Source organism: Eumetopias jubatus, unplaced genomic scaffold (genome assembly GCF_037043125.1).
Source record: "Eumetopias jubatus isolate StellerSeaLion01/CBP00866 unplaced genomic scaffold, mEumJub1_p1.0 scaffold_11, whole genome shotgun sequence".
In the NCBI taxonomy this organism is placed as follows: Eukaryota; Metazoa; Chordata; class Mammalia; order Carnivora; family Otariidae; genus Eumetopias; species Eumetopias jubatus.
This window is the reverse complement of record NW_028274817.1, coordinates 19,695,256-19,808,065: the sequence shown is the minus strand read 5'-3', so window position 1 is coordinate 19,808,065 and position 112,810 is coordinate 19,695,256. Positions and strand designations below refer to the sequence as shown.

At 44.8% G+C, this 112,810-nt stretch overlaps 2 protein-coding genes and 1 pseudogene across 5 annotated transcripts in view; 2 read left to right on the top strand and 1 right to left on the bottom strand.

The window, feature by feature from the left end:
• Positions 1 to 7,818: 7,818 nt before the first annotated feature.
• OCRL (OCRL inositol polyphosphate-5-phosphatase) lies at positions 7,819 to 76,744 on the top strand. 4 transcript variants are annotated; one of them, XM_028122717.2, is made up of 25 exons: positions 7,819 to 8,046; positions 8,311 to 8,390; positions 14,386 to 14,465; positions 18,496 to 18,534; positions 26,887 to 26,997; positions 27,414 to 27,503; positions 28,174 to 28,294; positions 28,384 to 28,545; positions 30,003 to 30,104; positions 31,090 to 31,204; positions 32,518 to 32,634; positions 32,737 to 32,924; positions 34,943 to 35,054; positions 36,389 to 36,498; positions 37,993 to 38,128; positions 43,285 to 43,395; positions 44,038 to 44,203; positions 44,468 to 44,703; positions 52,822 to 52,845; positions 55,796 to 55,912; positions 56,938 to 57,022; positions 57,651 to 57,778; positions 59,295 to 59,406; positions 74,396 to 74,502; positions 76,554 to 76,744. In XM_028122717.2, exons 1-25 carry the CDS (start codon positions 8,008 to 8,010, stop codon positions 76,728 to 76,730), a joined length of 2,865 nt encoding a protein of 954 aa, XP_027978518.1. In that variant the 5' UTR covers positions 7,819 to 8,007; the 3' UTR covers positions 76,731 to 76,744. The 4 variants fall into 4 exon arrangements, with proteins under 4 accessions (XP_027978518.1, XP_027978520.1, XP_027978521.1 ...); XM_028122719.2 differs by lacking the exon at positions 52,822 to 52,845 and having other exon boundaries at positions 7,846 to 8,046; XM_028122720.1 differs by lacking the exons at positions 74,396 to 74,502; positions 76,554 to 76,744 and adding an exon at positions 59,588 to 62,041 and having other exon boundaries at positions 7,846 to 8,046.
• Positions 76,745 to 78,051: 1,307 nt separating this feature from the next.
• LOC114223721 (ubiquitin-conjugating enzyme E2 variant 1 pseudogene) lies at positions 78,052 to 78,727 on the top strand (annotated as a pseudogene).
• Positions 78,728 to 111,399: 32,672 nt separating this feature from the next.
• The window catches only part of APLN (apelin), a 6,412-nt gene continuing 5,001 nt past the window's right edge, over positions 111,400 to 112,810 (bottom strand). The window contains exon 2 of the mRNA XM_028122700.1: positions 111,400 to 111,566. Coding sequence (XP_027978501.1) covers positions 111,400 to 111,566 — 167 coding nt within the window. The remainder of the gene's footprint in view (positions 111,567 to 112,810) is intronic.

Below are 112,810 nucleotides of genomic sequence, written 5' to 3'. Positions count from 1 at the left end.
TGTAGAATTTTTATCATTTTTATGGTCTGTATTTCAACATCAGCGTCTCTTTGATTTTTTATGGATATATATTAAACAGCTTATGACCATTAAAAAAAAATTTAACACTCTATAAAGGTCAAGACCAAGATGACAAGTTAGCAGTATTCAGCTGAATGATCAATGGAGTACCTGAATCATGAGCATACCCATCTGATTGCCACTGACTGCTCCATGTGTTCAGTTCTTAAAGAAAATGCTGGGTAGAAAATAAGGTTTGTAAACAGTGGTCTTGGGGAGTAACTGGAAAGATATGTTCAGGACAGAATCCTTGGAGCCTTAAATGCCAGACTAACTCCATATTCTTTTGGTTCAGCATCTCCAGTTTCTGAGGGGAGAAGGAAAGTAGGCCTGGGTGGGCAATGCCAGACCTGGCTATGGGATTCTTGAAGCAGAAAGCAGAGTCTGGCCTTAGGGAATGAAATAGGGGTGGAGGTCAAAGGAAATGAAGAAACCAGCTGGGTAGGAATTAAGCAGCAAATACTAAATTCTATAAGAAATGAAAAGTATAAATGGAAATATGTAAATAAAAATGAGCTCTTCTTTATGCTGCTTTGTATGGAAAGCAACAGCTGTGCTGGATTTGTGGTATATGAAAAGTGAGGCTTTTCGACTAGTAGTGATTTAAAAATCTGTGAATCATTTATACCTCTGCTCAGCCTGCCTTTCAGCCTCTGGCTGCTGACTCACCTATGCAAAATCTTCCCCAGCCTCATCTATGTTAAGCAGGCCTGTTTCTGCCTTTGCAGGCCCTAAGCTCTCTCACTTGTGAAAGCTTCAGCCAGCATCATATTAAACATATTAAAATGCATCCACATCCTGCATTAAATATTTATATTTTTGCTATAAATTTTTGAAAGGGCTTTTGTGATTTTTCTCTTGAAATTATTTGTCTGTGCATAACTAATTTAATTTATAATGGCTGTGATTTCTCCATAATCATTATGCATACTTGGACATTCTTGGGAAGTGAGAAGATCCAACCTAAAAATTGTTTTCAAAGACAGTGAATTTTTTAATAAATAGAAAATTTAATAATTAATGAACTTGATATATTTTGTAGCCATTTAATTAAATTATTATTTTTGAGTTTTCCCATTTTCTTCTAGTATTTTATACTCTCTTCTTAAGATCTCACTTTTTAATTTTATCTCTAAAAGCCTGTAAGTTGCAAGCTCTTTGTTACAGTTGTTTAATAGATAAAAAATAGGCACTGAGCACTGACTTAAGTGTGTGTGTGTGTATTGCGTGTTTGTGGTGGTGGTGAAGGTGGTGAGACTCATGTTTTCTTGAAGCTAAATTTCATGTATTTAATTTTGTTCAATGACCATTTAACTGTTTGCATTGAATGTTTCTTGTATGTAAATACAAGTATAGGGCACAAGACCTTTATTTAGTTAGGCAAATTGCCATCTGATGATGATAGGTGAGAATGATCAGAGATATACATTAAGGAATTTACTATAGAATTGACAAAACTTGAGTTATTAAATACTATAGATGAAGGTGAGCAGGTTCACCAATAAACCTGAAGTTTCAAATTGGGCTGACTAAACAGTGATATCATTAACAACCGTAGCTAAGTCAGAAGGTGGTTGTAGATAAAATAATGATTTTAGCCAACCTACAAAAATTTTTTAACTTCTACATAAGCACTTAACTAAGCACAGTCCCCGAAGTGATACTTAAAAAGATACAATAATTTGCTGCCGGATCAGACCTAGGGAATGATTACATTGGTCAAGCTTGCCTTCCTTCTCTCTCCTGGCCCTAGGCTGAGGGGATACATATCTTTACCTAATTTTGACTCCAGGATCACAACTACCACTTTGGACTCCCTCACTCCATGACTTCTGCTTTGCCTGCTATACCAATTCCCAAGCTTAGTGCACATTCTTGGTATATTTTCTCTACTCTTGCTTTTCATCTGCCAAGCATTGCCAAAGAAAATTACAGATCTTTGTTGATTTGGACTGCCATAGAAATTCAGGTTATTTGCCTCCAACTGGGCTCTCTCTGTTGCTCTAAAACACCTTATTTTTTAAAAAGATTTTATTTATATTTATTCATTTGAGAGAGAGAGGGAGAGAGGGAAAGCCAGCATGGGTGCGCACGAGTGGGGGAGGGGCAGAGGGAGAGGGAGAAGCAGACACCGCGCTAAGTGGGTAGCTGGACGTCGTGCTCCATCCCAGAACTCCGAGATCACGACCTGAGCCAAAGTCAGACACTTAACCAACTGAGCCACCCAGGCACTCCTCTAAGACCCCTTAATTTTTCTGGACTCACCGTCATTCTCCTACAGTGTCTTTTCCTTCCTTCTCCACCTTATTCACGTTCCCAAGCCCTCTCTCTCAACTTCAGTTTCATTAAATTAAATGTGTTAATTCAGGTAGGGCAGTTACCATAATGCCTGACACATAGAGGGTTCTCAATAAACACTGTTAGTACCGTTAATACTGAATGAGCAGCACAATGTGTTTGGTTAAAAAGTTCTGACTTTGGAGTCAGACAAACATTATGTTTGAATCTTAATTTTGACATTTACTAGTTAATGGGCAAGTTGCTAAACCTCTCCAAGTCTCGGTTTTCTCACCTTTAAAATGGAAACAATAATATTACTATTTTACAGGGATTTAGTGAGGATTAAATGAAAGTGTGTATGTAAATCCACGTGGAGAGTGTCTGTCACATGAGTATTCAACATTAGCCACCAGGATTATTACTGGTATTACTATTATAACATCCCCTTATTACTTTTTTTTGGAGAAAGTCATCATCTCCCCTGTGAGAGACCAGTTTTTAGTGTCTTCACCTCAATGTATTTCCATTTTTTCACAACCTCTTAATCTTTACAACAAATATTTGAGTACCCCACTCTATGCTGGGCACTGTTTTAGATGCTGAAGATATGTAGATTCGGAGGAAGAAATCTCTCTCCTCTTCCCTAAAGTTGACTCCTGGGTCACCTGGATGGCTCAGTCGTTAAGTGTCTGCCTTCGGCTCAGGTCATGATCTCAGGGTCCTGAGATCGAGCCCTGCATCCAGCTCCCTCCATCCGGCTCTGTGCTCAGCAGGAAGCCTGCTTCTCCCTCTCCCACTCCCCCTGCTTGTGTTCCTGCTTTTGCTGTCTCTCTGTGTCAAATAAATAAATAGAATCTTTATAAATAAATAAATAAATAAATAAATAAATAAATAAATAAGTTGATTCCTCCATCTGTACCTTGGATCCTTGTTCTTCCCAATCACCAGGGGATTTTTTTTTTAAGATTTTATTTATTTATTAGAGAGAGAGATTGAGCATGGGGGGGAGCGGGGCAGAGGGAGAGGGAGAAACAGGCTCCCCACTGAGCAGGGAGCCCAAAGCAGGGCTGAATCCCAGGACCCCCAACATCTGAGCCGAAGGCAGATGCTTAACTGACTGAGCCACCCAGGTGCCCCTGGAGGATTTTTCTTATAACTTTTCTGTTTCCCTCTTCTAGTATCTTAAATTTCTCCCTTTCAGGGGCCCTTCCCCTCTGCTTTAAAATGGCTTCAGGTTTTGTCAAGAATTTCTGACTCTTCTAATTAATTGAATTAAAATTGTATTTCACTGCTTTTTATTTCCAAGCCTCTTCAGTACATGGTATCTTGTTTCCATTTCCTCACAATACAGTCCCTTCTCAATTCCCTGTCATCTTGTTTCCCTCCTCACTACTTACTGAAACCACTTACTTAGTGGTCTCCAGTGACTGCCTTGACACATCCAAAAAGTCTCTCTATCCTCATTTTTCCATGCAGCATTTGACACTGCTAAACTTGCCCTGCATATTACTTCCTTGCTTTTCATTTTCATTGATTGCAAACAATTTCAAATGCAGGAAAGTACATAAAATAATATAACAAATATATGTACCCACCACCCAGTTCTATCGAATCTTGCAACACTAACTTTTAGATTTTGTTTAAAGAAATAAATATAGATATAACTGATATTACCTGTATGCCTCTCCCCGTCTCAATCCACTCCCACCCTTGAATTTGGTGATGATTATGCCCTTTCATGTTTTATATACTATTACTATATTATCTACATAGCCATAAGCAACAGATAATATTTTCAGACTTTATATAAGTAGTCTACTGCACATGTTCTGCTCTTTTTGCTCAACATTGTTTTGAGATTTAACTCTGTTAATACATAGCTCGAATTATTCATTTTAGTTTCAAAATAGTATTTAACTTCATGAATACTGTGATTTATTTGTCCCTTCACCTGCTGATGGACATTTACTTTGCTTCCCCCTTTTTTTTGAGAGTACAAATAATGCTATAATGAACATTCTTTTTTTTAATTTATTTACATATTTATTTGAGAGAGACCACATGTGTGATCGCACATGCGTGCTAGTTGGGGGTAGGAGCAGAGGGAGAGAATCCCAAGCAGACTCTGCGCTGAGGGTGGAGCCTGATGTGGGGCTCGATCCCACAACCCTGAGACCCCGAACCTGAGATCATGATGGAGCTGAAATCAAGAGCCTTTGCCCAACTGACTGAGCCACCCAGGCATCCCTGCAATGAGCATTCTTTTACATGTCTTCTTGTGCATAAAGGTTAGAGTTTTGCCTGGGTCTATACCTAGAAATGGAATTTCTGGGTTGAAGTGTATTACATATTCAACTTTATTAAGCAAAGTCAAATTTCTCTTCACAGCAGTTCTACCAGCTTATGCTCCTTCTAGCAGTGGATCAGAGTTTCATCTGTTCTACATCCTCAACAACACTTGGTGTTACCTGAATTTTTAAATTTTGCCAAACCAGTAGTCGTGAAATGCTACCTCATCATTTTAGTTTTCAATTTCTCTGAATAGTAATGAAATGAAACATCCTTTCATGTCTTTTTTTTAAGTTTTTATTTATTTAAGTAATCTCTATACCCACCACGGGGCTCATGGGGCTTGAACTCATGACTCTGAAATCAAGAGTCACATGCTCTTCTGACTGAGCCAGCCAGGCACCCTCATCCTTACATGTCTTTATTGGCCATTTGAGTTTCTTTGAATATGAATTGCTTATTCATATATTTTGTCAATTTTTCTACTAGGTTTCTTTCTTTTTCTCACTGATTTATAAGAGGTCTTGTACATTCTGGACACTAATTCATTCATTAATTTAATCAATATTTTTCTTTTTTTAATTTTCCATCTTTACCATTTTTTTTAAAGATTTTATTTATTTATTTGAGAGAGAGAGAATGAGAGATAGAGAGCACGAGAGGGAAGAGGGTCAGAGGGAGAAGCAGACTCCCCGCTGAGCAGGGAGCCCGATGCGGGACTCGATCCTGGGACTCCAGGACCATGACCTGAGCTGAAGGCAGTCGCCTAACCAGCTGAGCCACCCAGGCACCCCCAATATTTTTCTAGTATATACTTTGTTCCAATAATGGTTGTAGGTTCTAGGAATGTAGTTATGAAAAAAACAGACAAAATTTCTGCCCTCGTGGAACTTACATTCTCATGGGGGAAGGTAAATAATAGACAAGATCAATAAGTAAAATACATAAAATAATGGATAGTGATAAATCTTATGGGAAAAAATGAACATGGAAGATGAATGAAGAGTCATGTTTTTGTGAAAGTGGGTAAGGAGATTGTTGAATTGCAATTTTATCTTTTTTTAAAGATTTTATTTATTTATTTGGGAGAGAGAGAATGAGAGATAGAAAGCACGAGAGGGAAGAGGGAAGAGGGTCAGAGGGAGAAGCAGACTCCCTGCTGAGCAGGAAGCCCGATGTGGGACTCGATCCCAGGACTCCAGGATCGTGACCTGAGCCGAAGGCAGTCGCTTAACCAACTGAGCCACCCAGGCGCCCTTGAATTGCAATTTTAAATAAAGTTGTCTAGGAAGTCTTCACTGAGAAAGTGACATTTGAGCAAAGACCTGAAGGAGGTGAAAGTGAAGGAAAACAGCAAGTGCAAAGGCCCTGAGGCAAGAGTGTGCCTAGAAAGTTCTAGGAATAACAAGGAGCAGTGTGACTAGGCAGAGTGAGTTGCAGAGAGTGGTGGGAGAGAATTCTGTAAGGTGATGACAGCTAGAAGTATAGAACCTCATAGGTTATCCTTTGTCAGTTAAATATATCAAAAATATCTTCTCCCAGTCTGTGGCTTGTCTTTTAACTTGTTTATGTTTTCTTGAAGTACCTGCATTTTGAAATTTAATGTAGTTAAACGTATCTATTAATTCCTTAATTGTTTGTGCCGTCTGGTGTCTTCAGTAGTTATTCCTTATTCCAAGCTCATAAAGATATTCTCCTATTTTCTTCTGAAAGTTTTAAAGTTTTGCTTTTTCACGTTTGGATCTTGAATCCACTTGGAATTGAATTTTTCCTATATGGTATGAGGTAGGGATCTAGTTTTATAATTTTCTATATGGATGATCAAGAGTCCCAGAATGGGCGCCTGGGTGGCTCAGTCGTTAAGCGTTTGCCTTCAGCTCAGGTCATGATCCCAGGGTCCTGGGATCGAGTCCCACATCGGGCTCCCCGCTCAGCAGGAAGCCTGCTTCTCCCTCTCCCACTCCTCCTGCTTGTGTTCCCTCTCTCACTGTGTCTTTCTCTGTCAAATAAATAAATAAAATCTTTAAAAAAAAAAGAGTCCCAGAATGATTTAGTGAATAATCCATTCTTTTTCCACTGATTTGGAATGCCATATATGTTGCATATAGACTTTCCGTATATGGGTGTGGATCTGTTTGGGGCTCTGTAATCTGTTCTATTGGTCTGACCAGCTCCACACTGTCATACTTACTATAGCTTTAAGATCAGTCTTGCTATCCACTCCACTGTAGATTCTTTTTTTTTTTAAAGATTTTATTTATTTATTCATGAAAGACAGAGAGAGAGAGGCAGAGGGAGAAGCAGGCTCCCAAGGAGCAGGGAGCCCGATGCAGGACTCGATCCCAGGACTCTGGGATCATGACCTGAGCCGAAGGCAGACGCTTAACCATCTGAGCCACCCAGGCGCCCTCCACTGTAGATTCTTGAGCAAGTAAAAAACACAATTGAAACATTACTCCGGGGAAGAATGTTCTTACGGTTATCAACAGAGTAAAACGGTCAAAGGAGAGATCACAAGGACAACCAGTAAAGTGATGGGGGTGCAAATGGAGAGAAAACAAGGAATCTGAAAGTAATTCCAAAGAAAATATTAATAACGTTTGTTGACCAATTGGATACAGGGAAATTAGGAGAAAGGAAGAAAGAACATGGCTTCGAAGTTTCAAGCCTGAGTGGCTGTGTTAAATGATGAGTTAGTTTTGTCATCCAGTATTGTGTTAACCAGTGGGATATGTTGGGCAGGGGGTCTGGACCTGGGAAGTGTATTTGGTCTTTGTCTCCTTAGAGATGACCTGGGGGGGGGGGGGCACAAAGTAAGATCTTGCTAAGATCTGAGCTTTGGGGATTTTTCTAAAGATTTAGGTGGTGGAAGGAAGAAGGGGAAGGGGAAAACATTTGAGAGGTAGGATAACCAGCAAGGTGTGTTATAACTGTAATAAGGATTTGTTTACTGGATTTAGGTCCTATTGGCCCAACACATTTTAGTTCTCTCATAGTTATAGCTATGTTTTGTTTCTACGGCAATCTTCGAAGCCCACAGAACAATTCTGGTGTCACGGGCAGCATTTAAAACGCACTCCTCCCTGGACGTGGTAGAGACGCCCCCGGTCCGTCGGGTCTCTCGCTGCAGTTCCGCAGGTTGGCCGCAGGGGGCGAAATCTGCGGCGGCCTGGAAAACTGGCGGGGGCGCCAGGCGCCGCTCTCTCTCGGGTCAGGCTCTCGGCTCTCGGCTCGGCTCCCTGCTCCCGGCTCCCGGTGCCCTGCGCGGAGCTGTTCCTCAAACGACGCGCAGCCAAGGACTGTGGGTGAGGACGTGGGAGGCAGTGTCGTCGGATCCGCCCGCAGTCCGCAGCTCCACTGAGCCCGGAGGCCGCCGGGATGGAGCCGCGGCTCCCGGTCGGAGCCCAGCCCCTTGCCGTATCCGCCTGAGGGAAGGGGGAGGGGAGGCCAGGCGGGGCTGGCGGGGGTGTGGGGGTCGGGGGAACTGCGGAACGCGGTGGAGGGGTTGGGGGGCGGTCGGGCCCAGAGGCGGAGCGGAGCGGGGAAAGGGGGCCGGCGCGGGAGGCGATGCCTTGGGCAGTGGGGAGGGCGGGCAGAGGGGTCAGAGCCTCCCTCCAACCCGCACCGTGCCACCCCTCCCTGGCCGCGCATCTGGAGGAGACCCTTGACTAGTGCCTGCATACTATCGAGGGTATGGAGCTGAAGGGTACTCTCCGGGAGCTCTGCGCCCTGACGCTAGCCCAAAGGAACGGTCAATATGAGTAAGTAACCACCTGATTCCCACGGAGGAGGGGAGCCTGCCAACTCCCAACCCCAAACCGTGACAAGCCACCCACCCTCTTCTCCCTGAGGCTGCGTGGGCAACAGGTTCAGGCCCAGGTGTGAAGTGCGAGTGCTGTAGGCTTGGGGCTTTGTCCCCAACTCCCAAGCCGCCAGATCGCTCCTGGCAGTGTGGTTCAGTGGAAGGACTCAACAGGCGGGCGTTGAAGCAGGAAGCCTGGGTTTTTAGTTCCTGCCTCTGCAACTGACATGTATTGTGTAACCTTGGGCAAGTCAGTAATGCTTTCTGGGTCTTGGTGTCCTCATCAGTTAAATAAAAACATTAACTGCCTTTACCTTATAGACATTGAAGTTGTAACTGGAAGAGTAATAAATGCAAAAATGGTTTGCAAAAAGTAAAAGTGTTATAGAAACGCTTGCTAACCTTACAGAAGTGCCTTTTCTTAACCCCATTCAACTGGTTCCTCCAGTCTCCCCACTCCCTTTCCCACTTGGTTGAAGGCGTATTCATTAATTCAGTAATGGTTTAGTGTACACCAGTAACTGCCTCACTTATTGACTTGACTGATAGAAAAAATAATGAAATGTGTAGAAATATAAACATTTGGCAATTTATCAGTGTGTGTTACCTTCCATTCTGCCTTGCATTTAGAAGCTCAGTAAATACTGTTGACTGATTGAATAAAAGATTATTTTGATAAGCTGTCACTACAGTTGCTGATCTCACTCCCTTTCCACTAATGCCTCATTTTAAAAGTATCCATGGTGACCACTACATATCATGGGCCCTATCCTTGTGTGCCTAAGCCACCTCCCTTGATTGTTCATTGGTTTCTTGACATCAGAGTTTAAAAATCATTGATCACTTAAATCCTGTCTTTTCCCAACATTGGATTTGGCCTAAAAACAGTTTTTCTTAGTCTCTGCTTTTAGACCATCCAGTCTCTGTGTCTGTGCTAATTTACACAGAGGATATTCCCACTAACCTAGCCTGCTCTTTTCTGAGACTCTTGGTATAACTCTTAAAGACTGGACATCAATTGGGCCTATGAAGTAGCTTTTCCCTAGGTCCTGTTTGGTCAGCTCTGTTGGTGTGGTAAATTCATGTTTTTCCCAGATTTCATCAAACCCTGAAAGACCAGTTTAATAGTAAATTCAACAGAAAAGTGAATTGAAAAGTGGAATACCACCGCCACTTCCAAAGGCTAGAATGGGTGGAGAGATGTGACCCTTGGGTAAATCAGTACATTTTTTGCACCTCTGTTTACTCTTCTGTAAAAACAAAATTAGGAGGATTAAGTAAAATAGCTACATTGTTGAGATGACCACAGCCTAGGATGTGGTTCCTTGGTTTGATAGGTTTAGAGCTCTAGCTAGCTAATAGGGAAGTGAGCAGCTGGCCTTGAGATAAATGCCTCATTCTATCTGGCCTCCTGTACTAGGAGAACTTTTAAACTTGGAGTGGGGGACACCTGGGTGGCGTTAAGCGGCTGCCTTTGGCTCAGGTCATGATCCCAGGGTCCTGGGATGGAGTCCCATGTCGGGCTCCTTGCTCAGCAGGAAGCCTGCTTCTCCCTCTGCCTCTGCCGCTCCCCCTGCTTGTGCTCTCTCCCTGACAAATAAATAAAATCTAAAAAAAAGAGAAATCATTTATTGGAGACACCTGACACTGTCATATCATCTATAATCCTCAGATTCTTCTCTCATGGGTACCTTCTCTGACTTGGATTCTTCTCAGAATTTTTTTACTTTTGGGCTTTTTAACCTCAGAACTTGAAGCCTATTATAATCTTTAGTTCTGTAGTTTCTGCTGTCAACCATTGGAGAAATTTAGTTGAGAAAGTAAAATTATAATTAAAAATAAGAGGTTTTTTTGAAATAGGGAATCAAACACTATTCATTTTTTTTTTCAAGGAAAATGGATCATGATGCAACCTGTTGTTTTGTCTTTAACCTTCCTTGAACAAATCAAAGTATTTCTAGGCATAATGCCGAGTCCACATTCAGAATTTGTTATTCTTTTTGGTTTGACAACTACCAAATTCTAACTTCCATTTTTTTAAAAAGATTGTATTTATTTATTTATTTAAGAGAGAGAGAAACAGCATGAGAGGGGAGAGGGTCAGAGGGAGAAGCAGGCTCCCCGCTGAGCTGGGAGCCCGATGTGGGACTCGATCCCAGGACTCTGGGATCATGACCTGAGTCGAAGGCAGTCGCTTAACCAACTGAGCCACCCCCCTAATTTCCATTTTTTTTGCCATATACCTACTACTTTTCATCTTCTTGTTCTGAAAGTATGATTACATTTAAGAAGTTTTTATACTTACTTTAAGCCCTGTTCTTGCTACAATTTATTTAGTGACTAACATAGTAGATATTGGGGAATTGACTTAAATTCCAAGTTTATCTTTGTTTTGTGATGGATTTTGGGGAGGTTGCACTTTTTATTTTTTATTTATTTTTTTATTTTTTTAAGATTTTATTTATTTGAGAGAGAGAGAATAAGAGCACACGAGAGGGGGGAGGGTCAGAGGGAGAAGCAGACTCCCCGCCGAGCAGGGAGCCCTATGCGGGACGCGATCCAGGGACTCCAGGATCATGACCCGAGCCAAAGGCAGCCGCCTAACCAACTGAGCCACCCAGGCGCCCCTGCACTTTTTAAATTGAGATATAATTGACATTGTATTAGTTTCAGGTGTACAACATAATGATTCAATATTTGTATACATTGTGAAATCACAATAAATCTAGTTAATACCCATCACCACAGTTACAAATTTTTACTTTTAAGAATTTTTAAGGTCTACTCTCCTAGTACCTTTTAAATACACAATACAGTGTTATTGACAGTCACCGTGCTGTACATTACATCCCCATGACTTATTTATTTTATAACTGGAAGTATATACCTTTTGACCCCCTTCATCCATTTCACCCATCCCCTACCTCTGACAACCACTGATCTATTCTCTGTATCTATGATTGCAGGGTTTTTTTTGTTTTGGTTTTTAGATTCTACATATAAGTGAGATCATATGGTATTTGTCTTTCTCTGACTTATTTCACTTAGAATAATGCCCTCAAGGTCCATGCATGTTGTTTGTTTCATGATGGCTTTTTTTAAGATTTTTATTTATTTTTGAGAGAGAGAGAGAGAGAGAGAACGAGCTGGGGGAGGGGCAGAGGGAGAAGCAGACTCCCCGCTGAGCAAGGAGCCCAGTGCAGGACTCCATCCCAGGACCCTAGGATCATGACCTGTGCCAAAGGCAGACACTTAACCAACTGAGCCACCCAGACACCCCTTCATGATGGCTTTTAACAGTACAATCCAGTTGAAGTTTTACTGCTAATGTCAAACACTCGCCTGGGTGGCTCAGGTGGTTAAGCGACTGCCTTCGGCTCCAGGCATGATCCCGGAGTCCCGGGATCGAGTCCCGCATCAGGCTCCCTGCTCAGCGAGGAGCCTGCTTCTCCCTCTGACTCTCCGCCCCCCCCCATGTACTCTCTCTCTCTCATTCTCGCTCTCTCAAATAAATAAATCTTTAAAAAAAAAACACTATTTCTCATCTTCATTTCTTTTTTTTTTTTAAAGATTTTATTTATTTATTCATGAGAGACACAGAGAGAGAGAGCGAGAGAGAGGCAGAGGGAGAAGCAGGCTCCCAAGGAGCAGGGAGCCCGATGCGGGACTCGATCCCAGGACTCCGGGATCATGACCTGAGCCGAAGGCAGACGCCCAACCATCTGAGCCACCCAGGCGCCCTTCTCATCTTCATTTCTTTGAGAGTATATTGGTTTGTGTTCATTTTCCCCAAAGTGAGCTCTTCCTCCTTCGCTCTTGCTTTGTCAGTCTTTATCTAGTTTCTGATCTTCGTCTGGGTTTATATATTTTTTTAAGATTTTATTTATTTATTTGAGAGAGAGAATGAGAGAGAGAGAGAGCACATGAGGGGGGGAGGGTCAGAGGGAGAAGCAGACTCCCTGCTGAGCAGGGAGCCCGATGCGAGACTCGATCCCAGGACTCCAGGATCATGACCTGAGCGAAGGCAGTCGCTTAACCAACTGAGCCACCCAGGCGCCCTTGTCTGGGTTTATAGAACTTTCTGCTCAACTCATGAAATTTGCTGGCTGAAAGGAGCCTGCCCAAGGGCACCTGGGTGGTGGCTCAGTCGGTTAAGCGTGTGACTCTTGATTTTGGCTTCAGGTCATGATCTCATGGGTCCTGAGATTGAGCCCCATGTCCAGCTCTGTGTTCAGTGGGGAGTCTGCTTGAGATTCTCTCTCTCCCTCTCCCACTGCCCCTCCCCCCACTCATGCACACATGTTCTCTCTCTAAAATAAAGAAATAAATCTTTAAAAAAAGGAGCCTGCCCCATATTCCTCTAGTCGCCTTAAAATATGAACCCTTGCAAATTAGGCAAGCAGAGCCGAAAGACAGCATTAATATTTTTATTTCCTCTTAGTTTTGTCTAAGCAATTCCTTTCCCCATGTTATCTCCTTTAAAGTTAACACATTTGAAAAAAAAAATTCATAAAGCTAAAACAAGTCCCCCCAAAAGACAACAAACTAGAAGTAAAACCCTTCAAAACAATGACATTTTTAAAAAGATTTTTAGTTATTTATTTAACAGAGAGAGACACAGCAAGAGAGGGAACACAAGCAGGGGGAGTGGGAGAGGGAGAAGCAGGCTTCCCGCTGAGCAGGGAGCCCAACGTGGGGCTTGATCCCAGGACTCTGGGGTCATGACCTGAGCCAAAGGCAGACGCTTAACTGACTGAGCCACCCAGGCGCCCCACAATGACATTTTTTAATGTCAGAGGTTGAACAAATGGTTTAGAAAATTATCTCTGTATATAGTTTAGTTAAACTGGTTCATTTATTCAACCAATATTTATTGAGCATCCATTAGGCAGGAAGGAAAACCCGAGAATGATATGGTCTTTGTTTTCAAGGAGCTCAAATCAGTGAGGGAAATAAATATAACTGCAATGGATGGTGTACGTGCTTTATTAGAGGGGTAAACAAAGGGGATCAGGGCTGGTTCTGCTTCGGGGAATTAGAAGCTGCTAAGAGGAGGTGATATTTGACTAGGTCTCAGGAAGAAAAGAAGAGTATTCGTGGCAAAAAGAACCACCTGAAGACTGCCTGATTTGGAGAAGCTAGGAGATGTTCAGAATGGTTGTTTACCAGTAGGTCATACCTTGATTCTGGGCCACTAAGATAAGTAATAAATGAAAATATTTCAGGAGTACATAGGAATTTAGAAGTCTTTCATTTCATACTGGGGGGCCAAATTCAGTCATGTTTACCTAGAAATACTATCATGAAGTTGGAAACCAGAGTAAAAACACAAGGAATGTAAAGGCACTGGTTGTGATATCTGCTACCCTCTTGGTCATGGGTTATTTTAACTGATCCAGTTGGCTAGGCACCTCTTCTTACTTCTCCATGAACCTGTATACTTGTTTGAAGAGATAGAACCATTCTTTGGTAAAAGCCATGGGAATATAATCTGAAAGCTAATTTATGAAATTTCTAATTCATTTATTCAACAAACTTGAGTGAGTACTAAGTTTCAGGCACTATGCTAGGTGCTAGAAATACTGTGGTGAAAAGACAACCATAGTCTGCCTTCATGGAGTGCACACCTAGCTACTCTTCACTCTGGTATGCATACTCTAAATGTGTATGCACTATAATTCTTGTTTTTAAGATCATAAGCTGTGTTTAGGACATAGACTATTATATATTCCTTATGGCGTAGGACAGTGTGGGTATTCAGATACTGATCATCACTAATATCCTCTTAGATCTAGAGCAATTTCTAGCTGTCGTGATGCTCAGATCCAGGGAATGAGATACAGTAAGTCTAATAAATATAGACTAGATTTGTGTAACAACACAGCAATATATTTTGTTGTTAAATGTTTGAGTTTTTCATTAGCTATTCGTTGATGCATTCTTCTGTTTCCTAGGTTAATAATCCAGTTGCGCGAGAAGGAACAGCATGTTCAAGATATCATTCCTATAAATAGCCACTTCAGATGTGTTCAAGGTATTAGCTTTAATTGCCTAGCTAGTTTTACATTGTTTTTCCTTGGTCATTGTTGCATTGTATAATACCATACATATTTAAATTTGTCACTGCACATAAAATGAAATGTATTACTCTTTGCGTAAAATGGTAACATTACTAAGCTACCATGGAGAAGATGGTAAGTGCTTTGTCTGTGAGTGCTGAAGGGTTGTACTGAAAGACTTACATAGTCTCACCTGCTTCCCTGGCTGGGGGTTAGAGATGTATGTAGTTTGTTACCTATATAGGTAGGCTTTTATGTTTATGGACCTGTATGTGGATCTAAATGACATTCTTTGGTTAACAAACACACTGCTCATTGTAAAATATCAAGGTCACTTGGATTCACACACATTCAGCACTTTCTCCCCACACTATTTGAAATTAAAACATTTGGCAACAAGCTTTACCAGATTTTAATACCTTACACTCAATTGTGCTGATTCTCAGACCTTGACATTGGTGAATCATAAGAAAATTGACTCCAAGGAGGAAATATTTGGCTTCCTGCCCTCAAATTTGGGGACAAAGAACAGAAAATCTGTTGTTTCATCTGCTACAATGATACTCAAAATTTGGGAGGTTTATGTGGGACGTGTTGCTTCTGTTATCTCACATTGCTCTAGAAGGGAAATTGATTACTAGAGAACAAATGCATTATGTTTCCAGTGGGTTCATTGGCGTGATCAAAAAGAAAGCATTCTGTATCAGCTGTAGCTTTTTGAAAAACTTGAATCTTACCTTGCACAGACTTTTTTCTTAAGTTACATTGAACTTTTTTTTAATCACAAAAGTAATACATATACTGTAGAAAGTTTGGAAAGACCAGAAAAGTATAAAGAAAATAAGTACATTCTCATCCTTCAGAGATAAACACCTAACATTTTCCTTTTTTTCTACACATGTAATTTTTAGGGTGGGCAGAACTCATACTATATGTAATTTTTTGTGTGTTCTGCATGCCATCACATTATGATTGCTTTTCCATGCTATTATTAGGTATGTACTATGCCATTTTATGAAGAGCCCATAATGTAGTTATATCTGTGTTTGACATTTGGGTTTTTTTTTCCACTGGTTTAAATAGTAATGTGATGAATATCTCTGTACATAAATCTTCTTGCACATCTCTTATTAGGATTTATTCCTGTAAGTAGAAATACTAAATGGATATGACTTTTTTATGGGTATGACTTTTAAAGACAATATATATTAAGAATTAAAAATACCTGCAATGAATGGTATCCACATTGTATAGAAGAATGAAATAGCCATTTAGCCTGCCCTGTGTGAGAGGACATAGTGAATAAAGCACTTGCATGCCATAGTAAGTTGCTGTGGTCATTTCACTTTTCATTGTGTAGCACCATTTATTACATACCTAGCCCTTTAAGGAGGTGAAAAGCCAAAGAACATGACCTTAGATTTTAGCATTCTATTAACTCTGTACCTATTTTGTACTATTTCTACAGCTTCTTTTACCCTATTTCTCTTAGTATTCTTTTTTAATAAGAAATAGACGATAGATTGTTAGATTGTAATCTAAGAAAATATACATAGTACATACACATAGTAGTTCCCCACAACAAAAGGAACAGTACTTCCTTGAGTTTTTATATCCTTTCTGTTTCCCAACCTATTTTGATAAGTGTATAAATACTTGGGTTTTAAAGAATTAAAGTTACTGAAGAACAGTGGGGAACTTACAGTACTTATGTCCTGATGCACTATTGTCCCTTGCTTCATCATGCTAATGAGAATATTGAGGCTATTTTTTTAATTATTTTTTTGCCTTTCAACATTTTTTAAATTTTTATTGTTATGTTAATCACCATACATTACATCATTAGTTTTTGATGTAGTGTTCCATGATTCATTGTTTGTGCATAACACCCAGTGCTCCACGCAGAACATGCCCTCTTTAATACCCATCACCAGGCTAACCCATCCTCCCATCCCCCTCCCCTCTAGAACCCTCAGTTTGTTTTTCAGAGTCCATCGTCTCTCATGGTTCGTCTCCCCCTCCGATTTTTCCCCCTTCATTCTTCCCCTCCTGCTATCTTCTTTTTTTTTCTTAACATATATTGCATTATTCATTTCAGAGGTACAGATCTGTGATTCAATAGTCTTGCACAATTCACAGCGCTCACCATAGCACATTAAGATTTTTATTTATTTGAGAGAGAGAATGAGAGAGAGAGAGAGCATGAGAGAGGGGAGGGTCAGAGGGAGAAGCAGACTCCCCACAGAGCAGGAAGCCCGATGTGGGACTCAATCCCGGGACTCCAGGATCATGACCTGAGCTGAAGGCAGTCGCTTAACCAAATGAGCCACCCAGGCTCCCCGAGGCTATTTTTTTTAATATTAGACAACTTAACTACTTACCAGTAGCTACTGTAGTAACTGAATAATGAGGCCAAATATATAATCCAGGCTTGTGAGGGAGCAAGGAAAGGCTGAGACTACTCGATCTGGCCAAGGGAGATCCGGGGTAATCCTAAGGAGTCATTACCCAGAGTTCACCTAGCCAGAAGGGTCTTACAGGTGCTGTTGGCCAAATCCAGGGAAGTCAGAGAGGAAGAGATGGGTTACATCTAGACACTGGAGCTAAAGAAGGAAGTCCAAGAGAGTCATCTGGGAGAAAAGAGAACTCTGAACTTGGAGACTGTGCTTTGCCCTGTTTTATACTTCCTTGTTGGGTGTGATAGTCCTGATCCCAGGTATAAATTGTAGCCTGAAGGTCAAGAGCTTAAAGTATTCTCTGATCCTAAACGGGGCAGAGGCAGAGGAAATGAGATCACTGGGAAGTTTTCAGAGACAAAATCTCAGTTAAGAAAGTAATTCACCTCTGGGCCTTTGGGGTCATTTCCTTGGCTTTTTTTTTTTTATTTTAGATTTTTAAAAATTTATTCATTTTTAGAGAGTGGGGGGAGGACGAGAGGAGGAGGAGGGAGCCCCACGCATGGAGCCCATGGAGCCGGATGGAGACGGATGCAGATGTGGGGCTCTATCCCATGACCCTGAGATCATGACCTGAACTGAAATCAAGAGTTGGACACTCAACCAACTGAGCCACCCAGGTGCCCCTTGGCTTTCTATAAGAATTATCTAGGGGCGGGGCGCCTAGGTGGCTCAGTCATTAAGCATCTGCCTTTGGCTGAGGTCATGATGCCAGGGTGCTGGGATCGAGCCCTACATCAGGCTCCCTGCTCTGCGGGAAGCCTGTTTCTCCCTCTCACACCCCCCTGCTTGTGTTCCCTCTCTTGCTGTCTCTCTCTCTGTCAAATAAATAAATAAAATCTTAAAAAAAAAAAAAAGAATTATCTAGGGGCACCTGGCTGGCTCAGTCAGTAGAACATGTGATTCTTGAACTCGGTGTTATAAGTTTGAACCCCACGTTGAGTGTAGAGATTACTTAAAAATAAAATCTTTTTAAAAAAAAGAATTAACGGGCACCTGGGTGGCTCAGATGGTTAAGCGTCTGCCTTCAGCTCAGGTCATGATCCCAGAGTCCTGGGATCGAGTCCCACATCAGGCTCCTTGCTCCTTGGGAGCCTGCTTCTCCCTCTGCCTCTCTCTCTCTCTCTCTCTCTCTCTGTCTCTCATGAATAAATAAATAAAATCTTAAAAAAATAAAAAAAAATTAACTAAGTGACACAGATTATATTAAATCAGTATGTTATAGTTGAGGGGAATTAAATTCACCTTCACTTGAATTAACATGTTTATATTGCCTATTATTGTCGTTCCTTGATTTGCTTTGAGGTGTTCCATTTGGTTATTCAGTTTAGTTTTCTTTTAGTTGAATTGCTCATTATATTTAGAACCTAGTGCTTCCAAAATCCATTTTTAAAAATGCTAAACAAAAAAGCAAAGGATTTTAAAAATGTTTTCTAAGACCTAGGAGTGGTGACTGCGAGAAGCAGTTATTTACTTAGGCGTAGACTTCTTTTAGTTGTAATGAATGATTTTCTCTTCCCTGATCCTGTTCTTTCTTCTTTTCCCTCAGAAGCAGAAGAAACTCTTTTGATTGATATAGCTTCAAACAGTGAGTACCATTCTGAATGGAATTTATTTTCATTCAACATATATTTAATTGAATGCCCACTAAGACCCCTTTTTTGGCACATTTTAATTTTACTATCTTATCCTGTGTTCTTCGTTTTCTTAAGGCAGCCATACAAGTTAACTTTGCCCCCTAAAAACATTTAGTCTAAACATAAGAAAAAGTAGGTGGCTGGCAGGAATCTTTAAAAAGTTGAAGATGTGATCTGCTTCTCTAATGCTGAACTTCTTTGAGCCATCAGTATTTTTACCATTAGTGGTTTAATGCTGTTATATTTTAAAATTTTTTCTCAACTCGCTTTTTATTTTTGCATATTAAATCATAATGTTTTCCTTTATTCGTGATATTATTTTGGGAGGCTATAGAGTCCCTCTTGTACTGGGGATACCTTGCTTGTCTCGGGCTACCTCTTTTTCCTTAAAATAATTTTGGTCTTTTATTTAAGCTCCATCCCCTCAAGGCATCCTTTTATCAGAAAGAACATGGTCTTCTTTCTCACTGTTTCAGTTTTCTTATTTTTATCTGTTTGAAGCAAATCATCATTGACTTTCTGTGCAAGCTGTTCTCTGTTTATCATCTAGTTGTACTGTGTTATGGGGAGAAGAAAATGGGCACTTGAAAGCTACCTTGACGACTCAGTGGTTGCTACGGAAAAGAGTTTGTGAGCACATGAATGTAAATCAAACCGGTTGCCTTATCTCTTGCTTGAGTCCTTGGATGAGTGGGGTTTAGCCCTTAGCTTAGGGCTATGGGTTATACATAGTTTTGTTTAGAGACGGTCCCTGTCCTTGCCACCATTAATTTGTATTGAACAGTTTAGATAGGCTTTTTCTGATTTGGGTTTTATTATTCTTTTCTTTGGTCATGGATTTTAGAAGTCTTAAGGGTTGATTCTGAAAAGCTAAATAAACCTAGCTGCTGATTTCTGCAGGTATCCAAGAGAGCAAATAACTTACTATCTATGTCTTATTGTGCTTAGAAAGGAGAAGGCAGAAACAACACTAAAAAAGAAAAATTTGAGCAAAGGCAGTTCAGTAGACTGACATTGCTGTCGAAATAAAATGCCAGAACGTCCTGTTCTTGCTGTAGAAATAGATATTTGATCCAAAGCTGAAAAGTTAAACTGAGCTGTGCCTTTTCTCTTATAAACACCTATTTAGGGCATTAGTTCCTTTGGCTTCTCCTACATAGAAATTAGCCACATGTTGCTCTATCCAGAGTTCAAGTTACTGGATCATAGCAGGGTAATAGTTCAGTAACCCCTTGAATAAAATCCTTTGTTATTTCTGCCCATTTAGTAGTATTTGCAGTGAAACCAGATTTTATCTTGATCCTTGGGCTTCATACACAAACCTTTAGAGCATATAGTATGTTGCAGGAGGGAGGCCCTGGGTTTGTTAGGCAAGCCTGATTTTAATGTAAATATGTGTTTTCCCGTTGTCTGGATGTTGATATTACACATTTTTTAAAATATTTTTTCTGATTATTGAGGTAATTATATCTTCATTATATATAATTTGGAAAATTCAGAAAAGTTTGAAGTATCAAATTAAAATTATGTTCTTGCAATCTAGAGATCACCACTATAGTTAACATTGTTAGGTATCTCCTTCCAGCCTTTTATTTATGTTTTTATATGACTGGAATCTTTATATGTAGTTTTTGTGCTGCATTTTTGTTTAACATTATATTTCCATGTCATTTAAAATTATTTAAAAACATGATTTTTAATGACTAGTATTTCACCATAGGTATGTGCCAAATTTTAATAAATTAAGTCCTTTATAAAATTAAGACACTATCAAGGAACATGGTCCTAACTAATAGTTACTGAGTTTTAGATATTTATCTTTTATCCAGCCACTTTATAGAAATATATTTAAAATTTTGGGGGTGCTGTTTATTTTGTTTTTTGGTTTTGATAGACAGCCCTGGTCATCTGCAAATAATAATTTTGTCTCTTTTCTAGTACCTATAACTCTTAGTTTTGCTTCATGTCTCATTACACCAATGAGAATTTTAAGACCAATATTAAATAATGATGATAATCCTTGTTTAGCTCCTATTTTCAGTAAGAATGCCTCAGGTGGTGCTTCATTATTGAGGACATGATTGCCTGTTGATTTGATAGGGTTTTTTAAAAACTATATTAAGAAACTGCATTTATTTCAAGTTTATGTGGTTTTTAAAATCATAAATGTATATTGAATTTTATCAGATGTCTTTACACTATTTAAAGAGATGGTTATATTATTATTCCTTATTTGACCTATTGATGGACTGTATTATACTAATTTCCTAATATTAAATCCTCCCTTATTTATTCATTATTTAACAAATATTTGTTGAGTGCCTTCTGTTTGCCAGGCACTGTTCTAAGTGCTGCAGAATCAGTAGAGAACAACATAGATAAGATTGTTGCTCCTGCTTTTGTTCTTGCTTCTGTGCTGTTTAGTACTAGATGCCTATAATCCATTAATTCATTCTATAAAATATGAATATCTTTTATGTGCTAGGCACTGTGCTAGGCTCTAGAGGTATATCAGAAAGCAATATAGTCAGGTTATATCATCAATCAGTATAGGAAACAGACTTTGAACTGATAAGTGTAAATACTTACATAGTTGCAGTTTTGATAAATGCTATCAAGGAGAAATACAAAGAGTTTATAAGAGGGTTAACTAAATTAGGTGACATGGTCAGGGAAGGCCTCTTTTTTTTTAAAAAAAAGATTTTATTTATTTGACAGAGACACAGCGAGAGAGGGAACACAAGCAGGGGGAGAGGGAGAAGCAGGCTTCCCGCTGAGCAGGGAGCCCGATGTGGGGCTCAATCCCAGGACCCTGGGATCATGACCTGAGCGAAGGCAGATGCTTAACGACTGAGCCACCCAGGCACCCAGGGAAGGCCTCTTTAAATCACATTTATTTTTTATTTTTTTTAAGATTTTATTTATTTATTTGAGAGAGAGAGAATGAGAGATAGAGAGCATGAGAGGGAAGAGGGTCAGAGGAAGAAGCAGACTCCCTGCTGAGCAGGGAGCCCGATGCAGGACTTGATCCCGGGGCTCCAGGATCATGACCTGAGCCGAAGGCAGTCGCTTAACCAACAGAGCCACCCAGGCGCCCTTTAAATGACATTTAAATTGAGACCAGAGGGGCTAAGTAAGAGAGGGGTAAAAATGGAGAGAAAAGTATGCCAGGTAAAAAGAACTACATGTGTAAAGGCCCCAAATTGGGGAAGTAGCTTGACACTTTATTTGAAATGAAAGAAGGCCAGGGTGATTGGAACAAGGCATAGGCATCAAGTTAGGATGGGCTAAGGCCGGATCCAGTAAGATCTTGTAAGCCATGTTAAGGAATCTGGATTTTTACATTTAAAAAATGGGAAGAATATGAAGAATTTTATGCCAGGGTGTCATCATTTGCATGAAAGCCAGTTAGGAGGCTGTTTCAGGAGTTTAAGCTTGAGGGGCACCTGGGTGGCTCAGTCATTTGGGTGTCTGACCCTTGATTTTGGCTCAGGTTGTGATCTCAGGGTCGTGGGATCTGGCTGACTGGGCTTTGTGCTCAGCGGGGAGTCTGCTGGAGATTCTCTCCCTCTCCCTCTGTCCCTCCTCCTTTCCCCCCACCCCGGCTTATGCACACACTCTCTCTAAAATAAATAAATCTTGGGGCACCTGTGTGGCTCAGTTGGTTAAGTGTCTGCCTTCAGCTCAGGTCATGATCTAGGATCCTGGGATGGGGCCCCGCATTGGGGGGTCCTTGCTCAGCAGGGAGCCTGCTTCTCCCCCTCTGCCTGCTGGTCCTCCTGCTTGTGTGTGTGCGCTCTCTCTGTCAAATAAATAAATAAAATCTTAAAACCTTTTTTTTCTTTTCAAAAAAAGTTTAAGCTAGAGAATATGAGTATGGTGGCAGTATAAATGGAGAGAAGTGGACAGATTTGATAAATGTTTTTGGAGGTTAAATCAACAGAGGTCGGTTTGGGCATAGGTAGTGAGTTGAAGAGAAGTGTCAGGGATGACTCTTAGGTTACTAGCATGAATGTGGATGATGGTACCATTTGCAAAAATAAGAACATTGCAGAAGGAATGAGTTTTCCTTTGAGGGGGGTCGTGAATTCAGTTTTAGCTATGTGTAGTTTTGAGATTTCTTTGAGACATTTGAGTGTAGATGATAAATTGACAGTTGAATGTATGCATCTGAAGCTCAGAAGAAAGGTCTGGGCCACTAGCACATAGATGGTATTTGAAACCATGAGAGATGATGTGATTGGAAATAGAGCCATGCTATCAGATGTGGTAGTACTAGTTACATGTGCCTGTTTAAATTAATTAGAAATAAAATTGGAAGTTCAGTTCTTGAGTCACACTAGTCACATTTCAAGTACTCATTAGCCACATGTAGTTATTGGTTACTATATTGGACAGTGCTGATACCAAGTGAGAAAAAGGTTTTAGATTGAACTCTAAGGAGCCCTGCTTTTTTAAAGGTTAGATAGAGGAGGAGATACCTCAAAAGGCACTAAAAAAAATTAGTGACCAAAAAGAGGCAAACTAGATGAGTATAGTATCATAGAAGCCTTCAGAAAAGATTATTCAAGAACTGGTCAACTATTGATTTCTGCTGATAGGTCTAATAAGATGACTGAAGAGGATCTATTGGAGTTAGCAATTTGGAGGTTATTGGTGACCTTAACAAAGATATTTTAGAAGGGTTGTGGGAGCAAAAGTCATATTGGGGTGGATTAACGAGAGAAATGGGAGGTGAGAAGTGACTGGTGGCTCAGTCAGTTAAGCGTCTGTCTTTGGCTCATGTCATGATGCTGGTGTCTTGGGATTGAGTCCCTCCCACATCGGGCTCCCTGCTCATCAGGGAGCCTGCTTCTCCCTCTGCCTGATGCTCTCCCTGCTTGTTCTCTCTCTCTCTCTGATAAATAAACAAATAAAATATTTTTAAAAAAAGCTCTACTGTGGAGGGGAATGTAGAGATGGACTGGAGTTGGAGGGAAATATGGGGTCTAGGAAGGTTTTTTGTTTTTAAAATAGGGAGGATTTAGAACACAATTTAATGCTAATGGGAAGGAGCCTGTGAAAGAGGGAGGTTAAAGATATTGGGGGGAGGTGTCTGGGGAATGATTGTGAGTGTAAGGTTCCTGAGAGAATTGGAGGGGTTATAATTCAAAGAGAAGGTGTCCTTTGATAGGAGGACTCCTCTTCCTTATATCAGAAGGGAAAGGAGACGTTCCATGTGATGGCTTCCATTTTCTCTGAAGCATGAGGTGAAGCAATCCACTTGGAATGCGAGGGTTTGAGAAGAGGGGATGCAGAAATTAAGGATAAATGAGGAGGTATGAAATGGTTGTTCCAGGTAGTAGTGGGAGACTAGTTGACTGTGGAAACTTAGATGACTTCCTATCACAGAGGGCCCAGTTGAGGTTAGCAATCATTTTATAATAATAGGGTGTGTGTGTGTGTGTGTGTGTGTGTGTGTGTGTGTGTGTGTGTGTGTGTGTGTGTGTGTTTACTCCCTCTGGAGTAAGGCAGTTAGTTGGGTTTCTCAGGGTTGAAAGTTAACCACGTAGGTGCTGTGGAGGAACAGGGTGATAGGCAGTTCTGGGCTTTTGCAACAGAGTTTAATGATGACATCCGTTTGACAAAATAGGAAGTGAGCACCGAGTGAGCAAATGGATACTAAGAAAGTAGAGGGATCAATCGGCTGGAGGTTCCCATATGAGCAAGTAAGCTGGAAGTAACAGGTCAGAATGGGATATTTGAATTAGAGATTTATGAGGTGATGGTTTCTGTGATGAAAAGGTTCAGAGTATAACTGAGGGAAATCCCAGTAGGGACTGAAGGAGTAGGTGGCTGAGATGGTGGGCCAAGGTCATTGGATGAGGAAGCTGAAGATGTTGATTGTGTTTTCTGCACTAATTTGTAAGGGACCTAAATTTAAGGCAAGAGTTTGCATGGAGAGGAAGTCGTATGAGTCAGGTATTGAATACTGGATTCAGACGTTTTTGGGAGGATGGTACATGATCTCATAGAGGGAGGAGGGAAGGAAAGAAGTTGGTATAACCCAATGGGTGAACCTAAAAGGAAAAAGGATTTGTCTTGAGGGAGAACAAGAAGGAATGGTCTGGAGATGGTGTTAGGACAAATAAGGACACCAGTCTTAAATTCCATAGGGTGTGAGAGACCATAAACAGCATCCAGGGACCAGCCACTTCACAGGTGACTCTTTGATTTTCAATTTGGATACACATTAGAATCACTAGCGGAGTATTTTAAAAACTAGCAGTGCCTGAGCCTCACCCCCTGAGATTCTGCTTCATTGGGCTGGGGTGGGACCCAAATGTCTATTTTCTAAAAATGTCTCTGGTAATTCTAATACACCAATAGTTGAGAATTACTGAAAGATGCAGGGAATGTTCAGAGGAGAAATTTGAGGATATAGGAGTGTTTGTTGATCACAAAGAAGCTAGGGGGTTTTGGGAGGAAGAGTAGTAGAAGGTTGGGTCATGGGGTAATTTGTTCTCTTTCCCACACAACATGGTGAGAGAGTATCCAGTGTTATTTTGTAAGCAATTTCTGGAATTTTCTGTTAAATGAGTCAGTGTATTTTTTATATTTGCTAAGATTATCATATATCTTTCAAGGATTGTGGGAGAGATTGTGTTCTTGTTTAAGTTTCTATCAGATAGAGGGCGCCTGGGTGGTTCAGATGGTTAAGCTTCTGCCTTTGGCTCTCATGATCCCAGGGTCCTGGGATCCAGTCCCACATCAGGGAGCCTGCTTTTCCCTCTGCCTCTCTGTCTCTGTCTCTCATGAATAAATAAATACAATCTTAAAAAAAAGTTTCTATCAGATAGAAACTGATCTTTTAATTTTCTTCTAGTTTTTATATAAAGTATCTGAGAAAGGGAGGACTGCTTGTACCCCGAGGAGGTTTTCCCTGTATCTTCAAGGCTGTGATAATTGACAGCCTTTATTCACGCCCTTTGTTTTTTTCTTCTCCTTATGGTAACACCCTCACTAATTTTCTTATCTGTGGTCCACTTGAGTGCCTTCTTTTTCACATTTTTCTCTATTTTTTATCTCTTTTCTTCTAATTGCTAAATCTATGAAGATAGAAACATAAGGAAATGCAAAGGCAAGAGAGATTCAGAAGTGGATTTCCAACATAAGAAACTAGGATTTCATTTCATTTTCTCATCTCTGTCATTTACAAGTGTGAGGGAGTCTGTTTCAACAGTCGTTTATTAAATGCCTTCTCTGTGAAGTCTGACAGGTTCAACAGTCGTCTATTAAATGCTTCTCTGTCTGTACAGTAACCAATCATCCTGGTTTGCCTGGGACTTTCCCAGTCTTCACTTTGAAAGTCCCGAGTCCTGAGAAGCCCTTCGGTCCCAGACAACCCTAGGAGATCATTGAAAGTGTTGTGTTGGATTACCTGTGTGTGCAGTCTGCCTCTTCTCTCAAGGAACTTATGGTTTCCAGGGGCATGAGAAAGCAATATATGTACTAAATCAGTTAAAGTAAGAATATAAACAAGTACATAGGTTTCTTGGATCACCATATCCAGACAGTTGATACATAGATAACTAGGGCGTCAGAAAAAGGGAGACAGTATGTTTGTTATATACATCAGAAACTAATGTCCTAGATCACTTTGCTGCTCATTATACTGTTTTCCAGTATAATGGAAATGCTTGAACTGGACCACTCCTAGTCATAGGTCATGATATTGCTTTCGTACATTTATTCAAGACATGCATTTTTTACTTGAGGTAATGAGGTGTAGGTGCTTCTTTTCAGAATAATTCAAACCAATTCCACTATTCTTTTCTTTTTAAATTAGTTTGTAAATTCAATTGCCTAGGTACAGTCTATACCTAGGAGCAAACCATCTTATTTTCTTTATTCCCTTATGCTTCAAATACTCTAACTACATAATCTGGATTTGAAATGGTAGAAATTTCCAGCTGGGAGTTGGGAGGAGGGTGGTTGGGGAAGTGATCTTTCATTAGCATTTGGTTCCTGCATTGACATTGGGGAGATAGAACATAGGAGAACTGATTTTAGTATGTTTTATATCACTATAATTGGGCTGCTCATTGACACAGTTCATCAGCCCTTTAGATTTCCCTCCCTGTATTGTCCCCCCAACCCACCCACCAAATCCCCTGATCCTATAGACATGTTTCCTACATTAGAGGTCTTAGAATATTTGTGATCTGGACCTTCTCCTGTTAAACTGATAAGTTGAGAGTGTGACCCTGAGAAAGCGTGTATTCTTCCATAGCTGTGTGTGTGTGGATTTCACTTCTTTTTAGGTGGCTGCAAAATTCGGATTCAGGGGGACCGGACCAGAGAGCGGCGCTTTGAAATCCCTGATGAGGAACACTGTTTGAAGTTCCTCTCAGAGGTCCTTGCTGCTCAGGAAGGTAACTCAAGACTCAGCAGTTTTCTTTCTGCTCTTTGAATGGCAGTGAAATTCTGACATGCTGATGCAGAGGCTAGCAGCCATTAGCAAAGTACCTCACAACTTCAGTCTTTAGTGCTGATTTTTCTGCTTTCAGGAACAAACCCAGGGTTAGGTTAGGGAACAAGTCTATTCAGCTGTAAGGACACTGAGCCGTTTTTCAGTGTCACAGCATGGACAGTTTCCTGAAGACTATAATCCTCCTTCTGTTCCCAGATGATCCCAGAGCTGCCCTCATTCTCTTCGTCTCTTCCTTTACACTTAAGAATGCTGCTGGCCCCTGCATTTGAGGAGTGCTGAGGGAAAGGCTTTTGGTTATGGTAAATCCCACTCAGTGAAGGGCTCCCCTGTTTCTGACCATGACTCTTATCTCTCTAGCTCAGTCACACATTCTTGTTCCAGAGCAAAAGGACTCATCTAGCTGGTATCAGAAATTAGACACTAAGGACAAGCCGCCTGTTTTTCCAGGTACTGAAAAGATTCTCTTTTGCCTGGTTGCTATGATCATTGCAAAGTAAATAGATTTTATCTGGACAGATAAGATAATGTGGATTAATGTCAATCCCAGACACCTTCTGCTATGGAGTGGTTTTACTGAGTCCATGCCCACTGACTAATGTTCATTCCTGATCCTTTCTGTGGCATGTTAGCTCCTCAGGAGCCTGCTTAGCAGTGTGGTAAAAATTGCAGGCTCCAGGGCCAAACTGCTTGGGTTTAAATCCCAGTTCTATGACTTGCTAGTTATGTATGACCTTGGTCAAGTTACTCAACAATGCTGAGCTTCCATTTCTTTTTCTGTAACTTGGAAAGATTTCTAATAGTACTGGCTTCATGAGGTCTTTATGATGATTAAAGGAGATAATGATATAATCCCTTATATCAAATAGGCATTATGCTAAGTTTTTAATAAATGTTAGCTGTTACTATTCAGATTCCAAATTAATGTAACTTGCTATTGTTCTAGTTTGTATGTCAAGTCCTTCAGGGTATCCTTATGGTACCTTTCTGTTTGGTAATGCCATTGAGCATATAGTGATCAAATTAAAACCACTGATCAAATCAAAGCTGTGTCTATCCTGGATAAATTGGATGTTATCTTTATTTTTCCCCCTTTGACTCTGGGTTCTATGTACTTCAGGGCTTCTTGGATTTGAGGATAATTTTTCATCTATGAATTTGGACAAGAAAATTAATTCACAAAATCATCCTACAGGGATTCATCGGGAACCCCCACCCCCACCCCCTTCAGTGAATAGAATGTAAGTCCTGTGTCAAAACATATTTCTCATTTAGGAGACTTTTTTTATTATAGGCAGTTTCACTTTTGAAATTCTCATTGATTTGCTAGGCTTCCACGCGACAAAGAAGCTTCTAACAAGGAACAGCCCAAAGTGACCAACACCATGCGGAAACTCTTTGTACCAAATACCCAGGCTGGGCAGCGGGAGGGTCTCATCAAACATATCCTGGCAAAGCGAGAGAAAGAATATGTCAACATTCAGAATTTCAGGTTAGTCTCTCTTCTACTTACTGAGGTATGGCATACAATGGCTGTTTGTTATTTAAGGTATTGGTTTAATTAGCTTAATTAAGAATCAAAGCATAATAAAAGGAAAGGTCAGCTGGCTCAAGCCCCTGTCTCTGTATCAGTCAATAACGTACATGAACAAAATAACACAAATGCTACAATTTCCCTTGGATTTTCTAACTACTAATGATACTATGTCTGCTAATGGTTCTAACCACTCAGAACCAAATCAAGTTCCCATGTACTAGAGGATTATCCCCTAGCACATTCTGTAAGCAAGTGTGTCTATCTTTCTGGCCTGCTGAATTTTTTCTCACCAATATTTGAAGATTAATGTCTGCCATAAGCTTAACTTACTTACTTTGGTAAGTTAACTACAGAAAATTTCACCCAGTCCTCTTGATTGAGAGGTCTGTCTTGGATTCTTTCCTCTGTATCATATTTTTCATTTCACATTTACTTATTGGTATCTTTTCTGGACCTAGTGTGTGTGATGTGGCATGGCGTATATTCTCGTGTGCAAAGCAGTAACACTTCTCTTTGTTTGTGAACAACACGTACCCTTAATAGTCCAAGATTCTGGTCCCATCTGCTATCCCAGTATGCCTCATTTGTTCTAATTCAATTATAACCACATCCCTATGCTAAAACCTGTAGTTTCTCATATTCCCCATGATGCTTATTTTTGTATGTAAACAGTTAAGACAGTTACGAGTTTTCCCTTCTGCTTTCCCCCTTAATACTGTATCTGCCTCAACAGAATTTCCTACACAGATGTCCTTGTAATCCTTCGGGAAGTGAGTTTTTGGATTCAACTGCAGCTCCTTACAGAACAGTTATCCACATTAGGTGTATTTACAGCATGAAGATACCTTTTTCCCATCTACAAGCTCTCCCTTCAAGTATAAGTTTGGGTGGAGTTTAATTGAAAGGAAATGTGGTAGAGCAATTAACTTTGTATTTTTTAAATAGCGACTTAGTTCCTTTCCTTGGGTTCATCTAATGTAAACTTTAGAGAATTAAGCCCACTGCCTTTGTGTTTTATGTGTGAGAGGTGTTTCTTATGTGTATAGCAAAACATTTTGAGAAATTATGTTGGCTTATTGTGAACATACCCTTGTATGTTCTACGACTTGCTAGTTATGTATGACCTTGGTCAAGTTACTCAACAATGCTGAGCTTCCATTTCTTTTTCTGTAACATGGAAAGATTTCTGTAGTACTGGCTTCATGGGGTCTTTATGATGATTAAAGGAGATAATGATATAATCCCTTATACCAAATAGGCATTATGCTAAGTCTTTAATAAATGTTAGCTGTTACTATTCAGATTCCAAATTAATGTAACTTGCTCTCATCACTTGTATAAAAGTGATGAGAGAACTTCATTGGTTCATACTTGACCTTCATTTTCAAATAATTTTTGGTATTGTGTATTAGATTTTTTGTTGGAACGTGGAACGTGAATGGCCAGTCCCCAGATAGTGAGTTGGAACCTTGGCTGAACTGTGATTCAAATCCTCCTGATATCTACTGCATTGGGTAAAGAACACATCTGGAATTTCCTTTTGGCTATATGTTTGGTATTAGTTTCCATGACATTTTGCCCTCCTTTTTCTTTTTTAACTATTTGGTAAAAATTCACTATAGACTATATGTGAAAATTAACTTGTAGGTCAAATTTATGAGATAAGAAAGGAATGATACCTGAAATGGTGAAAGGAAACATCTAGTCCTTTCAAAATGCAAAGAAAACTGCATTCTTTTTTTTTTAAGATTTTATTTATTTATTCATGAGAGATAGAGCGAGAGAGAGAGGCAGAGGGAGAAGCAGGCTCCCAAGGAGCAGGGAGCCTGATGTGGGACTCGATCCCAGGACCCTGGGATCATGACCTGAGCCGAAGGCAGACGCTTAACCATCTGAGCCACCCAGGCGCCCAAGAAAACTGCATTCTTAATAGAAACAGACTTGAGGTCAATTCCAACAGTGACTATTCCTAGGATATATAAACAGCACTCCACTGTTATCCCTTGTGGAGGTTTCTTTTTTGTTTGTTTTTTGTTTATGTTTTGCATAGTCTGCATATACTTTTTTAAAAAGAGATTTATTATTTGAAAGAGAGCGAGCGAGAGTGCATAAGCAGGGGGAGGGGCAGGGAGAGGAGAAGGGAGAGGGAGAATCTTCGAGCAGGCTCTCCACTGAGCAGGGATCCCAGGACCCTGAGATCATGACCTGAGCTGAAATCAAGAGTCAGCTGCTCAACCGACTGAGCCACCCAGGTGCCTGCCCCCTTTTATAAGATTTATTTTGCATAGCCTCTGCATATACTTATAGAGGGTCTTTTGAAAAAGAAAGCTGCTTGTCCTTATTGATCACCTGGGTCAATAGAGCAGTTCTCAAAAAATTTATCTCTTTCCCCATTCTCTTTTCATCTAATGTCTCAGAAAATGGGAAAGGAGGTAGACAGAGATAATTATGGGATATGTATGGATCTCACGTCTTCTTGTTTGTTTCTTTTTTTTTCAGATTCCAAGAGCTGGACTTGAGCACAGAAGCCTTTTTCTACTTTGAATCTGTGAAAGAACAAGAGTGGTCCATGGCTGTGGAGAGGGGTTTGCATTCTAAAGCCAAGTATAAGAAAGTAAACTGCATTTGATTTTCTTTTTAAATATACAACTAAATAGAACTCCCTATTCTGTTATCTATAACTTGTTCCAAAGGATGGTTTAATTGACTTCTTCCCTGTGTGTAATACTGCAATAGGGCAGACTAATCCTTTACACCTATTTTTCTAGAAAAAAGTTTTCCTAAGCTTTCTGAGCCTATATTTTCATTGCTTAGGTAGCTTTAGGAGAAAAGAAGAATTTTATTCTCAGAATGATAATTAGCTTAAAATAATTACTTATAAGGTAACAGTAAAAGTTTAAGATCAGAATTGTTCACTGACATGATCAGAACTGGATACTTTACAGAAAAGTAGTTTGAAGCATGTGGGTGCATAGGGTATGCTGTGGAATCAGCAAGAAGTGTTATAGAATTTAAATGAGTTCTAAAATTTGTTGTAGGGCGCCTGGGTGGCTCAGTTGGTTAAGCGACTGCCTTCGGCTCAGGTCATGATCCTGGAGTCCCAGGATCGAGTCCCGCATCGGGCTCCCTGCTCAGCAGGGAGTCTGCTTCTCCCTCTGACCCTCTTCCTTCTCGTGCTTTCTATCTCTCATTCTCTCTCTCTCTCAAATAAATAAATAAAATCTTTAAAAAAAAAATAAAATAAAATTTGTTGTAAATCAAAAGTAGAGTTTACTTTAGCAAGGTGGGCCAATTTGTTGTTCTTTAGAAAGCATATAGAAGCTACCAGAAGAGTTATTTTAATTATATGGCTACCATAGTAAGCCCTTTAAAAGCAGTCATCTGAACATTTTTCATTTACTTCTTCTAACAGTTGATAATAGGTAATAAAAATCCTGAGGGTGTTACTCCTGTCATATAGGTCCCTGACTAACACATATTTCAGATGTATTTCTAGCTCTAGTTCTCAGACTTAAAATAATCAAAGTAAAAAAGATTGCTATTTTACAAATTTTAATTTCTTAAGAAATTGGAAATCAGAAACTAGGAAGGAGAAGTGAAAGGAACAAACTGGGATAGGGGTTTTTTATTTGATTTTTTAATACTATCTACTCCTGGTAGGTTTACAAGTGATTAAAATAATGGATCCTAGAGCTGAGTGTACTTGATGTCCCCGAAGACTTTTAACTCCTATTGGTCAGAGTCAGATAAGAGCTTCCCCAGAGAAATTTTGTTTCCTTTGTATGGGGTCCACTGGGAAATTAGAGGATTTGGATTCAGATTTGAGCATCATTAATATCTTCTTGGTCGAAAATTAGTTGTGGGACTAGGTGTATGGCAAAGAGTGGTATTAACATGAACCTTTTTCTAACTCCCTGGAACTCGTAGGTTCAACTAGTCCGCCTTGTTGGGATGATGCTCCTCATATTTGCTAGAAAGGACCAGTGGCGCTATATCCGTGATGTTGCTACAGAAACAGTTGGAACTGGAATCATGGGGAAAATGGTGAGTTACTTTGGAAATGAGCTTGATTATTATTTATGTCCATGTGAAGTTTAACTGCTAGTTGTGTCTTTCTACTAACTGAATAATTACTCTTGCTTATAGGGAAACAAAGGTGGGGTAGCTGTGAGATTTGTATTTCACAACACTACCTTTTGCATTGTCAATTCCCATCTGGCTGCCCACGTGGAGGACTTTGAGAGAAGGAATCAAGATTATAAGGACATCTGTGCACGCATGAGTTTTGTGGTCCCAAATCAGACCCTCCCACAGCTGAACATCATGAAACACGAGTGAGTGGTTAAATCTTTGGCCTTTGAATAGTGGGGCTGAGAAGAGATTAAACGGATAGGAAACTGTGAAGAGTGAAGGATTACCATTTAGGGATTGGGGTCACAAAGAAGAGAGGGTTTTTGAGGAATAGCAGATTCATTGAGGCAGAGAAATCAGATTTGCTATCGAAGGTAGGATTAGTTCTGTTAGTGGCCTTGTAAGAATAATGCTGGAGGTGTCTGTCAGCTGGAGTCAGTTTTTATTGTTTTTTATTATAAAATAGAGATGTTTATTGTAAATGTAATAAAAGATAAAACTAAAAGTAGAAATCACTGTGCTTTCCCCAGCCAGTCTCTCAGAGGAAACTGTTAGTAACATTTCACTGTGTATCCTGGAACTATGCTGTCCATTGTGACAGCCAGTAGCCATAAGTGGCTATTGGACACTTGAAAGTAGCTAGACCAAATTGAGATGTGCTGTAAGCATAAGCTGTACATTGGATTTCAGAGACTTAGTAGGAAAAATGTAAAATATCTCAGTTTTTCAATATTGATTATGTGTTGAAATGATAATCTGGATATATTGAGTTAAATGAAATTTATTGTTATTTTTACTTGTTTCTTATACTTTTTAAATGCAGCTACTAAAAAATTTAAAATTACATCTGTGACATGCATTTTATTTCCTTTGTTCTAGACCTTTCTCTCTATATGTACAAACACATGCACACTTATTATATAGGACTATATTGTCCTATTATTGTGGGTCTCTTTCCAGGCCAGTGTGTATATGTGTGTGTGTGTATTACCTGTATTCATGTATACATTATAATGTATACATTGTATATATTATGTGTATATATAGATTTATATATTAGCTATATGAATATAGATACATATTCTTAGTGACTGAATCATTAAGAATAGGGGCAATGGAGATGTAGACAACAATGGATTGATAGGGTAACATGAGAGAAAGTTTCGTGGAGAATAGGACTTAAGGATACAAGCAGAAATCAGTTGAGGGATGGATTGGGTGGTAGAAAATGATTAATTGTCAAGAAATTAATAATGGTAATTGAAATTCTGAGAGAGTGGTTTGAGATGGGGATTAGTAGGAAAAAAAAGATAATTTGGATATTAGAATCAGTAGAGTAGGGTAATTGAGGAAAGAGTAGGGAAGGGTAGTGATATTGGCCTGTTTCCATATTGTCTCAATTAGGATCATACACAGTTCTGTATCATGGTAGTTAAGTCAAGGCCTTGACATTAATAAAAAGTTGCCCTGAAATTCCTTACATTTATTTCCTCAGAATTCCAGAAATTTCATGTTGCATTTAAGATTGGCAAAGAGACCTATTCAGGACTTGATAGCTCACAAGGAGAATCCCTTTTAGTGTAGTAATTTCAGGGTCTGCCCTATGGGGGCTCTCAGCACATCTAGGGGCCTGTTACCGTGATTGGGAGCCTGAGACTCCTGTGGCAAGCCAGTCTCCTTCCTGCCTGGAACTTGGACTGTGGATCTGGGGCAGGGATAGGCAGATTGGCTATAGTGGAGAGCTGTGGACCTACTTTTGCTAGGATCCTGACTGGGAGAGCTGTCATTCAGACCACACAGACCTTAGTGGAGAGCCTGCAGAATGTCAGGGCTCAGAGAGGCAGAAAATGTTCAGATTCTCTTCCCTTGGAGACCTGGCAGGCAGCCAGACAAAATTTTGGCACTAGTCCAGCAAGTAAACTACATGCTTCTTTTAGGCAGTTAACTCCTTGGCTTCTGAATCGCACACATAACACTGTATTTCCCTATCTTTGTTCTTCGTGTATGGAGTGCCTATCTTCCCACCTATTTGGTAATCCCTGGTCCTTCACAGGTGTTGGGAGTACTTCACTCCAAAGGATAAGTTACAGCTTAAACCCTTTGTCTAAGGTAGTGATAAATGAATCCTTATCAATAATCTACCTAGTTTTCTTTTCTCCATTTTCTCTGACTTCTTGTGCTAATTATTGCTACTCCTGTTCATGTATTTCTTGATCTTCAGTGTTGTCATCTGGTTGGGAGATTTGAACTATAGACTTTGTATGCCTGATGCCAATGAAGTGAAGAGTCTTATTAACAAGAATGACCTTCAGAGACTCTTGAAATTTGACCAGGTGAGTAAATTTTCATGTTACAGGTATATAAGTGGCAGATAAAATTGTTAGGTTTATGAGATACGTGTGTGGCAGGTGTGTCTTACTCTAGGAATAGATGGAAAGGTCTCATTGTCCTGGGGAAACAGTGTGACTAGTGATGCAGCGAATACACACAAGGTTTATAGTGCTTTATTAAGTGCTTGGATAGGAACAGGGGAGAGAAAAAGTAAATATAACATTTGTTCATTGTCTTTATCAAGAAGAGATTTGAGAGATTTATATAAATAAGTTGGAGAATGGGTGGGGTTAACTGGAGAGTACTTCCTGGAGGAAGTGGGCCTACAGCTATGTTGATGTGATTTGGCAGATGGAACAGGGAAAGTTGCTCTCTGATTACTTGGCAGGCTTAGCAGCAGTGTGGAGGTAAAAGAGGGAGGCCCTGTGAGGGGATTGGGAAGAACAGAAGAGAAGTTTGGGATAAATAACACAGACTGTGGTCTAATGGGAACTGATTGAGAAGTTGGGGCTATCTGGCTTATAGATGTTAAAACCTGTGGGAAAAGCATTGATTCAGTAACATTTATATAAAACTTGATATTCAGGAACCTAGTTTTCTGTAAATTTGCCTTGGAACCTGGCACATGACTTGAATTTTTACTTCAGCTTATGGATACTGGTTGCTAAAAGTGAGTGTTTCTTATGGAGGGAAGAAAATGTTTCAACTTAATTTTAATGTCTTTAAATCCTTATGTAAGCCTTTTTGACCTTCAGACATAGTAAAAATTTAGGAGTTTTGCAGTTGAATGGTTTTTTATAGTGAGCCCTATTTGGCTGTATCTTTCTTCATATTGAAGTTGGCTGGTGGATTTCTTTGCATTTCTTCCTGTGTCATGCTTCCAAAGTGGGTACAGTCGGAATAAATTCTAAGTCTTATGTAATTCTGATAAAGTATTTGAGTAAGGATAACTTTCAGAATGATCTGTAACAATTCACTGAATTTGGCTTTTGGAGTTACACATTCAACATTTGTGTGTGGGGTTTTTTTTTTTTAATTAAAATTGTGCTAGATGGTTCCTGTCCAACTTCAGAAAACTTACGATTATTCATATTTCATTTTTCCATTTTCTGATGACTATTAGCAATAAGAAATTAGTGATGTGCTCATAATGAGCGTCCTACCTGTGGATGAGTTTAGATGCTATGGGAATGGCAAGATTTTAATTCACAAGGTACAGAAATTTTATTTATTAGTTGCAAAGGCTGTGGAACTAGATAATTAGAAATGGCTGATCAACCTGATTATCACTTGTTTTAAGATGGTGTTACCTTACTTATGTGATGCTTCTTTCTAGCTAAATATTCAACGCACGCAGAAAAAAGCTTTTGCTGACTTCACCGAAGGTGAAATCAAGTTTATCCCCACGTATAAGTATGACTCTAAAACAGACCGATGGGATTCCAGGTAAAGTAACAGGAACCTCCTCCTGGAGTGGGTTCAGGCCTGGTCTTATTTCTGTCCCTCTGTGTTGGTAAAGGGCTAGGAATTTTTTCAGTCATGCCAGAAGCAGATATAAAAACTTAATGGCTCAGTGCTATTACAGAAGAGTTTTTAATTCATGTGTACTCAAAGGTGAGCTTATCTTAAGAAAGTATTACTTCTGTGTCAGAGCTATTGAAGTTTTATGGGCTGCCTGCAATGCCTTATTTCTGTCATCTAAACAGACTTGCTTAGATTTTAACGTTTCTGATTCCACTGCTATTTCCTTACTGATTGTCCTGTTCTGAATGTTTTTTTCCAAATTGTTTCTCAGCTCCTTAACTCAGAACCCCAGAAAGTGAGCCATGAAAAGTTCTTCCAGCACAGTGGTTCTCAGTCCTGACTACACATTAGAATCTCTTGGGGGACTTTTTAAAATACTGATGCTTGCCTCTGCAACTGCTAGAAAAAGCTAAGAGCTACTGTCTAGTTGGGGGGGGCGCTTTGATTTCCTAATTACCCCCAGTAAAGCACCCCTGTCAGTATGTTCCTGGTAACTATTTGTCTTCTACCTACTGTCTCTTTGTTTCCTATGGTGTCCTAGCTGGCTGAGCCCAGAAGCTTGAAAGAGAAAGAAAATCCCTGGGCATATTCAACTTCTTTAGACTCAGAGCACCAGGGTGGGTTGGAGAGGAGTGTGTATCCCTGTGCCCTGAGGGAGCTGGTCAGCAAGTAAAAAGTGACACTGACAGATCTTGTAACACTTCACCTTGTTTCTCCCACTCACCTGACTTGAGAGTCATTTGAGGAGCTACAGATAAGAACCTATTTGTGTCCCCTTCTGGATTAGGTGTACAAGGTGCTGCTTATTTTAATAGAATGATGAATAAGCTTTTTCCCTAACCTTGGTAATCTATGGGCTGTTATATGTTCAGAATTGCATGCTTAGATGTTAGTTCATCTCTATCTGAAGAAGCTAGACTTGTCATGAAAGTCTAGGTTTAAAGGGGAAATCTCTACTGTTATCTCCAGAAATTAAGCCCCGTCTTGGAACTTAGGATTTAGATTTTTATTAGTTGTCTATCTGTGTAAAATGTCACTGCAGTTCATCGAGCAAAGTGTGCTGAATATAATCCTGACCTTCTGAGGATATTTTAAGAAGGGGCTATTATATTTTCCCCTGGGACAACATTGTTGAAGATGTAATGCTAATTTTGGGAACACGGTTTACTCATTCATTAGATAACTATTCATTGAACACCTACTTTGCACAAGATAATGTGCTAGAGGTTGGGAATTCAGTAGCAAACAAGCAGACACAGACTCTTTACAGAGCTTGACTATAGTAGGGAATATTATAGTTGGGATCATTAGGGAAGGAGAAGCATATAAAAGATGGCCTACCAGGTCTGAACCAGTGTGGTAGGTATTACATTCTTGTGTGGTATGTTCCCTTTATAATTCTTTCTTTATTTGCAGTGGGAAATGTCGGGTTCCAGCCTGGTGTGACCGGATTCTTTGGAGAGGAACAAATGTTAATCAGCTTCATTACCGGAGTCACATGGAACTAAAAACCAGTGACCACAAGCCTGTTAGCGCCCTCTTCCATATTGGGGTAAACACTTGTTGGTTCATTTATTTGTTTCTGTGTTAAAAGTATTCTTAGAACATCATTTAGACTCAAAACAGGTCAGTAGTTTACTGAGCCATAAATGTTACCATAACCAAATAATCATTTGCAACATTGAGAAATTAGTGCCCTCAACCCTCCTAAATGCTGTCCATATGGTTCTTAATGTGCTAGGCCTTTCAGTGACACAGATGTTTCTCATGCTGCATAATGGCTGGGTGGTAACCTTAGCCTCCTAAAGTTGTTATACATAAGGAAGAGTTAGAAGCTAGGTTTTAAAGAATGAGTAGCCTCTCATCAGATAAATAGTAAGGAAGGGAAGCCCTGGGAGAGAGGTTCCAAGTGGAGGGGTGGGGACAGCAGGAGCAAAGGCATAGACTGGTCGGCGTACAACCAAATCTGTATCTTACCTTAAAAGGCGTGTTGTCAGCCATACTATTAGTGAAATTTTCCTGTCCAGGAGCACAAGTTTTAAATGTTTTATAAGATTTATTTATTCATGGGGGCCTGGGTGGCTCAGATGGTTAAGCGTCTGCCTTCGGCTCAGGTCATGATCCCAGGGTCCTGGGATCGAGTCCCACATCAGGCTCCTTGCTCCTTGGGAGCCTGCTTCTCCCTCTGCCTCTCTCTCTCTCTCTCTCTCTCTCTCTCTCTCTCTCTCTCTCTGTCTCTCATGAATAAATAAATAAAAAGTTTAAAAAAAAGATTTATTTATTCATCTTAGAGAAAGAGAGAGCGTGAGCAGGAGGGGCAGAGGGAGAGGGTGAGGGAGAGAATCCCAAGCAGATCCCACGCCGAGTGTGTGGAGCCTGCTACAGGGCTCTATCCCGGGACCCCAAGATCATGACCTGAGCAGAAACCAAGAGTCAGACACTTAACCACTGTGCCACCCAGGTGCCCCCAGGAGCACAAGTTTTAAATTTTTCTTTAACTCTGTTGCATCCTGGCTGGATTGATGGCCAGTTATTTAATTTTTTTGTCTCTGTTGTGAGTAGTTTTTGTTTTCACATTGTATATTTAGCTGCCTGTTAATAGTATGCAGGTTATGTCTTGGGATCTTATTGATTTATTACAGCTAATACATTTAGATTATTTCTTGTAGATTTTCCAGACCTACAGTCATGTAATCTGTCAGAATCTATAAAGTGCTGTGCTTGATAGGGTGGACTTTACAGATAGACTGCTTAGACTTGCATCCCAGTTCAACCACTTTCTAACTGTGTAATCATGGAAAATATCTGTAACAGCCCTGTGCCTCAGTTTCCTCCTCTATAAAATAGGGATAACAACGGTACTACTTATGAGGATTAATGAGGTAAGACATGTGAAGAACATAATAGATGTATATTTGATTCTTTTGGCTTCTCAGATTATCACCAACATGTCTTGTTTTACTCCTGTCTTAAAGGGGAATGACTTTGGGGTATTTCCTTTATTTACAAAATTAAGTCTTGGTCTTAGAATAGAATCTAAATCTAAAGGCAGTTGTGACTTGACTTTTGTCCATTTTGAAATTTTAAAATGATAGTAAATAATAGTGTTTCTCAAATAGTAGCTAATATGTGTTGGGAACTGTAATGGACAATTTACACACATCTCATTTACTCCTCACAACAGTGCTTTGAGTTCAATATTTCTCATTTAACAGATGAGCAAATGGAGAACCGATGAGTTTAAATAACTTTACAAGCATTCAACTAGAAGGAGAGCTAAGATTCAAATCTTGTCTGTTTAACTCCCAAGCCTGTAGATGTTCTTTCCACTAACCCCACAATGCCTCTGTAGTTCCAGAGAACTTATTGACTAGATAAACCTTTAGATACTACTTTTAGCCCACCTAATTTCTTGTTTGTACTTGTGGGCTGCCCTGTTTTCTTCATTTGGATTCTCTTAATCCTTTTTTTTTAAAGATTTTTTTTTTTTAATTTGACAGAGAGAGATAGCAGAGAGCAGGAACACAAGCAGGGGGAGTGGGAGAGGGAGAAGCAGGCTTCCCACCGAGCAGGGAGCCCGATGTGGGGCTCGATCCCAGGACCCTGGGATCACGACCCAAGCCAAAGGCAGATGCCCAACGACTGAGCCACCCAGGTGCCCCTCTCTTAATCCATTTTTAAAAGGATGTCTTTCCCCAGACACTAACCTTTTTGGTTTGATCAGCTGTGCTTGGCTTTTTTGTTTGTATTTCTTTTCAGAACTTAGGAATATTTATAGTATTCCACACATATTAATCCAGAGCTCCCAGCAGGATGTTTAAAATTTTTCCAAGCTTCCTGTGTGTATTTTTGCATATCTTTAATAAAGGTCTACCTTTCTAGTTTTTAATACTACTTAAATTGCACAGGAATTCAAAAGTGTGTTTTCTTTAAAATAAAAAAAAATGTAAGCAAAATTTACAGATAAGGCTGGAGTTCTTCAATCCCTGTTCTATCCTCCACTCCCACCTTTGCCCAAGACCCCCACTTCCCAGCCAGGCCAACTACCATTATGAATTTATCTTTCTAGACCAGCACAGTCCAATAGGTCTTTCTGTGATGGTGGAAATGGATATATATAGATCTATACTGTCCAGTACAATACTACTAACTTCAGGTGGCTCTTGATCACTTGAAGTTTGGCTAGTGTGACCGAGAGAGCTGAATTTTCTATTTTATTTAATTTGAAGTAATGTATATTTAAATGTCCAGATGTGGCTTTTGGCTGTTATCTTGAACAGCACAGTTCTAGACTTTTGCCTATGTTTTTCTGTTGGCCCATACACAATAGAGTATTGTTTTGTGTGTGGGTACAAATATTATAAATGGTCTCATTTATAATACGTGTTGGTCTGCAGCTCACTTTTAAAAAAAATCAGTAGTGTGTCTTGGAGAGCTACCCATGTTATTACCTAAATATCTAGCTCATTGATCATCTAGCTCATTCTTAATTCCTAATTTTGTTGGTAATTTCCTTTTCTAAAGTGGGTGTATCAGGTGGTGACATTCTGTGGTGTTTTCCCCTTCATTATCCTTGATGTGCCATTAGGGGGTATGATCATGATAACCCACTGAGGAAAGGCTTTGAGTTTATTGAGTAACCACCCCATATTTTGGTCTCTTGGGCATGCTATGATTAGAGGCTTTAAAAAACACGTTAGAGACGATGGACTCTGAAAAACAAACTGAGGGTTCTAGAGGGGAGGGGGGTGGGGGGATGGGTTAGCCTGGTGATGGGTATTAAAGAGGACACATTCTGCGTGGAGCACTGGGTGTTATGCACAAACAATGAATCATGGAACACTACATCAAAAACTAATGATGTAATATGTATGGTGATTAACATAACAATAAAAATTATTTTAAAAAACACACATTATATTTTTACCACTATTGTTATCAGTGACTGTTAACAAAGGGACCAAGTGTTCAATGGCCAATTAACTTTAGAAGACGTGCTATGGGCTGGCTGAGATTAAGCTGAGATAGGGTTTCCACCCCGGTACTTGGTAATGAGATCTGTTGCATTGGTTCTCAGACTTTGGTGGACATAGAAATTGCCTAGGGAGCTTTTAAAAACTGCAGTAGGCCAATGCATCTGTATTTTTTTTGTATTTTTTTAAAGATTTTATTTATTTATTTGACAGAGACAGACACAGCGAGAGAGGGAACACAAGCAGGGGGAGTGGGAGAGGGAGAAGCAGGCTTCCCGCTGAGCAGGGAGCCCAATGTGGGGCTTGATCCCAGGACCCTGGGATCATGACCTGAGCCAAAGGCAGACACTTAATGACTGAGCCACCCAGGCGCCCCAAGGCATCTGTATCTTTAAGACCTACCTGAATTAATCCTGTTGTATACCTGGTATTTTGGGAATGGTCTTGCACTAGAGGTCCAGATACATCTTCTGGTATTAACTGTGGCAGGGAGAAACTTAGTTGATCTTTTTATATCTCGATATTCTCAACGATCAGAAGAATCATCCTTGCTTTGGTAGCTTTGCAGGTTGTTGTGAAAAGATGACACATGTAAAATACTTTATGAAAAAGCAGTTGCAAAATTTTATAAAAATATTTTAAAAGTATAAAATTCCTCTTAACCTAACACTATAGTGTGGACTCTAGTGATTGCTTGCTCCTCATTTCTCTAAGCGTTATGGTTTAGATTTGTAAAAACCTTCCCAGTCTTTGAGATATTTGGCTCAGCTTTGATGCTCTTATTTTCCACATTTGATTTACAACCTCTTCTACATGCACCGGTCCTTTTTTTTTGATACTGAATTTGTAAATTTTCCTATTCTAAAAAGAAACCAAGACCTCAATAAGTTAAAATGCTATGTTAATTGTGTTCATTTTTGGCATTGATTTGTATGAAGTTTTAATAGTGAAAAAAAAAAACCACACAGCTATATCAGGAAGCCAAATGTGCTGTGTCAGATGGGAAATGTTTTTGATCTATTAGTTGAAATGATTTGTCCGTTGGCATGCTTTTACTCTAATCTAGGGCATTTTGTATTGGCCATTTTCTAAAATGGCCATAAGATCTATTTACTAACATACCTTTAGCATTATATAATCTGTGCATTGACATTATGATTCTTGGCATTGTGCATAGCAGCTAATAGAATTAAATGCTTCAGTCATTTTTTCTGCTGTTTCAATGCTTTGTGATCATTGTTAGAAACAGTAGTAGGTATGTCTCGACACTTATTTTATGCAACGCAGGAAATAATTTCTGCCACAATTGTCACATTTCCCCCACCACCAAATAACAATGGAGCAAGAAAATAATTTTCCCATATACTACTGCCAAGCTTCTTAGCACCGAGGTTTGACTTTTCCAGCAAGTTAACTAATTAACCTTATCTTTACCATAAAGTGGGTAATGCTGTAATGCTTACTTTAATTTATATTTGTTTTAGTGACATTTAAAAAAATTGTTAGACTCTTAGAGATTCAAGCTGAGCACACACAAGACTAAAATAAGGATCTGTTTTCTTTGAGGTAAAAGTTGTGGATGGAGTGATATTTCAGAAAGTGTTTGAGGATGTTGTTTGCACCATGGTTTATTTTAAACGATTGCTGTAACAACCCATTTTAAATTGTTAGGTAGTCTCAAGGGAAGATGAGCTAGGAGCATGTAAGACTGAGAAGAGGGTTTGTTTTCTTTCAGGTAAAGGTTGTGGATGAACGGAGGTATCGGAAAGTGTTTGAAGATATTGTACGCATTATGGACAGGATGGAAAATGACTTCCTTCCTTCCTTAGAACTCAGCAGGAGGGAGGTGAGCAAAAATACATGGCTTCCCCATCTACTGCCCATCACGGTTAGTACAGTGGAAACCATGTTTGGTGGAGGAGGCAGTACAGCGAAGTGGTGAAAACCATGTGTGCTGGAGTCAGACTGCCGCCATTTGCATTCCAGCACTGTCATTTAGAGGCGCATGTCTAACTCTCTCAGAGCCACAGTTTCCTTTTCTGGTTAAAGGGGTGGTTGTGCAGACTACATGAGTTAATACATGTGAAGCTCTTAAAATAGCTCCTGGCGCGAAGTAAGCCCTCAGATGTTACCCGCTCTTATTTAATATTTCAGAGTTGCTGGTTAGTTCATACCTCAGGAACCAGGACTGACTTGGTCACGGGATGAATGTCCTGACCCAAGGTTGGGTTACCCTCTTAGGATCTCAGGAACAATCAGAGTAGCCTAGAGAAGTAGCAAGAGCTGCCTAATTCCTCCTCTCCTGGTGTGAATACAGTAGGAAATGAGAGGGCATGGTGTACAGCTGGCTCAGTTGGTGAATGCATACAGCAGTTGCACACCTGGTTAATAATTACTTTATTCTTTATTCATATTCTCTATGGAATAATCCAACTGACATACTCCCCCTACTAGTGATGCATGTTTGTGTCTGTCTGTTATTCCCCAGTTTGTGTTTGAGAATGTGAAGTTTCGGCAACTACAAAAGGAGAAGTTCCAGATCAGCAACAATGGACAGGTTCCCTGCCATTTTTCTTTCATCCCTAAACTTAATGACAGCCAGTACTGCAAGCCATGGCTTCGGGCTGAACCTTTTGAGGGCTACTTGGAGCCAAGTGAGTTGTCCCTTTACCATTGTCTCTGCTTGCAATGTACCATCTCCCCATGACTCCCATGCCTCCCTTTGTTTAACTTCTTGTTTTCTAACCACATGTCTCTTACCTTCACTGTCATTATATTGGGGAGACCTCTTCTGTGTGTCCAGTGTCTCTTCCATCATTTGGTGATTTTTTAGAGGGCACGACTTCTGTTGGTTCTCATCTCCCTTTTGCTCTTCCACCAGAAGTTTCTGTTACCATGTGTTATTTCTTACATTTCAGATGAGACAGTGGACATTTCCCTTGATGTGTATGTCAGCAAAGACTCTGTGACCATCCTGAATTCAGGGGAAGATAAGATTGAAGATATTCTAGTCCTTCACCTGGATCGAGGCAAAGATTACTTCTTGACCATTAGTGGAAATTACCTCCCAAGTTGTTTTGGTACATCCTTAGAGGCTTTGTGCCGAATGAAAAGGCCAATCCGGGAAGTTCCTGTCACCAAACTCATAGACTTGGTAAGAAACATTCTAAGACATGGAACCTCCTCTAGATGTAATTTTCGTAATACTTAAGGGATGTCCTCATTGTCTCTGTGCTTTCTCTTTTGTTGGGGTTGGAATTGGCAGGTGATAAATAAGAACAAGAATGTCACTTTACTCTAGCACTACTTTCATTAGGTAAGCCTAAAAGGAAAGAGAAAAGAGCAATCCGTAATTGGCTCTTGTCAGGAATATAACATGTAATACTAAGTTCACTGAATTAGATTAAAGGCTCCCTTCTCAAAGGTCTGATGCTTATTTGTTATGCTCTTCATGCTTTAAGTCACCCTTGTATAAATTAGCATGTATGCAAGGTACAGTAATTGGGGGGGGGCAGTATTATCCTCATTAAACACATGAGAAAGCTGAGGCATGGAGACAAGAACTTGCCCAAAGTGGAATAAATTAGTGACAAGTCTGTCCCCCAGACTTTCTCATTCCCAGTTCAGTAACTCCTCACTGTATCATCATATCTAATCCCAAACTTGGCTGCATGTTGCAGCCCAGACCTGTAAATGAACCTCAGAGTACCTGCCTCAGAATCCCCCAGGGATCCTTGAACAAGTACACATTCTCCACCACTACCCCCACTCACCTTTGGCAATGGAATCACAGCCACGGGGCGCAGGGCTTAGGAACCTGCATTTTATCAGCATCCCGGATGATTATATTGTGCCCTGAAGTTTGCTCCATGTTTAATGGAACACACTTAACAAAAGGAAGGAGTAGGATTTCCCCTCCCTGACATCAAGCTCTAATATCAGTGTCCTTATGGAAGAAATGCTTATTATCTTCAGTAACAAACTGATTTAATAACAAGTTCATCCTATTAACTTTTCTTCTAGATGAAAATATTGCTGCACCCAAAGCGTGCAGACATCTTTGGGCTATAAAAGCATACTCTTGGTCTTTTACCAAAGAAAATGAGGCAATGTGACAGCCATACTTTATCATTTCTATTAGTATTCATGTTGATCTTTCCAGCCTCGCCAGAGCAGTGATTTTATCATCTAGTGAGGAGGGCTAGACCAGCGCGCAGGCTGCTGGCTTGTCTGAATGTGATCTGTTCTGTTGCCATGGAATTGTTTTAGCTATGACTCAGATGGCAGATTAAAACATTTGAGTCCAGTCCCAGCATTCTTTCTTGGAATTATACTTGTTTCCCTAGAGCTCTCATGACTGTGTGTATTACCTCTGTTTGAGAGAGAACCATTTTCTTCAGAAATTCACATCCTTACATTCTGGTATTTCTTATGATACTTGTTTTCTCTTTTACTACTATATTCTGTTTTTCAAATTTAATATTTCACCATTTAGGATATATTCCAAATGAAGTTTCCCCTTTTTTTCCCTGCCCCCTTACCTCCATCCTAAACACCATTTCCCAGCTTTCTTTTTTCCACCTTTTAATTATGAAAGTGGCAAACGTGCAGAAGAATGGAAAGAACAATACAGTGAATCCCCATGTGCCTTGCAGATATAGATGTTTTTCTTTTTTGCTGTACCATTTGAAATGAAGTAGTGATGTGTGACTTCACTGGTGAACACATTAGCCTGCCTCTCTTAAGAAAAAAGACAATTTCTTTATAAGCACAATACCATTATTATGCCTAAGAAAACTAGCCCACTCCATATTTCCATTTCTCCAGTTATCCCAAGAATTTTTTGGTAGCTTTTTGAAGCCAAAATCTCATCTGGATTCATGTAATGAATCACCTTTGGTGAGGTCTCTGCGTCTCTTTTATTTATTTATTTTTTAAGATTTAATTTATTTGAGGGGCGGCTGGGTGGCTCAGTCGTTAGGCGTCTGCCTTCGACTCGGGTCATGATCCTGGGGTCCTGGGATCGAGCCCCGTGTTGGGCTCCCTGCTTGGCGGGAAGCCTCCTTCTCCCTCTCCCACTCCCCCTGCTTGTGTTCCCTCTCTTGCTGTGTGTCTTTCTGTCAAATAAATATTAAAGATTTTATTTATTTGACAGAGAGAGAGACCAAGCACGAGTCAGGGGGGGCAGAGGGAGAAGCAGACTCCCCACTGGGCAGGGAACCCAACTCAGGGTTCCATCCCAGGACCCCCAGGTCATGACCTGAGCTGAAGGCGGATGTTTAACTGATTGGGCCACCCAGGTGCCCCTCTACAGTCTCTTTTAGAGTAGAACAGTTCTCCCCTTTTATTTCTTTAATGACATTGACTTTTTAAAAGTCCAGGACAGTTGCCCAATCAAGGATCCACCATTTCCTAAATTTGTCTGTTTCCTCTTGGTAACTGTTTAAGTTTAATCCTTTCATACTCCTTCCTTTCACTTTATTTCCTATAAACTGGAAACTAGTTTTATTTTTGGTCAGAGTTGGCAGAGGCATTATGATACCTTTTATTGTAATTGTCCTGTATTAATTAGAGTGACTGGAAGGAGGCTTAACCAGTGTGAAAATGTTTTATTTTGTTTAAAATATTATCAGGTAATTCATTGTTTGACCATGAATAGGAAGTAGCCAAAATCTTTAATAGAGTTAATCGGTCTGTAGGAAGCCCTTTTCCTTCTTTTTTGTGCACAAGTGATTAGAGGTTTAAAAAAATAGAACCCTGATAATTTTTTCATTATGAAATTCTGAGTTCTTACTAAATTGTGTATGTGTGGTCATCATTTATTCTTTTAAAGCTTTTATTTTGTAGAATATAGGGTTCCTTTTTTAAGTTTTTATTTATTTATTTGAGAGAGAGGGAGGGAGAACACAAAGGGAGAGTGAGAGAGAGAAGCAGACTCCCCGCTGAGCAGAGAGCCCAATGTGGGACTCCATCCCAGGACCCTGGGATCATGACCTGAGCTGAAGGCAAAATATAGGGTTCTGATTCTTTCCACAGCCTGTCACATTTTATTAAATTCCTGTATCTCATTGATGGTGAAGTTATCCATATTAGTGTGGGGCAATAAATAAGAAATCTATAACCCCATTTGTAATATCTTCCCACTCTGTTTTGACTTGATTTTGACCTATAGTGCTTTCTTATAATTGTTCCTATTTGTTCCAAGACCCAAAATGATATTTCAGATCCCGTGAGATGATGCTATTAATAATGATACCTATTATCCACTATTATATTATTTACAGTAAAATTTTGGTGAAAACAGAAATGAGTTCAGTGCCTACGTTGACTTTCCATGTACTGTTTTCAGAAAGATTCTTGTGCCGCACCCTCTTCCCACCAAATGTGGAATGAAATAACTGGCATAAGTCCTTTTCATTCTTCTTGCCCTTCTCAATGACAGTGACTTTGCCACTACTAGCATAGTTGGAATTAGCACAAATGGCAAACAGAGGAGAATTTGTTTGTAATTTTCTTTATTCTTTTCTAGTTTTTTAACTAGCATATTAACTAGCACATAATCATCAATATTCATTACACTCTGAATACGAAGTATTACAGGGTTTATGTGGGTTCTGTAATTTAGTGGTGATGAAAGTTTACTTATGTGTACAATATGGCTAAATTCTAAATCAAGGTTAATAGGCAGTTTGGTTAAAAGTAATCTAAACATTAACTACTTCTACTAGCTGATATCCAGTGTGTTTGGTAAATCAATATTTTGGAAAGACATTTAGAATGAGAGTTGTGGAACTTGTAATTTGTATTAACAATGGATTTCTGTGCCGTTTACTCAAGCCTTATATGCTGTAAAAGCTTATTGATCGACCAGCTAATTTCTATAAAAATCAGTCTCAGAACCAGCCTATTTTGGCTTTTTGAATATTTGATTTATGTAATATTAACATAACTAGAAACAAATTCAGCACATAAGAATAAAGTGGACTAGAAAAGTGATTTGGGGTTCATCATAGAAGTATTTTGAGTCAAGTCCAAGTACTGAAGAACTATGTATTAACATATTGGCTGAGCAGGTTCTTCCAGGTGTAAGGGACATCATGAATAAATGTTAGAAGGTGGGGCGCCTGGGTGGCTCGGTTGGGCGACTGCCTTCGGCTCGGGTCATGATCCTGGAGTCCTGGGATCGAGTCCCGCATCGGGCTCCCTGCTCAGCGGGGAGTCTGCTTCTCCCTCTGACCCTCCCCCCTCTCATGTGCTCTCTCTCTCATTCTCTCTCTTTCAAATGAATAAATAAATAAATCTTTAAAAAAAATAAATGTTAGAAGGTGAAAGCAAAAAGACCATATATGAAAAATTATAAGATTTTCCTGGGAAGAATGAAGATTTAAAAAAAAGAGTATGTGAGGCTAGTTGGGTGGGTTGGGAGCAGGGGATAGAGCGTCTTGAAGTGAACAGATGAGTGTGCTGGAGCCACAGAGCATCTACAACTATCAGAAGGCTTTTATGAGTAGTATGAGGTTGGAAATTGACATATCTGGAGGAAGAGTCTGGTGTTGCTTATAGATTGGACTAATGGAGAGACCAGGTTTGAACTTAACCAGATCTGGTTAAAGGTGTTGCTGGTAGATACAGAGACAAAAAAGGTTGAGGGATGGGTGGACAGACTATACTTGCTTGGGGACATGTTTTTTTAGAGAACTATATCAAAGTTTGAAATAACAAGAATAACAGCTTGGTGATTACTTCATCCCTAGTGGTCTTTTCACCAAGTGTTTACTTTGTCTTACTGATCCAGCCACTCATTTCTTATCCTGTTAGGTGTATGGTTTGTGTTTCTTCTCTTTATAGTTCACATGAACTAATCCTTTCTAGAACTTTGATATCCATTCAGTTTCCTGCTTTTTATTTTTAAATTTGAATCTGCCTCTAAATGACTCTTTTACATTATTTAACTGCATTTACTACTGGCAGAATTCCTCTATGGATGAATGTTGGAGTGAATAATGATTTGCAGTGCATTTGTAGCATGCCATGGTTGCCCCACTGGGGAATCCTGAATTAGGTTCCCTTTTTAAATGTGATCAACCCACAGCCTTTTGCAGAGAGTGGGCAGGTCAGTTGAACTAAGTGATTATCAGCAACCTTAGGACTACCTTAGGAGTATGCTGTTTATTAGTGGAGGCTAAGTGGTGTTTCTATTTTCAGAATCAAGCCTAGTGTTAAAATAAATATTATTTACATCTACTATATGCCTGTAGCCAGAGAAGTAAACTCTCATTGTAAATGTGCTGCTCCTCCACCAGTATCTAATCAAAGTCCTTTTGATTCTTCTTTCAGAGTTTTCTCTTTTATCCATTCATTTTAAAAAATATATTATTTTCCCATTATTAAAGTGTTTACTCCTTTTTGACCTACCTTGATAGCCTTTTAAGAATTCCCTTTGCCTTGGGACGTCTGGGTGGCTCAGTCGGTTGAGCATCTGAGCATCTGCCTTCGGTTGGGGTCATGATTCTGGGGTCATGATTCTAGGGCCCTGGGATCTAGTCCCACATCGGGCTCCTTGCTCAGCAGAGAGCCTGCTTCTTCCTCTGCCTGCCTCTCCCCCCTGCTTGTGTGCTGCACATGCGCTCTCGCTCTCTCTCTGACAAGTAAATAAAATCTTTAAAAAATAACAACAAAAAACAATTCCCTTTGCCTCTATCATTACCTTTTCATTTTTCCTCTTCAGGGCTGTCAAACTGATCTTCCTATATAATACAGCTTTGGGGCCTATCACTTCCTTAAAGGTAGTCAGTGGCACCCCCATCCCTACTAAATACAATCCAAATTGCTTTACCTGTCATTCAAGTTCCCCTAAAGTCTGACTTCAACATTCCTTTTCATATTTATTTCCCACTACTTTTCTCAACATTCCCCCATGCTCCCTATAGAACAGATGACCAACTTTTCCCTCCTCCCACCTTGGGATTTACCTTCTCTGAACCTGTGTTTATTTTCGCCCCTCCCACTTGTAGTGTCCCCACCCCATCTCTACTCTTTAAAATCCTATGAATCTTTTAAGGGCTAGTTAGGCCCCATCTCCATTATAAAAAGTCCCCTGATAGCCCCAGCTGAAAGCCATCTCCTTCCTTTGAACCCGTTTTGTTTGTTTTTCCTATTAACCATTTATTGAGAACCCATATTTGTGAGTTATAACAATATCAGGCTGTAAATTCTGGGACTTCTTACCCCAACTCAATTGCAAACCCAAGTCAGGGACCATATTGTTTCCTTCTGTATAGCATCATTTTTCATCCTCCCCCTCCAACACCCCCCAAAGGCATGCCTTGCACTAGTAGATGGTCACTGCTTGAAGAAAACTTATTTGAGGGCCTGATTGGACAGGTTAGTATATGAAAACTCTGCCTAGTTTTACTCATTGTGTCATGTATTCATGGGAGGAAAAATAGAGAAGTCTGTTAGGTAGGCAGGTTTTATGATTTCTTAATAAGTCGTCCTAAATTTTAAAAAATTTTTAAAAAGTTGTACTCCAAAATTGTGTGAAATTAGATGTTTGGCACTCAAAATTTAACTTTTAAATTAAAAAATATTGTAATTACAATATTATAAATATTGTATACTTCATAAAGCAATATTACTCTGATTATTTTTATCTCATTTCATCTGTGGTATTTAGAAGTGTAGGTAAACCTACAAGAGCCTGTTTAATTCATAATATATCTAAAAATACTAAAATATCTACCCACCATATATATAACAGTCATTTGGGGAAAATGCATTTAGCATTGCTATTTGGAACATCAGGGAACACATACTCCCCTGCCTCCAGCCTCTTGCACATCTTTCGTAGTGAGATCCGGACTTCTCCTTTTACTGTCAGACCTGAGAAGTGTGATTTATACTCAGATTCTTGGTGGCCCATGGCAGAATTGGGAGGATTCCAGTTGGGAGTGGCTGGGGAGGTGCTCGTCCACTGCACTACACTGCCCTGCCATGCCTGGATTTTAGGCTGCCTCCTTGACCCTACAAAGTAGATATTATTCTCCCTGTTTCAGAGATGAAGAAACTGAGGCTTTACGAAGTTTAGTCACTTGCCTGATGTCTGTACAAAATTAATCGGGGGCAGAACAAAGATTTGAACCCAGGGCTGTCTACCACCAGTGCCTGCGCTCTCTCTCTACCACCAGCACCTGTGCTAACCATGGTGCATTGTTTCTCACTGTCTTTTTCACAGCTTTCCCCTGCCTCTCTGCCCAGGAAGCAGCGAGATTATACCTTTTGAGTTGTCTAGGGGACCATAGTGGTAATGACCGTAGAGTCTGTCAGACCTGAGTTCTTACATAATAGTATGACCTTGGGCAAATAATTTAAGCTCTCAGAGCCTCGGCTTCCTCATCTGTAAAATGGGAATAGTAGCTACTTTGCACACTTGTGCAGACTAAATGACACTGTCCATGAGCACTTTACGCACTTCCCACTACATGGCACGTGCTCCCTACATGGTGGCGGTAACTATTGTTGCGGTGCTTGTTATTGGATTGTAATAAGAGCACAAAAGATGGGAGACCATTAACAAGGTGCCTTCTTCCTTCTCCTTGCTTCTCTTTTTCCTCTTATACGCTATAGGAAAACACGATAGGGGGTATAATGATGGGTCTTCTGGTCCACAAAGGTCTGAAGTGAAATAAATTTACAATTCAGAGGGGCCTCTATGTTTGGGGACTCTCAGGTCCTTTGAAGAGGGGAGTAGATATGGGGTGAGAGAAAAGAGTGTGGGATACTGCTTGGGGGGCCAACTAGGGTGAGAGGAATGGCAGTACAGAGGGGAAAAGCCAATTGTCTCCTTCCGAATGCCGCCGTCAGACTCCCATTCACCCATCGGGTGGCATTACTATGAGGTAAGAAGCCGCACAGTGTAGCAGCAGGGCCTGCCTCCAAGTAGCACGTGGAAAGGAGCCACCACTGGGCATTTGGCCAGGTCAGCTGTCAGCTGCCAAAGGACACAAAAGTCTAGGACTGCGCATGTATGTTTCTTGAGTGATAATCTCAGTAAACTACATGAAAATTTAATATGTGTAGTAGAGAACTTTGCATATGAGAACATGTTCCATTTTCAACAATAATGATTTATTTGGAAAATTTAAAGCTGTTTAAAGTGTACGTATCTAGTAAGCTAGTGAGTTCTAATAATACTGATCTGTTTCTAATTCTGTAAATTAATTCAAGTAAATTTCTGGCTGTCAATGACTTTCTTTTCCTGCTCTGCTCTCAGGAAGAAGACAGCTTCCTAGAAAAGGTAATGCAATCCATGGGTGGCTATGTGTTTCCTGGGCTTGATTAACAGTTAACTGTGGTTCCTGGAATCTGTCCCTAGTCTTTCCCATGTCAGAGTCCTCTGACTCCACAAGACTCCACCAAAGTCCTGTCAGCTATCTCTTTAAGTGTGTCTGCAGGCACAGAAGAGATTTTTGCTGCACCAGTCATCACTGAGACCCAGTACATAAAAGCAGTAGGACTCAAGTTCCAGATTTGTATGTTTAAAATGAGAAGTAATTAAGAGCTGTCTTGATATATCTGAAAGCTCATGAGGTGGAGGAGAGTACCACTTAGCTGTCCTCTGTTTCCAGTGATAGTCAAACCAGAAGTGGATTTCTGTTGCATTAAGAATGATTTGGGGTTAGTGGCAATAATGATTAATTACTGAAAGAATACACAGATGTATGGTTAAGAAACAGAGCATAGAGTCATCGAGCTGAACGAGATCAGAAGGGATCATCTGGTCCAGCGCTGTGCCTTCAGACAGGGTAAGGTGTTTTCTCCATTCTAATAGACAAGACAACCAAGGTCCAAGAAGGTTGAAACACTCACTCAAGTCCTCCTGCTCCTGACAGCAGGGGTGTGGGGCAGAGGGGACTAGAACCCAGGTCTCCTGAATACCTAGTGAAGGAAGCTAGTGAAGCACTCCTGCGGTGCTGGGCCACCTTCCGTGTTCAGACTGGAGGGTGTCTGGCTCCATACAGGCCTATCAAGTAGAGAAACATGGGCTTGAAAAACATTCTTAAAGCACTGTCACATACTATCTAATGTGATCTCCACATTTAGTGGAGTTTAATGCATTTTGATGATGGGGATGGTGTACTGTTTTCTGCAGTAGTTATTAGCACTATGGTTTCAAAGTGTGGGCTTATCAGGCACCAGATGTGTCTTGTTGAAAGAAAACAAAGTGTGCCTGATTTCCCTTTGAAAATTAGAATTCAGGATAATTTGTGGACTTTTGAGAAAGTATTGTTTCTTGTGCATGATCTTTCTCTAGACTTTAGAGACACAAGTATGACATTTTGTATTATCACACATGAATTTGAAAATGGATAGTGGGTGATGTATATAACCTACTGACATTTTATTAACCTTTTTAAACCACTAAGGATTGAGGCGGTTCTGCTTCCCAGCCCTTCCTTGTTAATGGCAGGCCATGTTGAAAATTTCATCTCAGACAGTGCCTTGTATTGCCTTAATGCCTTAGTACAAGAAAAGCGCCAGTTGGATGTCAAGTTTTTTTTAAAAGTACATGAATCAGTGCTGAATAATTTATATATGGTAAGTTCGGAGGCATCTGCTAAATCTATACATGTGTTGCATTTGGTTCAGAAAGTGAGCAGAGTGCATTATGGACAGTGCTTTGGTTCAGATACCATGTGGATGCCTGGATTTAATAATTGCAACCGGAAAGAAGTTAGTAGATGAGCCACTCATAGAAATTCTGGCAGCTACAGGGAACATGAATATCAAGTGATAGAATCCCAGGGAAAGAAAGAAAGGAAGCAAAATGAATGTGAAGAAAGTAGGTTTTAAACAGTAACCAACTGTCATGCTCTTTTCTTCTTCTCTTAGAAAGGTACAGCGGCTTTAAAAGGTGACCAGTGCTTATTGAAGAACGTAATGTTAAGCAGAGCCCTTAGCTCTGTTCTAGTGTACACAGTCTCTGCAAGTAGTGAAACACTTCTTTTCTTTTCCATAAAGCAACATGGCTGGGGGTTGGGGATGGAATTAACAGAATTGCCTAAAGTTGAAAGTACACAATATATAACCCTTAAGTTGGAGGTGGAAAAGGGGGGAAGATACAAAAAATTGCTCACCATTTTCTCCACTAGGATTTTTCTGAAGGCTGCCTTCATATGACTTTTAATCTGTTTCAAACACCTTTTTATTTTTTTTAAGGATTTTATTTATTTATTTGACAGAGACAGTGAGACAGGGAACACAAGCAGAGGGAGAAGCAGGCTTCCTGCTGAGCAGGGAGCCCGATGCGGGGCTCAATCTCAGGACCCTGGGATCATGACCTAAGTTGAAGGCAGACGCTTAACGACTGAGCCACCCAGGCGCCCCTCAAACACCTTTTTAATATAATTTCTATTTGACTATATAGACATAAGATAATTGAGTTTATTTCCCCAGCCATTTACAAGTTCAGATTTAGTTGTTGTCACTTTTAGGTTTTTCTCTTAGATTCTTTCAGGAGAATCAAAGTAGAAGGGTACGTGAAAGGGGTCACAGCCCTGAGAAATCTCTGCTGAGTTATTAATATAAAGAGTAACTTCTGGACTCAGACCCTGAGCTTTTCACAGTATTTCTGGCTCTTGGTATGCTGTATTTGGTTTACTATTTTTGGATCTTCAGAGTTACGAGTTTTAGTGCCTTAAGATTAGACCTTCCATTGAGCCTGAAATATTCACGAATGTAGGTGTAATGTGGAGAATTGTCTTTAATTTCTGAGGACCAGAGAGCCTCATTTAAATCAACAATGAAAACGGTAACATCTGTGGTAAGAAGTGAGAGAATAGTAAGTTAAAAGTCAACAGAAACCTCCGCGAGGACTGTACAGACCGCTGTGCTGGAACGGCCCCCAGGTTTCGGGTGGCGCACGCACTCCGCCGTGACCATACTGCCAAAGCGCTCATTCTGCGCGTCACCCCTGAGAGGATTTACAACACACGGTGTGCCACAGGATGAACGTAATAAACCCAAATGGAATGCTTAACTGTTAAGCATCTAAAAGAGGAAGAAAATCTTTTAACTGTGGGAATCAGTATCAAGTGCCTTCTGACCAGGGATGTCCCCAGTAAGAAAAAGTGACAAATCTTAAGAGATGAAGATCACATTGGACCTACATAAAGCAGAATATGAAGGAGATTAAGTTACACAAATTTTTGTTGAGACCTCTTTGAATCTCCTTTTTCATCTCTTAGGAGAAATCCCTTCTGCAGATGGTTCCCTTGGATGAAGGTGCCAGTGAGAGACCCCTTCAGGTCCCCAAGGAGATCTGGCTTCTGGTAGATCACTTATTCAAGCACGCCTGTCACCAGGTAAGTGATTGTGGGCCTGCCCTGCAACTTTGGAAGGTGTGTGAATCCGGTAGGAAATGATAATACCTCGTGTCAGTATAGGGCTTGTAACTTTCCCGAGCTACATTCACCGAGCAGCACTATCAGGTCATCTGGGCAGATGGAAGTATCCTTATTTACAGATATGAGACTTGAAGCCTGCAACCTAAGTGATTCAGCTAAGACCACAGCATAAGTGTGATGACGGAGCCAGGCCCAAACTGAGCACGCCTGTCTCCTGACTACACACACTTTCCCCTGGACCGCTGTGTACCTCAGTCTGTAATGCCTGCTTTTGGTCTCGTGTAGGCATTGCAGATTTTAAAGTCCAAAGCAAACTTCAAGCCCATTTCTTTAATTTGGTTTTCTTTTTTTAATCCTATCTAAAATGCTAGCTACCTCCAACTCAACCCCCCAGAAAGAGAAATTTCCTGGGACTAAATTGGAAGAAAATGTTTTCTTACCTACTGAGGAGTAATAGAACTCAAAGGCAAGGTTTGGTGTGGGCATGCCATTTACCCCTGCCCTAGCATTCCCTAGTATCAGTATCTGAATGTGGTTCAGCTATTTGGACTCTGCCTTCTACTTGGCAGGAAGCTAGAAGTGGGGACACCTCATCACCCACTCTAGCCATCTAGTCCTCTGCCATCTCAGGTATAGGCTAAAACCTTTGAAGATCATTTTCTGTTTTGAAACAAAATTTCACGTGGATTATACAGATGATAAATGGAAAAGATGCCTTTGTCACACGTCTGTTCCTAATCACGAGTATGCATATTACCCTTCCATTTGCATCCTGCCACTCTCTCTTTTTTTGTTTATTTTTATTAACATATAATGTATTATTTGTTTCAGGGGTACAGGTCTGTGATTCATCAGTGTTACACAGTTCACAGTGCTCACCATAGCACATACCCTCCCTGCCACTCTCTTGATTCCTGGGTGGTCTTCAGAACCTTAGGGCTGATTTTCTTGCCTTGTTCCATTCATTGTGACCTCTCTGGTAGGAGGACCTGTTCCAAACCCCTGGAATGCAGGAGGAGTTACAGCAGATCATTGATTGTCTGGATACTAGCATTCCCGAGACAATCCGTATCCTTTTTGACAAAGGCCTAGGAAGCTGGATGAAGAATTCTTGACCAAACTCTTCTTCCCATCCGCATTTGAGTTTTGTGTTTCCATCTTTACTTTCTTTGTAACTGTCTTTTATTATAAGGTAATCATTGACTCTGCAGTTGTTTTTCAGTTCCTTTCAGGAACTTTTGACTTCTCTCTGTCTCAGACTCTTACTGAAAGGAATCAAGGGGTAGGTAACAACGACTTTTAATAAACATGGAACATAGGACCCACAGCACTGGTACTGTTCTGCTTCAGGCCATTGATCACTCCTGCCACCACATGTGTTGTCACTAGGACATGGAAGAGGATGGGAAACATTGGTGACTAGTTTCAGGGACTGATGCAGTGTGAACGTCATTCTGCACACCGTATTCCCCTGACTCTCAAGTTGAGCCAAACCTCCCAAGAGTCTTTGGTCAATTCTGTAACAACTCAGCTGCAGCATACCTGGACCAATAAAATATCAAACCCCAGTTAGGATCAGTGTGCCCTGAATAATAGGAAGGAAACTGTCCCTGAGGGAGCTGGAGGAAGAAAGCAAATCAGGTCTCTGTGTGGCCTTTTTCCTGGAGCCCCTTTCCCTTGACTTAAATTAATCCAGCTGGCAGTAATCACTCTGTGGCTGAAGCACTGCTCATTTTCCTGGAAGCCCTGCCAGAGCCCGTCATCTGTTATGAGCTGTATCAGCGATGCCTTGACTCTGCTCAGGATCCCCAGAACTGCCGACAGGTGAGTTTTACTGCTTTGAGGATGTGTCTGGGGCAAGTGCCCCCATAGAGAAATCAATTTTAGATCTGTAGCTAGCTATGTGGTAGGATGGGTCTGAATTTGTCACTCATGGCAGGATACCAGCATTGAGAGTTGGGACTCATAAATTTTAGGTTATTTTCTGTTATATTTGCCACACTTTTCTAGTTGGCCTATTGAGTAGGGCAGATAACTCTACTCTGGCATAGGATTGGTGAAGCTGATCATGGAATTCTGGCTGACATTACCAGGAAGGGTCCGTGACACTTGTGAGCCTTTCTCCTTTTTGTCTTCTTGGTGTTTTTTTTTTTTTTTTTTTAAAGATTTTATTTATTTATTTGCGAGAGAGCACAAGTCGGGGGTGGGGAGGGACAGAGGGAGAGAGAAAAGCAGACTCCCTGCTGAGTGGGAAGCCTGCCACAGGGCTCGATCACAGGACCCTGAGATCATGACCTGAGCCGAAGGTAGACGTTTAACCAACTGAGCTACCCAGGAACCACCTTAGTGTTTTTTGTTTTTTTTTTAAGATTTTATTTTTAGGGACACCTGGGTGGCTCAGTTGGTTAAGCGTCTGCCTTCAGCTCAGGTCATGATCTCAGGGTCCTGGGATCAAGTCCTGTATCAGGCTCCTTGCTCAGCGGGGAGCCTGCTTTTCCCTTTGCCTGCCGCTCTCCCTGCTTGTGCACTCACTCTCTCTGACAAATAAATAAATAAAATCTTTTTTTAAAAGATAATTTCTACGCCCAATGTGGGGCTCGAACCCACAACCCCGGGATCAAGAGTTTCATGCTTCACTCACTGAGCCAGCCAGGTTGTACCTTCTTGGTGTTTGTTTTTAGTCTTGAAATGATTTTGATGCACAGTGGCTGAGAATACCATTCAGTCAGACTAGTGAGTATTGGGAGAAGCTCCCATCCCTGCTACATGACATTGCAGAGAAAACCATTGAGCTTGGCAGATGCCATGGCTACCTGTCTGAGGAGATGGGAAAAGAGCAGATTAATACTAACCTGCTTGTGAGGTGCGGTATGTGTGTGAATGTGTGATGACCACATCACACATGTGAATGTGGCCTGTTCATTGAGTGTATAGGGGCCAAACAGTATGACCATTTTTTTAAAGATATTATTTATTTATTTGATAGAGAATGGGAAAGAGAGTGAGAGAAAGCACAAGCAGGGGGAGCAGCAGAGGGAGAGGGAGAAGCAGACTCCCTGCTGAGCAGGGAGCCCATTGCGGGGCTTGATCCCAGGACCCTGAGATCATGACCTGAGCCAAAGGCAGACACTTAACCGACTGAGCCACCCAGGCCGCCCCCACTATGACCATTCTGACTTGGAAGTTTTCATTTGGCAGGGACTCTGGTAGTCATGAGGAAATAAAAGAGAGATGAATGGGGTCCTGTATGGGTTGGATTATAAACTACTGTGACAGCTTTAAGCTCTTCTTACTCCCTTTCACTTGTTCTCACTGCCCACCCCCCTTTTTTTAAAAACAGGTGATTTCCCAGCTTCCAAGATGCCATAGAAATGTTTTCCATTACTTGATGGCATTCCTTCGAGAACTCTTAAAATTCTCTAAATACAACAATGTCAGCGAAAACATGATCGGTAAGAGTACTTCATGAGAACGGCAACATGAGCAGGGGGGGCAGGCTGGTTGGGACAGCCTTCATGTCCAGGCACATGGCCCACTGCCCTCATCCCCTAGCCCCCAATTTCCCATCCCTGAGGCTTTGCTTAGGTTGTGTCTGACAAAGGGTTTTCCCTTTTCCTTTCTCTCACCCTCTAGCCACTCTCTTCACTAGTCTTCTCCTAAGGCCTCCACCCAACCTTATGGCAAGACAGACTCCAAGTGACCGTCAGCGTGCTATCCAGTTCCTTCTGGGGTTTCTTGAGAGCGATGAAGACTAATAAGCCTTTTCTTCTTACTACTCTCTGAGATTCTAGAGGCGGAAGATCTTGGGCACCAAGTATTTCAGAATGATTTGAAAAGTCATGCCACAGGAAGGGTCTGTTGCAGAATTTTGAGGCTGTTGGCATGAAAAGGTTGTTTCTAGTGCAAGAGGAAGAGAGTTTCCTAATCCCTCCCTTACCATATCCTACACAGCAAAATACTTTTAGACTTACATTGCCAAGCCAAAGGTACCATATTTTGGTGTTTTTGTGTTCTCTTTATAAGGCAAAGAGATCTGTATTTACACCCCTTTACCTGGGGATGTGTTCATTGCCCTCCTGCCCAGCTACCATGATTGTCCTTAGCACCCTAGGCCTAGATTCTGAGATGTTCCTGTTCCAGGTCTACAAGCACTACGTGCCATAGCTCAGACTTGTCTGTAGTCCTTCGTCTAAAGCACTTTTGCCCGACCCCCCCCCATATCACCCCTTTGCACTCCACTCCACTAGTTCTATTATGTCGAAGGAAGTCTGAGTGAAGCTAGTGACTCCTCGGATGTCCCTAGCAGTGAGTTAACCATCTACATGTGGTTGTGACATGCATTTGTGCATTTCTACTACAGTGGCATCTGTATGTCTGTAACATTGGCCTTTTCCTGGATCCGCACTGGGTGGAACCATATTCTCTTGTCTCAGACCACATTTACTAGCAGAACTTTAGCCTAGAGGTGACATCCCATTGATGTGAGAGAATCACCATCAGAATGGAAGCACTTTGAACATTTCAGAAGTGAGAATATTCATGTTTGACAGGTCCTGCTTTCTACCATCCCTTTCTGTTCTTAATCAAATTTTACATGAGAATTAATCCTGGTTGTCTGGCGGACCCATTTCCCACTTAGAAATCCACCTCCGGAGCAGTGCTTGTTGCATCACAGTCAAAAAGGCAGTCTGGACCTCAAGTGGGCCTCTCTGGTGATACTGCTCTTCCCCCCAGCAGGGTATTATGGATAACCCTTGGAACCCCCTCTCTGGTCTCCTGAAATACTGAGGGGCAGATGTTGCTCCCTTCCTCATCAGGCTGGCTCTGGGCTTTACGACCAGCTCCCCATGGCTCCTAGTCACCTTATCGAGTGTTACAGAAAAGAGACTATGCGGTGGCCCCAACGAAGCCCCTTCTCTCCCACCCAAGACAACCCTCTGAGCTTTTCATTTACTCAAGCTCTGTGGGGCAGCATTCTTTTTTTTTCTTTAATTATTCTGTGTTGGTAGGCAAATCAGCTACCAGCCACTGACTGCAAAACTGCCTGATGTAGTTGGCTTCTTCCTGGATTTCTTTCATTAAAACCACCCTGAGTCAACTCATTCTTGACTGTTAACATTAAATCCAAGGAGCCTAATGTACAGACCCTGTGTCTTGTCTTGGGCATTGACTCCTGACTCTTCTAGCACATTGAAGGAGAGAGCCAGGGGAAACACCACTGCTGAATGGTTCCTCAATTCTCCCCATCTCTCGTAAGTTGAGTTCTGTGGGGGAAGAAAAGGTATGTATCCTGTGATATTCTGGTTAAACCCTTTCCTGATTTGGAGTTATGGAACTAGGAGTCAAGTTCCTGGTGCCAAATAGCTGCAGATCTGATAGGTCAGAACTTCGTTAATGGAAGATTGTGAACAGAATGCTTTTGTCATCTCCACTAGGCCAGAAAGTGATCATAGGAGAGGCAGATTATAGAAGCTGGGGCAAGGTCATAACACAAAGACAGGGAAATGACTGTCCTGGGCACATTGTCTAGTATACTGCCAACCTGGGATCTTTGGATCATCAAGGATATGGTTGGTGGGAACCGAATGGAGCATCCTAGCTCTTTGCTTATGAGGCAAACGCACTAAATTTGTTTACCGCCTCTCCGTTTTTCCAGCTCTGGCCCTGGGATGTATACAGCATTAAGGGTTTGAGACAATCTCTAGGTAGAGAAGACAGAAATGGAGTAGATGTAAGAAATCTGCTCCCTACTGTGCCTACTCCAGCACGCCAACCTCTAATTCCTAAGTAACTCTAATGCGCTATTTATTTCATAGCTCCTCTGAAGGAAGGAGTTCAGATCCGGCTGGTAGAGAAGAACTCTGCATCTGTATCGTTTTAGGGAAGAAATGGTTCGAACCCACGTGGTGACATTGCATTAGTTTCCCCTTTCACTGTTTTCTGGTTCTTATTCTGTAATTGTTAAATTTCCCAGAAATGTCTTGGTCACTAAGCAAAGCTGCTAGTGGGATTCTGTATTTTGTGTCATCTTTTTTATTATAATTTATTGCAGATTTTTTTCTGAATAAATATATGTTGTGTGAAAAATCAGTGTGATCTTGGTAAAGAAGAACTGAGGAAGGAGGTTTATGTCACTGGGTCCCACTTGACTGCAGTCCTCACAGCTATGACTGTACCGTCATTTCCTGTCTTACAGGGAAATCTAAGAATTCTCAGTATATTTGCCCTTGGGTGCGAGAAGAAGCCACGTATTTTCAGAGGCTAAGAATGAAGTCACAGCGCTTCCAGAGGCCAGCCCAGGATCTTATCTTAACCCTGGGGATTCAGGCAACAAAATAACACTGTTAGGGGAAAAAGATGATTTTTTATGCATGTAAATGTCACACCAGGTCAGATCCTTGATCATCCCACCCCTACAAACCCCAACATACACATTTTGGGAGGATGCAGTGTCCTTGCCAACATAGCCTCAGCAGTTTAGACATGCCCCTACAAAGAGCCTGTTTTCACAGGATTCATTTGGCAACCTTTGAAAACCAGTTTTGAACCTTTGTTACCTCTTGCGGGGACAAAGTCCATAGATTTAGTACTTTGGGGGGGCTATAATCAGAGCTTTCAGAGGAAATCCCTAATTTGAGCATGGTGCCTTTTATTCCCCTGCCGATCTCCATTTGGGTTCCATTCCCTTTGAGACCAAAGAGGCCTCAGCTGGAGCTTTCTTGGCAACCAGGGCCGTCTTCCAGTTCGGTCTGACTATGAGCTTGACCCTGATGAATGTGCTGATTCAGTGTTGTCATCAACAGTTTTTTTAGCCCCACCCGCAGCCTTGGCAGAGGAAGGTGTTTCCTTTTGAGAGCAGTGTTCCCCCAGCAGGCGGAGACGACTGACACCCAGCAGTTTTTACACAGCAGCAGGCAATGAGCAGCCTCAGTGACTCCCTTCCCAGAGGCAACAAACTGTACCCCTAGCTACTGTTACAGGAGAACCGCTAGGGTCTTTCGGACCGCGGGGCAAGTGGATGACCTGGCTTGTGGTGTAGCCTAATAGTTTACAGCTACACGCTGCCCGAGTGGGAGCGCCAAGTGTGAGGGAGAGAGCCTTAGTGATCCAACCCCATCTCATGGTTCCGACGGGCCGAGTCAGGCTCAGAAGGGACAAGGAGGACTCAAGATCACTTAGGTTAGTGGCACAGCATGCCATAGTGGGGAAAAAGAGTTTAAACTTTGGTGTTAGACCTAGTTCTTTCTTCCAACTTTTTATTACAAAACCTTTCAAACGTACAGAGAAGTCAAAAGGATACAGTGAACACCCTATACCCTTAACTCACCACCTGTTAACATTTTGCCACCCTTCATCTCAGAGAGGTCTGGTCTTCGCTCTGGACTCTGCCACTTCCTCCTTGTGTGTGACCCTGGACTGGCTAGCCTGTACTTTCCTGGCCTAGAAAATGGAACGGGCATAGCACTCATTTTGATGACTTAACTACATCTCCTCACTTCCCTCTTAAAAACTCCTTAGTGACTTCCCAGTGCATTTAGAAGAAACTCCAAACTTCCCATGGCCTACCAGGCCCTGCATTATTAAATGAGAAAGAAACAATGTGGCAGGCACAGTACCTGGCACGCAGTGGGTGCTGCATAGATGTTAGCCTATGCCCTGCGCCCCTTAGCTCTCCCCTGTATTTCACTGATTCTCTCACACTGCCAAAGGCTTTCTGGCTTTCATTTGATGTTAACCTTGTCAACTAGATACAGTCAGACCCCACGCTCAGCCTACTCCACTGCCCTCCTCCCCCCTGCCCACCACAGACGCACCACAGTGCCCCCTTCTAAACGTGTATTTCAGCCTTCTGCACATGTTTGGGGAGTAGGGGTGAGGTGTAAATTAAAGGATGAATAATGAGCTGCTGTCACCAGCATGTGACACCTGGCTGTTGTTGAGCCCCAGGAACCACACCTGCTGTTCTGCCCATCCCCCCAGGCGCCTCCTTTTGCTCTTTCCCGCCCTGCCCTGGGTGCCTGGTTCCTGGCCCTTCTTTCTCTCTCTGCTTTGTAGATAAATCCCCCCTCTAGTTTGCACCTTTGCTGTTCCTACCTGAATTGATTCTTACCCAGCCAATGCTACTTACCTTCTCCCTTGTCTGCCCTGTGGAAGCTGCTCCTATCCCCCAGGCCCCCAGGTTAAGAGGGGCTTGCCTTTTCTTCGATCACACTTTGAAGCTGTGGTTTTGTGCCGCTCAATTCCCCATCTTCAATCTAGATGAGTGCTTCTCAACCCTGGCTACTCACTAGAGTCATCTAGGGCATATTTCTCTCTTTTTTTTTTAAGATTTTATTTATTTGAGAGAGAGAATGAGAGATAGCACGAGAGGGAAGAGGGTCAGAGGGAGAAGCAGACTCCCTGCTGAGCAGGGAGCCCGATGTGGGACTCGATCCTGGGACTGCAGGATCATGACCTGAGCCGAAGGCAGTCGCTTAACCAACTGAGCCACCCAGGTGCCCTAGGGCATGTTTCTCAAAAATATGGGCCCCAAATGAGTTATCACCTGGAAACTGGTCTAAATCAGTGGTTCTTTTTTTTTTTTTTAAAGATTCTATTTATTTATTTGACACAGAGAGAGACAGAGAGGGAACAAAAGCAGGGGGAGTGGGAGAGGGAGAAGCAGACTTTCCGTTGAGCAGGGACCCCGACGCGGGGCTTGATCCCAGGACTCTGGGATCATGACCTGAGCCGAAGGCAGACCCTTAACAACCTGAGCCACCCAGGCGCCCCTAAATCAGTGGTTCTTAACCCTGACCACATAACCCAGGGTTTAAAAAATACCAGTGCCTACACCCCACCTTAGAATGTTTGAATGCTCACCAGTAATGCTCCCCTGCCCCCACCACTGCACTCTGACACTGTCCTTTCACTCCTCCCAATTAGCTAAGCTCTTTCCCACCTCAGGGCCTTTGCACATGCCGCTTTCCTCTATCCAGATACCACCTCTCTTGTGCACTTTAGAATAGCTCAGCTGCCATCTTTGCCAAGCCTAACAAAGTCACCACCAGCCCCAGCACCTCCATTCCATTCATTTTCTTTGCACCCATTCCTGGGCTTCCTGGCATAGCCTGGTAGCTGGCTGACTGCTCCTAGGCCTGCATATATCATTCATTCCACAGTCCTCCTCTCCCTTTCTTGCTGACCCTTCATAGACTTGTGCCTCAGGGACCGAGAGGCAGGAAATTGCTGTGGTTCTTTGCATAGGCTCCAACAGCCGGATTGCCTGGATTCAAATCCCAGCTCTACCACTTTTAGATGTCCAACCTTAGGCAAAAGTAGATTGACCTCTCTAGGCCTCAGTTACCACATTTTGTTTGTTTGTTTATTTATTTATTTGAGCGAGCAAGTGAGCAGGGGGAGGGGACAGAGGGAGAGCAAGAATCCCAAGGAGACTCTGTGCTGAGCATGGAGCCCAGCACGGGGCTTGATTTCAAAAGCCTGAGATCACGACCTGAGCTGAAATCAAGAGTCAGACGCTCAACCGACTGAGCCACCCAGGTGCCCCAGTTACCCCATCTTAAAATGGAAGTAATAATAGTATCTTTCCTCATAGGTTAATCATGAGATGGTATCAGCTAGTACATTTCAAGGGCTGGGAACTGTGCCCACTGCATAAGTACTAAATAAATGGCAGCTAGTATAATTATTCCAAAACCTTCCACTGGCCTCAAGGCCCAGACCTCTCTTCCTCAGCCCTTCCGCTCTCAGCAGGTGGCCACACCCTTTACTTTGTGAAAATCTAAGTGGTTAGCCGAAGCAGCCCTCAAAGCCTTGCTCTGCAAATCAAAATGTCACAGCTTTACCTCACCGCTCCCCCTTCCCACCTGTGTCAGAAATAAGTGGTCTTCCTTCTTGCCTAGGCTAACTCTTCCAACTGTGCTTGGAGTCCATCTCTTCCCATCCTCACTGGACTTGTTCCCATAATTCATCACTACCACCCCACCCCACCCCCTACCTTGCATCTTCAATATCAGCCATTCATTCAACAAGTGTTCATTGAGGCCTCCTGTATGCCAGGCGCTGTTCAAGGTGCTGATGATAGAGCCGTCACGGTGCTTTCAGTAGGAGGGTGGGGCAGGATGGAGTAAGCAGACAGAAATAGTGCACAAGGTAACTAGAGAGCATGACAAATGCTCTGGAGAGAATAAAGCGGGGTGACGTGCCAGAGGGCACAGCAAGCAGACTTGGTCAGGGAAGGTTGCTTTGAGGAGGTGATGGTTGCTAAGACCTAAATCTCAGGAGGCGAAAAGGTCCCATATCTTGATTTGAATGATGATTACACAGTATATATACCCCTGCCCCCCAAAAAAGCCAGCTATACAAGATCTGGCAAAGAACATTCCAAGCAAAGGAAAGAGCAAATGCAAAGACCTTAAGGCCACAAAAGCAGCTTGCTGTGTTCGGGAGACATGGAGAACACAGTGGGGTGGGGGTAGGGGTGCTGGATGAGGGGGGGCAGGGCCTGTGGGAACTGGGGAAGGAGGCTGCCTTTTGTTTTTTTATTTTTTTATTTTTTAAATTTTATTTATTTATCTGACAGAAAGCACAAGTAGGCAGAGAGGCAGGCAGAGGGAGAGGAAGAAGCAGGTTCTCCGCTGAGCAGAGAGCCAGATGCGGGGCTCGATCCCAGAACCCTGGGATCACGACCTGAGCCGAAGGCAGACGCTTAATGACTGAGCCACCCAGTCGCCCCAGGAGGCTGCCTTTTATACTACGGGCAACAGGAAGCCGTGGATGACTTCACTGGGACTTCATGATTTTTGCTTCTCCTTGTCTTACTAATAGTGACAGTCACTAACAACTACAGCTGTCATTCACTCCCGGTGCTATACTAATACATTTAACCTCACTTTCAGCCTTGACAACCACTTTATTAAGTACTGCTTGATCCACCTTTCATAGGTAGATAAAACAGGCCTGGAGAGACTACTGAGCTTGGTACTTGGCTAGTGGCAGACCAGAATATGACCCCAGACCAAAATTTGTGCTCCTACATATGGCCAGTATCTCCCCAGCTGGCGCGGGGATGAAAGTGGGGATGCTCCTTGAAATCTGTCTTTAAGCTATATCCCAAGATTTCATGACCTGCCAGAAGCTCAAATTAACCTGACTCTGACCCTGACCAACTTCTCCTGGCAAATTCCTCTCTCCCTTCAGCCAGGCTTGAACCTTTGATTATTTTTGGTCCCTGCCCCACTTCTAATCAGTCACCAATTGCAATTCAACAAATATTTATGGAGCACCTGCTAAGTGTGGGCCACTGTGCAACGTTCTGAAGGAAACCAAAATGAGTAGAACTGGTCATCATAAGACATACATAATATTTTTTATAAAGAAGGAGGAAGAAAAGAGGGAAGGAAGAGGAAAGGGAAGGAGGGAAAAAGGAAAGAGGGAAGGAAGGAAGAGGGAGGGGAGGGGAGAAAAGGTGTGATGGGACATTCTTAGGGGGCCAAAGTCAGGTTGTTCAGTCTTGTCCATCTGACCACCCCTTTCCACTGTCCACTTCCCTCACCCCACCACCAAATTCAAACGCTCATTACCTCAGGCCTGGCGTGTCCTGTTTAATCCCTTTCTGACTAATTTTTCCGCTCCCTTTCAGTTTATTCTATACACATCACTGCCAGACTAATCTTCCCAGTGCACTGCTTTGATGTGGTTCCCCTCATCAGAACCCCTCAGAGTCCCGAGCCTCCGCTTACCACAGAAGTTCCAGTTCTTCAGCTTGGAATTAAAGCTCTCCTTAGTCTCTTCTGCCCACCTCTCTGGCCAAAATTCCCACTCTTGACCTTGTCATGCCCTTACCTTCCCTAAGCTCATGTACACTCCACTTGGGCTCAGTCTGTGTCAGCCACTTGGAACTCTCTAGCCCCTGCCACTCCACCTGCCCAAACCCTATCAAACCCAAATGTCACCTCCTCCAGGAAGTCTTTTCCTACAACTCTTGCTTCCTCTGAACTCTTAGAACCTTCCCTTTGTACCACTATTTTAACATACCACACACACAAAAAGTGTTGTTGCCCATCTGGGACTAGAAGCATCATGAGAGTGGGAACCAAGCGGGGCATATTTTGGATTTCCCCACAATGCCTCAGACAGAGTAAGTGCTCAAGGATATTTGGTTAATAAATAAAGATTGTCCTTCAAAGCACTTAAAGACACAAGTCTGTATATAATAGGTGTTTCTGAAATGTGAATACATTTAATTATTCATACTGAGCTCTATTAACATTAGAGGAGTTCATTGTGGGTGTGTACAGTGTACTTAGTAAATTATATTAATGTTGTCCAAGAAGTTAATAGCTTTTAACAGCCATCCAGTACTATTTTCTATTGTTTTGTAGCCAACAAAATCAGCCTTGCTAAATTCGCGTTTTAAAAGTGATTCTAAAGGTTCCTCAAAAAATTAAAAAATAGAACTACCATATGATCCATCAATCACACTTCTGGGTATAAGATCCAAAAGAATTGAAAACAGGGATTTGAACAGATATTTGCACATCCGCTTTCATATCAGTATTATTCACAATAACTAAAATGTGGAACCAGCCCAAGTGTCCATTGATGGATGAATGGAGAAAAAAATGTGGTATCTGCATGCAGTGGAATATTATTCAGCCTTAAAAATGAAGGAAATTCTGACATGTTATAGCATGGAAGAGCCTTGAGGACATTACGCTCAGCATAAAAAGACAAGTACTGTATGATCCCACTTATATGAGGTACCTAGCATTGTCAAATTTATAGATGGCAGGCAAGTAGATGGTGGTTACCAGGGGCTGGGGGAAGGGAGAAATGGGAAGTTGTTTAATGGGTATAGAGTCGGTTTTGCAAGATGGAAACATTTTGGGGATCTGTTGCACAACAATATGAATATATTTCACACTACTGAATCATACGCTTAAAAATGACTACAGTGATAAATTGTGTTACTTTTTTTATCACAATTTTAAGATTTAAAAAAATTTTTAAGTGATTACATCACCCTTCTGTTTATTTTTTTAAATTTTTTAAAGATTTTTATTTATTTATTGAGAGAGAGAGAGAGAATGGTAGAGAGAGAACATGAGAGGGAGGAAGGTCAGAGGGAGAAGCAGCCTCCCTGCCGAGCAGGGAGCCCAATGCGGGACTCGATCCCGGGACTCCAGGATCATGACCTGAGCCAAAGGCAGTCGCTTAACCAACTGAGCCACCCAGGCACCCCACCCCTCTGTTTAAAGCCATTTGCTGGCTTCCCAGAATTAGGACCCACAGGACCCTTCAGGTCTGAGTGCCGCTGACTCCAGCCTCCTCCCACACCCTGCCACCCCCATTCTCTCCGCTTCAGCTACACGAGGGCTTGTTCCTTGCCTGCTCTCAGCTCCCTCTCTCCACAGAGCCAACTCCTCCCATGCTGTGCTCTCTCCCAGGGCATCATCACAGTGTGTATTTGCACATTCATTATGGGATCAGGCCGGTCTCCCACTGGGTCAGGAACTGTGGAGGCAGAGACCAGGGTTTATCTCCCTGACCGTGGTATCCCCAGCACCTAGCCTAAAGTCTGGCACCCAATAATCTGTCATCTACAACTCCAGTGTTGGCAGAGGTCAGGCAAAACATGCATGTCTGCTCCTTGTCAAAGGGTAGATGAGTGTCACCTTCCTAGAAGCAATAGGGTCATGTATCAAGAACCTAGAAACATTCATAGTAACAATTTTGCTTCTAGGAAACGACCCTAGAGGAGCACAAAGGGGTAAGTCCACACAGGGTCATCCTAGCATTATTCATTAGAGCAAAACCCTGGCAACAATCTACGTACCCTTCCGAACCAGAAGATGGGTAAACACGATATATATTTTATGGATAAAATATCATGCAGCCTTTACAAATAATGTTGCTGAGGAATGGGGACAGGGAAAATGCTAAGAGGTAACACTGAGCAGAAAAGCAGGCTTCTAAGTAGATATGTACCAAATGTCCCTAAATTTAAGAGATCAGATATAATACATAAAGATAAAACATGTGATGTATAGCATGGTGAATATAATCAATAATACTGTTTCATATATTTGAAAGTTGCTAAGAGAATAAATTTTTTTTACCAAGTTTTTATTTAAATTGAAGTTAGTTAACATATAATGTAATATTGGTTTCAGGAGTAGAATTTAGGGATTCATCACTTACATACAACACCCAGTGCTCATCATAACAGGTGCCCTCCTTAATGCCCATCACCCATTTAGCCCAGGCCCCCACCCACCTCCCCCTCTGGCAACCTTCAGCTTGTTCTCTATCGCTAAGAGTCTCTTATGGTTTGCCACACTAAGAGAGTAGATCTTAAAACTTCCCCTCACAAGAAAAAAATGTGTAATTCTGTGGTAATGGATGTTAACTAGACTTACTGTGATCATTTCACAATATATACAAATATTGACTTAGGTTGTACACCTGAAACTAATATAATGTTATATATCAATTATACCTCAATAAAAAGTAAAATTTTAAAAAGATAATCCATAGGCACAAAAATAGTGGAAGTTGATGCTCCATTCTGTAAATAGCAGTCACCCCTGGGTGGTGGTATTGTGGGCAGCGGTGGTTCCAGAATGTCTATAAAGGAAGGTTTCGAAGCCATTCAGAAGGAGGCTAGTGACTTTGTCTTGGAACTGCAAGCTGTGTTTGCGTAGCACGCGGGGTTTTTCCTTAAACTGCATATATATTTGGAGTGACTTGGGGAGTGCTGATGGAGATTATGGTGAAGCCCCCCAAACCACCCTGCGATACCAACCTAAATCATTTTTTTACCTTCATATTTGTTGGCTTCTCTAAATGTTTTACAATGAGCATCCATTACTTTTTTATGTCAGAAAAAGATTAAAGAAAACATTATTTCATAAGAGAAAGAAACGTCTGTGTGTTGGAATGAACGGACACAGTGTCCTGCTCAGGCTTGTAGGCGGCTGGAGAGGGCCTCTCGGGCACAGAGCCTGGCCCACTCCACACCACTCCCTCACATCCCAGGCCCTGCTCTGTCCCTAGCATCTGCAAGCTTCTCTTCTTCTAGCTTCTGGCATGTCAGACCAGCACGCCGTCAGGCAGCCTCGGGGCCCTCAAGCCAGCCTCGCAGCTCCCCGGGGCATGAGGCTCTAAGCCACATCCTGACACAAAGCACACTTGCAAGGGCCATTTGGTGACCTTGGGCCACTCCTCTACCTCCAATGGTGACCCTGGTTCCGAGGGGCAAGAATCATTTGCTGATTGTGCCTGTGGCCGGTAGGTGGCAGAGGAGAACGCTCCCAGTTGTAAAACGGGTATTTGAAGCTGCACTTTCCTGGTTTCATGATAATTTCTTTCTATTTTGAGGAATTTTATGGACTCTTCTCCTTACAGTCTCTTACTTACGGCATCAAAAGTCAGCAAAAACAAAAACAATTTTTCAGAAATTATCTAAAGGCCATGGAGCTTTCAGCCCCATCTCGCTGAAAACAGGTGGGGTTAAAGATCATTCTCCTCTCTTGCTTCCTTCACCATCCCTCAATGTTGCCAGTTATTGAGAAAGTTTCAGCAAGGGTGGGAGGTCATCTGGTTGCAGAAAGTTGATGAGTTAGATCTTCTCCGGAGAGGGGTAAGCAAGGAAGGAGGGATGGAGGCGATGAGGAGATAGAAGAGGGGTGGAGGGCACAAATGTGAACGAGAAGGAAGAGAATAATCCCCGGCCAGACAATGGAGAGGAAGTGGAAAGAGAGGAGACCAAAAGGCTTTTTATACGTTGAATTGTGCCTCCCCACACAAAAATTCATATGTTAGAGTCCTAACCTCCAGTACCTGTCATTGTGACCTTATTTGGAAATAAAAACATTGCAGATGTAATCAGTCAAGTGAAACGAGGTTATTTTGGAGTAGGGTGGGCCTTAATCCTGTATGACTGATGTCCTTATAAAAAGGGGAAATTTCGACCCAGAGACACACAGGGAGAATGTCATGTGAAGATGAAGGTAGAGATCTGGGTGATGCATCTACAAGACAAGCGATACCACAGACTTCCAGAAAATGACCAGAAGCTATGGGAGAGGACTGGAAAAGAGTCACCCTTGCATCCCTCTGAAGGAACCAACCCTGCCAACCTTGATCTTGAACTTCTGGCTTCTAGAACTGTGAGAGAATAAATATCTGTTGCTTAAGCCACCCAGTCTGTGGTACTTTGTTATGGCAGCCTTTGAAAACTAGGCTCTTTGGGGCAAGGTTCTAGGAAAAATGAGATGATGGCAGAAAATGGAGGTATTTCCTTTGCTCCTCCCCAGGACTGTATGCCCTGGTATAAAGGAGTGATGGCTCTAACAATCTGTCCCCAACAGCCACACTTAAAAGAGTTGTCTCCACTTACTGTCCCTACTTCCTCACCTCCACTCACCCTTTGACCCTCTCTGGCCCTTCCCTCTGATGCCACCCTCATCAAGGTCACCAGTAACCACCATGTTTCCAAAGCCAGAGGTCATTTCTTAGCCCTCACCTTCTCTAACTTCTCAGTACCACTTCCCCACTTCTGGAACACTCCCTCCACCAAGCTGCCAGGACCCAAACTCCTCCTGGTTTCTCTCCCACTTCACCCACCATTCTGTGGCAGGCTCCATTGTAGGCTCATCTTCCTCCCTGGTCCTATCTCTAAATGACAGCACATCCTAGGTCTTAGGCCTCAGGCTTGGGCCACTTCTCTTCTTACTCTATATTCTTGCTCTGTAAATCCCACTCACTCTTCTGTCTGCTGTTGCCACCTATCCACTAAGTGAATCCCCAAATTCTGAAGCAGTGTCCTTCCCCGCCACCTTCTACTTCAGACACATTTACAGTGGCATCACATCCCATTCAGGATACTCTACAGTCAATTAAGGCAAAAATGAAATATACCCAGAAAAATCCCTTAAATACCCCAAAAGTGAAATAATGCTCCCAGGAAGCATGTCTCTCTTTCTCTCTCTCTCTCTCTCTCTCTCTCTCTCTCACACACACACACACACACACACACACACACAAGAACAGCTTTATTTTTTGATAAAGATTTTATTTTTAAGTAATCTTTCCACCCAATATGGTGCTCGAATTTATAACCCCAAGATCAAGAATCGCATGCTCTACCGACTGAGCTGGCCAGGCACCCCACAATATCAGCTTTAAATACATGACCCACATCAGCCCAGACAGATGGCCATACCATGACAGGCATGGAAGAACTGGGACTCACTGAAGGAGTGGCAGACCCACTTTCTTGCCTCACATTCATTCCAGAGTCCAGGCTCAGCTGACCAAAGGACAGGTGGAATCACTAGAATACTTTCCATCATCATCTTTTCTTTCTTTGGCAGCATGAGTAGACTTGAATTCAGGTAAATCAAATGCCTGTGTGAAACCACCTGCTGGATATCTCCATTTGGATGTCCCACCACCTTCTTAAACTCAACACATCCCAAACCAAACTCTACCCCCATAAACCTCCTTCTCTTCCTGTGTTTTCAATGAATGGTGGCACCATTCCACCCTGGCAATCCTCATGTCCTTTCAAGGGGTGGCCCAGGATTGGCTGGTGGTGTGCTTGGCATCAGCCAGTGAGCTAACACAAATGGCTTGGCGCAGGCAAGAGACCAGCCTATGTGAAGTGGCCCTGGTTGAGATTTCGACTTAATCCAGTGATAATCGAGGAGATCTAGAATGCCAGGTTGGTCTGCTCTGTGAGGGTGGGCACAGGACACACTATTGAGGAACCTAAGCCAGATGCCTTGCCTACCTACCCAGCCAGAAAGGCTTCATTTAAGATGTCCATGAAGACTTTCGATGACCCTGGGTTTTTTTTGTTTTTAAATATAATGTATTGTTTCAGAGGTACAGGTCTGTGATTCAACAGTCTTGCCCAATTCACAGCGCTCACCATAGCACATACCCTCCCCAATGTCCATCACCCAGCCACCCCATCCCTCCCACCCCCCACCACTCCAGCAACCCTCAGTTTGTTTCCTGAGATTAAGAATTCCTCATATCAGTGAGATCATATGATACATGTCTTTCTCTGATTGACTTATTTTGCTCAGCATAATACCCTCCAGTTCCATCCACATCGTTGCAAATGGCAAGATCTCATTCCTTTTGATGGCTGCATAATACTCCATTGTATATGGCACTCTCCTGTGTAAATCATGTGTAATATGCCTCTGGACAGATCTTGTAGAATTATGTCTCAGTTGCTCTCGGGGGTTGGCAAACTATGGCCCACCATCTGTTTTTGTAAATAAAGTTTATTGGAACACAGCCATGCTTGTTTCTTTACATGTGGTCGATGGCTGCTTTTGCATGGGCCAAAGCAGCATTGAGTGGTTGCAACAGAGACCATATGGCCTGCAAAGTCTAATATATTTACTATCTGGTCCTTTACAGAAAAAGTTGCTGACCCCTGGTCCAGACTGTGGTGGTATGAACCTCCCATCCCTGGAGGCTGGGGCTCCTTAACAGAGCACCCACAAACCTGGAGGTTGGCCTTGATAGTAAGTACATATCATGTAGCATTTAGCTTTTAGGAATTTAGGTATATATGCTCAGAACAAAAAAAGAGATTAAAAAATGACTTAGTGTAGGGATTTCAGTGTCCTACCATTCCACGAGCACATAGCTAAGAAGATCAGGAGCTACAAGGGGATTGTGAACCTGCTGTTCCCTCAGTCGCCATCCCTGCGTGCTTTTCCCTGCATGAGCAGCTCACCGTGCTGGGTGTGGCTCTAGTGTTTACTCTTCAACAAACCATGCTGGGACAACTGGGTAGACATTCAGAAGAAAATAGAGCTGGATCCAAAGCTTACATTTAAACAAGGCAAATGCCCCTCAATCAGGGACTGAAAAACTTCTCCCCTGCCCGAGGAGGCCACTGGCAGGATGGTCAGGTTGCACACCTTGTGGGACTCAGAGACTGCAAAGAATTTGGGTATCATGGAGCTGGTCTGCAGCAGGTGGAGCCCTTGGCTGGACAGAACGCACCCACCCTGGGCTTCTCAAATGTGTATCTCAGAGCCAGCCAGGAAATAGGGCTAAAGCAGGTGGTCTAGGATGGAGCGGGCTAGCGGCTCACATAAGGTGAAGCCTCAGGAGCGTATCTTGTCCAAAGCAGACCACACCCTGTCAGGCCAGGCGGTCAGGCAAACTGGTGTTCGTTAGTTACCGAAAGATGGCTGGGGCACTGCACAACTTAATGACCATGACGGTGGGTCTCCTCAATCGCCCAACCCACCCTGATCCACAGAACCTCCAGAGGTCCTCGTTTTGGAAGATGAAGCAATTCCTGTTTCAAGTCGACAACTGGAGACTCTAAGGGGAAGGGAAAGGGAGAAAGTCGGAGGCACTTTGGACCCAAGCTGGTGTCAATATCCTTGTGGGGGCTCAATCTCAGACCCTGAGAAGTATTAATTACAACAAACAACGAAGCACTTTATGTATATTAACTCCTGAGCCTGGGTGAGCCCCCTATGAGGGGAATATTATTATTATTCCCATTTTACAGATGAGGCACATGATAAATTGTAGATTTCTCCAAAGTCGTAGGCCCAGGAAAATAGGGTCCAGGGACCCCAGGGGCCATAACAAAAGCTGATGGCTAAAACGTGCTGGGGGGAATGCCATTCCTTGGGGATGGTTCACCATCTCTAGTCAGGTGGTGCAGGAGACAACAGCAGTGGGTCAGAGATCACCTCAGCCTCAGCAACACAGCCTGGGGTGTTCCCAGGCCCTCATGGCAAGTTCCTGGAGTCAGAGGGCAAGGGAGGGAGCTACATTTCTTTTTTTTTTTAAAGATTTTATTTATATATTTGACAGAGAGAGAGAGAGAACAAGTAGGCAGAGAGGCAGGCAGAGGGAGAGGGAGAAGCAGGCTCCCCACGGAGCAGGGAGCCCGATGCGGGGCTCGATCCCAGGACCCTGGGATCATGACCTGAGCCGAAGGCAGCCGCTTAACCAGCTGAGCCACCCAGGCACCCCAGGGAGCTACATTTCATCATTACTCTCCTTCTAAGGAGAGTCGGTCTCCTTAGAAGATCTTTTCAATTGCTCCAGACCAGCCTTGTGCTACAGCCCACAGGGTCATCTGAGTCCTGATGTCTCTCAGCTCCCCAACTTGGGGGCATAGACCGTTGGCTCTGGCCCCGCCCTCACAGGCTCTGGTATGGAGGGCAGAGAAGGTGGGGGGGGCACTTGGTAGTTCTTTCTGACTGGCTGTAACCCCAGAGAGGGTGGTGGCACGCTGGGGAGTGGCCAGGCCCACTGTCTGGCTTGCAACACGCCCACCATGGGGAACCCAACTGTGAGACCCACTCTGCCCCTCTAGTTTTCTGGGTGGGAATGTCCACAAGCAGGTGTGGGAGGGACATCCAACACAGCTACTTTTAGATAGATACCAGGTTTGTAGCTACCAAATATGGAAGGCTGGAAATTTTGAAGACTATGACCAGTTCAACCTGGAGCCCAGTTTCCTGAGTCCAGCCAAGGATAGAGACCTCAAGGCCTAGTTTTTCAGTTCTTTGGGTGCCATCTTGGGCCATCTCTCTACCAGCAGGTCCACCAAACGGATGCGATGCTCAGATTCATAAGAGCTGAAGAGTGTCACGGACGGATGGCCACCAGCAGAAGCAGGACCCGTGTGCCCTGCCAGGGGAGAGAGAGGAATGTGAAGCTCTCCCAGTGGTCTGCAAACCGGTCTCCTGTCTTACCTTGGCCTGCAGTGTGCTGAGGTACCACTAAGCGGCACTGTTGGGTCACAGAAAGGTCTGAGAAACCAGGCCACCTTCTAGCCCCGGCCTTCTGGGGGTGAGAAAGCCCCTAGGGGAAACCTGTGGTGTTCTGGGAATATTTGGGATTTCCCTCCCTGTCAGGAAAGATCTGTTCTAGTCAGTCATAGAGGCCTGCCCTGGGCATTTCATGCTAGCTGTTGCCAAGAGTGGTGCAGAGAGGCAAAGAACAGAGGCCTAACGCGGCCCTAGCTTGATTCCAAGCACCAGATCCTGGCCAATTAGCTGGACCAAGCAAGGGGTAAGACCAAAATGCAGAAGCAAGCAGGTGTGGAACCGAAAGGAGCCAGGCAGGAGGCCGGCCAGAGCAGGGGAGGACAGGGGTTTGGAGGCTGTCTTGGCTGCTGGGTTCAGAGGTTCTCTGGGATGTTTTAGGAAGGAAGTATGTGTTAATTGGGATGAGGTGCAGATAGAGGACCCAACACAGAGCAAACAGCCCAAACAGGAGATTGGGTGTTATGTTTGACACCTCCCTCTCACTTTTCCTCATCCACGCCATCCCCAAGTTCTTTCATTCCTAGCTCCTAAATACCCTTTGAATTTTTCCACTTCTATCCAACTTTACTACCTCCGCCCTAGTCCAAGCCTCCATCATCTCTCCTTGATGGCTCTAAGGTAAGGATGCCAGATAAGATATGGTATGCCCAGTTAAGTTTGAATTTTGAATGCATAAAGAATAAATTTTAGTATAGCCCATACAATATTTGGGATAGACTTATACTAAAACTTGTTGTCTATCTGAAATGCCAGTTTCCGTGGGCATCCTGTTTTCTTTTGTTTCTACATCTGGCAACCCTCCCAAGAGCCTCCCCAGCCTTACACTTCTACAACCCATTCTCTACAAAGCAGCCAGAATAAACTCGCAAAAATTCAAATCTAACAATGTCACCACCCTGCTGAAAGCCTTTCAAGGATTCCTGATCACTTAGGGATCAGGTCGAAGCCTTCCATGTGGCACGCAAGGCCCTCCAAGACCTGACCACCAGCCAGCTCTTAACTTCGTCTCCTGCTGGCCCTCCAAATGCACACTATGGCTGCAGCAAATGAAACATTCTATAGTCCTTACATGTGACCCCATGCCTTCACATATACCCATCTCTGTCCAGAAAGCCTTTCCCTCAGCCACCTAAAGAACTCAAAGTCTGTCAGCAAACTCAACCCCCACCTCTTCTCGCCAAGCTCTTCCTGCCATGTCCCCTGCCTCCCCTAAGCCAAGCAGTCCCTCTTTGTGCCACATATTGACCCTGAACAGAGCACTTATTTAAATGCATCAAGATGGTTTCCAGCGACAGCGACGCAAGATGGCAGCCACCACGGGCTCGGACAATTTATGAAAACCGAATATACAACCTTAAAATAGAATGTGGACCTAAATACCCAGAAGGACCTCTCTTTGTAAGATTTGTAACAAAAATTAATATGAATGGAGTTAATAGTTCTAATGGAGTGGTGGACCCAAGAGCCATATCAGTGCTAGCAAAATGGCAGAATTCATATAGCATCAAAGTTGTCCTGCAAGAGCTCCAGCGCCTAATGATGTCTAAAGAAAACATGAAACTCCCTCAGCCACCCAAAGGACAGTGTTACAGCAATTAATCAAAAAGAGAAACCACAGGCCCTCCCCCTCTCCCCCCATTCGATTTAAGCAGTCATTTTCCACAGTAATACATTTTCTAGATACATCTTGTAGACCTCAAAGTACTGGAAAGGAAGCCCCCATTCAAAGGCAATTTATCTTAAGATACTGTAAACGATACTAATTTTTTGTCCATTTGAAATATAAAAGTTGTGCTATAGGGCGCCTGGGTGGCTCAGTCGGTTGAGCGACTGCCTTCGGCTCAGGTCATGATCCTGGAGTCCTGGGATCGAGTCCTACATCAGGCTCCCTGCTTGGCAGGGAGTCTGCTTCTCCCTCTGACCTTCCCCCCTCTCATGTGTTCTCTCTTTCTCTCTCATTCTCTCTCAAATAAATAAATAAAATATTAAAAAAAAAGTTGTGCTATAAAAAACAAATAAATGCATCAAGATGATCTCTTGGTGTGTCTATCTGCCCCACTAGACTACAGCACCCTGCCAGGAGGGGTCTCTGTACTATCCATCTTTGTACCCGCAGTGTACAGCACAGCGCTTGGCCCAGAGTGGGGCACTTAATAAATGCGTGAGGCACGAATGAATGGTTGAATGAATGAACTGTAAGTGATTCTAAATCTCCTGAAACCTAGATGGACCACTGGCAGTGACGGCAGTGATAGAAGGGGACACCAGGGGGCAGAATTACCTTAGTTTTGTTTGGCTTGCTGGGGAGTGGTACAGAAAGCTGGCTCCTTGGCGCTTCCCCCTCCCCCTTTTCCCCTGTGGGAAAGCCGGTCTGTTCTGGGCCTGCCCAGCTCAGTCAGAGTTGGCTGCCCTGCTAGCTCCAGATCCCTAGATCCTCAGCACCCAAGCCTAGAATATCTTCGTGGACCTGAAAGGTTCTGCGAATCCCAGGGAAACCCTGGGCCCCGGCCCAGGCCCCGTGGCAGCTGCAAACAGGACTGGGATGAAGGTGAGGCGGGTGAGGTGCCTAAGGTGCAGAATTTAGAGAGGCGTTCACCCACTGCAGGGCCCAGGCTAGTGCAGGGTCAGCACCTGACAGTGAACGCCTCCTGACAATTCGCGCCCTGGGCGCCTCACCTGCCTCGCCCCGGCCCTGGCCCTGGGCACAGCACTGAAAATTGAGACCTTGTTCTCCATCCAGCTGCCAGGCCAGCCTGACCCCAGAGGGGCCACAAGGAGGCAGGGGCTGCAGGAGCTCTTTGAAGGCAGGTCCGATGAATGGCAGGTACTCAGGGCTAGTGTTCCACGCTGTGTAACTGGTTCATCGTAGTCTTAACTCAAGGGGCTACAGCGTACAATGATTTTCTTCAGTCACTATCCCCAACTTGGGAGGGGTCTGGAGGCCTCCCCACTTCAGAGTTCCCTGAGGTGGGAGAAGCTATTCAGCCACTACTTCTTCCAACCAAGCCCCCTGCCTTCATGCCTTACACACTTATACACCCCTGCTGCTCCCAGGGCCCCCTCGCCCAGTGGCCAGTCCTCTTGGGTAGTATAAAGTAAAACAGCTCAAACCTCACTACCTTCTGAGGCATCCACTTGACCTGAGGAAAGTGCCAGGAGTCTGCCATGCAAGCAGATGTCCCACCAGAAATGAGATGCCATTCTCCTCTCCTCATGGGCCCCCCAATCTTGGCTTTCTCTTGGAACCCCCTTAGCTGGCTGGGGTTCTGCAGGAGGGAGAAGCTACAGCACCAGTCCAAAGTTTCCTGATCCCAGTGATGCCCCCCCTTTCTGCTTACATAGATGGGGAGGGGAGGGGATTGGGAGCAGTGGAGTGGTGGCCCCCCACTGCTGGAAGTCCCTTAGCAGTTCTCATCTGACATTTGACCTCAGCTTTAGGCCCTAGTAACCCATTCTAGGCCTACAGGAGAAGTCCCACTCACATCCTGTTGAAAGTCAACTGCGTAACTCTGTATGCCTCGGCTCCAGCTCCCAAGGGTCAGAGATAAAATGAGGGCCTTTATTGACCCCAGCTATTTTCAACTGGGCAGAAATGAGGCTTAGAACACCATCGTGCCAGGGGAGGAGGAAGGGATTAGCTGGTGCCCAATTCGCAAGTGAGAGACGCCTTGGGGTAGCAAAAAGAGCAACTGGTTGTCATTCATTGGATGCATGCCTTGTGCAACTCATGGACCTATCCCAGCCTCTGTCTCTTCATCTGTAAACTGAGGATAACACAGAAGTCTCAGGAATGTAGTAAAGATCCGATGACACCAAGTATGTAGAAGCCCTATATAAACTGTAAAGTGCAGGTCAAAAAAGAAAGGCTAATTATTAACCAGTTAGAAGAAACTGTCCCTACCCTCAAAGAGCTTATGGGGATTGGGGAGCAATTCAAAACATATGATAATGGAGGCTGAGCTGTCAGGAGCAGGAGAGAGTAGTGGTTATAGCAGGGGTCTTTGAATCTGAGAGGCCTGGGTTCCAGCTTTGCCCCGTACGAGCTGTGGGACTTTGGGTAGATTGCTTCCCCTCTCTGAACCTTGGTTTCCCTGGGTGTAAAATAGGGATGATAACACCTCCCTCGGGATGTAGGAGGATCAGATGAGATACCATACAAGAAATATGAGCTACTGGAGGGCTTTGTACGTCATGGTATACAATAGATGTTGGTTATAGTTATTATTAAAAGATCAGCAGGCATGACAGTGGGAAGGGGAAGTCAGGGAAGTTTTCATAGGAAAGATCAGGCTTGAACTTGGCTTTGAAAAAGGAGAATTTGGGAGGTCAGATGGGAGAAAATGCTTGTAGGTAAGACTCGCCAAGCATTAAAAAAAAAAAAAGCCAAGGCCCCAAAGTTCACTTCCACCCTCTCTCATGGATGGTTTGCAGAGATGGTCATACGGGTAGCCCAGACGAAGAGGGGCATACCAGTGAGAAGTCACAGGGACCCTGGAGGAGTGAAATGACCCTTTTGTTCCTGATGAAATTCAAATCCCCTCACGGGCAGAGAAGGGATTACCCTGGGCCAAGCTGTGTAGTCTGCCTCCAGTTTGTGACCCAGCATGGCCCTGAGACCCCGGGCCTGTCCCTTTTCCTGAGCAATCAGTCCTTAAGAAAGTGCCTCCTCTTGGGGCGCCTGGGTGGTTCAGTCGTTAAGCGTCTGCCTTCAGCTCAGGTCATGATCCCAGGGTCCTGGGATCGAGCCCCGCATCGGGCTCCCTGCTCAGCAGGAAGCCTGCTTCTCCCTCTCTCACTCCCCCTGCTTGTGTTCTCTCTCTCTCTCTCTCTCTCTCTCTCTCTCTCTCTCTCGCTGTCTCTCTCTGTGTCAAATAAATAAAATCTTAAAAAAAAGCGCCTCCTCCTTTTTTTCACGAAGATGGTGCCAAAGGTGAAGAAGTAAGCCCCAGCCCCTCCCAAAACCGAAGCCAAAGGAAAAGCGTTGAAGGCCAAGAAAGTGGTGCTGAAAGGCGTCCACAGTCACACAAAAAAAGAACATCCACACATCACCTACCTTCCAAAGGCCCAAGACACTGTGTCTCTGAAGGCAACCCAAATATCCTCGAAAGAGCGCCCCCAGGAGAAACAAGCCTGACCACTATGCCATCATCAAGTTCCTCCAACTACCGAGTCAGCCATGAAGAAAATAGAAGACAGCACCACACTTGTGTTCACTGCGGGTGTCAAGGCCAACAAGCACCCGATCAAACAGGCTCTATGACATTGATGTGGCCAAAGTCAACACCGCAATCAGGCCTGATGGAGAGAAGAAGGCATGTGTTTGGCTCCTAACTGTGATACTTTGGATGTTGCCAACAGAATTGGGATCGTCTAAACTGAGTCCAGCTAGCTAAATCTAAATACAAATTTTTTCACCACACACAAAGAGAAAGTGCCCCCAGGTTGTCACAGGATAAATGACTGAGCCCTTGAAGGGAACTGGTATGCATTTCAGTGGGGGCTTCCTGGAGACCATGCCTTATCTCTCATGTTTCCCCGCTGCTTAGTAGCTGGAGCTCTTGCTTTCTTACATGAAACCTCAATGGATTCCTTGAGCCGTTTACATCTTCATTGTGGGCTGAATCCCAGGACCCAGGAAGCACAGTTTGCATCTGTCTGAATACCCAGGACTCACTGGTGCTGGCAGTAATCACCTGCTTTGGCCCTACAGTGTTTGGACGAACAGGATATATGTATCATGTCCTTTTCTCTGCCACCGTGCATTGGTCAGGATGGGCTGGGTGACGCTGTAGTAACACAGAAACCCTGAAATTTCGGTGGTTTAACGCAGGAAAGGCTTCTTGTTCACACAACAAGCTGAGCTCTCTGGAACATGTGATCTTTGAGATCGCCATAGGAGGGAGGAGAGAGATGAAGCATGTGTCTAAGTCAGGTTGGGCTGCCATGACAAAATACCACAGATGCGGGGGCTTAAACAACAGAAATGTATTTTCTCATAGTTCTGGATGCCAGGAAGGCCAAGATCAAGGTGCTGGCCAATTCAGTTCCTGGTGAGACTCTCTTCCTGGCTTGCAGACTGCCACCTTCTCACGGGCGTCCTCACATGGCAGGGAGAGGGGGAGAGGAAGGGAGAGACAGAGACAGAGGGATCACTTTCATGACCTCATTTGATCTTAATTACTTCCTTAACACAAATACAGCCACACCGGAGGACTGGAGGTTAGGGCCTCTTAACTACCTCAGCCCAGAAATGGTGCACACTACTTCTTTTTTTTTTTTCTTTTAAAGATTTCATCTATTTGACAGAGAGAGACACACAGAGAGAGGGAACACAAGCAGGGGGAGTGGGAGAGGAAGAAGCAGACTCCCCGCTGAGCAGGGAGCCCGATGTGAGGCTCGATCCCAGGACCCCGGGATCACGACCCGAGCCGAAGGCAGACGCCCAGTGACTGAGCCGCCCAGGCGCCCCGGTGCACACTACTTCTGATGACCGCCCTGCCTTGGTCAGAAATAGTCACATGGCTCAAACTTAACTGTAAGGGAGGCTGGGAAATGTAGGGGAGCATATGTATTTGTTGAGCACGATCTTTGCCACACACTCTCTTCTGGGCTGAGCTTTGCTGGAAAAGGAAAGTCTTAATGGTCAGAAGAATAGCTCTGAGATGTAAGGAGAAAAAACACACGGCTGGGACTGTCTACCACATAGGTTCAAAGAACCAAGACCTGGAACCTGATTCTGAATAGAATTTTCGAGGGTGGGCGGGGGAGGGTAGGAAGCTTGTCCCTGTGTTTGGTATATTTTGAGCTTTACTATGTCCTGCCCAGGATGTAAACAGAATGTTTCATCACAGATTTATCAATAGATGCTCAGGAAGTTCCAATGAACTGCACAGAGACCAAGCTTTTGATTCAATTTCTAAAAGGGAGCCCCTAGGTGGCTCAGTTGGTTAAGCATCTGACTCTTGATCTCAGTTCAGGTCTTGATATCAGGGTCGTGAGTTCAAGCCTCACCTTGGGCTCCACGCCCAGCATGGAGCTACTTAAAAAAAATTTTTTTTAAATCATTTTCCACTAATGTCAATTAAGAAAAAGGCTAACAATGTGCGGCCAAGTCAGAGTCTTCAGAAACCTGCTTTAATGACTAGATAAGCCTGCTCTGTGAGCTACACAGCCATGGTTGATTTTTAATTTGCTGGAGAGTCTGTTCTTTTAAATGGATAAACTCTGCTTCGTTTGGTGGCTTTTGGGAGACAGTATAACAAACCTACCACCTCATAGCCCGGCCTCTGTGTGGACTAGTTCAAAGTTTGAATTGGTGAAGTCCAAAATAGACAGGCTTTGCTGTTCTGAAATGTCCATAACCATGGTGGGGAAATGCATGACTAGGTGCCACATCTTTCCTTTTTTCCAATAGACTCTGGATGATTGTGCAATATGTTTTGATAGGTTGTTTTAGGGAAAGCTCTTGGTCATCTGGGATTGTTCTCCAATGGCTTCTCTTACTGCAGCTTATGCCCGAGCCTGCCTCACCCCTCTGCCTGACGGCCCAGGCACACTGGCACCCATTGGGTTCCAATAGACCCCAAGCCCTTTGCTGCCTCAGGGCTTTTGTGCTTGCTGTTTCCGCTGCCTGGAATGTTCTCCCAGATTTTTGCAGTCTGCTTCCTTCCCACCTTTCAGGTCTCTGCTCAAATGCCACCACCTCACAGAGGTCTTACTAGTTGTTTAAAGTAAAAGCCCCCCCTCTTCTCCCCCAGCCACCCACATACACATATCATCACCCAATATATTTCTTTGGTAACAATGGTCACAATCTGTACCTATCTGTTTCAATTACTTGCTTATGAATGACTTGGAAGTGGTTTCTGAGGGATGGACCTAGTAGACTGAATTTCCTCAGGGAAAATAGGGACTGAGGTGTCTATATCCTCTGTACCCACCCCCATAGAGGGAGGGGCACTGCTGACTTACATTTATGAATATTTGAGTCCTAAAGTAGCAGAAGAGTTACCAAAGCCCTGGGTGAAAGTCACATGAGCATCAACTGAACACCTACTGTGTATAAGTTTGTACTCACTATGTTCTAGGGCTCTAGAAAGTCATGGTCCCTGCCTGACTTCATGGAGCTTAGTGTTCTTATGGAAGACAGACAAATCAAGTAATTACACCAGTCCTACTCATCTTCTTCTTCTTCTTCTTCTTCTTCTTCTTCTTCTTCTTCTTCTTCTTCTTCTTCTTCTTCTTCTTCTTCTTCTTCTTCTTCTTCAATATCCTGATAGCACAGTAACAGCTAACATTTACATTGTGCTTACATATTTTGTTCTGGACATGGGGGGGTATAGATCATCTCCTAGAAATACTCACCATCTAGAAGTAACAATACAAATAATAAGTGACACATAGTTCCAAGTACCTTACATCTAGTAACTCATTTAAGCTTCGCAGGGGCCCCATGCAACAGGCACCATAATTATTCCCATTTTTACAAACAAGGACACTAAGGCTCAGAGAGGTCAAGTAAGTTGCTCGAGGTCACCCAGCCTTTGAGTGCAAAATGAGCTATTATTAGTCACTAACAGGAGAATTCCCCTGTTTCTGTTGTGGTTGTTGTTGACCCAGGTTGCTTAGGAAGTGCTACATCAACCCCAACTGCAGTTTAGATCCTGTCTGCTGATAGTCATGGTAAACAAACAATGCTGTAGGAGACCTGTGTGTGTGCCCAGAGCACTTCTGAATTTTCTCATTGATTTTGTATGCGATTGAATAGCTTTGAACCTCAATCACTGAGGCCCTTCCTCAAGAGTGACCGTTGCAGTAACCGATCTTGGCAGGGAAGTCATGTTTATAAGAGTTTTTCTTTGTTCTAAGTTAGGATCTCACACTGACCAGTTGAATGGCTGTGCTCCCAAATGCCATGCCTTCCCCTCAGGGATGGCTGAGAATGCATGACAATGGAAATATCATCACGTTTTATATAGTGCTCAAAAAGAACTGAAATCAGTGAATTCATTCATTCAACAAATTCTTCTCAAGGACTATTCTTGGTGTTGGGGCACAGCAGTGAGCAAAACAGCCAACCCCTTCCCCTCCCCACCCCGCCTGCCCCTGCCTCTGTGGTCCATACCATGTGACAGACAGCAAAGAAGATGAATAAGTAAAAAAATATCATTTGATGATAAATGCTACTGGAGAAAAAGAAAGCATAGAGGGGGGATGGGTGCAATTCTAAAGAGGGTGGCCGAGGGAGTCTTCACTGAGAAAGTGACCAGTGAGCAAAAACCTGAGAGAAATGGGGCAATTCCTATTTCCTGGAGACTAGCCCGAGGCCCTGGGCACCACTGGGGCTTGTCAAGGCCTCAGAGGTGGATCTCCTCTTTTTTTTTTTTAATTTATTTATTTCAGAGACAGAGAGAGTGCAGCGGGGAGAGGCAGAGGGAGAGGGAGAGAGAATCCTCAAGCAGACTCCAAGATAAGCAGGAGCTCAATACGGGGCTCGATCCCAGGACCCTGAGATGGGGACCTGAGCTGAAATCATTTGTCAGACGCTTAACCAGCTCAGCCACCCAGGCGTTCCTGGATCTCCTCTTTTCAAGTCTGTTCCTGTGATCTGCAGGTGTTGGGGTGTGCTTGGCATAAGCAGCTCAGACCAAGGGCACCCACCCGCCCACCCTGCCAGGGCTTCAGAAGCTGTTATGTTGAAATAACCCCGCCCCCATGCCCCTTCTGCTACTGAAGGGGTAGGTGGACCACTCCAAGAGGCTCCCCAAAGTCTCAAAGGGGCAACCCCCTTCCCTAGCATTTTATTGGTTCCCTGCTGAGAACCCCAGCTGCTGTCTGTCCTTTTGGCTTTATACTTTTAGTGTGAAGGCAGCCCCGGGATAGGCCTTCCCTCCCCCTCCCAAAAACCCTCAGCAGCCTGTGTTCCACGGAATCACTTCCCTGCTAGGGGTTGTAACATTTGCACTGAAGAGATGTTGTCAAAGCCTGGGATGTGTGTGTGTGTGTGTGCATTGCAAGGGGCGGGGGGAATGTGTCTCAGAACCCTCATATCTCATCAATTCATGGCTTTTGCTTCAGCATGGGACTAATGAGGTCATAGATGTGGATTCTGGTTTGTTTCATTCGACAGTATAACATGGAGTTATGAGCCTGAGTCTAGCATTAGATGGACTTGAACTTGAGTACTAGTCCAACCATGTACTTGTTCTATGACCTCAGGCAAGTCACTTGTAACCTCGCTGAGTGTGCATTTTCTCATTTGTAAAATGGGGATAAAAAAAAGCAACACCTTCTTCATAGGATTGTCAAGACGAAATGAGATCATCTTTGTAAGGTGCATAGCACAGTGCCTGGCATATAGCGGGTGTTCTGTAAACGACAGCTGTTATTACTATTAATTAGCGAGGCCTTGCTGAGCACACGCTGTACACCAGGCACTGTGCTAGGCGCACGAGAGTGTGGAGGAGGAATACAGAAATGAGTCAGACAAAGGCCAACTTGGCTCTGTTCCTCACCCAGCCCCCAGTCCAGCTGCCTCATGCATGGGACCTTGCAGCTGGATGTGTGAGCACCTGCTGTGGCTCCCACAGGGTCCAGGCCAGAGAGTGTCAACTGGCCCGGTGCACCAATCACACCTGCACCTTCCACGCCCACGCCAGTGCTAGAGATACAACTGAGTGCGAGTTCAAGGCCACCAGCGGAGCAAGGCATGCTTTTCCAAATGTGCGTAAGACAGGGGGTGGTGTGCCAGTGCTGTGGAGATCATAACTGGATCACCAATTTTCTGTTGCCCCTCCTCAGCTTTTTGACCATTGGCAATGTATCATGACTCTCTCCCTTTTCTTAGGAAACAGCTTCCCCTCCTTGTCAGAGACTCTGCCTATTATCTTCTCTGTCCTTTTCTTTTCACCACCTGCCCACTCCCCAATTCCTGTCCTTAGTCATTACTGGCCTCAGTGGTCAGTGGATCCTTCATGTCAATGGGGAAGCTCACTGGATCATATCAATATGTCTTACTGGTTGGCAGGACATGGTGCACTGTTGGGTGCTTTTGGGAAGAGGAGGGGAAGGGAGGGGAGAAATGAGTCCTTGGTCTCTACCCTGGCTGACGGAGTGTCATCTAGTGTGGGAGGGAGGGAGGAAGCCCACAGGGTATTGCATACATAGCCTAGTGTGCAACTCTGCAGCCCGTACTTTATGCCATCAGAGAAGGTAAGAGCAGTGAGAACCACAGCAGAGGAGGTGGAACTAGGGCTTGAAGGAGAGGAAGGATTTTCTACACTATTCCCCCTACTCTCTCTCCCTTCTCTCCTTGTCATCTCTGTCCTCCCTTCTTCTGAGTCTTAGTTATTTCATCTGCAAAATAAAAGTGCACATATTGGAGGCTTGTGGTGTCACCTCTCCTGCTTTCTGTTCTGAAAACTCCTTAGAAAGATCTGCTTCCTTCGGGCTGTTCTCCCAGGTCTGAGCCCTGCAGGCTCCTGTGGATGTGTCCCCAGGGGAAGGAGGCATGAGGGTCCAGGCTTGGGGTTCTCTGCTCCTGCTTGCTGGGGTTTGGGGAACAAGCCTGTTTCACTTTTCACCCAGGCTGGAGACAGGCAAGGATGCCGAGTCTAGAAACTGCTTTTCTTCCAGAGGCAAATGACTTCCTCTCAGCACCAGTCCCTTTAAGATGAGAGGGAAGCTAGAAGAGGTCTTTGATGTTGTTCAATGGAGAAATCCATCAGGTGGGAGCAAGCCCGGAAATGCCGGAGTGGAGGGCTGTATGGCTGTTGCATTGGTAGGGGTGCTGCCTGGACTTTGTTTTTTGACAGCAAACATTCCCTGACATAAACACAGGCAGAGCAGGGAATAACAACATTCAGTCCCCAAACAAACAAAACAGGAATGGGACCTGCCTCCCAAGGGGGGTGGCTCTTGATGCAGTGGTATTTCCTGTGGTAAACATGATGGAGTTTCCATTCTTGTCCCCGAAAGAGCACCCACCTCAGAGCTTAGTGGCTGCCGGTGGGGCTCAGCAAGGCTTCCTAGAAATGGGCAATACTGTCTTAGCTGGGCCTGGATTCAGAGGGGCATGCCTCCCTTCTGGAGTCAGGCCTGGGGTGATGGCCACTACTTCACCCTTCAAAGCTCCCTAGGACCCATTACCCTCAGGTGCCTGAAAACCCAGCTTGAAACCACCTTCCTTTTCTACCTCATCTATGACTACTCCCCTTCATACACCAAACACTCTAGCCCTAACAGACTCATCTCTGCTTTCCATGAGGGGGCCATGTTTCCTTACATCCCTGACTCTCTGCTCATTCTATTGCTTGGACCCCTGGGCCCCCACCCTGTTTCTGCTTATCCAAGAGGCAGTGGTTATGAGCATGACTCTATCTAGGTTTGATTCTGGGCTCCATCACTCACTATCTGTGTGGCCTTTGTCACATCACTTAATCTCTCTGTGCCTCCATCTCTATAATGTTAAATGGGGGTGGTGATGGTACTTACTTCATAGGATTGTGGTTAGCCCAAATGAATTACTATTTTTAGTGCACTTGGAAGAGTATCTGGTACTTATTAAGCACTATATAAGGTGTTGGGAATTGATATCCAAATCCTACCCCCTTTCAAAGTTCGGTTCAAATGCCACCTGCTCCATGAAGTCTTCCTGACAACCCAAGTGGAAATGCTCTCTCCCTCTTCCAACTTCCCATAGCTTTTTTGCTGGATCTGCCCTGGGAACATAACTACTTGGTGCTGTAACAATGTATGCACAGGTATCAGCTACCTGAGGGCTGGGATCCATTCTGTAATCTCCACAGGGTCTTACACGTGTAGGGGATCAGTAGATGCTTGGTGAATGATTGAATAGAGCTGAAAAGGACCCAGAGGGATAGTGCAGCCGCTCTTCAGCCATGGCTGGCTTCTCCAGGGGAAGGTGAGGGACCCATCACCAGCCAGTCGTGTTTGTAACAGTGGGGCCGGCTTATGCGGATCCATCACTACCCTCTGATCAGGTCTTCTTTGTGAGCATCGACAAGGCTGGGGCACAGTCAGTGGGACAGAGTGAAGGGATGCACCAAGGTGCCTCCACCATGTTGTTCCCTGACAGTAACCGTAAGGCACACTGGACTGGATCTGGGCTGCTTTATGCCCGCTCTGATCCTGGGATTCTCTGTCTATAGCACAGCCAGATCAATCCAGAACTCAGAGCAAATGCCACACATTTCCTTCCCCCAAAATGCAACTCACTGCTCTTCTTCCCATGATTGATGTGGTTCCTGCTGACCTTGGGCCTCCAGAGGCTGCCCATTTTCTTTCCCTCCTGGTCAGGGATTATGGACACATCCAGCACCTCCTTGAGTCAGGCCCATATCGAATGAAGTTAGACTTGGGTCCTACCAGGGTACCAAGCTGTTTCATTGGTAACCCCAAGCACCTTTATATACTTTTAACTGCTCTACTCTCTGACTTTTGTTCTTTGCCTATCCACCTCTTGCTGAAATGACTTCTCTGTGGGCTTCAAGTGACCATAGCTTTTTTGTATATTTCACAGCACCTAGCATCGTGGGGGTGGAGGTTGGCCTTGCATGTAGTAGAGGCATCCTTTATCCTTTTTGGTTCAGTTGCTGAATTAAAGGGTGGGGGGAGGGAAATAAAGTTACAATCACTCTGATCATATTCTTAACTTTTAAAATTCTGATCATGCTAGTGGATCCATGAATTACCAGAGTCCTGCATGACCCTTGAGTTCTAAACAACATTGTTATGAGCTGCCCTCCTCCTCTGTGCCATGATTTGTGCAAGTAAAGAGCCCTGTCCAAGGTATTGGTGAATATCTTGGGGTGGAGGAATAAGGAAGATTTGTGTTCTTTTTTTTTTTTAAGTAGGCTCCACACCCAACATGGGGTTTGTACTCACAACCCTGCGTTCAAGGGTCACATGCTCTACCAACTGAGCCAGCCAGGAGCCCCAGAAGATTTATATTCTTGTGGCATCCTCTGCCATCCAGGTTTCTGTGGCTTGGAGCATGGTGTTTGCTTTCACTGCATTGACCAAAGCATGAAAACTTGACCCTTCCTCAGTTCCCACCAAGTAAAGGAGAGTAGAATTTACTGAAGGTCTTTGGTGGATGGAATCCTGGGGAAGGGGTCACATCACACACAGACTTTCTTCATTTCTTTGGCTCCTCTGTCCCTCTTCCCCTCTGCTCCTTACCCTTTCCGTTCAAGTTTTCTGAGGTTACTACAAATTCATCACCCACTTCTGAAGCCTTGGTACCTATTAAGTGTGTGAATATTAGGGGTAAGTATCACTTTCCTCACGAACCTATCTAAGTGTTTTTTACCAACACAGGTTGTTCTTGCCCTGTGGATTCTTGCCATTAAGTAATGAGATCATTACATGAGCAAGCTCCTTCCCCTCTCTGGGCCTCAGTTTCATGGTCTGTAAAATGGACTGTAACCACTACATCAGTCCTGTCCAATAAAAATATAATGCAAGCCACAGACATAATTATCAATTTTCTGGGGTGCCTGAGAGGCTCAGCCAGTTAAGCATCCAACTCTTGGTTTTGACTCAGGTCATGATCTCGGGGTGGTGGGATCAAACCCTACATTGGGCTCTGCACTCTTGGGGGGGGGGTTGGAGTCTGCTTGAGATTTCTCTCCTTCTCCCTCTGCCCCTCACCCTGCTCTCTCTCTGTCTCTCAAATAAATAAATAAATAAAATCTTCAAAAATAAATAAATTTTCTAATAGCCACATTAAAAAAATAAACAGGTGAAATTAGGTTTTTTTTATCCTCTTGGGTAGCAATGGGGGAGCTACTATAGAATTTTTTAACAACATTATTGAGGTATAATTGACATGACTGGAACATATTTAAGGTGTGCAGTTAAAGTTTTGACATATATATACATCTGTGAAACCCTCTGCACAATCAAGATAGTATCTTTGGGCCCTTTGTAATTATATGTTTAATGATATATTTTATTTAACCCAATATATCAAAAATATTGCCATTTATATATAAATTCAACATGAAAATTATTAATGAGATATTTGACATTCTTTTTTCATATTACATTTTCAAATTCCAATGTGTTTTACACTGACAGCATGCCTTGTTTTGCACTAGCTCCATTTCAAGTGCTCCCTTGTCATACGGGGCTGCTGGTGACCATTTTGGACAGCAGAGAACTACAAGATCTCTTAGCACCCTTCCCTCTCTCTCACCAAAGGGCTCCCTGTGTCTGAATCTCTCCCGTGCATTTCCTGAAGTATGTCCTCATCTTTGGTCTTCAGGTTGCACTGTGCTTCTGTCCCTGGATCATTCAGCTGGTCCGGTCTAAATAGGCTCCAGCTGTGTGCTGTGCACCAAGGGGGCGGTGAACAGACTGCTTTCCCATGCTCAAGGTGGCTTGAACCAAGCGTTCCTGCTGTGTGCCCAACCCAGGGACTAGCCCCTTATGCAGCCTGCCATCTGGACCCATAGTCACCCCCACCCGCCCCGACTGAGACATCCAGAAGAGGGCCACTGCTTGGAACCCCTCTTAGACAATCGATTCCAGAGCAGGCTCTGGATGGAGCCATTTCTGTCAACAACAGAGTTAAGGTGGATCGGTTATGAGGTATATTAATACTAATAAAGTCTGCAAATGAGTGACTTTTTATTAGAAATGAGGTTGGATTCAGGATTATTATTATAGATAACAGCAGAGTTAGAGTTAACCTAAAGGTTGTTTTCCCTCCAGCAGACCTTCTTGAATGGGACATGAAGGGTGGGGTTATAGCTTCATGCTGGCATTGCCCACGGCCCCCCCCCCCCGTCTTCTCCAGGCAGGACCCTGGAGTCACCATGAAGCACCACTGCTACGTGTGGCCCTGCTTGCTACACATTTGGGTTGGGGAGGTAGTTGTTATCGCAATCTGAGTATGTCAGTGGGAGCATGTTCAGAGTGTGTCGTGGTGCCAGGAAGGCTGAGAAGTTCCAGAACAGGGTACCGAGGTGGGAGAGGTTCTCCAGATGAGAGGCCTCAACCTGTCTGGGGCCCAGAGCCGGTCACTGAGGCACTGCGGGAAGACGTGGAGGCTGAGCAGCGCCCACCAAGATGGAGCTGGGCTTGCCATCTTCCAGACCGCAGTGCCCTCAGCACCAGCCTGGGGGACAGGCAGGGAAAGGGTGGTAGACAATCACCTTAAACTCCCGAAGCTTTCCTTTAGGCCCAAGGGGCCCCTACTGGGGCTTGGAGGAGCTGCCTGCCTCCCCCGGGGACCGGGGAGGGAAGCTGGGAGTGGGGCTGCCTGCAGCCCGAGCTCCCAACCTGTAGGACAGCCATCTGGGGCCAGAGGGAAGCTGCAGCTTTTGCTTTTGCAGCTGCAGCGGCAGTGAAGAAAGCGGGAGGGCATCCTGAGGCGGGAAATGCCTCTCGGTGTCCTCCCCAGCTGCTTCCGGCTTCCTCCTTCATGGATTCAGCGGCTCCTCTGTATCCCCGCCAGCCCCGGTCCCATGCCCCAGGTTCTGGCAGGCAGCTGTACACCCCTCTCGGGGTCCACACGTCACAGGTCCGCTGAGGGGCTGTCAGCTCCCCATTGTTCCCAGGACTTCTCCGGCATTCCTTTGGCTCAGGAGGGGAAATGCCTGAAGCTTCCTCCCACCTCCTCAGAGATGCTTGGCGAAATAGTCACCACCATTCTTGGCTCCTCAAGGGACACGGCACTGCAAGTACACCTGCTGGAGGTCAGAGATGGAATCTGATGGGCTTGGGCTCACCCTAAATGCCCCAGGAGGGCATCTTTCCCCTCTCCCTCCTGAGAACACGCACACAGTTACTCCAAGGTTAACACACACACACACACACACACACGTACATACACACACACACTCCCTACTCTCAATCCTACCCATTTCTACATAGTTCCACACATGCTTTCATACATATGCCCCCACCCAGCCCATTTTTCCAGGGAAGATATCAGATGTGACAGAATCAGAAACTACTTTTGCTGTGGGTGTGGACTGAGACTCTTCTAGAAAGCCTTCCTTGATGATAGGTAAACCTTTCGGGATGGAAGCTGACCCCACCCCCACTACTATGCACCAGGCTTATACACACTAGGAATACAGTAGAGAACACACCAGACAAAACCCCTGCCCTCTTAGAGCTCACATTCTAGTGTGGGGAGGGGAGAACAATAAAGAAACAAGTGCTGAAGTTCAGGAGAAGAACATTCTGGGATAAGGAGTAGGAAGTGCAAAGGTCCTGCTGTCAGCAACCCTCAGTTCCTGGCCACGTGGAATGCTCCATAGGGCAGCTCACAACGTGGCAGCCAGCTTCCTCAGTGCAAGCAAGTGAGAGATGCCAAGCGAGTGTGAGGAAGACAGGAGTCAAAGTCTTAAAATCTAACCTTGGAAATGACAGCCCATCACTTCTGCCATATTCCATTTGTGAGAAGCAAGTCACTAGGTCTGGCCACACAGTCAGGGAGGGGTTGGATGAGGGTGGGGATACCAGGGGGCGGGGATCAGGGGGGCCCTCGTAGAGGCTGCCTACCACAGAAACCAGAGGACTTAGGTGGGCACAGGATCAGTGGGATCAAATGTCTGCAGAGACATAAAACAGGATGAAGTGTGAGGTGGGCGGGGGGTGAAAACCAGAGGGCAAGAGTGGGAGGATGGGCTACAGACAGAGAAGATAAAGGCAGCCGGCAGAGACCGTCTGTCTCAGAACTTTGCTGGTGCATGTCAGTGGACGGGCAGAAGCTCCGAGCACATTTGAAGGCCAAGGGGAGGGCAGGGAGCCAGCGGGGAGGTGAACATTACAGATGGTGGAGGGGAAAGGGAAAGTGTGGAGCCAGACTCCTAGGAGAAGAGGCAGGGCACCTTGTCATCTGCTGCTGAGTTTCTATATAGCACACTATTGGTTAAAAGCACGTTTACATACACATTCTGATTTGATCCTCACACCAACCCAGTGAGGTTGCGAGAGCTGGTTCTAGCATCTTCCCCATTGTATGGAGGAGGAAACAGGTATAGAGAGTCTGAGTCAGGACTAGAAGTCGGGTATTCATTCCATCTCTGGGTGTTTCAAGTCCAGGGCTGGCTCCTCACTAGGCCCCAACACTTTCCGCATGCTCTTCTACTGCTCAAGAACCAACCTTGGCTCCCTTGTGCCTGTAAAGTTGAAGAACCTCTCCTTACCCCAAGGGGACTAAATGGGGGACTACAGTTTCAGTGAAAGCAAGGCAGACTACAGCTGGAATGGAGTGAGAATTCCTTGACTGTCAAGGGGCCGTAACTCAAACTGGGTGGCTGTGGAGTGAGGGGTCTGTGGGGAAGCCCCTGCATGGTAGTCTGGTGAGCAGTGTGCAGCACGGTCCACGGGACTCTGATTAGGCCCAATGAGGGAGCGTGGGCAGGAGAGCTGCTGAGTCTATGTGGGCCAAGCAAGGCCCCTTGGGGGAGGCTCAGGGCTTGGAAAGCCGGCTCTCACTGTGGAGGAGCTGTCCCCATGATTTCCTCTCCTCGCCACTCAGTGCTGTTGGCTCTCGAGCCAGCTGTCGAGCCCAGTGAGCAGCTGCTTTGATCCAGCCTCGCCAAAGCCTGTGTTCCCTTTTCAGCTGGAGGCCCTCCAGCTTCGGGCAACATTTGGAAACTCACTGGAGAGATGGCAGTCTCCCTCTGGGAATCCCTGTCTCAGGCCCCACCCACTCCCTCAGCTCAGCCTTAGCCCTTCCCCAGGAGAACTGGAGCACCTTGAGACTGGGCGCTGTGTCTCTCCCAACAGGCAGGGAACCCAAGCCCTGCCATTCGTGAGCCCCAGGACACACACGACTCACCCTGACCCTGGGACAAGGAACCAAAGACAACCGGTCATCTGGAACCACCTGAGCTATAAGGGTTCTCAAAGACCTTCTAGAGCCTCATTTTTTTTATATAAGGAAATTAAGGCACAGAATAAGGAGGGGCTTGGTTCAAGGTCACAGAGCTACTGAGTGGTTGAGGGGGAGGGCCACAGTTTGAAGGAGACTCGAAGCTGAGGAAGAAAGGGCTGCTGGGCAGCTAAGGCAGGAGTTCTTCCAAGGAACTGATCCAAGCAACCCTTGAGAAGGCAAGGGAGTGGCATGCAGTAGGTGCTTAACAAATGCATCATAAATAAATGAGTGAATCCTCCTGCAGAGGTGGGGGAAAGGACCACGCCACAGGGGGAGAAAACGCTGCCCTGCTCGGGGTCTTGCTGAGACCAAATCAATGAGACTGGAATAGCCAGTCTGGGCTTTCTTCCCATGGGACCAACTCTGACAAGACGCTGGGGTGGTGGCCATGAGAGGGTGTTAGACGGAGGGAAGCCCCACGGTTACTTGGGATGAAGACCTCCCCCTTACTTTCCCCTTCAATTCTTACTCAGTGCTTCCTCGGTGCCAAGCAGTATTAGAAACACACACACGCACACGCACACACACGCGCACACGCACGCGCGCAGCATTGACCTACAAGATCCCCGTGAAGCAGACACCGGTAACGCCTCCGTTTTACAGATCAGGAGACATTCTAAGAAGTTCAGTGGCTTGCCCTCTCACAGCTAATACGTGGCCATCTGGTTTGAGTGCCTGTGCTCCTAGCCATTTGACTACACTGCCTTTTGGCTGAGAAGGGCGGCTTGGAGCGGAACTGCTGTCCTGCTAGTCAAAGGCCCGCTCACTCAAAGCCACCCCGGCTTGGTGGCGGCCTCGCAGGGCCCAGTTTGGGGTTGCCAAAGTCCCGCGTGCTTCCACACAGCCTCTGTGTGTCATGGGGCCCGAGGTGCTCGAACGAAAGGCCTATTGAGCCATTAGCCTTGATGAAGGCTTTGACATGAGTCTCTCAGACCTCTGCAAGGGCATGGGCTGCCCTAAGGAGACTGAACCAGGGCGGGAAAGTTGGGAAAGGAAAGGAGAGGGGGTGGAGCCGGCAGCCTGTTGCCATCTCTATTCCTTTAACCCTTACGAGCCACCTACTCTGTGGCTGTGCGGGGGCTTGGGGGGGGGGGCTGTCCCTGCAGTCACATAGCCCACAGTCCAAGGAAGGAGAGCAACTAGCAAAAAGCTACTCTGGCACGTGATGGGAGCCAGCAAGGGGGCAAGGAGAGGGCTGTGGAGGCCCAAAGAGGGGCCAAACCAACATGTAGTCCAAACCGGTCTAGTGTGCCAGGGAAAGTCTCTCCGAGAACTTGACTCTTTCAGCGGAGGTCTTGTTTGATTCCTGCACCAGCCCAGTTTACAGAGAAGACAACTGAGGCCCATTGAAGTGAGTGAGTCACAGAGTTAGGACCCAGAGTCAGCACTTGGACTTCCTGTCTGGTGCGCTTCCCACTCACTGCAGCAGAGCCCATGAGGACAAAGAAGCTCCAATGAAGGCGGGAGGCTGTGCACTGGAGGAGAGGTGTGAGGCAAGCAGGCTTAGAAGGTAAGTGATGTGCGACCTGACAGAGCTCAGTGCCCCTCGAGGCCCAGCCTCTCACCAGAGCCCACACACTTGGGCTGGTCCTGGGGGCAGCCAAAGGAGGGCCACGCCCACCAGGCCCACCAACTGGGGACGTAGCTCTGTATGCTGCAGCCCCAGACCTTCCACATGACAGATGTGGTGTTCCTGACACCTTCCCCTGAGTTTCCATGGCAACTAGGAATCATTCCCCCCCCAACTCAAGATGTTCTGCCTGTTGTGGCCAGCAGCTGTGTGAGCCGTGAGGAAATAACACCTCTGGCCTTCAAGATTGGATTTGCCCTTCATTCATCCCTGATGGGGCAGAGTTAGATGTGGATATTAGTGGGGGTGGGGCAGGCGATCAGGGGTCTCTAATGCTTCGAATGCATCCACCTGCTTTAGCTCAATGTCACCAGAGATAGGTTATGGGTCAGCATTCATCCCAGAAGCCCCTGCTGGAGCTAGCAAGGAGGCATCCCCGCCGAAGAGATGCTCAATGTTTAACAGACCCAAACTTCAGTTAACCCCCAAAGCTTCCATTTTCCCATCTGCTAAATGAAGGTAATTATGCCTGTCTAAATAGCTTGTTATGAGGAAGAAATAAGACGACGTCTAGCACAGAATGCGTGTTCTGACAAAATGTCTAGCACATAGTAGGTGCTCAAAAATGTCAATCTGGGGGGTCCATTCTCAACATTTTGCCTGCCCCCACAATGTAACCTTCTCTCCTCTCCAGATCCTTATTATAACCTCCCATGAATAGGTAGGAAGACAGAAGTCCCAGCGGTCTTTGGGAATTCGAAGAGCCCGAGTTAGAGATCACCTGGAAGTTCACAACTTCCTGGTTTCCTGGGAGTGGTTCTACCAGCATGAGAGTCCTGGATTTTAGTGCCGGCTATACTAATGACTGGCTCTGGGGCAACAGGCAAGTCACCTGTCCTCTCTGGTCCCCGGTTAGCCTTTCCACCCTGACAATGAGGGACTGGCCTAGGCCAGAGGCTTTTCAGATTGTGTTCTACAGAAGGCTAGGTGCTTCAGGGGACACTGTGGTGTGGAGAGGAGTAAGACCGAATGGGTGAGGCTCTGGGCCTCCAGATCCTGCTTTAATGGAATTCATATGTGCCACAGCTTTAAAAGTAGTTTGAAAATTCTGACCCCATGCTCCTGGCTTTGCCAGGGGGAGATGGCCCCCGGCTGCTTCCTCGGTTCCAGAGTTCATAAGCCCTGTGGCCTGGGAGCAGCCATCCCGAGAGATGCTCCTGACCCTAAAGTTGCCCCAAAGTTCCATTTTCTTCCATGCCACCCAGCCTCAGCCCTCTTCCCGCTTCAGCCCTTCTCCCTGACAGTCTGAGCTGCCTAACCCCAGACTGCTTCAGCCAAACACCCTGAAGAACAGTATGGTGAAGGGGGCTGGGGTCGAGAGGGAGCCTCGGAGGGGGAATAAGCCCTGGTTAGCGCTTCGTCTTGGGAGGGAACAGCAGGACACCAGGCCAGTGGCCTGCCTCCCAGGGTGTTCTTGCTGAGTGTGGACGGTGGGGGTCTAATCTGCATTTGGGACAAAGCCTATGCGGTGCTTGAGTGTTGTTGTCATGGAGACTCAAAAAGGTGTTATTAGCATCTTTTCAACTCGCTGGCCCTGTGTGGTCCAGTCCCGTGCAATCTTAGCAATAGCGCACCATCACCCTGGCAACCCATTAGCCTAGTGTTGTTACCATGGAAACCCCCACAAGGTCGATCAGCCTGGAACTTCCCGGAGGAGATGTGTGCTGGGGGATCCACTCATGGCAGGGCACACTCCGCAGGTCTCCCAACTGACAGTGACCCACTCTACGGACACTGAAGGTAATTTAGGATCTTTTCTGGAGCGGTTCAGAATCAGTGAGACAGGAAAGAATTTGGCCCTGAAGAGTGGCAGGCTTTGTTACCATGGAAAAGCTGCTTCTAAGGATCTCAAAGCACAATGCAAAAGTAACTCTTCCAGGAGATTGAGGCAGGAAAGGAGGCTGTGAGTCTGTCCTTCATTCACTTGTCCATTTATTCATTCAGCATTTATTGACCGCCTGTTAATACAATGAGCACTGTGTGTGTCCTGGGCCCTATCTATAAGAATACCTGCTCACTCACTCTCTTCAATGGAAAGAGGAATAGTGAGGTGGGGGTACCATCCCACTTCCTGCTTCAATCTTCATTTGAGGAGAAGGTGTGGGCATGCCAAAGGAAATGAGATCAGAGGGTCTGGGCGTGGGGGGGGCGGGGTACAGGGAGAATATTTGCTTTCTGTAGTCTCCTCTTTTTAGCCTACCCCTTGCTTGAGTCTTCAGGGAATTGGGATCTTTCTGTAGTCTGGATCACCAAAGGCTTGCAAGAAGATTCTAGCAGCCACGGCTAGAATGGGCTACCTTGAGAAGTGATGAGCTCCCCATCACTGGAGGTATGCAAGCAGAGGCAAAATAACTGCTCAGTGAAGACCATGTAGAAATCATAGAGCACAATGATTAAGAGCACAGATTGTGGAACCAGACTACCAGGCTTCAACTCTTGTCCCAGTTGACTAACTATGTGACTTTGGGTGTTTTGCTGAAACTTATTGAGCTTTGGTTTCTTCATCTGTAAAATGGGAATAATAAGAGTTTCTACCTCATGGGGTTGTTGTGGGGATTTAAGTGAGTAAAATATATGTAAAGCACTTAGAAAAGTACCTAGCATATAATAAGGGCTCAACAAATACTAGCTTGTCTGATCTAATGATGGCTCAGCAGAGGTTCCTGCCAACACTGAGATATTGTATGATTGTTGTTTACAAATGTATCTGAGCACCCTGGGTATAAAAACAGGGATTCTGGCAAGAGTGAGACTGCCCCACTGGGGAGCTGGCTGAGGGGAGCTCCTTAGAGCTTTGCATTCACCCCTTGCATGCTTCCAGCAATGGTTTCCTTTTCAAAGTGATTTAGGATTCAGTGTCTTCATTGAACCTCAAGACAGCTCAAGAGGTACAATTATCACCCCCATGTTATAGATAAGGGAGGTGAAGCTCAGAGGGGGAGAGTGAGGCAGCTACCAAGTGGCAGAGTTAGGAGGGCAGCCCTGGATCAAAAGATCTAGCAATCCTCAGGGCATATGGGGAGGACAGAAGGTGGAAAGGGCAAGTCATGGGGCTGGCAGAGGAGGGGCTCCGCCCAGCAGTCACCTTCAGGAAACAGCTCCCACAGTTTGCATTTCTCTCAGGAAGAGCTGAGGCCAAAGCCCAGGGAGCGGAAGAAGGTGTTTCCTAGAAATGCTGTGGGTGTGGCTGGTGTGCCTCACCCATGGACAAAGGACAAGGCTAGGCCCGCTCCTGAGCATTCACTTGAACCTGAACTTGAATCCTCCAGAGCTCCCTTACCTCTGAGCTTACTCAGAAAGCTGGGCCTTTGGGCAAAGTCCAAGGGAGTCATTAGACTCTGATCTGATACTTCAGAACCCAGCCTAATGACTCCAGTGTTGAACTGATGGCTGATGGCCTCACCAAGGAATTTTACCTGCTGAGACTAGTAAGGTGGGCTAATGTTTTCATGCCATTTGGAGGGGCAATGAAGAAGGGCTATTAAAAAAGAAAGAAAAAAGAAAAACACAACCTTCTTGTCAGGCTTAAGAACTAAGTCATGGTCTCCTGAAGCTCCAGGTTAAAATATATATATTCCCTGGGAGTGTGGGAAGTGGACAGGGGTGACATTAAAAATCTTTAATAACCAGTGTGGCATGATCAGCCCTGACTGATCAGAACGTTTGCAGACCAGAAACACCCAGGAAGGCCGCACCAGCACACAGAGAAAAAGAGCAGAGGCCTTACAGAGAGCCTTGGTAGGGGCGGGGTGCTCCTTTAGGGCTCTCCCATGAGCACATGCAGAAATCAGATTTGCTTATCGCCTCCAGAGGCTATGAGACTTCCCCCAGTAGCTGTGAGGGTGCAGGTGTGTACCTGCTAGCAGGGGCTCTGGCAGGGACAAAGAAATATTCCTTGGGACAGCCCAAGAGTCGGACAGCCTAGGACCATCCAGTACGGATGCAAACAGGGCCTGGCTTGGACTTACAGGGCCAGCTGCTGCCCTTTGGCAACCACAAGCTGGATAACTTCACCCCTGGTACCCCTGGCTGGCAACCTCTCTTCCTTCCCTGCCCATATCCCATGCGCAAGCATGGTTAGCATGCACACAGACTGTCATACAGTGCACATCTTGGAGCAAATATACACACCTGCCCCAGTCAGTGTTCACACACACACAGCCCACTACACTCATGACCTGTAGACACACCCTTGCACCCTCACACTCTCTTTCGTCATGGGACACACATTCACACCCACGAAATCATTCACAAACTCTCATTCGTGCAGCGGAGGCAACTTAGAGTCAGCTTTGACTAACTTCGATCAGCCTCCCCCCCACACCCACCTTGGCCTGCTCTCCCTTACACATCCTGCTGAACGGGACAGATGAGGGGACCTCAAAACCTTCCTCCCCCTTCAATGGTCTGGGCCAAGGCGGGGCTCAGGCAGTAAGAAGTTCCTGCAGTCCCCCGGATCCACCAGCAGGGGGCAGCCTCTCACGCCGCAGTGCATTTCACCCAGAAACTAAGGGACCTGGAGGCGGAGGGGAGGCAGAGCAAAATGAAAGTGGAACATCTGAGAAGTTTTCAAAGTGCCTCTCCAGGCTGCAAGCCGGCCCAGGTGCACCCAGCGCCCCGCTCCGGTGGGTGGGAGCCTAGGTCCCTCCCACACAGCTGGTGAAACTGATAGAGCATTGGACAAGTTATCAGAAGAGGATGTCTTAGGTACCATAGCAGGCCCCTGCTCTACCTCTGCCCAGCCAAGAGCCTGGAAGAGAATCAGCCAGCACACAGGAGTTGAATGGAATCTCTCATTCTGGAGGTCACAGCCCCTCTCAGGGTCCATGCCCCATCTGTCTGTGAAATGGGTTTAAGAATAAATCACACCTACCGGGCGCCTGGATGGCTCAGTTGGTTAAACGTCTGCCTTCGGCTCAGGTCACGATCCCGGAATCCTGGGATCGAGCCCCACATCGGGCTCCCTGGTCAGCGGGAAGCCTGCTTCTCCCTCTCCCTCTGCCTGCCACTCCCCCTGCTTGTGCTCTCTCTCTCTGTGTGTGTCAAATGAATAATCTTTAAAAAAAAAAACACACACACACACAGAATAAATCACACCTGCTCTCTCCCTTCTTGGCACTTAGACTCAAGCAGCATGCTCCCTCTGCCAGGAATTAATTCCCTTTGTCCTGCTTAACCTCTACTCACCTTGAGGTCTCAGCTCCCACTTCTCAAGGAAGCATCTCCGAACCCCCTCCCCAATAAGTCTTTGAGCTCTCTCTGTGAGAAACTTCCTAGAGTCCTGTGCTTTCCCCGGAGCCTTTACCACAGTCACAGACATTCCTTGTGGTTTTTGAATGACATCGGATCTCCCTCACCAGGTTGGAAGGAATGTGGCACATAGTAGGCGCTCAACCATTTGTTGAATGTTGGGAAATGAATTTCTATGGCACTTTGCCGATGACAAAGCGTTTTCCCCGGGCAAGCTGGAAGGTAGGCATTTTTCTCCCCGTTCACACAAGCGTGGCGCTCTTTAGTGTACCAAGCATTTTAACTTCAAAAACATTTTAACTCCATTTTCACTTCACCTGAGCCTTACCACAAGCCTGTGAGGAAGCTATGGATTATGATTTCTATTGTAGATACAATAAAACTGAGGCCTAGAAGGGTGGAGTGACCCAGGCTTAGTACTTAGAGGAGCCAGGGTTCTTTCCCAGATCCTACGCAGGGAGGCACAATCATTATATTCCCTGGTCATCATCACTGTGGGCATTTTCACCTCCACTGTGGTTACAGCCATGCTCAGTCTGGCAAGAAAGTGTGTGGTTGGCAAGCACACAGGCTTAGGAGGGAGACAAACCTAGGTTCCCATCCGGGCATCCCCTGCCGTGACCTTCAGGGTAGAGGAGCATCCTGTAAGATTTCCTGGAGGAGGCCGACTGGGCTGGCATTTGAAGGACTGGGAGAACTTGGAAAGGCCGAGAGCCAAGGGAGGGAAGTCTGGGTAGACTAGAAGAGTACCAGGAAAAGGGGGGTGGGGGGACTTCGGCTGATGCCTTCGCAGTTTCTGCTTCCTGAAAGCTGTGCGTGAAGCTCTCTCCTGCACTGCTCTTGCTGGGGCCGGGGGCGCAACCAGGGGTACAAAGGGCACTGTGGAAGCCACAGGCAGCCAGGGCTGTCCCGCCATCCCTGCACACCTTTCCCTTCAGCCTCCCAGAGGCGAGGCAGGGAGCAAGTCTTCTCCACTGTGCCTCCTCTACTGTGGCTCATGCCCACGCGGGGTAGGGGCAGGCAAAACGGGCTTTTCTCACGCTTGGGTTCAGAAAATGTTAGCATAGGTGGAGGGGAAACTTGCACAAGACACGGGACCTGAAGCTTGACAGGCAGTTTGGGAGAGGGGATGGGGTGAAGAGGGCTGTGGAGCTAAGCGGGGAGGTGGTCCACAGTCGGGTGCGGAAGGAGGGAAATCAGACTGGAACTCCTGGCCAAACCAGGGTCTGAGATCTCTGAGTGATGGAGGCGAAGGGGCTGAGTGGTGAGCTTTCCCTCACGAGACCCCCCCCCTCCAGCCCCTCTCTACCCCTGTGTGATCCTTCCTTCTGCTTTGTGGATCTTTACATCTTTCCACCCAGCCCACACCTGAGGAGTTGGGAGTTCTCTGAGGGAGGTGAGAGAACTCTAGGCTCTGAGAGAGGTTGGGAGCCTATACACAGGGGGGTGAAACCTCATAGCTATGCCCCAGTCACCGGCCCCTGTCCCCACAACACTTGCTGGGGAGGGAGCCAGAGACTGCCTTTATGGAAACCTGAGCTTCTTGGGGGGAGGAGGGGGGAGGCGGACCTCCCCTGGTCCCGCAGATGCAGCGCTTCTGCTGTCCCGGGCCTGGGGGCGCTCGAGTGAAGCTCTCCCCACAGCCAGAGGAGACAGCCGCCCTTGACTGAAGCCTTTGCATTTCAACACTGCCTTGGCCTTCCTCTAAAGTGCCTTCTCTTTCGTTTTTACACACCACAGGGCATCCTCAGACGGACCTAGCCTCTCCGTGCCTCAGGTTCCCCAGCTAGAGAATGGGCTTGCGATGGAGACGAAGTCAGGACGGGTGATGTGCCAACAGCGCGTGGCCCGGCACGTTTGCTAGCACCATCTAGCTGTGCCCCTTAGAGTGGGCCACTTTCCTCTACGGAGTCCCACTTTCTTCATCGAAAATCAAAGGGGTTTGGAGGACTGAATGACCTCACAGTTGCCTGCCAGCTTTCTTCTTCTAGGATCCTCTATGTCTGAGGTGGGGAGAGCAGAGATTGTTGGGCTATGATGATAGGTGATGAGGGGGGACTGGGAGCCCCCCAAAAGATGAACTAACCTGCCGAGGGTCACACAGCCAGTTACTGGCCAAGCTGAGTTTAGGCTCCAGAGTGCCAAACCTCTAGTTTCAGGCCACTGGGCTGGCTAGGCTGCAGCCTGCCCATTCTTTAGCACCCATGGTCGCATCAGAAAGCATTTTGTTTGCACAATGAGGGAAGTATGAAATGGAGGTTATGGCAGCCTCTGGGACCAAGGGAAGCTTGTGCAGACCCACAAAACCCAGTGGTGGCCTTCCTCACTGGCCAAGGTTCCCATTTCCTGCTATATGCCTATTTCTTCTCCCAGAGCTCCTCCCTACAGGTCTCTGTGGCAGGCCCTGGACTCTCTCTGGAGGGTGGCCTGAAGCATCCTCACTGTTCACTGGGACCCCCAGCAAGGCCTTATTCACAAGCGGGTGCTTCTCACTCACCCACCCCTTCAAAGAAGCCTGGGCAGATGAGAAGGCAGAGGCCCAGAAAGGGCCAAGGAGAGACGTTGCCAAGCTACCCAGCAGGCCCTGGGTGGAAACAGATTCAGGACTGGAACTCAGGTTTCTGGGCTCCCAGCCTTGTGTAGAGAAGAACCCAAGGGCCAGGCAAGTCTCCTAGAGCATGAGCCCGGCTTTGAAATCCTAGCCCAGGTGCTTCCCAAACTAATCCTGCCACAAGGGAAAATGCTGAGGGCCTGGTCTGTCCCTGGGGAGGCCCTAAGTGTTCTCTGGGACACTGGAAGTTTCTAGGGGCCGAGGCACACTCATGGTGGGGAAGCAGACCCCTAGCGAGGGCATGGCAGCTGACCCCAGCTGAAGACAGAACCAGGTAGCTCTGTGAATTTGAGCAAGGGCCTTGACCTCCCTGAGCCTGTTTCCCCATCTAGAAATTGGGGATAATGATGGCTGCCCTGTCCACTTCTCAGGGTTAGGGTGAAGCTTAGCAGAGATAACATTAACTCCCACTAGTAAGCTTGTGCCACGGGCTGGGTGCAGTGCCCAACACTTTCCCTGCATCGTTTCATTCAACCTTGACCACTGTGCTGAAAAGTGGGCAGAGCATCTGCCAGATTTGGAAACAGGGCTCACTGAGATCAAGACACTGCCTTTAAGTTCTCACAGATAAGTGAATAGTGGTGCTAGGATTTGAACCCTGATCTGACCCAGACTTCCCCCTTCCACTGAAAGCCCTTTGTCAGTATGATTATTATCAGATTTTAGCATGGCACGGAGGCCAGCTCATAATCAATTTATTAAATTCCCTTCATTCTAGACCGTGCTGTAGAATGTAAGTCTTCTCTTCGGGCCCCAGGCAGGGGTTCAAGGGCTGAGTTGAGACCAGGTTCGGCAAACTGTGACCTGCCACCTGTTTTTATAAATAAAGTTTGGTTGAAACACAACCACACCCATTCATTTATACTTTGTCTAGGGCTGCTTTTGCAGCAGCTGACTGGGGGAGTTGGGACAGAGATGGGAAGGCCCCGCAAAGTCGAAAATACTATCTGGCCCTTTACAGAAAAAGTCTGCCGACCCCTGATTTGAAACATTCAAGGAAATATTCTGGATGCGGCTCTGGCTTTTGGCTCAAGTCCACGGGAGCAATGAGGGGGAGCTCCTTGCCGGGCTCCCTCTTGTGAGCACTGGCCAGTTACATCAGGAATACCAGCTTGTCAAAGGAGCCCTGGAGAGGCCTCCCCTTTGGAGGTTCCCGAGTAAGGCTGGCTGAGTCTACAGCCCCTTCTAGGGCTGGGAGCAGAAGATAGTAAGTCTTCTCTGCTATTCCCTTTCACTGTTAGCTGGCCTGAGCTTACTCTGGTCAGAAAGAAACTGTGGATTGAGAAATTTCAGCTGAATAAACTTTAGGCCTGAAAAAGAAAGTTATATAAGCACTTCTGAATGGCTGCTTGGGCCAGGCCCCATACTTCCCTCCACAGTGGAGGAGCCCAGCCCTAGTTGGTGGTACCGAGTCAGCCAGGGCTCGTGGGAGAGTCTGAAATGTTAGGCTTCGGAGGCCTAGGGCTCATTTTATGCCACTCCTGGGGGCCTGAGAAGCCATGTGTCTGGGCCTGGGCCCCTTTGCCTCCCTCATCTCTGCCATTTTGGAGGCTGCCTACTTTCCAGGTGGATTTGAAGCACTGTTGTTTTTTGAGTTCTCTGTCCCCCCAGCCCCACCCTTCAACCTCTTGGTCTAGGACTTATGGGCCAGAAACAGTTAAGTGAACCCCTTTTTCTTTTTACCTCTGTGTTTGCAAAAACCACCCCCTACTCTGATCCTACTGTATTTATTTGGTTAAGATATCGCCAAAGGGTGGCAATCCATATGTCCTGCCTTCTTTTGGTTTGATGTCTAATTATCTAATTATCTTTCCCTCATTCTCTGCCCCAGGGTCAGACTCGTAGTCACCCTCCAGCCTCCAGTTGGTTACCTACGCCTGGAGGACCCAGGTGACCGCTCCCCTTCCTGCCCCTACCTCCACTGCCCACCAGCCTCCTGCCCAACTTAACCAAATGTGATCGGGCCGTGGGGGCCGGTGTTAGCAATCCCCCGGGTCCACACCATGACGTCCATTTCTTCGGCACTTACTGAGAATACCGAACACGCTTTGTACTTAAGTCTTCCCTCTAATTAGAGGAACGTCCATAGGACCAGAGAAAGGATTTGCATTCTAGAATTTGAAGTCCAGGTACTAGATTCACTTACTAGCTTCACTTCTCTGAGCCCCTTTTCTCATTTCTCACTGGTAAAATGGGGCTCGGGGACTGTGTCACCCAGTCGTTAGGATGACAAAAGGAGTTATTTTTATAAGGAGCTCTGAAAGCTGCACACTTCTGGGTGGGTATTAAGTTCCCCGGCCCTGCCACCACCCCCTTCTCCTTGGTTTCATGTAAAATTAGAGCTTTGGGGGTGATCAGGGAGGTAACAGACCAATCAGCATAAAGCCAGCCCACCTAAACCTCTTTGCCTAACCAGTTACTCTGACGACCAGTTTGCCTAAAAGTCAAAGTAGTAATTTTGAAAGAAGGCATTTTGTACCAATTTTCTTAAGAGGCACTTCCAGCATAATGTCGTATTTTTAAATCACTATGTCGCAATCGGCAGCATTTTGTCAATGATGAGATTATTTTGTATGCTTGTGCGTGGCTTTTTCTATTTCGTCTCCTACTGAGCAGTTCCATGGCTTTTTAGCAAGTTTGTCTGCAGACCCTTTCTTAAAATTCTGTATTTCTAGCACCAAATACCTATCAAATCTGTAGAATATCCCACAAGATTTATTGAACGCACCTTTTTGATCACTCCTGTCTCCTTCTCGCTGGGTTGTGCTCTGCACTGTGTCTGTCTGTGTGCACCTAATGAGTTGATTAACCAAATTAGCATGTACCCATGCTCCTTTCTGTTCTGCAAGATATCGGCGTTTCGACAGCAAGTGTGAAGAAGTGAGACAGATGGGGCAGAACTGTATTGAACTCCTTGCATTTTATTTTTCAGCCTTTCTCATTCATCAAGCAGCTCTATTTTGTGGAACATAAAACGATACATACAAAGTCATTACCAAATGTACTTATTGCAGGAAACATAACCATTTTCAGGAAAGGCAAACTGGCTAAAAAGTCCTGAAAGTGTTCAAAAGTAGATAAAATTAGAAGACACCCACCAAGGATATAAAACAAATTTGAGTAGGAATCCCACCTTTAACCAGAATGTCCTTAAATCAATTGCTCTGTAAAAAAGCTTTAAATGACACCGAAAGGGGGGGGGGGGAAGGACACCCAAACAGATGCCAAAACACTTAAAAGCGGACTGAATGTTATGTGAACCGGTCATTAAGCACAGAGGTTCCTTTTGTGCGTTTGCGGCAAATTGGTTCAAGGCCATTTGACCTGGAATTGATTTGGGATGCAGGCACTTACCTCCGTGCAAGTGCAATATGTGGGCACAGGGACAACCATGGACCTCAGGGGACAGGAATGCCCCTCCTGAACATGACCTCCAAGAGTAAGGGTGAATTGTCAGCTTTTAACTCTTTATTATAAAGACATATTTACACAGAACAATCTTTACAAACACAGTGAACACAATTATGGGAAGGGGACAATTTCTTAATGAAAAGGGCCTTAATATCTTTGTATAAATTAGTATAAGAATCATACACAACCATTTTAAATAAGACAAGCCCCCAGCCCCCCACTGCTCTCTTCTGGGCTTGACCAGCTTTATCCCCCTACCCCACGGGGCCGGCTGGGCAGCTGATGAGCCAGGAGATGCAGAGAGGAGGAGGGGAAAGAAGGCCCGATCCCGGGTGCGGGCATCAGTGGCAGAAGGGGCTTCCTGGACCCTGGCCAGCCCCCACTCCCAGCCCGAAGGGGGTGCGGGAAGCGGGTGCCCAGCCCGGCTCCTCAGGGCGGGCCTTGAAGCAGCAGTGGAAGTGAGGGGGGAGAGGCGGTTAGGCAACCTCGGGGTTACTGTGGGACTCGGAGGGCCCTGACTCCCCCTGTCCCCACACATACATAGGTGGGCCATCAGGCTCTTGTCTCCCCTTTCCTCCCTCCTGGGAGGCCTCCGAGAAGGAAGCCTGCTCAGACCTGTACTTCCTCCCATCTTTCCTTCCTTCCTTCCTTCTCTCCTTGCTTCCCTCCCTTCCTTCTTCTCCCCCTTGCCGCTCCCCTAAGGAAAGGCCACTGGGAAAGAAGGTCCAGTCCACATGAAGGGAAGGCTACCGAGGCCAATTACTTAAGGCTATCTTCTGGCTCCCGAAAACCAGTGTTGGGGTTCGAGCAGGAGCCTCAGAACCTGAGCTGCCCCTGTGAGAAGACCTGGGCCCTGGAAGTGCTGCAGGAATGGGGGCCGCTGGCCAGGGATGGGCCCTTTCAGCCCAGGTCGGGGTGGGCGGGGGGGGGGGGGGCGCGGGATGGACCGGCAGGGGCAAGCCAGGGAGGCGGGAGCAGCTGGGCCCCGACACCACCGCGGGGCACTTCACAGCCGGCCTGCACCTCCCTTCCCCGCCACCCCCCAGCCCCAACTGTGCGCGGGCAAGGCACTTAGTGTGTTTTGAAAAGATATCATCAAGAGGGAAGAGGACATCATCAAGTGGGAGCGGGGAGACCTGGGTCCTCATTCTGGCTCTGCAGTGACCCCGAATAGGTCCGCTGTCCCTCTCCAGGCCTGGTTTTGCAAGAGTTTGCCTAAGGAGGCGGAGCTAAGTGATCGCCAAGGTTCCTTTTGGCCCTGACATTCTGTGATTCTTGGGGAAAAAAAAAAAAAAAAAAACAACCCACTCCTCCTGCTTGGCTTTTGCTCCTGGGAGGGTATAGAGCCATCTCCTGAGCAAGAGCTTGAACTAGCAGGCAAGGAAGGGATGGAGCGAGTTGGGGGTGAGGTGGGGGGCAGTGTTAGGAGACACAGAGAGGTGACGAAGTACTTCATGGCCCCTCTCCTTCACCCCTTCCGTGAGCCAGACACGGCAGGAGGATAAGGCTACAGCAGCTATTCCTCTTCTCCAGTGCTTTCCCTCTCCCCTTCAGCAGAGGACCGAGCCCCATTCCAATGCCCCACAAGGCGCCTGGTCTGCATCCCAATCGATGGCCCAGCCCGTCTAACCAGCACCTCCTTGCCGGGTGAAGGGTCCACGTGACTCGAAAGCCTGGGACCTGCTGAGCCCACTGAAGAAGGGAGTGTCCCCCCCCCCAGCCCCCAGGGCACCAGTGAGGTGAGGAAGGAAGGGCTGGGCGGAAGCTTCTGCTGTTGGACTGGGGATGGGGGAAGACGACTAGAGGAAGGGGAGAGCTGGGGAGAAGGCCAGCCTTCCAGTGCTGGGTCTCCGAAGTCAGTCCAGGCATGGGCCAGGAAGAGGGGCTGAATGGATCCGTGGGAGAGAAAGGGAATCATCCGAACTAGGGGCAGGATCATGCCATTCGGGGAAGCCGGTGGGTGAGAAGAGCCGGGACCGTCAGCAGCGCGGACAGGGGCGAGAAGAGAGGCGAATGGGAGTGAGGGCTCCAGAGAAGCAGACCAATCTATGGAATAGCCAGAGTTGCAGGGGGTGGGCACTCAGGAGCCCCTTCAGTCCTAAAGAGACAAAAACGACCAGCGAGAAGTCACGGACATGTCTTAGGTCAAAGGAACCAGCCAGGAAAGCAAAGGAGACAGCCTTCATTCCCCTCTCTCCACAACCCTGAACCTAAAGCCCAAGGTCCCTGAGTTGGTGCCACCTTGTCCAGGCCACAGGGGCGAGACAGCAGGCCAGGCCTCAGGGGCAAGCTTAGGCCCTGCTTTCTCTGCTACTGCCTTGGATTTTTCTTTCTTTCTCATGGCTCTGGGCAACTCTCTTCCTCATCTCTGCCTGCTGCCCCGCAAGGCTCTCTGCCTCCCTCCCCTCCTCTGGTGAAGATCCACCCTGCACACCAGTAGGATACCCTGAGGCATCCCTCTCCAGCTCAGCAAGGCCCCTCCGGGACTTCTAGAACTCTCCAACTGGGCCAGCCTGCCCATCCCTGGGCAGCCGAGTGGAGGGGAGCTGGCACCCCATTCCTGGGGAGTCAGGAGATTGGCTCCAGGTGTCAAGCCTCTCTCTGGGCCTCGGTCTCCATGTCTGTAAAATGAAGGGGTAAGATGGGTGCTTTGTAAGCACCTACATTGTGTGCGGGGCCAGAAGGGCTCGGTGCAGGTGTCTGCCCAGCAAGAAGCAGCAGGGTCCCCCAACTTCCAGGCTGTCCCTCCCCAGCTCCTTCCACCCCCACTGACCAGAGGCTCAAGTACCTGCTTCAGAAAGGCATGGGGCCCTTGTGCGAGAGGCGCGGCCGCTGGCGGCGGAATTTCCTCCGACCGCCCTGCCAGGGCCCCGGTCCATTCCGTGATCCTCTGGGCTGCACCAGGTGGCGGACATTGCCCTCCTCCAGCCCCCTGCCATCAGAAGGCTGCAGCAGGGGCCCTGCAGGAAGAGGGAAAGCCTGTTAGCCAGGAGGGCTGATGCGGACAGGCAGGGGGCCGCAGGCTCGTGGTAGGGGGCCAAGTCTCCACGAGGTAGTATTCAACAAGGCTTCTCTTTGGTTTTATCTTCCATCTTGAGGAACAGTTTGCAATTTTTACACTGGCCTGGGCCAAAACCTACTACTCACATCTTGCAATTTATGGAGCTGACTTTAGGTCCTTTTGGCAGTTCTACCATGTTTCCGGCAGGCACAAACATGTTCTCCGTTTAGAACATCGGAGGGGGGTACAGCGTGGGGCATATGTCTGTACTTGGTCAGGGCACAGCAAGCGATAACTTCCCATTGCCCCCTTGCAACGGATACACTGAAAACATTTCACACGTACAATGAAACGAATCCCCGTACCACCAGGTACCCATCACCCAGATTCAACCGTTATCCAGGTGGAGTGCCATAGGCTTTAGTTATCCCTTTTCTGTTTTTCTTTGTGGAAGTATTTTACAGCAAATCCAGAACATCATGTCATTGGACTCTGACATCCTTCAGTAGACAGGTGACCCACTTTTGAGTACTTGAGATCTCATACCTCACCCCTGGGCATCTCCGCGGTGTTTAAGCATCCCTGAGGCTCCCGTGCTCCTTGTGACCTCCCTGTGGGTATGGCTGTTGGGGGGGGGGGGTTGTAGAGACTGTGTGCTTTAAGCTGGGCTCTATCCGGCCTGTGACCACATTTAGAGGCCAATAAATATTATCTGAATGAATGAGTGAACCAATGAGTGAATGGTCACTTGAAGCGGCAAGTCTGTGCATCAGGAGGGGTGTGGGCTGCTGCAGCCAGCACCTCCCCACCGAATGCCCTACCTCCTTTCATCCCCACATCACAGCCCAACCCTGTGTCTGATGTAAATTCCTTCCACTTAAATCCCAGTTGACTTCTCCTTGGCTCTCTGGGGCTCTGCTCTACATCTGCCCCCACCTGGCGTAGAGCAGAAGCCTCCTGATGCCAGGCCAAGCCCTGACAATAGAATCCGAGTGGTGCTGGGTGTTCTTGGGTGCAGTGAGGGAGAAGGCACCTGGGCTGGCTCTCACCAATGCTGCAGCACAACCAGGGGAGGGGAGATTTTACTCCAGAAACAAGCCTGGCCTCTGGAAGCAGGCAGAACAGGGAGACGAGATGGTGCTGGGCAGAAGGCGGACTGCAGGGAACTTGAGCCATGCCCAGTCCGGGGCTGCGCTGGCCTGC

Coding starts and splice junctions, on each gene's coding strand:
- OCRL (XM_028122717.2), top strand. CDS start 8,008: ATGGAGCCGCGGCTCCCGGTCGGAGCCCAGCCCCTTGCC. Junction 18,535..26,886: donor GATTGATATAGCTTCAAACA/GTGAGTACCATT, acceptor ACTTCTTTTTAG/GTGGCTGCAAAATTCGGATT. Junction 32,635..32,736: donor CTGGAATCATGGGGAAAATG/GTGAGTTACTTT, acceptor TCTTGCTTATAG/GGAAACAAAGGTGGGGTAGC.